At 44.3% G+C, this 144,179-nt stretch overlaps 1 protein-coding gene across 1 annotated transcript; it reads left to right on the top strand.

Moving 5' to 3' along the window:
• Positions 1-40,815: 40,815 nt before the first annotated feature.
• On the top strand, positions 40,816-113,753 carry LOC143767942 (uncharacterized). The gene is made up of 8 exons (XM_077256486.1): positions 40,816-40,868; positions 45,526-45,618; positions 60,720-60,869; positions 60,999-61,178; positions 61,262-61,382; positions 61,466-61,563; positions 61,760-61,850; positions 109,867-113,753. The coding sequence occupies exons 2-8, from the start codon at positions 45,574-45,576 to the stop codon at positions 111,618-111,620; spliced, it is 2,439 nt and encodes an 812-aa protein (XP_077112601.1). The 5' UTR covers positions 40,816-40,868; positions 45,526-45,573; the 3' UTR covers positions 111,621-113,753.
• Positions 113,754-144,179: the final 30,426 nt, after the last annotated feature.

Raw genomic sequence — 144,179 nt, 5'->3', positions numbered from 1 at the left:
CAGGGGAAATGGCAGAAAGAATCACCCCTTCTTTCAGAATGCCGACCGGTTCAAGGACCTCAGGAGAATTAGGCAAAAAACTCCTAGAAAGGGCATCAGCCTTAATATTCTTAGAACCCGGAAGATACGAGACCACAAAATCAAAACGGGAAAAAAACAAAGACCATCGAGCCTGTCTAGGATTCAGCCGCTTGGCAGACTCGAGGTAAATCAGATTCTTATGATCAGTCAGGACCACAAAACGGTGCTTAGCTCCCTCAAGCCAATGTCGCCACTCCTCAAATGCCCACTTCATAGCCAACAACTCACGATTGCCGACATCATAATTGCGTTCAGCAGGCAAAAATTTACGGGAAAAGAAGGCACATGGTTTCATCAAGGAACCACCAGAATCCCTCTGAGACAAAACGGCCCCTGCCCCAATCTCAGAAGTGTCAACCTCAACCTGAAACGGAAGAGAAACATCCGGTTGACGCAACACAGGAGCAGAAGTAAATCGATGCTTAAGCTCTTGAAAGGCAGATACCGCCGCAGAGGACCAATTCGCCCCATCAGCGCCTTTCTTCGTCAAATCGGTCAAGGGTTTAACCACGCTGGAAAAGTTAGCAATGAAACGGCGATAAAAATTTGCAAAACCCAAAAATTTCTGAAAGCTCTTTACAGACGTGGGTTGAATCCAATCATGAATGGCCTGAACCTTAACTGGATCCATCTCAATAGATGAAGGAGAAAAAATAAAACCCAAAAAAGAAACCTTCTGCACCCCAAAGAGACACTTAGATCCCTTCACAAACAAAGCATTGTCACGAAGGATCTGAAACACCATCCTGACCTGCTGCACATGAGACTCCCAATCATCAGAAAAAATCAAAATATCGTCCAGATATACAATCGAGAATTTATCAATATAATTCCGGAAGATATCATGCATGAAAGATTGAAAAACAGATGGAGCATTAGAGAGCCCGAACGGCATCACAAGGTATTCAAAATGGCCTTCGGGCGTATTGAACGCAGTTTTCCATTCATCACCCTGCTTAATACGAACAAGATTATATGCCCCCCGAAGGTCAATCTTTGTAAACCAACTAGCCCCCTTAATCCTAGCAAACAAATCGGAAAGCAAAGGTAAAGGGTATTGAAACTTGACCGTGATCTTATTCAAGAGGCGATAATCAATACAGGGTCTCAAGGAGCCATCCTTCTTAGCAACGAAAAAAAATCCCGCTCCCATTGGTGAAGAAGATGGCCGAATATGCCCTTTCTCCAAAGACTCCTTAACATAACTCCGCACAGCGGTATGTTCAGGCACAGACAGGTTGAAGAGTCGGCCCTTAGGAAACTTACAGCCTGGAATCAAATCAATCGCACAATCACAGTCCCTATGCGGTGGAAGAGAACTGGACTTGGGCTCATCGAATACATCCTGAAAATCAGACAAAAACTGGAATTTCAGAAGAGGAAGAAGAGGAGATGGACATTAAAGGAACATCATTATGAACCCCCTGACAACCCCAACTAGTCACAGACATAGACTTCCAATCCAACACAGGATTGTGTACCTGCAACCACGGAAAACCCAGTACGATAGCATCATGTAAATTATGCAACACCAAAAATCGACAATCTTCCTGATGGGCTGGTGCAATATGCATGGTCACCTGTGTCCAAAACTGGGGTTTATTTTTAGCCAAAGGTGTAGCATCAATGCCCCTTAACGGAATAAGGTTCTGCAAAGGCTGCAAGGGAAGACCACAACGCCTGGCAAACTCAAAGTCCATTAAATTCAAAGCGGCTCCTGAATCCACAAACGCCATGACAGAAAATGATGACAATGAGCAGATCAAGGACACAGATAACAGAAATTTAGGTTGTACAGTACTGATGGTAAATGAACTAGCGATCCTCTTTGTCCGCTTAGGGCAGACTGAAATAACATGAGAAGCTTCACCACAATAATAACACAACCTATTCTGACGTCTGAATCCCTGTCGTTCTGTTCTAGACAGAATCCTATCACACTGCACTGGTCCAGGACTCTGCTGTGAGGACAACGCCACAGCGCGCACAGTTCTACGCTCCCGCAAGCGCCGATCAATCTGAATGGCCAGAGACATAGAAACGCTCAGATCGACAGACGTGGGAAACCCCACCATAACATCTTTAACGGATTCAGAAAGACCCTTTCTGAAAATTGCCGCCAAAGCATCATCATTCCATTTAGTCAACACAGACCATTTTCTAAATTTCTGACAATACAATTCTACCGCCTCTTGACCCTGAGACAGGCCCAACAAGGTCTTCTCCGCTTGATCCACAGAATTAGGTTCATCATATAATAATCCTAAAGGCTGAAAAAAGGAATCTACATTAAGCAAAGCCGGATTCCCAGATTCCAGGGAAAATACCCAATCCTGTGGATCACCACGCAGCAGGGAAATAACGATTTTAACCTGCTGAATGAAATCACCAGAGGATCGAGGTCTCACAGCAAAAAACAGTTTACAGTTGTTTTTAAAACTCAAAAATTTGGACCTGTCACCAAAAAACAAATCAGGAGTAGGAATCTTCGGCTCTAAAACAGGAGTCTGAACAATATAATCAGAAATTCCCTGCACCCTAGCAGCAAGCTGGTCTACACGAGAAGCTAATTCATAAACATCCATGCTAACACAAGACTCCTCAGCCACCCAGAGAAAAAGAGGGAGGAACATGCAAAACAAACTACAGAAAAAAAAATGACTCAACACCTTTCCTCCCTTGTTCTGAGATGCATTTAACTCATTGTTGGCCAGTTGTACTGTTATGATCTGGTGACTTTGGAGCCGCATGAAACTTTCTCAGGAGAAGTGGAATCTGTACTGACCGCAAACCCTGAACTGACACCGCAACTAGAAGTAGCCGTGGGGTGTACCTAACAAACCTAGACACCTCGACACAGCCGGAGGACTAAATACCCCTATAGATGGAAATAGGAATACTAACTTGCCTCAGAGCAGAGCCCCAAAGGATAGGCAGCCCCCCACAAATATTGACTGTGAATAGGAGAGAAAAGACACACACAGGCAGAAAACAGATTCCAGCAAAAGAGGCCACTCTAGCTAAACAGGGAAAGATAGGACAGAGTACTAAGCGGTCAGTATTAAAACACTTCAAAAATACCCACAGCAGATAATACAAAAAAGTTCCACAGTCTAACTAAAGATGTGAAATGTAAATTTGCAACTCCTGAGAATCCAACAAGACCCAGAAAACACTGACACAATCTAAGCTGGACAAAAAACAATAAATAGTACTGAATCATAAAGCACACAGCATGTGTGCCACAAAAGAAACCAGACACTTATCTTTGCAGATTTGGTAGCAAGGCAGAAGGAACCAGGCAAGGACAAGACCTCCAAAAACAATGGACAACTGGCAAGGACTAATGAATCCTGCAAGCCTAAATACCCCAGTCAGAACTGCAATCAGTAGATACACCTGACCAGGGCTGCAAACCAGGGACAACTGCATTACCACCTACAACCACCAGAGGGAGCCCAAAAGCAGAATTCACAACAGGGGCGACAGGGTGCGCCTCCTCAAAAAGAGAGAGGCGTACTGGATACATGAATTGCAGACTTTGGCCCCAAGGGGCCTCAATAGAGACTATGACATCCAGGCATTTTTTTATGTAATCATGACTTTGTGTTAGGACATTTATTTGTCCAATGTATTGCCTCTTTTTTGACTGTTATAATATCATTCTAAATGCATGGGACTAATATATACATTTCTCTTACAGAATCGTCTATATTAACTAAAAAACCACAGGATCTTCACCTCTTTACTTTACTACAGTGATCGGCCGGCACTTGAATGAATCACTAATCTCTAGAGGAGCACATTTCTTTCCACCCTATGCTGAGAACGATCACTTCATCTGCACGTCATCAGCCCCAGGAAGGCTCATTGCATGTATCCACAGCGCCTGCTCCTAGTGGAACGCACAGTTCCGCCCACTTTCCAAACAAGTGGAACGTACTAAGAGCATACCCATAACCCCAGGTCACTTCCGGTCGAGCACTTCCGGTTGCGCGTCTTTCACATTCAGCGCACCTTTATAATGCAGCACACGGGACCCTCACTCCACACTCAGGACAAGAGGTGGATACCGCATCCGATAATCGCTGCACTTGGTAAGTGTTACACAATCCCCACTACCTAGCTATGTGTGACCACTCCGCTTACAGGACACAGCAATATTGTGGCCACCATATAGACTCTGCTCTTTTACCTACAGTGCTATATCTTTTGAACTGACCCTGGCCTGAAGTGGGGTATGTAAATTTCATACCAGTACTACCTGGGCTTTACTGATATTTTAGCTCCTCCAAGTGACCTATAATCTATTTTCTCCACATCTTTACAGATTAATCCCCTGTTGACCCAATCTAACTATGAAATACTCTATGAGAGGGTAGGTTTCCCTCTTCTTTACATATTTCTATAGACAGCCTATGTCTCACCCTAGCGGTCACATTCACAAGATTCACCTTGGTATCTCTTCATTATATGGGTATTAGTCCCATTATTCACATCAACTAGTGCATGATTATTAGGACGTTCGACGGTCATATCTCCTGCAATTAGTTGCTATCACTATTGTACCGTTAAGATCTGACTGTATTTGTTGTTCTGTTTTTCTGTTTTAGACCCATGTAGATTATCTGTTATATATAATCTATTGTATATACTTTATTTATTTTCCTTTTTGTTTAGTACATTGATGAAGGTCTAACCTGTGACCGAAACGTCATACTGTATGTACTCTCCTCATATTAAAATTCTCACTTGCATCTCATCACGTGCGTGCCAAGTTTATCTTTAACATTGTATGGTTTTAGCACCTACTTGAGCACCACAACCTCTAGTAGTGCCTACGGTTATTTTTACATAGATCTATCGATGGTCATCCGGAATATATAATTCTTATATCTCTAGCCCGGATTGGAGCCCCTATACATAACCTTAAAAGAACAATAGAGATCCATGCAGTTTGGAAGTGGCTATACCAGTTTTGGCTGGTATTATGCGGGAGGAGGGAATGAATAGTTTTAGGGAGATTGGTCTGTCTGCAGCATAGAACCATAAAAATCCATCAGGTAGGGGTGAAATGAGGGGTTTAGGATTCACATACACACACAGGCAGCAGGCAGAGTGAGAAGAGAAGGGGTCGGAACGGCCCACAGTGTGTCTGCTCTCTGCTCTTGGATGTAGCAGAGCTCAGTGTGCGTGATAATACACAATCACATACCTCATGTTCCTGACAATACTAATGTTCCACAAACAGGAAGTTGATATCACCAACTATTCCCATTTTTTTTAGGTCCATCCATATAAATGGCCCACCCTGTATATAAAGCTGAGTGTGTGTGTATGTATCAAGCCACGCCCACTCCACATAGCCCACATATCCCACATCATCCCATCTGCCAGAGCCACTCGACTACTGCCCCTAATATCTCACATCATACTGTTAGCCAGAGCCTTCGGACTACTGCCACTAATATCCCACATCATCAGGTCAGAGCCACCGGACTACTACCCCTAATATAAACAGTTTTTCAAAACCTTTAACTCCCTCCTCAGCCCCCCACTGCCCCCTCCAACCTCCCTCATCTCTGCTGAGGACTATGCCACACACTTTTAAAATAAGATCGACCAAATAGGGCAAGTCTTCACTGTTCAACCACCACAACCCCTTTGTATACCAGACCAATGCCCAAACCCCATAACCTCTCTATCCAACATCACTGAAGGGGGGCTTAATTGTCTCCTCTCCAAATCGCAACTCACCACCTGTGCGCTCGACCTCATCCCATCCCACCTCCTCCCCAACGTCACCACCACACTTATACCATGCCTAACCCACCTCTTCAACCTATCACTAACCTCTGGCACCTTCGCTTCTGCTTTCAAACATGCCACAATCAAGCCTATCCTTAAAAAACCAACCCTCGATCCAACAGCTATGTCCAGCTATCGCCCAATATCGCTGCTCCCATTCACTTCCAAACTCCTGGAGCAGCACGTCCACGCTGAACTTTCCTCCCACCTCTCATCTAACTTGCTCTTTGACAATCTACAATCTGGTTTCCGCCCCCATCACTCAGCTGAGACAGCCCTGACCAAAATCACTAACAACCTACTTACAGCCAAAGCTAACGGACAATACTCTGTACTCCTCCTTCTAGACCTGTCCTCTGCTTTCGACACAGTCGACCACTGCCTCCTACTACAGATCCTCTCCTCCTTTGGAATCAAAGACCTCGCCCTATCCTGGATCTCCTCATACCTTTCCAACCGCACATTCAGCGTCTCCCACTCCCACACTACCTCCTCATCCCACCCTCTCTGTGTTGGAGTCCCTCAAAGCTCTGTTCTGGGACCCCTACTCTTCTCAATCTATACACTTGGCCTGGGACAACTCATAAAGTCTCATGGATTTCAGTGCCACCTTTATGCTGATGACCCTCAGTTCTACCTTTCTGGCCCAGACGTCACCTCCCTGCTGTCCAGAATCTCAGCGTGTCTACCAGCCATATCCTCCTTCTTCTCCTCTCGCTTCCTCAAACTCAATGTGGACAAATCTGAACTCATCATCTTTCCTCCATCTCATAGATCTTCCTTACCCGACCTATCTATTGCAATTAACGACATCATGCTTTCCCCCGTACCGGAAGTCCACTGCCTTGGAGTAACCCTTGACTCTACCCTGTCCTTCAAACTGCACATCCAAGCTCTTTCCACCTTCTGTAACCTCCAGCTCCAAAATATCTCCAGAATCCGTCCTTTCCTCACCCGTCAATCTACTAAAATGCTTGTGTATGCCCTCATCATCTCCCGCCTTGACTACTGTAACATCCTTTTCTGTGGCCTCCCTGTGAACATCCTTGCACCTCTCCAGTCCATCCTTAACTCTGCTGCCCGAATAATTAATCTCTCTCCTTGCTGCTCCTCCACTCCCCCCTCTGCAAATCTCTTCACTGGCTCCCTTCTATAACCTGTCTCCTCCATATATCTCTGAACTAATCTCCCGATATCTGCCCTCACGTATTCTCCAGTCCTCCCAAGCCCTCCTTCTCTCCTCCACACTTATTCGCTCCTCACCCAAACGCCTCCAAGACTTCTCCCGAATATCCCCCATCCTCTGGAATTCTTTGCCCTAAAATGTAATACTATCAACCACATTTAGATCCTACAGATGAAACCTGAAAACCCACCTCTTCAGGAAAGCCTACAACCTGCACTGACCCTGCTGCCTGCTTACCATTACTGAAGCTACCGCCTCACCAACACCGGAGCTCCTGCAACCCTCAACCTATTTTCTCCTTCCACACCATCCTGTAGAATGTGAGCCTGCAAGGGCAGGGTCGTCGCCCCTCTGTATCAGTCTGTAATTGTTAGATTGCTTACTGTAAGCGATATCTGTAATTTGTATGTAACCTCTTCTCATGTACAGCACCATGGAATCAATGGTGCTATATAAATAAATTATATATATAATTGTCTAAGGGGTACTTCCGTCTGACTGTCTTTCTGTCTGTCTTTCTGTCGGCAACTTCCGTCACGGAAATCCCGTGTCGCTGATTGGTCTCGCCAGCTGCCTGTCATGGCTGCTGCGACCAATCAGCGTCGGGCACAGTCCAATTAGTCCCTCCCTACTCCCCTGCAGTCAGTGCCCGGTGCCCGCTCGCTCCATACTCCCCTCCGATCACCGCTCACACAGGGTGAATGCCAGCGGTGACGGACCGCGTTATGCAGGGGGTTACACACTCCGTTACCGCTGCTATTAACCTGTGTGTCCCCAACGTTTTACTATTGATGCTGCCTATGCAGCATCGATAGTAAAAAAAATATAATGTTAAAAATATTAATAAAAAAAAACCTGCTATACTTACCCTCTGTAGTGACCGCTAAGTCTTCTGGGTAATTTCGCAATGCATCCTGGGAATGGAAGATGGCGGCAGCCGCGCGCTCATCACCAGAGCGCCGTTGGATCCCAGGGGGTGAGTATGTAACTATTTTTTATTTTAATTCTTTTTTTTAACAGGGATATGGTGCCCACACTGCTAAATACTGCGTGGGCTGCGTTATATATACTACATGGCTGCTATATACTACGTGGGCAGTACTATATACTACATGGCTGCTATATACTACGTGCGCAGTACTATATAATACATGGCTGCTATATACTACGTGGGCAGTACTATATACTGCATGGCTGCTATATACTACGTGGACAGTACTATATACAGAACTACATGGCTGCTATATACTACGTGGGCAGTACTATATACTACATGGCTGCTATATACTACATGGGCAGTGTTAGATATTGCGTGGGCTGCGTTATATACTACATGGCTGCTATATACACTGTGTTCCAAATTATTATGCAAATTGGATTTAAGTGTCAAAAAGATTTAATTGTTTTGTTTTTCAAATAAACTTGTGGATGGTATTGTGTCTCAGGGCTCAATGGATCACTGAAATCAATCTTAAACACATGCGATAATTAGTTTTCCAGGTGATTCTAATTAAAGGAAAACTACATAAAAATGATGTTCCACATTATTAAGCAGGTCACGGGTTTCAAGCAATATGGGAAATAAAAAGGATCTCTCTGCTGCTGAAAAGTGTTAAATAGTGCAATGCCTTGGACAAGGTATGAAAACATTAGATATTTCACAAAAACTTAAGAGTGATCATTACACTATGTTCCAAATTATTATGCAAATGACATTTTTTTCTGATTTTCCTAAATGGTCAGTGCAAATGACAGTCAGTCTAATAAAAGTCATCACCCGTTAGAGTATACATCAAATTTTATTGAAGAAACCTCCCAATGATAACAGTATAATCTCCAAAATGAATAAAAACCCAAAATGCACTGTTCAAAATTATTAGGCACAGTAGAATTTCTAAACATTTGATATGTTTTAAAGAACTGAAAATGCTCATTTGTGGAATTTGCAGCATTCACTGAACAAAAAAGCTATTTAACTCCAAAACATCCTAACAGGCCAAGTTACATGATAACCTAGGAGCCCTTCATTGATATCACCTTCACAATTCTTGCATCCATTGAACTTGTGAGTTTATGGAGAGTTTCTGCTTGTATTTCTTTGCATGAAGTCAGAATAGCCTCCCAGAGCTGCTGTTTTGTTGTGAACTGCCTCTCACCCTCATAGATCTTTTGTTTGATGATACTCCAAAGGTACTCTATAGGGTTCAGGTCAGGGGAAGATGGTGGCCACACCATGAGTTTATCTCCTTTTATGCCCATAGCAGCCAATTACTCAGAGGTATTCATTGTCATGCATGAAGATGATTTTGTTCCTGAAGGCACGTTTCTGCTTTTTAGACCATGGAAGAAAGTTGTCAGTCAGAAACGTTATTTACTTTAATGAGGAAGGTTTCTGCCAGACAAATTCATTGAATTAACCCCTTCCCGACCCATGACGCCACGTAGGCGTCATGAAAACCCGTGCCAATCCGACCCATGACGCCTATGTGGCGTCATGGAATGATCGCGTCCCTGCAGATCGGGTGAAGGGGTTAACTCCTATTTTATCCGATCTGCAGGGAGAGGGGGAGTGGTGCTTCAGCCCAGGGGGGGTGGCTTCACCCCCCCGTGGCTACGATCGCTCTGATTGGCTGTTGAAAGTGAAACTGCCAATCAGAGCGATTTGTAATATTTCACCTGAAAAACTGGTGAAATATTACAATCCAGCCATGGCCGATGCTGCAATATCATCGGCCATGGCTGGAAACACTAATGTGACCCCCCCACCCCACCGATCGCCCCCCCAGTGCTCCGTTATGGGGTCCGGTCCCCTCGGTCCTGTGCTCCGCTGCCCCGTGCTCCTGCCCGCTCCCCCCGTGCTGCTATGCCACCCCCCTGTGCTCCGACGCCCCCCCCGTGCCCCGATCTCCCCCCCTTATACTCACTGAGGCTCCCGGTGTCCGTCCGCCTCCTCGCTGGGCGCCGCCATCTTCCAAAATGGCGGGCGCATGCTCAGTGCGCCCGCCGAATCTGCCAGTCGGCAGATTCGTTAAAAGTACATTTTGATCGCTGCGATAGGTTCTATCACAGCGATCAAAATAAAAAAAATAATAAATAAACCCCCCCCTTTATCACCCCCATAGGTAGGGACAATAATAAAATAAAGAAAATATATATATATTTTTTTTTTTCTTTTTCCACTAGGGTTAGGGTTAGAACTAGGGTTAGGGTTACGGGTAGGGTTAGGGTTAGGGGTAGGGTTAGGGCATGTGCGGATTTGGCTGCGGATCAGCAGCGGATTGGCCGCGGATCCGCAGCGGATTGGCCGCGGATCCGCAGCGGATTGGCCGCTGTGAATTCGTAGCAGTTTTCCATCAGGTTTACAGTACCATGTACACCTATGGAAAACCAAATCTGCTGTGCCCATGGTGCGGAAAATTCCGTGCAGAAACGCTGCGTTGTATTTTCCGCAGCATGTCAATTCTTTGTGCGGATTCCGCAGCGTTTTACACCTGTTCCTCAATAGGAATCCGCAGGTGAAATCCGCACAAAAAAACACGGAAATCTGCTGTAAATCCGCAGGTAAAACGCAGTGCCTTTTACCTGCAGATTTTTCAAAAATCGTGCGGAAAAATCTTACACGAATCCGCAACGTGGGCACATACCCTTAGGATTAGGGTTGGAATTAGGGCTAGGGTTGGAAATAGGGTTAAGAATAGGCTTGTGGTTAGGGTTACGGATAGGGTTAGGGGTGTGTTGGGGTTACAGTTGTGGTTAGGGTTGGGATTAGGATTAGGGTTGGAATTAGGGTTACGGGTGTGTTGGGGTTAGGGTTGTGGTTAGGGGTGTGTTGGGGTTAGGGTTGGGATTAGGGTTATGGCTACAGTTGGGATTAGTATTAGGGGTGTGTTGGGGTTAGTGTTGAAGTTAGAATTGAGGGGTATCCACTGTTTAGGCACATCAGGGGCTCTGCAAACGCAACATGGCGCCACCATTGATTCCAGCCAATCTTGCATTCAAAAAGTCAAATGGTGCTCCCTCCATTCCAAGCCCCGACATGCACCCAAACAGTGGTTTACCCCCACATTTGGGGTACCAGCGTACTCAGGACAAACTGGGCAACAACTGTTGGGGTCCAATTTCTCCTGTTACCCTTGCAAAAATAAAAAATTACTTGCTAAGACATAATTTTTGAGGAAAGAACAATTATTTTTTATTTTCATGGCTCTGCGTTATAAACTTCTGTGAAGCACTTGGGGGTTGAAAGTGCTCACCACACATCTAGATAAGTTCCTTGGGGGGTCTAGTTTCCAAAATGGGGTCACTTGTGGGGTGTTTCTACTGTTTAGGCACATCAGGGGCTCTGCAAATGCAACGTGACGCCCGCAGACCATTCCATCAAAGTATGCATTTCAAATGTCACTACTTCCCTTCCGAGCCCTGACGTGCGCCCAAACAGTGGTTTACCCCCACATATGGGGTATCACTGTACTCACAACAAACTGGGCAACAAACATTGGGGCCCAATTTCTCCTGTTACCCTTGTGAAAATAAAGAATTGCTTGCTAAAACATCTTTTTTGAGGAAAGAAAAATGATTTTTTATTTTCACGGCTCTGCGTTGTAAACTTCTGTGAAGCACTTGGGGGTTGAACGTGCTCATCACACCTCTAGATAAGTTCCTTGGGGGGTCTAGTTTCCAAAATGGGGTCACTTGTGGGGTGTTTCTACTGTTTAGGCACATCAGGGGCTCTGCAAATGCAATGTGACGCCCGCAGACCATTCCATCAAAGTCTGCATTTCAAATGTCACTACTTCCCTTCCGAGCCCTGACGTGTGCCCAAACAGTGGTTTACCCCCACATATGGGGTATCAGCGTACTCACAACAAACTGGGCAACAAATATTGGGGTCCAATTTCTCCTGTTACCCTTGAGAAAATAAAAAATTGCTTGCTAAAACATCTTTTTTGAGGAAAGAAAAATGATTTTTTATTTTCACGGCTCTGCGTTGTAAACTTCTGTGAAGCACTTGGGGGTTGAACGTGCTCACCACACATCTAGATAAGTTCCTTGGGGGTCTAGTTTCCAAAATGGGGTCACTTTTGGGGGGTTTCTACTGTTTAGGCATATCAGGGGCTCTGCAAACGTAACATGATGCCCGCAGACCATTCCATCAAAGTCTGCATTCCAAAACGTCACTACTTCCCTTCCGAGCCCCGGCATGTGCCCAAACAGTGGTTTACCCCCACATATGGGGTATCAGCGTACTCAGGAGAAACTGGACAACTACTTTTGGGGTCCAATTTCTCCTGTTACCCTTGCAAAAATAAAAAATTCTGGGCTAAAAAAATATTTTTGAGGAAAGGAAACACATTTATTATTTTCACGGCTCTGCGTTATAAACTTCTGTGAAGCACTTGGGGGTTCAAAGTGCTCACCACACATCTAGATAAGTTCCCTTGGGGGTCTAGTTTCCAAAATGGAGTCACTTGTGGGGAGTTCCTACTGTTTAGGCACATCAGGGGCTCTGCAAACGCAACCTGACGCCCGCAGAGCATTCCATCAAAGTCTGCATTTCAAAACGTCACTACTTCCCTTCCGAACCCCGACGTGTGCCAAAACAGTGGTTTACCCCCACATATGGGGTATCAGCGTACTCAGGAGAAACTGGACAACAACTTTTGGGGTCCAATTTCTCCGGTTACCTTTGGGAAAATAAAAAATTGTGGGCTAAAAAATCATTTTTGAGAAAAGAAAAATTATTTTTTATTTTCATGGCTCTGCGTTATAAACTTCTGCGAAGCACTTGGGGGTTCAAAGTGCTCACCACACATCTAGATTAGTTCCTTGGGAGGTCTAGTTTCCAAAATGGGGTCACTTGTGCGGGAGCTCCAATGTTTAGGCACACAGGGGCTCTCCAAACGCGACATGGTGTCCGCTAATGATTGGAGCTAATTTTCCATTCAAAAAGCCAAATGGCGTGCCTTCCCTTCCGAGCCCTGCCGTGCGCCCAAACAGTGGTTTACCCCCACATATGGGGTATCATCGTACTCAGGACAAACTGGACAACAACATTTGGGGTCCAATTTCTCCTATTACCCTTGGGAAAATAAAAAATTCTGGGCTAAAAATCATTTTTGAGGAAAGAAAAATTATTTTTTATTTTCACGGCTCTGCGTTATAAACTTCTGTGAAGCACCTGGGGGTTATAAGTGCTCACTATGCATCTAGATAAGTTCCTTTGGGGGTCTAGTTTCCAAAATGGGGTAACTTGTAGGGGAGCTCCAATGTTTAGGCACACAGGGGCTCTCCAAACGCGACATGGTGTCCGCTAACGATTGGAGCTAATTTTCCATTAAAAAAGTCAAATGGCACGCCTCCCCTTCCGAGCCTTGCCGTGCACCCAAACAGTGGTTTACCCCCACATATGAGGTATCAACATACTCAGGAGAAATTGCCCAACAAATTTTAGGATCCATTTTATCCTGTTGCCCATGTGAAAATGAAAAAATTAAGGCTAAAAGAAATTTTGTGTGAAAAAAAAGTACTTTTTCATTTTTACGGATCAATTTGTGAAGCACCTGAGAGTTTAAAGTGCTCACTATGCTTCTAGATAAGTTCCTTGGGGGGGTCTAGTTTCCAAAATGGGGTCACTTGTGGGAGCGCTCCAATGTTTAGGCACACAGGGGCTCTCCAAACGTGACATGGTGTCTGCTAGCGATGGAGATAATTTTTCATTCAAAAAGTCAAATGGCGCTCCTTCCCTTCCGAGCCTTACCATGTGCCCAAACAGTGGTTTACCCCCACATGTGAGGTATCGGTGTACTCAGGAGAAATTGTCCAACAAATTTTAGGATCCATTTTATCCTGTTGCCCATGTGAAAATGAAAAAATTGAGGCTAAAATATTTTTTTTGTTAAAAAAAAGTACTGTTTCATTTTTACGGATCAATTTGTGAAGCACCTGGGGGTTTAAAGTGCTCACTATGCTTCTAGATAAGTTCCTTGGGGGGTCTAGTTTCCAAAATGGGGTCACTTGTGGGGGAGCTCCAATGTTTAGGCACACGGGGGCTCTCCAAACGCGACATGGTGTCCGCTAAAGATTGGAGCCAATTTTTCATTGAAAAAGTCAAATGGCGCTCCTTCCCTTCCGAGCCCTGCCGTGCGCCCAAACAGTGGTTTACCCCCACATATGAGGTATCAGCGTACTCAGGACAAATTGGACAACAACGTTCATGGTCCAGTTTCTCCTTTTACCCTTGGGAAAATAAAAAAAATGTCGCTAAAAGATCATTTTTGTGACTAAAAAGTTAAATGTTCATTTTTTCCTTCCATGTTGCTTCTGCTGCTGTGAAACACCCGAAGGGTTAATAAACTTATTGAATGTGGTTTTGAGCACCTTGAGGGGTGCAGTTTTTAGAATGGTGTCACTTTTGGGTATTTTCAGCCATATAGAACCCTCAAACTGACTTCAAATGTGAGGTGGTCCCTAAAAAAAATGGTTTTGTAAATTTTGTTGTAAAAATGAGAAATCACTGGTCAAATTTTAACCCTTAAAACTTCCTAGCAAAAAAAATAATTGTTTCCAAAATTGAGCTGATGTAAAGTAGACATGTGGGAAATGTTATTTATTAACTATTTTGTGTCACATAACTCTCTGGTTTAACAGAATAAAAATTCAAAATGTGAAAATTGCAAAATTTTCAAAATTTTTGCCAAATTTCCGTTTTTTTCACAAGTAAAAGAAATTATCGACCTAAATTTACCACCAACATGAAGCCCAATATGTCACGAAAAAACAATCTCAGAATCGCTAGGATCCGTTGAAGCGTTCCTGAGTTATTACCTCATAAAGGGACACTGGTCAGAATTGCAAAAAACGGCAAGGTCATTAAGGCCAAAATAGGCTGGGTCATGAAGGGGTTAAGAGAGCAGCTGCCAAAATACCATTACAAAGCAGCAAACAGTTATTTGAAGCTGCTGGTGCGTCTGGAGTCCCTCGAACCTCAAGGTGTAGGATCCTTCAAAGGCTTGCTGTGGTGCATAAACCATAAACTATTCGGCCACCCATAAACAGTGATCACAAGAAGAAATGGTTGCAGTGGGCCAAGACATACATGAAGACTAATTTTCAAACAGTCTTGTTTACTGATGAGTGTCGAACAACCCTGGATGGTCCAGATGGATGGAGTAGTGGATGGTTGGTGGATGGCCACCATGTCCCAACAAGACTGTGACGTCAGCAAGGAGGTGGAGGAGTCATGTTTTGGGTCGGAATCATGGGGAACCAGCTGGTAGAACCCTTTAAGGTTCCTGAAGGTGTGAAAATGACCTCTGCCTGCAAAGTATATAGATTTTCTGACTGACAACTTTCTTCCATGGTATAAAAAGCAGAAACATGCCTTCAGTAGCAAAATCATCTTCATGCATGACAATGAATCCCTCTGAGTCATTGGCTGCTATGGGCATAAAAGGAGATAAACTCATGGTGTGCCCACCATCTTCCCCTGACCTCAACCCTATAGAGAACCTTTGGAGTATCATCAAACAAAAGATCTGTGAGGGTGGGAGGCGGTTCACATCCAAACAGCAGCTCTGGGAGGCGATTCTGACTTCATGTAAAGAAATACAAGCAGAAACTCTCCATAAACTCACAAGTTCAATAAATGCAAGAATTGTGAAGGTGATATCAAAGAAGGGTTCCTGTGTTAACATGTAACTTGGCCTGTTAGGAGAGTTTGGAGATAAATAGTTTTTTTGTTCAGTGAATGTGACCGCCTAATGCTGCAAATTCCACAAATGAGCATTTTCAGTTCTTTAAAACATATCAAATGTTTCGAAATTCTACTGTGCCTATTAATTTGGAACAGTGCATTTTGTGAGTTCTTATTCATTTTGGAGATTATACTGTTATCATAGGGAGGTTTCCTCAATAAAATTTGATGCATACTCTAAAGGGTGATGACTTTTATTAGACTGACTGTCATTTGCACTGACCATTTAGGAAAATCCGAGAAAAATGTCATTTGCATAATAATTTGGAACATGGTGTACTACGTGGCCAGTGTTACATACTATGTGGCCTGTGTTTTGTACTTCATGGGCTGTGCTATATATTGCGTGGCCTATGTTATATACTACGTGGCTGCTATATACTGCGTGGCCTGTGTTATATAGTACGTGGGCTGTGTTATATACTGTTTGGGCTGTGTTATATATTGCGTGACCTGTATTAACGCATTGGGTATTCTACAATATGTATGTATGTATATAGCAGCCACATACTATATAGCACAGGCCACGTACTATTTGCAGTGGCGTATCCAGGGGGGGCAGCCGGGGCGTGTGCCCCGGGCACAGCCGACAGGGGGGCACCAGCAGGCCGCCTGATGCGGCGGTCCAAGGAGGAGGATCCCCGTCAGCGGCATTCTGCCACCCCCACACTGAGATTCTCCCGTTCTCTGAGCCGGCTGTCAAATTGATAGCCGGCTCAGAGAAAGTGCTGCGCGTTGGTTCCGAATCCCAAGTGTACTAGCGACACTAGTACCCTTGGCTTGCCTTGATCTCTTTGTAAGCCCTGACCGCTGACCGCCGTGCCCGCCGGCATTTCCGCATCAGTGAAGCGCCAGCAGCGTAATCAGTTCACATGATCATGCTGCTGACGTCACATGCCGGCTCTTCACAGACGCACAGGGCACAGGCAGCGTTGTTGGTAAGTGCTCCAGCTCCAGACAGCGGGGTAATGGAGCTGAAGGCACCGAAGATTAATGATTGAAATTTAAGGGGGCTAGAAATGGCTGGTTGGGGTCAGCTATATGGAGCCAGCCTGCCTGCAGACACAAGGATAGGGAGGGAACAGGGGGAGTAAATTTAATTGTGTGAGTGTGAGGACTGAAGCAAAGCCAGGGAGCTGGATGGGTGAGTGCAGTTGCACTTGGTGGAGAAATCTGAGGAACATATGGGGGGATGGGGGCAGAAATTAGGACATTATGGCCTGGGGGCACAAATGAGGACATTATGAGGGAAGAAATCTGAGCACATTATAGGGGGCAGAAATATGATGACCTTATGGGGGGTTGAAATTTGCCGATATGTATGTGGGGATAATTTTTTTTTCACATTGTGAACTAGGGAAAGTACGGATGAGTATCCATTTAAAGATTTGTGTGTGTTTTTTTTTTTTTTGATTACTGGGTTAGTGATGGGGGAGTCTTCTGGACATCTCTCCATTTCTAACACCAGGGCTTGATATTGGGGGGGGGGCGCCAAACTGATCCTTTGCCCCGGGTGCAGGAAAGGCTAGATACACCTCTGACTATTTGTCTGCTATATACTACATGGCTCCTATATACTACGTGACCTGTGCTATATACTATGTGGCTGCTATATACATACATATTCTAGAATACCTGATGCGTTAGAATCGGGCCACCATCTAGTAATAATAATAATTGTGACTGATGGCAAAAGACTGATGTGTGAAAGCAGCCTAAGGCTACGTTCACATTAGCGTTGTGCGACGCAGCGTCGGGCGCCGCTGCGTCGCCGCATGCGTCATGCGCCCCTATATTTAACATGGGGGCACATGGACATGCGTTGCACTTGCGTTTTGCGACGCATGCGTCACTGCGGCGCACGCGTCAGGGTGCAGAGGACGCAGCAAGTTGCATTTTTTGTGCGTCCAAAATCAATCAAAAAAAGGACGCATGCGTCGCAAAACGCAGCGTTGTGCATGCGTTGTGCATGCGTTGTTCCTGCGTTGTGCGTTGCGTCACCGACGCTGCGGCGCACAACGCAAATCTGAACGTAGCCTAAACCCCCTCCAGCCCCCCTCTCTTTCTCTGGCAGTGTCAGGTTAAAGGGAACCTGTCACCACGTTTTTGGAAGATGGGATAAAAATAGCGTTAAATAGGGGCAGAGGTCGGCGTAACATTAGTGTGTTTGTTATGCGTTTATTACCCACCTAAGTTGCCGAAATACCTTTGCAAAGTCTCCGTTTTCGCCTGTCAATCAGGCTGGTCTGGTCAAAAGGGCGTTGTCTTCCCCCAGATTTTGCATAGTTTTCCGTTGGTGGCATAGTGGTGTGCGCATGCCCAAGGTCCCGAATCCTCTGCCAGGGGATTTAAAAGAGCGCGCTGTTCGTTATTTCATTGGTGATCGGTGGGCGCAGCCATCTTCCTTTGGCCGCGTGTGCGCAGAAGCGGCGCTCTGCTGGCCGCGGCTTCAGGAAAATGGCCGTGGGATGCCGCGCGTGCGCAGATGGATATCGCGGCGGCCATTTTCCTGAAGCCGCGGCCAGCAGAGCGCCGCTTCTGCGCACGCGCGGCCAAAGGAAGATGGCCGCGCCCACTGATCACCAATGAAATAACGAACAGCGCGCTCTTTTAAATCCCCTGGCAGAGGATTCGGGACTTTGGGCATGCGCACACCACTACGCCACCAACGGAAAACTACGCAAAATCTGGGGGAAGACAACACGCCCTTTTGACCAGATCAGCCTGATTGACAGGCGAAAACGGAGACTTTGCAAAGGTATTTCGGCAACTTAGGTGGGTAATAAACGTATAACAAACACACTAATGTAACGCCCAGCTCTGCCCCTATTTAACGCTATTTTTATCCCATCTTCCAAAAACGTGGTGACAGGTTCCCTTTAAAAGTTGAGAGTGAGGGGGAGGAGCCGTCTCACAGCACAGCAGACTCGGCCAGGAAGATGCCATATCTGCGTCTGTGTCCCCTCCTCCTCATCATGGCTGCTCCTAAACCACTGTCCTGAGACCTGCATAGGCGAAGCCGCAGGACCTGGTAAGTATACATATATATGTGTATGTGTATATAGTGTGTACATATATACAATATATAGTATGATTGCATACCTCCCAACTTTTGAAGATGGGAAAGAGGGACAAAGTTTGCGGCGCGCAAAGCGCGCCGCGGCAAATTTTAGGCCACGCCTCTGACCACACCCATTCATAATTAGTCACACCCATATCCACGTCCCAACCACACCCATTTAGCACTACCGATCACACTGTTTCATATACAATAGTTATAAACAAAAAAATATGGCCACACAGTGCTCCATACTGTATAATGGCCACACACAGCGCTCCATACTGTATAATGACCACACATGATGCTCCATACTGTATAATGACCACACATGATGCGCCATACTGTATAATGACCACACATGACGCTCCATACTGTATAATGGCCACACATGATGCTCCATACTGTATAATGACCACACATGATGCTCCATACTGTATAATGACCACACATGATGCTCCATACTGTATAATGACCACACATGATGCCCCATACTGTATAATGGCCACACATGACGCTCCATACTGTATAATGAACACACATGACGCTCCATACTGTATAATGACCGCATGCATACTGTATAATGGCTGCACATGATGCTCCATACTGTATAATGAACGCACATGATGCTCCATACTATATAATGACCGCATGCATACTGTATAATGGCCGCACATGATGCTCCATACTGTATAATGAACGCACATGATGCTCCATACTGTATAATGACCGCACATGATGCTCCATATTGTATAATGACCGCACATGATGCTCCATACTGTATAATGGCCACACATGATGCTCCATACTGTATAATGACCGCACATGATGCTCCATACTGTATACTGGCTGCACATGATGCTCCATATTGTATAATGACCACACATGATGCTCCATACTGTATAATGACCGCACATGATGCTCCATACTGTATAATGACTGCACATGATGCTCCATACTGTATAATGGCCGCACATGATGCTCCATACTGTATAATGACCGCACATGATGCTCCATACTGTATAATGACCGCACATGATGCCCCATACTGTATAATGGCCACACATGACGCTCCATACTGTATAATGAACACACATGATGCTCCATACTGTATAATGACCACATGCATACCGTATAATGGCCGCACATGATGCTCCATACTGTATAATGACTGCACATGATGCTCCATACTGTATAATGGCCACACATGATGCTCCATACTGTATAATGAACGCACATGATGCTCCATACTGTATACTGGCCGCACATGATGCTCCATACTGTATACTGGCCGCACATGATGCTCCATACTGTATAATGACCGCACATGACGCTCCATACTGTATAATGACCGCACATGATGATCCATACTGTATACTGGCTGCACATGATCCGTCATACTGTATAATGACTGCACATGATGCCCCATACTGTATAATGGCCACACATGACGCTCCATACTGTATAATGAACACACATGATGCTCCATACTGTATAATGACCACATGCATACCGTATAATGGCCGCACATGATGCTCCATACTGTATAATGACTGCACATGATGCTCCATACTGTATAATGGCCACACATGATGCTCCATACTGTATAATGAACGCACATGATGCTCCATACTGTATACTGGCCGCACATGATGCTCCATACTGTATACTGGCCGCACATGATGCTCCATACTGTATAATGACCGCACATGACGCTCCATACTGTATAATGACCGCACATGATGATCCATACTGTATACTGGCTGCACATGATGCGTCATACTGTATAATGACTGCACATGATGCCCCATACTGTATAATGGCCGCACATGATGCTCCATACTGTATAATGACCGCACATGATGCTCCATACTGTATAATGACCGCACATGATGCCCCATATTGTATAATGACCGCATGCATACTGTATTATGGCCGCACATGATGCTCCATACTGTATAATGAACGCACATGATGCTCCATACTGTATAATGACCGCACATGATGCTCCATATTGTATAATGACCGCACATGATGCTCTATACTGTATAATGACCGCACATGATGCTCCATACTGTATAATGACCGCATGCATACTGTATAATGGCCGCACATGATGCTCCATACTGTATAATGACTGCACATGATGCTCCATACTGTATAATGACCGCACATGATGCTCCATGCTGTATAATGAACGCACATGATGCTCCATACTGTATAATGAACGCACATGATGCTCCATACTGTATAATGACCGCACATGACGCTCCATACTGTATAATGACCGCACATGATGATCCATACTGTATACTGGCTGCACATGATGCGTCATACTGTATAATGACTGCACATGATGCCCCATACTGTATAATGGCCGCACATGATGCTCCATACTGTATAATGACCGCACATGATGCTCCATACTGTATAATGACCGCACATGATGCCCCATATTGTATAATGACCGCATGCATACTGTATAATGGCCGCACATGATGCTCCATACTGTATAATGAACGCACATGATGCTCCATACTGTATAATGACCGCACATGATGCTCCATATTGTATAATGACCGCACATGATGCTCTATACTGTATAATGACCGCATGATGCTCCATACTGTATAATGACCGCATGCATACTGTATAATGGCCGCACATGATGCTCCATACTGTATAATGACCGCACATGATGCTCCATACTGTATAATGACCGCACATAATGCTCCATACTGTATGCTGGCTGCACATGATGCTTCATACTGTATAATGACCACACATGATGCTGCATACTGTATAATGACCGCACATGATGCTCCATACTGTATAATGGCCACAGTTCTCCATACTGTATAATGACATACAGGCACGCAGCTCACACACACGCTCACACACATGCACACGCACACAGCTCACACACACGGCTCACACACACGCAGCACACACACAGCTCACACACGCACGCAGCTCACACACACAGTATCACACATACACACGCAGCATCACAAACGCAGCTCACAAACACATGCAGCTTTGAAACAAATGCATCACACATGCAGCCATCACACACACACAGCCATCACACACACACGCAGTCATCACACACACGCAGTCATCACACACAGCCATCACACATACACACGCAGCCATCACACACACACGCAGCCATCACACACACACACACGCAGCCATCACACACACCCAGCCATCACACACACACCCAGCCATCACACACACACACCCAGCCATCACACACACACACCCAGCCATCACACACACACACCCAGCCATCACACACACACACACACACACAGCCATCACACACACACACACCCAGCCATCACACACACACACACACACACCCAGCCATCACACGCACACCCAGCCATCACACACACACACCCAGCCATCACACACACACACACGCAGCCATCACACACACACGCAGCCATCACACACACACACCCAGCCATCACACACACACACGCAGCCATCACACACACACACACACCCAGCCATCACACACACATGCAGCCATCACACACACACACACACACCCAGCCATCACACACACACACAGCCATCACACACACACACACACACAGCCATCACACACACACACCCAGCCATCACACACACACCCAGCCATCACACACACCAGATACCTCATACACACATGACACACACACAAATGCAGCATCACACACACAATGACACACACATGCAGCATCAGACACACACACACATCTCACACACACACACACACACACACACACACACACACATCACACACACACAATCTCCTCTGTGGTGCAGGGGCGGCTGATCTGTCCATGTGCAGCTCTTCAGTTTCTCCGGCTGCTCACAGCTCTGCACTGTCCCGGCACCTCCCCCGTCTCTCCTTCTCTGCCGGGATAGCAGCTAAGTAAGAGCAGGAGAAGCCGGAGCTCCGTGCACACACAGGAGGTAGTGAGTCGCTGACCTCTCATCTTGATCGCTGCTGGCTCTCTTCCTCAGCGTGGCAGCGCCGCACACACAGGGGGCGGGGGGGGGGGGGTGACTGGTGACCGCGTGGGTAGTGGGAGGTATGTGTCACAGGGATGGATGCTCCCTACGATGCAACCCGGAGTATTTTGTCTTTAGTGTACATGAGCACTGAAGATGTTGTTTAGTGCACCTGGGTCCAGGTTGCAGGTAGCTATGAGAGGGTCTGGCTACCCATATACCTCACCTCTGAATGGGGGTGCTAACTGTACCCTTTTTCCCTGCTGGAGTTTGAGGACCTGCAGTGATGTCATGATCACGTGACCAGTGCATGTGATGTTACCTCACCTGTGGGTGTGGTTACAGGCTACCTAAAGGTGTGTTTAGCACATGGGAGTGAGTGTTTGGGAGTCTGCCAGTGTGGACAGAATTCCATGTGTCCCAGCTGGACACTATCGAGTGGCCTGTGTGTTGGACGGTTCCAAGTGGGGACCGACATCCTGAACAGCACACAGAGACCGTGTTTAGGCTAGAGAGCCTGCGTGCTGGACATAACACAACCCGTGTGCCCACAGACCTGAGAGAGCAGAGCTCTACTATGGACATTGAGGATTTTATCTGTCTGATGTAAGGCTGGTTTCACACTTGCGTTTTTATCTGCATGCGTTTTTTTAAAAAACGCATGTGTGAAAAAACGCATGTAAACGCGGTAAAACGCATGCGTTTTTTAGACGCATGCGTTTTTATAGAAAAACACAAGAAAACAAGAAAAAAACAAAAAACCCTACCCCTAACCCTAACCCTACCCCTAACCCTACCCCTAACCCTACCCCTAACCCTAATCAGTGGCCACTTATATAAGTGCCACGTCTTTCAGTGCCACGCATTTAAGTGCCACGTATTTACGTGCCACGATATTTCAGTGCCACGTATAACCACGTAGTTATAGTATTTATAGTACGTGGCACTTAAATATGTGGCACTGAAAGACGTGGCACTGAAAGACGTGGCACTGAAAGACGTGGCACTGAAAGACGTGGCACTGAAATATCATGGCACTGAAAGACGTGGCACTGAAAGACGTGGCACTGAAAGACGTGGCACTGAAAGACGTGGCACTGAAATATGTGGCACTGAAATACGTGGCACTGAAATACGTGGCACTATGACTGTCAGAAAATGTTCATTAAACGGTTAGGGGTGAGGTTAGGGGTAGGGTTAGGGTTAGGGTTTGGATCCCTTTATCACCTTGATGGTGGTGGGTGACTTTTCAGTGTGTTTTCTGTTTTTTTTCTATAAAAACGCATGCGTTTTTAACGCAAACAAACGCATGTGCTTAAAAACGCATGCGTTTACATAGACAACAATGCATTTTTTTGCCGCAAAAAAACGTATGCGTTTTTTTCGCGGCAAAAAAACGCGCAAAAAATACTACAGGTTGCATTTTTGAAAATGAATCATGCAGAAAAAAAACACATGCGTTTGAAAACGCGACCAAACGCGTACAAAAAAAGCATGCGTTTTCAATGTTAAATATAGGGGGAAAAAACGCATGCGTTTTTTGTGCAAAAAACGCTGCAGACAAAAACGCAAGTGTGAAACCAGCCTTAGACTGTTTGCCTTTTGTTCTTGCTTCTATGGTTTATGGAGAGAATAAACCACACAAACTGTTTTAACTGGAAAAACCATGCCTGAATGCTTGAATCCCGTGCCAAACGAGTGTCCCCCAAGACACGTAGTAGGCAAAATGCTACAATTGGTGCTAGACTGCGGGCAACGGTCCAAGAAGCACATGTTGCAGCGTTGACTGGTCTGAGTCAGAGGAGTGAACGGTCTGACAACCGTGAGTAATACTGACCGGGGTCAATGAGAACTATTTGTGGAATACCTCTGAGGAGAAGAGGACTCTGGAAACCTGTGTGGCTGACACCAACAGGTAACGGACAGGAGTCCCTGTTATACTGACTGGGGTCAGTGAGAAACTGTGTTTAGGCTGTAAAGACGAGTGTGTAACGGACAGGAGTCCATGTCATGTTGACCGGGGTCAGTGAGAGACTGTGTTTTTTTTCCTATAAAGCACGTGTGCAGGTGTTTTTTTTTTCTTCAAGTCATCTTGCTGTGGCTCGGCAGGGCCACGAAGACTGAACGTGTCTGGCGGTAACTCGGTGGGGTTACGAAGGTGGTCAATATCCTCAATATAGAGTCGTCTGGAGGTCCGCAAAGCCGTCTGGAGGTTTGCAGAGCAGTTGCGGCAAGAGGTTCTGCAGCAGCAGGAGCTGCAGTATCAACTGCAGGAGCCTCGCTGTGAGGAACTTTTGGGGCCTGAGAGTGCCGTGGGGGAGTCCATGGGGTGTACCCCAGAGAGAGGTGGTGTTCCTAAAGAGGGGAAACCCGAAACGGACCAGTGACTCCAAACAATTATGGTTGGCCAAAAAGGGACTGCATCCCAAAGGGGGTAGTTTCCCAAAAGGGGGTTGAGTCCCTAGAGGGGGTGGTGGCCCTAAAGGAGAAAATGGCCCACAAGGGGGGCAGCGACCCAAAAGGGGTGGAGTCCTGAAAGGGGGTGGAGTCCTAAAAGGGATAGTGGCTCAAAAAGTGGCGGAGCTTTCAAAAGGGCAGCACCAGTTACCTCAGTATTTGTGTTTTGCTTATTCCTAGTGCGGCATAGACTTCCCATTTAACAACAGGCCGCAGGTGTGTACTGTGATGTTACACCATGAAGGAGTCTCTGGATGGCTAGACTCAAACAGTCATGCGACTCTGACGGGAACTCCTCTCGTTCTCTGTCTGACCGAGAATGTTATGTAAATAAAAGCTTATAGCCTGACGTTAAATTCATCCATTGGTTGTATAAATTATTCTTTTGAAAGCTGAAGCCCTCCGAAATGTGGTTTAGGTTAAGAAAATAAATTACCATCAATGCAGAAATATTGATCAGTTAATGGACACAGAATGGTCAACATGGATAAGCGACAACTTCTGTCAGGGAGTGTATACTGTTGACAAAGTGATCATTGATGTGTCCAAAAGTGTAGAGTGCCAAGATGGCGGTATAGCACCAAGCTAATTGTACCCCTTTGAGAGGGGCCGGGACATTGTTGTCTTTGAAGACCTATGGGAAGTTGGTGAAGTGTGGGGTTGCTCAGAGGAGAGATGGAACGGTCTTGAGGCCCCACTACAGCAGCAGGCTGTGGGAATTCCTGTTAATGGGATGCATAAAGAGGAGGAGGTAGCGCCTCAATAGTCCAGAGTTCTGGGTGACCGTAATAAAGTGTGGGTCTGACACTTGTTTAAGTGGGGACTTGATGTTCCAGGATGACAGGGTGAGAGGGGGTGATTCCTATTCAGGTTGTGACTCGAACGCAAGGGAAAAATAGAGCAGTAAAGGGAAACCGAGTAAAAATGACAGATCTTCCTCTCGTCGCGGGGGCCGCGGAAAGGTGGGACAGGTTACACTCTCCGAGAAGAGAGATGATGAGGAAGAGTCAGGGTATGTGCACACGTTCAGGTTTTTTCGCATTTTTTTCGTGTTTTTTCGCGATAAAAACGCTATAAAAACTCATTAAAAACGCATACATTATGCATCCTATCATTTAGAATGCATTCTGCATGTTTTGTGCACATGGTGCGTTTTTTTCCACGAAAAAAACGCATCGCGGTAAAAAAGCAGCATGTTCATTAATTTTGCGTTTTTTTCGCGTTTTTCCTGCTATTCTATGCATTGGGGAAAAACGCACAAAAAACGCATCAAAAACGCGGTAAAAACGCTGTAAAATCGCGGTAAAAACGCATGCGGATTTCTGGCAGAAATGTCCGGTTTTTGTCAGGAAAATTTCTGCCAGAAATCCTGACGTGTGCACATAGCCTCAGAGTCAGGTACAGATCAGGTTACTGTCCTTGATAAGGAGGTCATTTGCTGGCCAAAAGAGAGCAGGACCATAACGTAGAGCTGCTTAAAGAAACAGTCGAGTGAGAAAGGGTCCTGGGACAAGCGGTTGAGCACAGAGTGGATGAGCTGGAGAAGGAAGTCTTGAGCTCAGAGGTCACCTGTCACCATGTCAATACATGAACAAGGCCATATTGCAAGATATGGAGGTGCTCAGTGAGGCCCAAGAGAAGAATCAGCAGGAGCTTCTCCAGAAAGAGGATGAGCTTTGCTGCCCTGCAGAGGAGCACGATAACGTTCTCCAAGAGCTCAAAATAAATGAGACTAATCCCCAGCTCCAGAAACCCACGGATGGATGGGAAATTGAACTGTTGCACTCTCCCGATCTGATCGCAATGAAGGAGAGTGAGCTGGAGAGGCTGACCAAAGAAGGGACTTCCACGGAGGAAGAAATCCAGCAAGGGAAGTTCCATGCAGAAGACCATACAAGGGACGTCGAGGTCTTGGGAAACTGCGCTGACACTAAGGACGAGGAGGTCCAACAGTATGTTCAAGAAGGTGAGACTCTGTTTCAAGTACATGATAGAGGTACCCAAAGATTTACGAGAAGCGTGTGCCAGTGAAGATGTGCATGAGGCCTTTAAAAAGGCGGTGGAAGCGTGTAGGGTGCACTGGGCACCTGAGACTCATCAACTGGTCACACTGTCGACTAGGAAAGTCACAGTAAAGCGGGTGGCTATCCTGAGGGACATGCACCTACAATGCCACCACACCATGCAGATGATCTTGTTGAGAAATAACAAAGCCGCTCAACGTCTGGAGTGTGTGAGGAAGGCTCAAAGTCAGTTGGGTATTGTAGAAGACATTGTTCAAGTGCCCAGAGGTCTGGTGAGGAAAGTCATTGGAAGATTTGGGAAGGTGATGCAGGAGATGGTGAATAGGTCCGGTGTGATGATAGTGAGCATTCCTGGAAGTGACATCTGAGGTATGTGAAGCTATTACTGCGCATGCGCTGCCGGCGAAATGGTGAATGCCTGGTTGCTAAGCAATACTGACGCTGTGTAAAGCGGCTGCTCTAGTGTATGGATTAGATAGGCCGGGCGCATGGCGTGTATATATGCGCAAGAAAGTATAACGTTGCAATGTAAATAACAGAAAAATGTAGTATGATATGGGCGTGTAGATAAGATAAAAATAAAAATAAAGGCAGCTAGATGTAATATGGGACAGTGTATGAGAATATACAAGGACCGTGGGGACCCTGGATCAATGAAGAGTGGACTGAGATGGATGAAACCCTGTGAATGTTCAATGGGAGGGATCTTAAATAGGAGGTAAAGCCTGGAAGATGGGCAACTCACCGGAGTAATCAGCGTGTCTGTAAGGGAAGAGTACAGAGATAATTAGTACAAGTCATTTAAAATTGCCAATCGATTGCCCTATTAAGGCCTTTTGGAGAGAGGGTGTCTGGCGTATACATCCAATACGTCTCCCTGGACTTCAATTGATTAATACGATTGCCACCCCGTCTAGGGCGGGGTGCCGCTCAATGATCTGGAATTTCAATTGTGCCACAGAGTGTCTAGCCTTAAAAAAATGATCTGGAAGGGGGAGCCAAGTTTTGTTCCATCTAATGGTTGATTTGTGGCTTGCAATCCTGTTGGGTGGTTTCCCCCACGTAGAGAAGGCCACATGGACACTTTATGACGTAAATAACGAAATTCGATTCGCATGTGTAAAATCCGCGAATAGGGAAAGATTTCCCAGTTCTAGGGTGGGTCACGTTGTCAGATTTAATCACGTTGGAACATGCAGCACAGTTTAAGCACGGAAAGGTACCATTGTGGCGTGAACTAAGGAATCTCTGGGTGGGTTCTCGGTGTGCACTGCCTATGTCAGCCCTGACTAATACTAATAAGTGCAGGTGCGCTGAAGGATGCGATCTCAGGATAAGCCCTGCCTAGGAGTGGCCAATGTCTCTTGATGACAGAATAGATTTTGGTCATGAATGGGTGGTGCGTGGGCACAAATGGCATCCTTTCCTGGGATTGGCGTAGTGCTGCAGTAGTAGATGGATTGAGGGATCTTGTGAGCTCATGCTCCAAAAGGGTAGAAGGGTAGTTTCTGTCGCGGAATTTTTGTGCCATAGATTGTAGTCTATTCTGCCGTGTCTCTGGGTCCGTGACAATGCGGGAAACTCTTTTAAATTGGGAGCGAGGTAAACTATTCCTGGTGGTAATCGGATGACAGCTGGAATAGAGTAGTAAACTGTTACAGTCCGTGGGTTTAGTGTATAGATCCGTTGTGAGGAATCCGTTGGCGTCTTTTAGTACTAACGTGTCCAGGAAGGCTATCTGTGTCCCATTTGAATGGATGGTGAATTGGAGTTCTTGGAAAATTGAATCGACAGTAGAGAAAATGATTCCAGGGTACTGGGTGTCCCGGTCCAGACAAGGAAGATGTCATCTATGTACCGAAAATAATTAAAGATATATTGTACAAAAAGCTCATTGTTGTAGACATGATGTGACTCGAAGTGCTTCATGTATGCGTTAGCGTACGCCGGGGCTACATTTGAGCCCATTGCGGTCCCGCACGCTTGGACATAGTAGGTATCCTCGTACAGAAAGAAATTTTCGTACAGGACTGTTCTCAAGAGATCAAGACAGAAGGAGATGGCGTTCTGGGACATATCTGTCTGTTCCAGAAGGTCTCTAGTGGCAAGAATGCCCTTTTGATGGGTTATTGACGTATATAAACTATTGACGTCTAATGTGACAAGAAGGCTATGTGGGGGTACTTGATGGATGTTAAATATGCTTATTCTGCACATTCATTTAAATCAGGACTTAACCAGGTGCGTTATTCTTAAAAGAAAAATGTCGTCATATTCACATAAAAAGTATAGTGGTTTATTGATTGTCCATAGAAAAATCAGGTTGCAGCAAAAACATAAAACAGATCAAAATAGTTACGAACGGATTGTCCATGTGTAGAGATCATCATTAGTTACCCCTCTTTCCCAAGTCCTGAATGGAAACCATCTATCTGTGTGTCTGAAGTTTGAAGGTCATCATGGCAGCTAACAGCTGTTGTTCCTTCCTTCTCGGACATCCATGGAGAATGATGAAGAAGATGGGAGGTGACAGTCCCACGTGACAAAAGACCCCCACACCCTCCTAAGAGACACTTATATATCTTCTCTACAGATCACGTGTTGCCCTGTATATGGAGTGGACTTATGCTCTGAGCTCCTATATACATAAATAGCTTTTGTAACGTCAGCATGAAACAATATGTTCGGTACAGGATTGAGACCAAGAATATGTCAATTAATTAATATTTAACAATTCCCCCTTTTGAGGGTGAAAGACATTGATTGGAACCCTCAAATTAAATATATTAATAAAATCTTCTTTCTTCTTTTCTTCTTCTTTAGCAAAATAATTTAGTGTTCATAATATCAATAATAATAATAATATTGTTCTACGTATTCAATAATATAATGATATGTAAATGCATGTTATGGTAAGCCGTGACCAATATTCATAAAATATATGTGATTATACTTCCCTATGTCTACTTGAAGCATCTCAGGTCTGATGTCATCTGATGTCATCTGGTCTTCATCTTGATGTCTTCTTCTTGGTTCTTTTTAAACAATCTTTATTATAATTCTTATGAAATAGATGATAGCATGTAGATGTTGTAGAGACTGTGTGTCATGTGTCAATCAAAGTCTATAAATTCAAATGTTGATAAGAAAACAAAGTTCATAGATGTGATGTAGCTTTAATATCTGTGTAGTGTCACCTTTAAAAACCTGGACTTACATTGGCTCGCCTTGGAAATCATCTGGAATCTCCATATCATCCGTAGTGGTCTTGGAACAGGTGTTTTTGGTCAGCACAGAAAGGGTTAAATTGACTCTTCCCTGCTAAATATAGCACCATAACCAGTCTTTAGTGCACCGGACACATGTCAGGGTTGTAGCGTCCTGACAATCACCTGATTGTTCACCAGCTTTCATGGAAGTCTTATAGGTGATAGGAAACCACTGGAACATAATAACACAGTTCATCTTAATGTCATAGGATCATCGTCCTCTCCGTGGTTGGCAGGTAGGATATTATACTCATACTTGTCAGTGATGGATGCTGTAGTTGTGAATGGTGACATGAATTGTATTCGACACAGTCTATTATTACTCAGAAATCATAGCATTGTTACCTTGTGGAACTCTGGATAACGTCTTTTTCTTCTTGCAACTTTTAATTGAATTTAAAAATATGAAAAGTCTTTATTAACGTAACTTTAATATCTTGATTGAAGTCTTCATTCCCTATTTTATACCAAATCTGGTAATTTCCCTAACTTATAATATCATAGCTTACCATAGCAATCAATAATATCCATATAATTATTGTCGGAATATTAATATGGAATTCATATTTGGAAAAATAAAATAATAATAATAAATTATAATATATTATTAGCCATATTCTTCATGTGATAGGACATTTTTATGTCATGGGTGTAATTTCTTTTTGAACCCATAGATGTCAGTGTGTCTTTTATGTAACAAGTGCTGTTATTACTAAAACTTTATTAATAAACTATAACCAATAATATGTAAGAATGTGTAGCCATGAACCAAAATAAGAATATATATATGAATAAATGAATAAGTGAAAGAATTGTTGTATTTAAACCAGAATTGAAACATTTCTTATATAATGAAACCATATGATCATTATATTTGATAAAGCAATATACTTGTATTAGACATTACTTTATTAAATATTGATTTTTATTTTTGAGATAAAAAATGAAAATTGAGAATAAAAATTGAATAAAAAGTGAAAAATAAAAAATAAAAGTTGAGAATAAAAATTGAAGGAAAAAATGAAAAAATGAAAAATAAAAATGATAAACAAATAAAAATAAGAAATGGTGAAAAATGAAAAATGAGAATAAAATAAAAATAAAAATAAGGCCTTTATATGTTGATGATGAATGCAAAGGTTATGTCTCAATAACACATTCCCTTTAATATTTCCATTATCTAGATGTTGTCATAACCTTGGATTACCAAAATATTGAAATTATGCAACTTTGCATATAATAACCTTCATTAGAGAAAAAAAAATGACTTTTATAATACTTATTGTATTGTACCCAATAATACCTTATTAATATTTCTTTTTTATTAAAATGTGTGAAAGAGGTATTGATGAAATGTGATGATGTAATCTGGATCAAAAACACATTTCCCCCTTAATACCAAAAAATATTATTTTATGAAAAAAATAAATTTGTAAAAACCAAAATTTAAAATAATTAATTTTATAACTGTCATATCAGCTTGTGCCATATATTTGTTTGAAAATGGGTATGCATTTATGTAACTTAAAAAAACACTGAATATAAAAAAATTATAATTTAACCATATTGATGTGTAATTGCACTTATTCACTAATTACTAAATCAAGAAATAATAATTAAAGAAATATATATAAATATATGTTGAGTAAATAATATTTCAATATATCTTACTATTGCAATTTAGCTAAATCTTATTTTTCTATTTTCTCATACACACAAGTTTTTTGTTCTCTCAACATACCATAAATCATGAGGCCTCTTTACATACTGTACATTCCACGCTCCACGCTCCTTACGTTACACTTCATTCTTGCGTTAAGTGCACTTAGCAAATGCTCATCTGTCATATGTCACTCAAACTATGACTCACATATAAGTCGACACTACATATATTACATACAAAAAAGAATACACATATATTAACCCAAAATATTGTGTCCTAATTATCAATCAATGCGCATTGTACTATTAAATTTAGTATTCTAATATTTATTTGAATATTCCCCAAATATATCTAACACTATGGTCCCTCCACTGCATCTCCCTGCCATGCTCTATTTTTATCGTAAACCACTTTAATAAAGACCGGACTTAATACACGGATGGTGAGTGCTCTTCCTTTTCTTTCATTGATTTATGTAGATTAACTTTTTTTCCGAATGAGCACCATTGGTCCGTAGTGGTAGTAAAACGTTCCCAAACCGAAGGGAGGTGAAACAGGAAGCTCAGGCTGAACAGTGCGCACGTTTTTTGTTTCACTGAGTTCATATCTAACACTATGTTCTAACCTATAGATAGGACTCTTCCATATGAAATGTGTGCATTTGTTGTACAGTTATATTTAGTACAAGTCTGCAACTGAATCCATTTGAATGTAAAGGCTGAGGAACTTCTAAAGTTTCTTCTTACAGCTTTAAGTTGAAACAAGAGAGTGACCTGTCACACCATGCAACGAAGGAGAAAAACTACATTATTTCCATGCAAAGGAAAAAAACAAGTTTTTAGTTTATTAGTTATATATTATTTTTTTATTAAGTGTTAAATATATATACAATCATGCAGTTAATATAGCTTCCTGTGTAAATAAAACATAAATTCATGAAAGAGGGTTTTTTGTTCAATTCCTGTTTTTGAAATGAAAGCTCTAAGGAAAAATAAAAGATAAAGGTTAATTTCATATTTATTCAGAAACAAAATAATTTAAATATGTTATACATATGTATATATTTAATATATATATATTGTGAGGCAGTGACTGGTTCAAAGCCCTGGAATAGTGGGGGAGGGGTGTCAGTGTGTTCTTGGAAGCAGACAGGGCAGTTGTCTGCAGAGTTCTCTCTGTGTGGAGCAGCACAAAAGCTGAAGGAACCAGAGGGACTGACACCCTGCGTCTTGGCCTGTCTTATGTTGTACCCGGCTGCACTCCAGAGGATAAAGAGTGCAGTGTGCTGAGTGAGTACAGAGACTTGTTATACCCGGCTGCAGTCACCCAGGGAAACTGGATAGAGGGAAGTTCGGTCTGTGTGTTGACTGCATCATATAGCCATGCACTATTAATGGACTGTATGAAGAAGCCGTATACTATATTGACTGTGTGAAGTAACACACTAAAAGAACGTTTTGTTTGAACTTGTTTGGATCACTGCCGTTTCACTGTGTACGGTCATACCGCTGCATCACAATATGTAATTAATGTAATTCTAAGTATTATTACTGGAATAAATTTTAATTATTTCTCTATACATATATATATATATATAAATACAGTTACTATAATCTATACCTATACAAATATGCTACAGTATTTACTGTATACTATATTAATATATATAACTGCAGAAATATATTGTATAAAATAATTACATATTAACAAATAATACATTGTATAACTCCTCTACACCTCATATAATTGATTACATTTTTAGCCAATTCCTAACCCAAAATTTACCTCTCTGTCAATAATCTGTTGGTAAACACCATTTAATAAAGTCATTAACCCTATGGACTCTTTGAAGTTGAAGAGCTGCAATAATGGAGTGTTCAGTTGAGCAGGCCCTGGGATACTCACCTGCTTCCATCTGTCAATTTCCGCCATTTTTAAAAGGAGATCTGAACCTCCAGCTTTTAACCCTTTCAGTGCAGCTTCAGTGGGAGACTTCTGCATTTCATTATAGGGTTTGTAGCAAATATGTAATTTTCTTCGTTCTTCATAGATTTGATTTTGGGTCAGTTTTGGAGATTTTGATTTTGGCTTCTGATAAGATATAATTCTGTCTGATCTAAAAACCTTAGTATGATTTGTTTTCCTTTCAAGATTCTCATGTTTTCTAAAAAATTCAATGGACTGTGCACATTCATATAAAGAATCTTTTTGTGAAGCAATATCACGAGATACAGGATCTAGGAATCGAAATTTGTTCACAAAACAATTTATCATTGATTTTTTACTGGAATTTGTACTGATCATCCTGTAAACCCTTTCAAAAATGGACATGAATGTAAAAGTACATTCTTTCCGGCCAATCCTCAATTTTAGAAGAATATCAAGATCTGGATAATTTTCTTTTAGTCCACAAAATATCAAAATTTTTAATCTTTCTACATCAGTCATTTCTTCATGGAATTCTTCATTCTGCATTTTTAGTGAGAATTTCCTGGAGAAACTTACTGGAAGCCAAATTTTAAATAATTTATTTTTCTCCTGATTAGTCAGATCAAACTTATCGGCAAAACTTTCAAATATCTCTGAATTTCTGCACACATCGATTTTGTCATCATATGCAGGAATGATTTTACATAATTTTAACAAGGACTTCCTAGATTTAGTTTGGAGTTGGGCCTCTGAGCCGTCTTCTATTTTTAGTGGCCCTTCCACATCATCTTTGTCAGTTGTCAGGTCTCCTACGTGTCCTCCATCTTGTTTTTCATCATGAGGCACAAAGTCAAGGTCACCTTGAGTGGCCGCCATTACAGACATGTGCGTCACATCTTCCTCTTCCTCACACTTCACATTACAGTCAATCTTGGGGACATCATTAATTTCCTTTTCCTTAGAAATTCTTTCTACACAATCTTTTTTGGACTTTTCTGTAACAAACTCATGAAATACATTAACCATATGTAATATATTTTTCAGTTGCTCTTTTTCTTTTTTCCTAGATGCTAGCTTAGAATCTAACTTCAAGTTCGCTATTCTACATTCCGCATATAACGAGAACCAAAATATTTCTACACTAGATCTATACAAACTTACAAATTGTATCTGACTTGATTTAGCAAATGAATTAATCAATTCCATTTGTCCTTACCTTGAAATCTCAGCTTGTAGATCCTTTTGCTGGGCTCCAAACTTCACTTGACCACGGCTATTTTTAGCACGTCCGGCACTTGTAGTACTCCTACTACTTGTCAATTCATCTGACACCCGTTAGTCTCTGTACAAAGTCATAGGTTCTTCTTGAGATCTTTGTGACTTGAAGTTTTGAAGTGAAATTTCTGAATATTTGCACAAAATCTTGCAAACTGTTCTGTCTTCCCCCCGTGTGCAAAAATGAAGGAAATTCACGAAAAAAAATAGCACAAAAATCAAAACTGGCTGGCTTCGGCAATGTTAAATATGCTTATTCTGCACATTCATTTAAATCAGGACTTAACCAGGTGCGTTATTCTTAAAAGAAAAATGTCGTCATATTCACATAAAAAGTATAGTGGTTTATTGATTGTCCATAGAAAAATCAGGTTGCAGCAAAAACATAAAACAGATCAAAATAGTTACGAACGGATTGTCCATGTGTAGAGATCATCATTAGTTACCCCTCTTTCCCAAGTCCTGAATGGAAACCATCTATCTGTGTGTCTGAAGTTTGAAGGTCATCATGGCAGCTAACAGCTGTTGTTCCTTCCTTCTCGGACATCCATGGAGAATGATGAAGAAGATGGGAGGTGACAGTCCCACGTGACAAAAGACCCCCACACCCTCCTAAGAGACACTTATATATCTTCTCTACAGATCACGTGTTGCCCTGTATATGGAGTGGACTTATGCTCTGAGCTCCTATATACATAAATAGCTTTTGTAACGTCAGCATGAAACAATATGTTCGGTACAGGATTGAGACCAAGAATATGTCAATTAATTAATATTTAACAATGGATCCGTTTGATTGTTTCCAGAAACTGGCTTGTATCCAGTATGAAAGATCTGGTGGTCTTAGTGAGAGGTGTCAAGATTTTTTCCAGAAAGATAGAGAGGGGTGAAAGAATTGAATCCGTGGAGGCCACAATCGGCCTCCCTGGCGGGCTATGGAGGGATTTATGAATTTTAGGTAAAATGTAAAAAACCGGGGTGATGGGATGGGGGTTCTGTAGATAGCTGGCTGTTTTGTTGTCAATGGTTCTATTGTCAAGGTACACTTTAATAAGGTCGTTAATTTTTTTGGAAATCACAGAGGTAGGATCCCTAGGGATGACCTTGTAGGTGTTAGTGTCAGAGAGTTGTCTTAGAACCTCGCCACGATATAGTGACTGATCCATTACAACAGTTGCACCCCCTTTGTCCGCTGGTTTAATTATAATGGTATTGTTGGAACGTAGTGAAGAAAGGGCCTGTTTCTCCTCGAGTGTTAGGTTAGTATGTGTTGGAAAACAAAACGAGTCTCTGTTGGTGTGACAGAGATTTGATGTTGCGGTCCACAAGAGAAATAAAGGTTTCAGTGGCGTGATATGAGTGAGGAGGTGAGAAGGTGCTAGTGTTCCGAAGCCCTAAAGAGGAGATAGACAATTCTGAAGCAGTATTTGTACATATAGAGGACCCCGCTGTTGCTGCCGCCACGGGCATGACGCCAAAATGGGTTTTGAGTCTGATTGTCCTGTAAAATCGATGTAAGTCCTTCTCAAGCTGGAATGGATCCCAATGGGGTGTAGGACAGAAAGATAATCCTTTCTGCAGTACTGTCAGTTCAGCTGGGAAAAGGGAGTAGCTGGAGATGTTAACCACCTCACAGATTTAACCACCAGGTAAACATGCGCCCACACTAGGACTCGTTCTGGCCGTTGCCCATATTTTATTATGACTTGTTTTCTCTGCATTTACCCATGCCCTTGCTTATTTACAGACCCCACACCAGGGCTCTCATCAGACCCATTATAGCGTCATTAAAACACCAATAAGGTACAATACATGCTTAACCTACATAGTACCGATATGTCCGAACACCCCCTTCCCCCTCCCCCCTTTTTTTTTTACTCTCTCACTTATAGCCACTATTTCTCTACAGTTCGCTCTACGTATCCACAAGGATCCTTATCCTCTACTCTATGCGTAATAAAGGTAAAAATGTCTCTTTATTCTCCTGCTAGCATAGTCATATGACCTGGCTACCTTAGCCCTCTGCCCCTTTCTAACTCAATCTATTTCTCAGCCTTTTTTCCAACACGCAGTTTATGTTTTCACAGTATATGCATTATGTTATTTACGGTTGCTGTGATTTTGTCCTTTTGTTTTTTTCCCCCCTTTTTTTTCCTTTTTATCCAGGATGGGTATTATATTGCTTCATGATTTACGTTTGTCATGTGTTCTATACGGTATATTGTATATACTAGATACTTACGTTTTATTTTTATTTCTGTTTTTTCCTAGCGATTATATGATTAAGGCTCTGGTAGAGCCGAAACGTCATTATTTCCTATGGTCGCTTTCAAACACGCATTTGTTCATATCATTAATAAATTGTCACTATTGCATTTCACATACCTAGAGTGTGCGGTGTATATATATTCTTCAAATATGATAAGTACTATTAAGCTAATGAATGAGAGTAATGATGGTGACCAGCAGCTAGAAGAACATTCTTGGTCCACAGACACAGAAATGTTTGAAATAGAGGAACACGGTATTGTAACTGAGGAGCAAACTGAAGTTGCTTCAGATGAACAGCAACATGATAGTTTAGATGATCTTGTTGAAACTGTGTCAATACGTTCTTTCATTCATCACATGTGCTGTGTTGTGCATACGCTACAGCTGGCTATAAGAGACAGTCTGCAAGAAGGACATGCTGCTGCACTGATTGGCAAGGTGAGAAAATTGACTACTGTTGCCAGAACCCCTAAAGTTGACTCAATTTTGAAGTGACGTGCTGGAAAACGGGCAATTATTGATAAAGCCACACGATGGGGCAGTACTTACTTAATGATTCAGCGCTTGGTTGAACTGAAAACCTTTCTTGTAGACATGGCTTACCCTCAACTGACGCTAAATGAAAGTCAGTAGAATCAGGTGACTGAGCTGGAAAAATTGTTAGAGCACCCAATTACAGTGACTAAAAAATTACAAGCAGAGGACTTAACTCCAGGTATTTTCTTAAAGGAGTGGAAGAACCTGATGTTTCGCCTGTCCCAAAGAGGAGGGTTAATTGCAAGTGGCATTGCTATATCAATGAAACGGAGAGAGGAGCTACTATTACAAAATAACATTCTTTTGGCAGCTGTTTATGTAGACCCAATGCATTGGATTCTTCTAGATGATCAACAGCTAACTAAAGGAAAAGAAGCTCTGTTTGAAATAGCAGTAAGGATGAAAGGGGTTGCAGAACAGTCAGGAGGAACAAGAAGAATTTGGTCGTCCTGCCACATCTTCACCCTCATCAACTGATGAAGAATTTAATTTCGAAAAATATTTGGATCACAAGGACCGTGCAAAGCGTTCCCGCATAGAAGAAGAGTCATCCCCATCAAAGACCACAGCCAGTACATTTCAGCAGAATTTTTCATGTGCACTAAAAGAAATTGAGAAATTTGACCGTTCATCAAAAATAACAGTGCAACAAGCGATTCCTCTGTATCCTCTGTATCCTGACATTGTCAGAGATGTTGCCCGTAATGTTGTATGAAGTAATCCCTTGTTATGTCCTGTAGGATCTCCACACTCCAATGGTTCTGGGTTTGCCCTGGTTGATGAAGTATAATCCAACTGTGGATTGGCAATCCAGAGAGATTGTGAAGTGAGGAGATTACTGTCATGGTAGCTGCATAAACGTTTCCCCTTCTGCTATATCTACAGGAATCTTACCAACATTTTTGTCTGGCTTTGAGGACCCTGCCACAATTTTGCAGAAGGGGGTAGGCATCTCGGCCTTGTTCATTGACCAGGAGGGTGATGTGTTCTAGGCTCAGGGGGACGCCCCTGCCTCCTGCCCTTCAGGGAGGTTATTTGTGTCATCTAAGTTGCACCACAATGTAATGAGAGAATTTTATAACTCTGTATTTGCTGGCCACGCAGGTGGTAAGGCAACCGCGGATCTCCATTCTCGTCGATTTTGGTGGTGGGGGTTGCATCAGGATGGGGTAAAACAAGTGTCTACCTCCAATGTTTGTGCACATTCTAAAGTAACACATACCTGTCCATCTGGTCCTGTTTTGCCACTTCCTGTTCCTAACATGGTCTTGGGAGAGACAGGTATAAATGTATGACTGTCTGTAAAGAGATATGTGGAACCTCTTGAGCCCTCATCCCTACCGACTCCTCAATTAATGGTTGATGGAAACCTGGAGTTTCAAATTTCGAGGATTGTAGATTCTTGCCTCCAACATTGTTCCTTAAAATACTTCATGCATTGGAGGGTTAATGGTCCAGAAAAAAGGATGTGGGTTTCTGCATCAGAGGTGACTGTCCCCAGGCTGGTTCATTCGTTCCACACCTCTTATCCTGAGAAACCCGGTCTTGAGTGTCCATAGGCCACTCGTAGAAAGGGTAATACTGTCACGGATGTGTCAGAGGCTGTAGACTGTTGCACTGAATTTTGTTGCAGAAGGTCTCAGCAGGATGCTGTGCTGACTAGTAGCCACCTCCCGCAGCGAATGGTGTCACCTGGATCTGGGGGTTTATAACTCCCAGCTTCCTGTTGGGAGTTGCGGGTGTTATTTCTTTTCCTCCCTTGTGAAGGCTTGGAGCTACAGCTGTCAGCTACCTTCCTTTCTGGTGTCTGGAGGACGTCTGCTGTTACCTCTATGAGTGTGCTTAAGATTAGAGTCCCCCTATTCGTCTATCCCAGTTGTCTGCAGTGTAGTGGGGATTGACTCATGCTCATGCCTATGCAAGGATTACTGCTAGGGTCTGACAGGGCTTAGGTATCCTGCTCGGCAATAGGTGCAGAACTTATTTAGGGTCTTTATGTAGATAGTGTGACGTTAGTTCTGCCTAGGGGTCTCCACTCCCTGCTTCCCTAGCGTTGGGCTCCCCTTCCCCTTATCACTTTGCATTGCACTCAGTCTGTCTTACACCTTGCGTGACAATGACCGTATATGAGCCTTAGCCAGACTCCAAATGGTGGTAAATAACCGAGATTTCCGCATTTTAGCTCCTGGTTTGAAGTCAATAGGACAATCATTTGCCACCATATAATAGACGTCCGGTAACTGGTAATAATTCCTTCATGTGTGGGGTCTATTTGTCTCCAAGCAGAGAAATCACACGTTACATTCCACACATAACACTGTGTAGAAAAGGCGGCGTGAGGTAATTGTGCCAGTAGTGAGGGGAATAATGGCGGGAATGTCACTGACTGAGGAGAAGTTTCCATGTAGGGTCTTCACTCCTATATCATTCACTGAGGCCCCTGATCATGTGACCCCTGACTCCTCCCCTCATGTGACCTCATCACAGGTCCTGTGCAGTGGGCACACAGAGCAGCCATATATGTGGAGTGCGGCTCTGCAGGTGGAGGTAGGTGCTGGAGATTTCCCACCAGATACATACGACCCAACTATGGGAAACTATGGTTCTCATAGCACAGGGCCCCTTTATTGGCTCCACACAGTGTAATGCCCCCATTATGCCCTGTAAGCAGGGTTCTGCCCCCACAACCAGCTGCCTCGGGCACTTTACCATGGCCTGGTACCACACATAGTGCTTGGCACTAAATCTGTTCTGCCTTTGGGGCTCTGGCCTTTATAATATCAGTAAACTACGTCATCAAGGTCTCCTGACCAGGTGCACCAAGACTCTCCCCTCCTGAAACTCTCCCTCTTCCCACTGATTTTGCAGTGTCCCATGTGGATGGCAGATGGCAGTCTTTTTGTACAAATGCTGCACGTGATGCCCCTCACACAGTATAAAGTTTCCACAGTACTGGCATCTCTCACACAAAAGATATTTCCACATTACAACCATCCCACCACACAGTGTAATGTTTTCATCCAGCTCACTGACCACCGACAACTAATTAATTAATAATATTCAGCCTCATTCTTGGTGCAAATACTAATGGACTCTGGACCTATGAGATATTTACCTTACGATAGTTGGATGGGCAGGGGCGTAGCATCCATAATGGTAGCCCACTCAGTCACTATTATGCCAATGAATTGAAAGGGCTTGTGGAGTTTGGTATTGGTCACCCTCTTCTTCCCATCATCACAATTTCAGGGATATCCACATTCCGATGACGGTGATACCATTGAATAGAATAGTGAATCTTGGAGTCGAAAGCTCCTGACCCACCATTCAGCCTTCACTTCTGAGTCTGAGACTCTATCCACAGCAGACACAATGACTTCACTACGTCACACCTGTAGTATGGAGCCTCGGTACTCACTGCATAGACTGGAGCAGCACACCTCGGGAACAGGGCTGGGTTGAGTAGTGGGTTTTTTTTTTTTTTTGTTTTTTTTTTAAACATCAGGAATTGTGGGGGCAGCATATTAACAGAAGAGCTGTTTGGGCCTCATACTGAGTATATGGTTGGTATGGGCCATTATCCTGATTATGGTGGGCTGTGGTGGACTATAAATGCCTCCATACTGAGTGGGGGTACATATTTTGTGTAGCAGGTTGTGGTGGCCATAATACTGTGTGAGGGGCTGTGGGGGCCGTCATGCTGTGTGGAGTCTGTGGAGGCCGTCATACTGTGTGGGAGTTCTCATTCTGAGCTACATGAACACACTTAGAACAATTTCCTTGTGTTGTAGCTGTTTTTGTTCTGACCCAAAGTCAGATATGTCAGATCACCAGTGAGGCTGAATTAAGAGATTAGGCCCTCAGATAACAAGTGCTAGAAGAAAAGCATGCACACTGGTTGTGAGCAAGTCACTTTTCTACTTTATTAACACAAGAAGCAGTATTTTATACCATTTACAGTAATGCATCTCATGTAGCCCTCCCTGTTACCCAGGTCACGATGACCTTTATTTACCACTAGATGAAGAGCACGGCATTGCCCGGGTGTAGTAAGGAACTGCGGTTAGTTATAACAAATTATAATGATTATATTGCACAGGAATTGTTGCTGAATGTCATCTCTTCCTGTATATAGTATGTATACTCGTGTGTCTTCTCCTACTGTATATAATGTATACCTGTCATCAACTTTTGTATATAGTATATACCTGTGTGTCATCTCCTCCTGTATATAATGTATACCTGTATGTCATCTCCCCTGTATATATAGTATATACCTGTGTGTCATCTCCTGTATATAGTACAGTATATACCTGTGTGTCATCTCCTCCTGTATATAGTATATACCTGTTTCATTTCCTCCTGTATATCGTATATACCTGTATGTCATCTCCTCCTGTATATAATGTATACCTGTATGTCATCTCCTCCGGTATATAGTATATACCTGTCATCTCCTCCTGTATATAGTATATACCTGTGTCATCTCCTGTATATAATGTATACCTGTCATCTCCTCCTGTATATAGTATATACCTGTGTGTCATCTCCTGTATATAGTATAAACCTGTATGTCATATCCTCCTGTATATAATGTATACCTGTCATCTCCTCCTGTATATAGTATATACCTGTATGTCATCTCTTCTGTATATAGTATATACCTGTATGTCATCTCCTCCTGTATATAGTATATACCTGTATGTCATCTCCTCCTGTATATAGTATATACCTGTATGTCATCTCCTCCTGTATATAGTATATACCTGTGTCATCTCCTGTATATAATGTATACCTGTCATCTCCTCCTGTATATAGTATATACCTGTATGTCATCTCCCCTGTATATAGTATATACCTATGTGTCATCTCTATATATAGTATATACCTGTGTGTCATCTCCTGTATATATTATATTCATGTATGGCATCTCTTTCTGTATATAGTATATACCTGTATGTCATCTCCTCTGTATATAGTATATACCTGTATGTCATCTCCTCCTGTATATAGTATGTACCTGAATGTAATCTCCTCCTGTATATAGTATGTACCTGTATGTCATCTCCCCTGTATATAGTGTATGCCTGTGTGTCATCTCCTCCTGTATACAGAATATACCTGTCTTGTCCTCCTGCATATAGTATATACCTGTATGTCATCTCCTTCTGAATATAGTATATACCTGTATGTCATCTCCCCTGTATATATTATATACCTATGTGGCATCTCCTCTTGTATATAGTATATACCTGTATGTCATCTCCTTCTGTATATAGTATATACCTGTATGTCATCTCCTCCTGTATATAGTATATACCTGTATGTCATCTCCCCTGTATATAGTATATACCTATGTGTCATCTATATGTAGTATATACCTGTGTGTCATCTCCTGTATATATTATATTCCTGTATGGCATCTCTTCCTGTATATAGTATATACCTATATGTCATCTCCCCTGTATATAGTATGTACCTGTGTGTCATCACCTCCTGTATATAGTATGTATGTGTCATCTCCTCCTGTATATAGTATATCATCTCCCATGTATATAGTATATACCTGTATGTCTTCTCCTGTATATAGCATATACCTGTATGTCATCTCCTGTATATAGTATATTCCTGTGTCATCTTCTCCTGTATATAGTACATTCCTGTGTCCTCTCCTCCTCTATATAGTATATATCTGTATGTCCTCTCCTCCTGTATATAGTATATACCTGTATGTCATCTCATTCTGTATATAGTATATACCTGTATGTCATCTCCTGTATATAGTGTATACCTGAGTCATCTCCCCTGTATATAGTATATACCTGTGTATCATCTCCTGTATATAGTATATACCTGTGTCATCTCCTCCTGTATATAGTATATACCTGTATGTCATCTCCTGTATATAGTATATACCTGTGTCATCTCCTCTTGTATATAGCATATACCTGTATGTCATCTCCAATATATAGAGTATATTCCTGTATGTCCTATCCTCATGTATATAGTATATATCTGTACGTCCTCTCCTCCTGTATATAGTACAGTATATACCTTTATGTCATCTCCTTCTGTATATAATGATATTACAAATCCCAAAATCATATTAATAGTCTGGGAAAAAACACATGTGTGTTATATGTAACCAGACACATCCAATCCACTCCATAGAGTATAAATAAAAATAGGAGAACCCAGAGCATAATGTAAACAACTGCTTTATTGATACAAAAGTTAAAAAGCCATATATCAGTAGTACTTAAGGTGCATATATTCCAATGACTAACATAGATAAGGGGGAAACCCACCCCTCTAAAATCCCCACACTGCGCAATGATCATGGAAGGAGGATAGAGTAAAGAACCCTTCCATGTAATACAGCCTAGTGCAGCGCCAAGCTGATCAATAATAAAGTGACAGACCTAATAACCAAGGCACAAATATCGCAAGTCCACTCAAGTCAGCTTACCAGCACAGGGGGGAGACAGAGGGGGGAAATCCTGCCGGAATAACGTCCCCGACGCGCGTTTCGCGGCTTAAACACGACGCTTCTTCAAGGGAGTGTAAAGAAAGGGGCGACCAGGACCTGCTAATAACCTGCCTAACCTCAGTCACATGTCTGTTGCCGGCCAATAGTGGTGGCACCGGCGGCGCATGCGCACGGCGACGGAAAGGTCCTCCATGGAGGCAGGGCGTCAGGCTCAGTGCGCACGCGCCGGGAAACCTCCCGGGGCGACCGCACAGAGCACACAGACGCCCGCCCACATGAGGGAGCCGCCCATCAGCCGGGCGATGCGCGCGGCCACCAAGAGGGTAAGTCATAAAGGGACAGCAAATGTTGCCAAAATTACTGGCCGGCAGCAAGACCACAATACCTCCACATGTCATAGAGGAATGGGACAAGAGAAGGAACAGCCAAATTGAACCGGACCAATAAAAGAATGCCGCTGGTATATATTATATAGTGACGTGTGGGAAATAAATAAATAAATAGCCATACAGGTCATAACAGTAAAGAAGATGGCGATATATGATTACATACATTGTGCAAAAAGAGAAGTATCTGAAGTAATATCATATTATACAGTAATACATACATGTATAAATACCATCTTGCAAATATATGCCGCAACACAGAGCACACAAATTAGACAAGTCCATTAGTAATATGCAAATAACAAATAACCAGCTCCTGTTCACATAGGCATTCATGTCTCAAGAGATGGCGGAGGTGATGGGGTGTTGAATCCAAATGACCAGGGGAAGAAGGAGGCAACAGCCAGTAGAAGGCCCGCAGGTAAGAGCAATTACTGATAATACAAGAACAAAAAAACAATAATTAAAAACTAAGAAAAACAGAAAGATTAATCCGGAAGGCGAATGATGGGTGCCAATATAAACAGAGCATCAAGATGGCAAATTGCTAGAGATACGGAGCAAAGCTCAAGGACTCATTAGGTCCTCTGGGGGTCATACAGTCCAACATGACAATCCATTTTGTTTCAATCTGCGCAAGTCGTTTTTTGTTGTCACCACCCCTCACGCCCAGATGAAGTGCGTCAATCTCTGTATGTGTCATCTCCTCCTGTATATAGTATATCATCTCCCATGTATATAGTATATACCTGTATGTCTTCTCCTGTATATAGCATATACCTGTATGTCATCTCCTGTATATAGTATATTCCTGTGTCATCTTCTCCTGTATATAGTATATTTCTGTGTCCTCTCCTCTATATAGTATATATCTGTATGTCCTCTCCTCCTGTATATAGTATATACCTGTATGTCATCTCCTGTATATAGTGTATACCTGTGAGTCATCTCCCCTGTATATAGTATATACCTGTGTATCATCTCCTGTATATAGTATATACCTGTGTGTCATCTCCTCCTGTATATAGCATATACCTGTATGTCATCTCCTGTATATAGTATATACCTGTATGTCCTCTCCTCCTGTATATAGTATATATCTGTACGTCCTCTCCTGTATATAGTATATACCTGTATGTCATCTCCTGTATATAGCATATACCTGTATGTCCTCTCCTCCTGTATATAGTATATACCTGTATGTCATCTCCTGTATATAGTATATACCTGTGTGTCATCTCCCCTGTATATAGTATATACCTGTATGTCATATCCTTCTGTATATAGTATATACCTGTATGTCATATCCTTCTGTATATAGTATATACCTGTATGTCATCTCCTGTATATAATATATACCTGTATGTCATCTCCTCCTGTATATAGTATATACCTGTGTGTCATCTCCTCCTGTATATAGTATATACCTGTATGTCATCTCCTCCTGTATATAGTACATACCTGTATGTCATCTCCTTCTGTATATAGTATATACCTGTATGTCATCTCCTGTATATAGTGTTTACCTGTGAGTCATCTCCCCTGTATATAGTATATACCTGTGTATAATCTCCTGTATATATAGTATATACCTGTGTGTCATCTCCTCCTGCATATAGTGTATACCTGTATATCATATCCTTCTGTATATAGTTTATACCGGTATGTCATCTCCTGTATATAGTATATACCTGTATGTCATCTCCCCTGTATATAGTATATACCTATGTGTCATCTGTATATATAATATATACCTGTGTGTCATCTCCTGTATATATTATATTCCTGTATGACATCTCTTCCTGTATATAGTATATACCTGTATGTCATCTCCTGTATATAGTATATACCTGTATGTCATCTCCTCCTGTATATAGTATATACCTGTATGTCATCTCCCCTGTATATGGCATATACCTGTGTGTCATCACCTGCTGTATATAGTATGCATGTGTCATCTTCTGTATATAGTATATCATCTCCCCTGTATATAGTATATACCTGTATGTCTTCTCCTCCTGTATATAGTATATACCTGTATGTCATCTCCTATATATAGTACATTCCTGTATGTCATCTCCTTCTGTATATAGTATATACCTGTATGTCATCTCCTGTATATAGTGTACACCTGTGAGTCATCTCCCCTGTATATAGTATACTAGACTGTGGCCCGATTCTAAAGCATCGGATATTCTAGAATATGCATGTCCCCGTAGTATGTGATTCGCGGCAGACTGTGCCCGTCGCTGATTGGTCGAGACAACCTTTATGACATCATCGTCGCCATGGCAACCATTATGACATCTATGTCGATACTGTGCCCGTCGCTGATTGGTCGATGCCTGGCGGCCTCGACCAATCAGAGACGCGGGATTTCCATTATGACATCATCGTCGCCATGCTGTGCCCGTCACTGATTGGTCGAGGCCTGTACATCTCTTCCTGTATATATAGTATATACCTGTATGTCATCTTTCTGTATATAATATATACCTATATGTCATCTCTTCAGGTGTATATATAGTATATACCTGTATGTTATCTCCTCCTGTATATAGTATATACCTGTATGTCATCTCCTGTATATAGTATATACCTGTATGTCATCTCCTCCTGTATATAGTATATACCTGTATGTCATCTTCTGTATATAGTATATACCTGTATGTCATCTCCTCCTGTATATAGTATATACCTGTATGTCATCTCCTCCTGTATATAGGGATAAACTCAGAACAAAATGATAATAGTGCCCATGTTAAATCGAAAATTGCAAAACTTTATTGGTTAAAATACAAATAACTTAGGTAAAAAAGGGGGGAATGTGTTATGACCTGGTGGTTAGGAGCACCCGAAGTGACCTGATGGTTAAAACAGAAAACCTGGGACAAGCTCTGAGGAAGTGGTAATACTGACCGCAATCCCTAATCCTATCACACACACTAGAAATAGCCGTGGAGCGTACCTAACTCTCCCTAGACGCCTCTTCACAGCCTAAGAGCTAACTACCCCTAAAGATAGAAATAGCAGCCTACCTTGCCTCAGAGAAATTCCCCAAAGTAAAGGTAGACCCCCACAAATATTAACTGTGAGTTAAGAGGGAAGTGACAAACACAGGAATGAAACAGATTTTAGCAAAGGAGGCCGAATCTTCTCTAGAAAGACAGAGGATAGGAAAGGGAACTATGCGGTCAGTATTAAAAACTACAAAAACCACGCAGAGTGTGCAAAAAGACCTCCACACCGACTCACGGTGTGGAGGTGCAGCTCTGCACCCCCAGAGCTTCCAGCTAGCAAGGAAATATCATAATAGCAGGCTGGACTGAAACATAGCATGTACAGAAAAATATATTCAAAAATCCAATGAACAGCAAATGACTAGCAAGGACTTAGCTTCTGCTGGAGTAGTCAGGTCATCAGAGAATTCCAAGAGAGATCTGAACCAGTACTGAAACATTGACAGCTGGCATGGACTAACGACCTGGGCAGAGTTAAATAGGGAAGCCAGCAGCAGCAATAAACGAGGGCAGCTGAGAAAGCCAACCTCAAAGATCATCAGTTCCACTCAAAGCCACCAGAGGGTGTCCAAGGACAGAACTCACCAAAGTACCATTCATGACCACAGGAGGGAGCCCGAGAACGGAATTCACAACAGGAATGTGTCACAGATCTAACATACATAATAATGCACCGCAAAAGTATGGACATGCAAAGGAATAGAAAGCATGGAAGTGAGGAATCAATTTCTCCCTCACTGAGAGCACACAATGTTCAACCATTCATATATCCCATGACAATGGGGATTTTTTACTATCTCACCTCTCCTGCGCCTTATAAGAATGCAATGGTTCATCCCTATGGAATTACCTGATCAAGTTAACCACAAAAGTAGTAAGAACAAGTGATCATTTACCCGTTATCAGGGCACAGCCCACACCACTATCCCTGCATGTTCGCCCAGACGCGCGTTTCGGACCTTCCTTCTTCAAAGTGGCCTGCATCTCTGGTGTATATCTCATCTTTTATACCTCTACCGCCATATTATGGAATAGGGGAGCGTTACCGCATGACCGGAAGTGACTGCCCCGGCCGGAAGTGATGCGCCAGTCTCCCAGACAACCGCGACGCCGGCCGGCGTCACGTGGCGGCAGGTCCTGGGTGAACATCGCCCACCACGATGAGACGCCAAAAGCCGCCCAGGGCCAAAGAAACCAGGAGAACGTGCGCATGCAGGCAAGGGGCATCATCACTTAATACTATCACAATACAACACTAAAGAGTGTATAGGCCTATCACTGCTGAGGTGTACATATAAAAAGACCTAAATACATACAAGATCATGAGAAGGTGACAAGGACAAATTCATTAGGAAGAATACATGAACCCACATAGGAAAAAAACACACAATAAACCGCTATATGTGAATCTGTCGTTATCCATTAATGTTATAGGGCTTGATTGGAGCAAGAATAGAAATCTTTTACTCGGACTCCCATGACAGCACGACGAGAGAGGGGATCCGCCCATTAGGAACAGGAAACCTACAGATACAAAAGGGCGGCACCTCTCCCCTGCATCAGTTGGTTTCCTGTTCCTAAAGGGACGGGTGCCTACAGATTAGCTAAAGGAGCCCAGGCCGGCCGGACCGAATCTGGTAGCGGGGGGGTCTCCTACCTCGGCCGGTGCGGAGAACCCTGGAGACGCCACGGTGGTCCTGGCTGGACTGCACGCGGTGGCGTTCGCAGCAGGGAGCGGAGTCCGGAGGATTTCCTGCCTCCATCAGCGTCGGCGCCGGTAAGTATTCCCATTGGTGGTGCAGCGGTGCGGTGAATGTGGGGTGCCGGCGTCGGGGCTGCCTGGGTGAACTCCCGGAGCGCTGCGGTCCGTTCCCGGCGTCCTGCACCGCTCTCAGCGTGTGCTGGAGCGTTTCCGGGTGCAGTGACGTGAGGGGGCGGAGTTAGCAGCCGCTTCCGGGTCGCCGGGTGTCTGCGCATGCGCAGTCGATCCAAGATGGCGGCGCCCATAGCATCCTGATGCCGGTTTTCTCCCACATGGTTCCTGCCTCCCTGCGGTATCCTGAGCCAATGGGGCAGCGTCTGACCTATCTGCTGACCGGATCCAAGGGGGATTTAAGCAGGTGACAACTACAGAGCCCTGCTTTTGGTCGCAAATCATCATGGAGAGTGGTGGTGAGCAGCAGCAGCAGCAGCAGCAGCTGGATGAGGTGCGTCAGAAGCCCAAAGACAAAAGCGACCAGTCCAGTCGAAGAAGCTCGTCCGCAAAAGGATCCAGAGCTTCGGCTAGGAAAGAACCCCCTCGTATTCCGGTATTTACTTTGGCGCACGGGTAAGTGATCTACGTGAAAGTTCACTCTGTGACGCAGGCCCCCTATACTTTATCATTCCAGGGGAAGAAAAGCACGGACAAGTCAAGGCATAAGGAATGTGCCCTCTGTGGGGTCCCCTTACCTGATTCTTGCCCCAAAAAATTATGTGCCCCCTGTATACAACAGACGGTGAGGTCTACAGGAGTGGTTGGGTGGAAGTGACATTAGGTCAGATAGTATTTATCACCTATATTGTCCTCCCCTAGGTGGCGGAAGAATCTGTGAGTGCGGCTAACCTGAAAGAAATGATCCGTTTGGAAGTAAGGGAATCCTTACGGTCCCTGTCCCAAGCGGGAGGTTCCAAACATAGGACCCCTCTGGACTCTAATTCTTCGGAGGAAGAAAGAGAAGAGGGTGCCTATCACTCAAGTCCTTCCTCCTCTTCATCAGATGAGGAGTCTGGACGATTCTGTCTACCCCTGGATAGAATTGACAAAGTCGTCAAGTCTGTTAGAGGCACAATGGGGATAGAAGAGCCCAAACCGCAGCCCTCAAAGCAGGATATGATGTTCAGCGGATTGGATCGTAAGAAACATAGATCTTTCCCGGTGAACGAAAAAATCCAAGACCTGATTCTCCGAGAATGGAAGAAACCCGAGAAAAAGGGTTCCTTACCGCCAGCGTTGAAACGCAGGTACCCTTTCGACGATCCGGTTGTGGAAACTTGGGATAAAGCCCCTAAGCTGGATGCGGCGGTGGCAAAAGCGTCGAAGAAGGCCTCATTGCCATTTGAGGATATGGGGACCCTCAAAGACCCCCTTGACAGAAAGGCAGATGCTTTTCTTAAAGGAACCTGGGAGACGGCGGCAGGATCTCTAAGACCAGCAGTTGCCGCGACTTGTACAGCCAGGTCTTTAATGGTCTGGCTGGATCAGTTAGAGTCCCAGCTCAAGGACGGCGCTTCCAGAGATTCCATTCTGAAGGCTTTACCAACAATGCAGAATGCTGCGGCCTTTCTGTCAGACGCATCTGTGGACTCGGTCAGGATGGCGGCTAGAGCGGCAGGACTCTCCAACGCGGCTCGTAGAGCTTTATGGTTGAAGTGCTGGTCTGGCGACATTCAATCCAGAACTAAACTCTGCGCCATTCCGTGTAAAGGAGAATATCTCTTTGGACCAACTCTGGATGAGTTGCTGGAGAAAGCGGGGGATGATAAGAAGAAATTTCCCAATCCATCTTCAGCATCCTACCGCAGACCCTTCATTAAAAGGAGATTTGGTCGCGGGAAAAAACGCGGATCCTCACCCTCTAGAGAGAGTTTTAGATGGGAGGACAGACGCGGAAGAGGTACGGGCTATATGTTTCGCCGTTCCTCGAAAGAACAGAAAAAACCGGACCAATGACTAGCGGTCCCCGTGGGGGGTAGACTGTCAGCTTTCTCATCAGCTTGGTTTGACATTACAAACAGTAAATGGGTCCGAGGCATCATAGCAAAAGGTCTAAGACTTGACTTTGATCACTGGCCTCGAGATAAATTTAATTTAACCCCTTTACGTTCCTCCCCCCTTGAGCAAGCAGCCTTGGAAGCAGAGGTCACAAACTTATGCTTCAAGAATGTTTTGGTTGAAATTCCAGTATCAGAAAGAGGGAGAGGATTTTACTCTCCTCTCTTTCTGATCAAGAAGCCAGACGGATCATTTAGAACGATCATAAATCTTAAAGGCCTTAATAATTTTCTGACCAATGAATCGTTCAAGATGGAATCAATTGGTTCAGCAATAAAAATGTTGTTTAAACACTGCTTCATGGTAGTTGTAGATCTAAAGGACGCGTACTATCATGTCCCAATACATGAAGACTACCAGAGATTCCTGAGGGTAGCTGTGTCAATGGGGGGACAAATTCGTCATTTCCAGTTTAGAGCTCTTCCCTTTGGCTTATCAGCGGCTCCGAGGGTGTTTACCAAGATAGTGGCCGAAGTCATGGCACACTTACGAGAGTCTGACATCTTAATTGTCCCCTATTTGGATGATTTCCTTATAGTTGGGAATTCAGCAAACCATTGCCTCTCTCAGCTACAGACAACCACAACCAAACTTGAGCATCTGGGGTGGATTGTGAATTATGAAAAATCCCGATTACAGCCCCAGAAAATACAGAGATTCTTAGGACTGTTGTTAAATTCAGAGACCCAACAGTGTTGTCTTCCGCCCGACAAGTTATTACACATCCAACAACAGGTGTCTAGAGCAACTGATAATCCATCCATGACACTTAGACAGGCTATGTCACTGTTAGGATCTCTAACCTCGTGCATTCCTGCTGTCCGGTGGGCCCAATTTCACACCAGACCCTTACAATCCGAGGTACTGGTTAATGACAGAATCTTGCAAGGGGCCTTGCAGAGTCAGATTACTTTGGGTCCAGAAGCACTGACATCTCTTAGATGGTGGCTAGTCACTGACAATTTATCGGCAGGAGTTCCCTGGGTGACACAGGCGACACGTATTGTAACGACAGACGCTAGCCCTTCAGGTTGGGGAGCACACATGGACGACATGATAGTTCAGGGTCTATGGGACCCCTTAACATCAGCCTCCTCCAACCAAAAAGAATTAATGGCGGTTGAACTGTCAGTTAAAAAATTACTCTCATATCTGCAGGGTCACCACGTCAAGATCCTCTCGGACAACCAGGTGGCGGTCGCGTACATAAATCACCAGGGTGGAACTCATTCCGAATCATTGATGAGGGTGACAGATCGTCTATTCCAGACTGCGGAAGACCATTTTCTATCTTTAACCGCACTGCACATACGAGGAAAAGAAAATGTAAAAGCGGACTTTCTAAGCCGCAACACCCTGAGACAAGGGGAGTGGTCTCTAAACAGTCTTGTGTTCGACCAGATTGTCCACAAATGGGGACATCCAGAGGTGGATTTATTTGCCACCAGGGACAATCGAAAGACAGTAAAATTCTGTTCCCTAAATCCCAGGGAGAATCCTCTAGCGGTAGACGCCTTTCTGATCAGTTGGAACTTTCGGCTGGCTTATGCGTTCCCCCCGCTGGCCTTGATACCTCTGGTAATCAGGAAGATAAGAGAGGATCGGGCAAGAGTTATTTTGATTGCCCCATTTTGGCCCAGAAGGGCCTGGTTCACCTGGCTCAGGATCATGTCAGTGGAGGACCCCTGGGTGCTTCCGGACATCCCAGATTTGCTCCACCAGGGTCCGATCAGCCATCCTCAAGTAAAGAATCTCCATTTAACGGCATGGAGTTTGAGAGGGCGTTACTGAGGGACAAAGGGTTCTCCCCAAATTTGATTGAAACCCTTATGAAAAGTAGGAAGCAGATTACAACAACAATCTACGCTAGAACCTGGCGGAAATTCCTGGCCTCTTCTGACTTTAATTTAGAAGAGGGAATACCTATAAAACAGATCTTAGAATTCCTGCAAAGGGGCTTAGAGCTAGATCTATCCACTAGTACCCTAAAAGTACAAGTCTCGGCCCTAGGGGCCTTGTTTTCCTGTAACATCGCCAATAATTATTGGATCTCAAGGTTCATTAAAGCTTCTAGCAGGGCTAGACCCATACATAAGGATAGATCTATGCCGTGGGATCTTAATCTAGTCCTGTCAGCATTGACTAGAGAGCCGTTTGAACCATTACAATCAGCTTCAATCAAGGCCCTATCCCTTAAAACAGCATTTCTGGTAGCGATAACATCTGCCCGTAGGGTAGGGGACATACAAGCTCTCTCCAGAATTTCCCCTTACACAGAGTTTCTGCCAGATAGGGTAGTCCTCAGACCGGACCCAGCCTATTTACCAAAAGTGTCATCACGGTTTCACAGGTCACAGGAGATAGTTTTACCATCCTTTCTTCCCAATCCCTCCAACCCTAAAGAAGAGCTACTCCATACACTAGACGTTAGGAGATGCCTGTTACAATACATCTCTGTTACTGATACATGGAAAAAAGATAATGCGTTATTTTTATCTTTCCAAAACCCTAGAAAGGGACTCAGAGTATCAAAGTACACACTAGCGAAGTGGATTAGGGAGGCTATCTCTTTGGCTTATACTGCAGGTGGGGGTCCGACTCCGCAGAATCTGAGGGCGCATTCCACCAGAGCCATGGCTACATCCTGGGCGGAAAGATCTGGAGTATCAATCGACCAGATATGTAAGGCGGCCACATGGTCATCCCCGTCCACCTTCTTTAAACACTATAGGTTGGATTTAGGGGCCTCCTCTGATCTCACCTTCGGGTTAAGGGTGCTGCAAGCTATAGTCCCTCCCTAAGGTAGTGTTACATCTCTGTAATTCTCTCGTCGTGCTGTCATGGGAGTCCGAGTAAAGCATTAAGCTACTTACGGTAGCGGCATTTCTCGGAGGCCCATGACAGCACCCTTAGTTCCCTCCCTATTCACGTGGGGGTTGCACCTCCTATAATGTATATATCTCACGTATGATACCCAGTTCCAATATATGGGTTATAATATTGTATATAAACTGTATATAATGTATATTTTTGTGTGCCACTAACCGCGGTAGTCCTCTCAAGGCTCTGAAATACAACTGATGCAGGGGAGAGGTGCCGCCCTTTTGTATCTGTAGGTTTCCTGTTCCTAATGGGCGGATCCCCTCTCTCGTCGTGCTGTCATGGGCCTCCGAGAAATGCCGCTACCGTAAGTAGCTTAATGCTTTTTACACCTCTTTTTGCTTCTCCTTATTATCTTCTCCATATCTCACATCAAGCTCAACGTTGGCACTTGTTTGACAGATCACAAAAAGATGAGGAAATATACATATAAACGAAACTATAATATAAGACAAATTTAAAAACAATGTTAAAATGTGCAGCCAGGGTAACAATTACAATGCACTATAAGGCCAACAACAGACAATCATATCGCAGATAGGACCTAAGTCATAAAAATGGAGCAAAACTGATGTTTTCGTTAAGTCCAGATGGATGGATAGTGTCCAGTGCCCAAATCCATCTGGACTCTAACTGCTCCAATCTGTTAGAAACACCTTCCACCGCGAATACCGACATCACAACTATGATACTACTTAAAATTGCGGGGGAGAGTTTTTAGCATGGATGCGTCCAATTGAGTTGCCACAGCCGCAATACCATGTACGTGTTCCCTAATGCGTATCTTAAACTGACGTGTGGTCAAACCCACATAGATTGTGTAACAAGGGCACCAGGCATAGTAGATCACATTTTTATCCGTACATGTAATCCTCTTTTTAATTTCAAACTGACGAGATCCACTGGCATTCTCAAATGTATTGCAGCGGTCAATGTTAGGACACGCCACACACCGACCACATGGGACGCAGCCATGTGCCCCCGCCATTGTATCCAAGAAAGTAGTTTTAGGCCCAATAACATAATTACTGTGGACCAAATGGTCCCGCAGATTTTTTGATCACCTTGCTGTGACAGCTGCCCTCTCTGGAAGAAATCTTGAAATTATTTGGTCGGCTTTTAGAATATTTTGAAAGAAGAAATATAAACCAGCTCACCCGTGATGCATAAACCAATCCTCGGGAGCACGGACCCGCTGTTTTTAGGCGTATAGAGTCCAAAAAGAAAAGAATGTCCAGCTTCACCGAATCCGTAAAAAAGAGTTTTCTTTATTCACATACTATTGAGCATAGAGGATACAGACTTCAGCACAAGCCATATGGGTAAGAATCTCAACGCGTTTCTGGAGACTAAGCTCCCTTAATCATGTCATGATTAAGGGAGCTTAGTCTCCAGAAACGCGTTGAGATTCTTACCCATATGGCTTGTGCTGAAGTCTGTATCCTCTATGCTCAATAGTATGTGAATAAAGAAAACTCTTTTTTACGGATTCGGTTAAGCTGGACATTCTTTTCTTTTTGGGCTTTTAGAATATGCCAGTACCTGTCCAATGCCCTTCTCATATGTAAGAAGTGGGAATGAAAGTTTGTTACAAAACGGACTATATCCTGATTTTAATGACGCTTTCTCCGTATAATAGTGCGTGTCTAGATGAAAACCTCGCCCTATTAAAGGCTTTTTTTAATTTTACAGTTGCTGTACCCCCGCTCAAACGACCCTTTAGGTCTTCAGCTTGTCTCATAAAGTCATCGTTGGTTGAGCAAAACCTACGGAGGTGCAAAAATTGTCCAGTAGGGATGGACTGAATCACATGTCCAGGTGGGAGGAAGTGGCATTCAATAGCATATACACTCACCGGCCACTTTATTAGGTACACCATGCTAGTAACGGGTTGGACCCCCTTTTGCCTTCAGAACTGCCTCAATTCTTCGTGGCATAGATTCAACAAGGTGCTGGAAGCATTCCTCAGAGATTTTGGTCCATATTGACATGATGGCATCACACAGTTGCCGCAGATTTGTCGGCTGCACATCCCAAAGATGCTCCATACAAGGCAGGATGGATCCATGCTTTCATGTTGTTTACGCCAAATTCTGACCCTACCATCCGAATGTCGCAGCAGAAATCGAGACTCATCAGACCAAGCAACGTTTTTCCAATCTTCTACTGTCCAATTTCGATGAGCTTGTACAAATTGTAGCCTCAGTTTCCTGTTCTTAGCTGAAAGGAGTGGTACCCGGTGTGGTCTTCTGCTGCTGTAGCCCATCTGCCTCAAAGTTCGACGCACTGTGCGTTCAGAGATGCTCTTAGGCCTACCTTGGTTGTAACGGGTGGCGATTTGAGTCACTGTTGCCTTTCTATCAGCTCGAACCAGTCTGCCCATTCTCCTCTGACCTCTGGCATCAACAAGGCATTTCCGCCCACAGAACTGCCGCTCACTGGATTTTTTTTCTTTTTCGGTCCATTCTCTGTAAACCCTAGAGATGGTTGTGCGTGAAAATCCCAGTAGATCAGCAGATTCTGAAATACTCAGACCAGCCCTTCTGGCACCAACAACCATGCCACGTTCAAAGGCACTCAAATCACCTTTCTTCCCCATACTGATGCTCGGTTTGAACTGCAGGAGATTGTCTTGACCATGTCTACATGCCTAAATGCACTGAGTTGCCGCCATGTGATTGGCTGATTAGAAATTAAGTGTTAACAAGAAGTTGGACAGGTGTACCTAATAAAGTGGCCAGTGAGTGTAGGTTGAAGTGGGTTTACGGAAAATATCCATTTGTGATTCATCACATTTGTCCCTCTTGAGTGTCACATCCAGGAATTCCACAGTGTCACTATCATATTTGTACGTGATGTAGATGTTCAAATCGTTATCATTTAGTGACACCATGAAATCGTTGAGTCGTTCCTTAGGCCCCTGCCAGATCAGCAAAATGTTGTCAATGTACCGCGTCCATGAGAGGACGTGGCCCATTGACAACAACTGATCCGGCAGGGAGAGGTCCCTTTCCCACAGCCCCAGGAACAGGTTAGTGTAAGCTGGGGCAAAAGATGCCACCATCGCTGTCCCCTGGAGCTGCAGGAAAAAGGACCCCTTTATTTTTTTGTTTTTATGTGTCAGAGTGAACCTAAGTAACTCGCTCACCAGATCACTGATGTCCCTTGGTAAATTAAATGTAACCAGAAAAAATGTCACCGCCCTTAGGCCATCATCATGCCTGATGCTGGTATACAGGGACTCGATGTCCGCTGTCACCAGCATCGCATCCCTGTCAAAAATAGACCATCCACCTGTCTTAATAAATCTCCTGTATCTTTAAGGAAGGATAGCAATGCTTCTACTAAGGGTTGTAATTTCGAATCTATCCATTTGTTGATATTTTCCAAGAAGTTCCCCCTACCTGACATGATAGGGCGTCCGGGGGGCGTCCGCACGTCCTTATGGATTTTTGACAATAAATAGAAGGTGGGGATTGTGAGTTCAGTCACCACAAGGGCCGTGGCCAATTCCTTGGTGATCGTCCCCACCTCCCTAGGATTGTTAATGATGGTCTGTAACTGTGTAGAATAGGCGGACAAGGGGTTAAAGGTGAGTTTTCTATAGCAAGTTGGGTTGTTTAATTGGTGGAGGGCCTCTTTTTCATAGAGGACCTTAGGCCACATTACAATATTACCCCCCTTGTCCGCCGGTTTGAATTTCCCATCAGGTAACTCCTGAAGGGCGCGCAGACGCTCCCTTTCTTTTTTGGACAAATTGTCATGATGGATATAACGTGGAATCTTAAGGAATTCCTTAGTCACAATTTGGACAAACAGATCCACATTTGGACATGAAGACAGGGGAGGGAACTTCTTGGACTTAGGACGAATAGTTAGTTGCACCTTACCTCCCTCAGGGGTATTATGTTCGATGGCCAACTCCTCCAGAGCGCGTAGCGCTATCTGTTCTTCCTCTATAGGAAATAACTCAACAATTTTACCTTCAAATAAATATTTTTTAAAAATCAAGGAGCGTGCAAACATGTGTAGATCTTTTACAGCCGTAAAGGCATCAAATGGCGCAGCTGGTGCAAAGGATGGACCCTTTTCAAGGAGTGCCAAATCCATATCCATAAATCTATATTGACTAAGGTTAATTACCTTATTGTCACGTCTTTGATATTCGGGTGAACGGTACTCATGCCGTCTATATGGGTGAAAGTTGTGATCTTTCTGCCTCCTCAGGGATATTCCTGACCTAGTAGTCATAGATGGACTAGATATTTCAGAATGGGCACTCACTGATGAGTCAGATGACAGCGATATTGGGGCGGGATTTAAACACCGCTTCACTTTTTACTATTGATGCTGCCTATGGAGTAAGGTAATCTTCTCTGATGACAAACAAAATCTTTAGGACAGCATACATATTCATAGGGGTGGCCTCAGGCCTGAGTAACCCAACCACCACACGCAATAGCCATGGAACTACTCCCAACAGTATTCTATACAAACAAGAAATTAGAGTACCAAAATCCAAAAAAAAAGAAGTAAAATCAAGATAATTTTTATTTTACTAATAAATATAAGGCACCAAAATAACATAAAACATGGTCAAATCATAAACAGAGTTTTTAGCAAGATAAAGATTCAGATGCAGCAGAACACATGCAGACAAACAGCACAACCAAGGAAGATCATTTAAGAAGACATACCATTTCTAGTAAGGTGACAGTGCTTCAAGTATATCCAGAGTTAAATAGTGATAGGGGTAGCCATGTCATAATATAGTGTGGTCAGTGTAACATATAGTAAAAATGTAAAGCCGATCATATCACATGGCATCCACTAAAGCTCACATAAGTTCAATAATTCTTACCCATAGTTGTGATGCCTGTCACACTATATTTTGACATGGCTACCCCATCATCACTGTTTAACTCTGGATATACTTGAAGCACTGTCACAGAATACACATTTTATTTTTTCCTATTAACTCTTTTGGGCCCCAGAACATACAGTAGATGTACACCGCAGGGACAGCGCAGGAGAAGCTGCAACAAGAAACCTGGCAGTTTAACCACTTGCTGCAAACATGGCATCTAAGAAGTGTATTGTGCTTTTTCCATGTTTTTTTTCTTTTTACAAGAATTGTTGGAGCCATTTTTTTTTTAGAAACATTTTAATATCTGTTTGTTTTTTTTCCTGGTGTTTTTCCTGTAATATAGGAAAGCTTAAGGCCAGAAATAAACCCCATAAATCACTGTACATAGAGACTTTGGGATCAGATCATTTCTGTCCGCGGTGTTTGTGCAAACAACAAAACCTTTTCTAAAAGCCTCAAACTTCTGTGTGTGACTCAGAGCTGAGATCTAACGTGATAGAAGATTACAGTGCGGGGAAGACGGGAAACCTCCATATAGAGGCCGGGGGGGATGGAGTCAGTGACCGACTCTGGACAGATCTGTTTCTAGAGCCGCAGTAGAAGATGAAGATGTCGTCCTCATCATGAAGTCGTTATTTCTCCTGTCCCGTGTAATGAATATCTCCTGCAGTATTGCTAATGCCGATTCCAGGGTCGGTAAATGAGACGAGAATTAGTGTTATGGAAGATGAGTCTATGAGGAACGTATTCAGCTGCCGACTCCGGGGGAGAAACTGCTTGTTGTCTGTGGCCTAAATATATAGGTTTTATTAGTAGATGGAAAGAAGAAAACTAAATACTGTAAAATAATAAATCTCCTCATATGTTTTCCTTATTATCTCCAGTAATTGTATTATTACACAGGATTTTATGATGTTACTTCGGCTCATCTCCTCATTCAGGTCTCTTCAATATCGGATCCTCTCAGTGAAGATCTTCTACAAAATAGAATTTCCCTGATTTCCCAATCAAAGATGGATATGGACAGAGACAAGATGGTAGAGAGGATATTACACCTCACCCTAGAGATCCTCTTCCGGCTTACTGGAGAGGTGAGAGATTCTGATGACGTCACATTACATCATTCTTATCTGTGGGAATAACAGATGGACAGAACTGGAGAGGTGAGGACTCTGGAAATGTCTCTAATGAGATATATTAATGTTTCTCTCCATAACCAGGATTACACAGTAGTGAAGAAGACCTCTAGTGAGCGCTGTCAGGACCCTGTGTCTGAAGGATGGGGAAGACCCCTGAATCCAATCACGGGGCCTCCACCTCACCCCCTGATACATGAGGACATCAATGACCAGAAGATCCTATATCTCATCTACAAGTTGATTGAGCTGCTGACTGGAGAGGTGACACTGCTGGGAATGCTGGGACATTATACAGTAACGCAATGAAGGGATCGGGGGGATGACGGTATCATTGTATGTGTCAGGTTCCTATAAGGTGTCAGGATGTTGCTGTCTATTTCTCCATGGAGGAGTGGGAGTATTTAGAAAGACACAAAGATCTGTACAAGGACGTCATGGAGGTTCCCCAGCCCCTCACATCACCAGGTAATAGACAGGACTAAATATACACGGCCTATAATTATCTGTATGTAAAGAATGAATTCAGTCCCTATATGTGTTTCCTCCAGATCTATCCAGTAAGATGACAACACCAGAGAGATGTCCCCGTCTTCTTCTTCCACAGGACTGTAAACAAGAAGATCCTAATGTTCCTCAGGATCATCAGGTAGATGGAGAGAAGGTGTCTTGAGATCTCCCCTATGATGTGTAGATGACTTTGAATATCTTGTGTTGTCTTGTTTTATCCACCAGTATTATATGTTTTATACTTGTGTAATGAGAATGGTGGAAATGGCAGGATTAGAGCTGATCATAGATGTGACTTCTCCATCTGTGTGTGACTTTTACAATATTTGTTTCAGGGTGAAGATCTGACCCATATTAATACCACAGAGACATATGTGAGAGATGATGAGTGGTGTAAAGAGGAGATTCCTACATATGACTACCCAGGTGAGTAGTGACCACTAAATGCAGAGAAGTCACAGATTCTTCTCGGTCACCAGCTGTGGCTGCTTTATTGGTGGTGTAGTCTGGCCGTATTGCTGTGATCAACATTTTGACTGAGGGATCAGTAACGTGTCTTAAGCCAATACAGATGAATATGTAATCAGCGCACCACATAAAGTCCCACCCACAGCCCCACCCCGAAGCACGAGAATCTCATTAACTGAAAACTACAAATACAGATTAAACAATCACAAGACAGATTCCATCAACCAAGGTATCATTGTAATCAGTATAATGGCACAGACCTGACAGTGTCTGTAGGTTACAGCGCACAGGTTCCCTTCCCTCCCATCTCAGCAATATTGTATACAGTTCTCTTTAAATGCCTAATATTTCTTCTTGAAACTCATTTGACAAAAAAATTGGATCTTATAATAGTTTAGATTGTGAAGTCACCAAGACCCATACGCTAATTACACCAGACGTCTCACCACTAGTTACTCATTTATTACTGATGAAGACTGTTGAGTTTGATAATTACATAGTAACATAGTTAGCAAGGCCAAAAAAAGACATTAGTCCATCCAGTTCATCCTATTCTCAGTCAGAATAAATCCCAGATCTACGTCCTTCTAAAGAATCTAATATGTTGTGAATTCGGTTTGTGGGCTCCCCCGGTGGTCTGTTATGGTAGTGTCTCTTATGTGCCTTCCTCCATCTCTGATTACCTGTCGCCACCCTCTAGGGGAGTTTCCTATTTAAGGCTGCTTGGCTGTTAGTCACATGCCGGCCAACAATGTGCTAGTAGCATTCTGTTGCATTCACCTGCCTCAAGTTCCAGTTCAGCTAAGTTGAATTTTGTTTCTTGTTTTGCTATTTTTGTCCAGCTATCTGCAATGTGACTCTTCAGTGCTGGAAGCTCTTGTGGACAGAAAATTACTACTCCAGTGGCATGAGTTGTCACTGGAGTTTAAAGTAATTTCTGGATGGTGTTTTTGAATAGTGATTTTTAGGTCGACCGTGAAGTAACTCTTTCCTGTCCTTCTGCTATCTAGTAAGCGGACCTCACTGTGCTAAATCTGCTGTTCATCCTACGTATGTCATTTCCTCTGAACTCACCGTCAATATCTGTGGGGGCCTACTATCATCTTTTGGGGTTCCTCACTGGAGGTAAGGCAGGCCTGTATGTTCCTCTTATAGGGGTAGTTAGATCTCCGGCTGGCGCGTGGTGTCTAGGGCATCGTAGGTACATCCCCCGGCTACTGTAAGTGTTGGGTCAGGTTCAGGTCACGGTCGACCTTAGTTTCCATCACCCGAGAGCTAGTCCGTTTTGTATTTTTTTCCCATGGTCATTGGGGTAACCATAACAGTTTGACCGGCCAGTAAAAAAATCTATGTGTTAAAATATGCACTAAAGTAGGAAGGAGAAGAAAAGGTTTTTTTTTTTCTGTGTTTGAAAGTGCACCTTAGTTTGATCATTTGTATTCCTTGCTTAAACTGCAGTCTTCAGCCTTTTTTTTTTCTCCTCTCCTCTTAACCTCTGAATGCTTGGGTTACACCCATTTGAAACATGGATCCACAGAGTTTAGTTGCGGGTTTGAATAACCTTGCGACAAAAGTACAGAACCTACAAGATTTTGTTATACGTGCTCCAATGTCTGAACCTAAGATTCCTCTGCCTGAATACTTTACCGGAGACAGATCCCGGTTTTTGAGTTTCAGAGAAAATTGCAAATTGTTTTTGTCTCTGAGATCTCACTCTGCTGGTGATCAGACTCAACAAGTTAAAATTGTTATCTCTCTACTGCGCGGCGACCCACAAAGTTGGGCATTTGCATTATCGCCAGGGGATCCTGCGTTGTTAAATGTAGATGCGTTTTTTCAGGCTTTGGGGTTGCTTTATGAAGAACCTAATTTGGAGATTTTGGCTGAGAAAGCCTTGATAGCTCTTTCCCAAGGGCAAGATGAAGCTGAGATATACTGCCAGAAATTCCGTAAATGGTCGGTGCTTACTAAATGGAATGAGTGCGCTTTAGCAGCTAATTTCAGAGAAGGTCTCTCTGATGCCGTGAAGGATGTCATGGTGGGGTTCCCTGTGCCTACAGGTCTGAATGATGCCATGAAATTGGCTATCCAGATTGATCGGCGTTTGCGGGAGCGCAAATCTGTGCACCATATGGCAGGGTCTTCTGAGGAAGAATCTGTGCACCATATGGCGGTATCTTCTGAGCAAAAACCTGTGCACCATATGGCGGTGTCTTCTGAGCAAAGACCTGTGCACCATTTGGCGGTGACCTCTGAAAAGGCATTAGAGCATATGCAATGCGATCGTGTTTTGTCTAGAGGCGAACGTCAAAATTACAGGCGCAAAAATGGATTGTGCTTCTACTGTGGAGATCCAGCTCATGTTATATCAGCATGCTCTAAACGTATAAATAAGGTTGATAAAAAGGTTGATAAATCTTTTTCTACAGGTACCTTGCAGTCAAAATTTCTTTTGTCCGTGACATTGATTTGTACCTTATCATCTGTGACTGTGAATGCTTATGTGGATTCTGGCGCCGCTCTGAGTCTCATGGATTGGTCCTTTGCCAAGCGTTGTGGGTTTGATTTGGAGCCGTTGGAAGTTTCTATTCCCCTGAAGGGTATTGATTCTACACCTTTGGCTAGCAATAAACCACAATATTGGACACAAGTGACTATGCGTCTTACCCCAGACCATCAGGAGATTATTCGTTTCCTTGTATTATATAACCTTCATGATGTCTTAGTGCTTGGATTACCATGGTTACAGATTCATAATCCCGTCTTGGACTGGAAATCTATGTCTGTGTTGAGCTGGGGATGTCGGGGTATTCATGGGGATGCACCTTTGGTTCCTATTTCTTCATCTACTCCCTCTGAGATCCCAGCATTTCTGTCAGATTTTTATGATGTCTTTCAAGAGCCTAAAGTTGATTCTCTCCCTCCCCACAGAGAGTGTGACTGCGCTATTGAATTGATCCCCGGTAGTAAGTTTCCTAAGGGTCGCTTGTTTAATTTGTCTGTACCTGAACATACTGCTATGCGGGAGTATATCAGAGAATCCTTGGAAAAGGGTCATATTCGCCCCTCGTTGTCTCCACTAGGGGCAGGATTTTTCTTTGTAGGTAAAAAGGATGGTTCATTGAGACCTTGTATCGACTATCGACTTTTGAATAAGATTACAGTTAAATACCAGTACCCGTTACCTTTACTGACTGATCTGTTTGCTCGTATAAAGGGGGCTAAGTGGTTCACTAAGATCGATCTACGTGGTGCGTATAATTTGGTGCGGATTAAGCAGGGGGATGAGTGGAAGACCGCATTTAATACGCCTGAAGGCCATTTTGAGTATTTGGTAATGCCTTTCGGTCTCGCAAATGCCCCTTCCGTTTTTCAGTCCTTTATGCACGATATTTTCCGTGAATATCTGGATAAGTTTATGATTGTGTATTTGGATGATATTCTTGTTTTTTCGGAGGACTGGGAATCTCACGTTCAACAGGTCAGGAGAGTTTTTCAGGTTTTGCGAGCTAATTCTCTTTTTGTAAAGGGCTCAAAGTGTAGTTTTGGAGTTCAGAGAATTTCCTTTTTGGGATATATTTTTTCCCCTTCATCTATGGAGATGGACCCTGTCAAGGTCCAGGCTATTTGTGATTGGATGCAACCTACTTCTTTGAAGAGTCTGCAAAAGTTCTTGGGTTTTGCTAATTTCTATCGCCGATTTATAGCGGGTTTTTCTGCCATTGCTAAACCTTTGACTGATTTGACCAAAAAGGGTGCTGATGTTGCTAATTGGTCCTCTGCGGCTGTGGAGGCCTTTCAAGAGCTTAAGCGCCGCTTTTCTTCCGCTCCTGTGTTGCGCCAACCTGATGTGTTACTTCCGTTCCAGGTTGAGGTGGATGCTTCGGAGATCGGAGCAGGTGCAGTTTTGTCGCAGAAAGATCCTGACTGCTCAGTAATGAGACCATGTGCGTTTTTCTCCCGAAAATTTTCGCCCGCTGAGCGAAATTATGATGTGGGAAATCGGGAACTTCTGGCCATGAAGTGGGCGTTTGAGGAGTGGCGTCATTGGCTTGAGGGTGCTAGACACCAGGTGGTGGTCCTCACTGACCACAAGAATCTAATTTATCTTGAGTCGGCCAGGCGTCTGAATCCTAGACAGGCGCGCTGGTCGTTGTTTTTCTCCCGATTTAACTTTGTGGTGTCATATCTGCCTGGGTCCAAGAATGTGAAGGCGGATGCCCTCTCTAGGAGTTTTGAGCCTGACTCGCCTGGTGATTCCGAACCTACCGGCATCCTGAAGGATGGGGTGATATTGTCAGCTGTCTCCCCAGACCTGCGGCGTTCTTTGCAGGAGTTTCAGGTGGATAGGCCTGATCGCTGTCCGCCTGGTAGACTGTTTGTCCCTGATGATTGGACCAGTAGAGTTATCTCGGAGGTTCATTCTTCCGCGTTGACAGGTCATCCTGGAATTTTTGGCACCAGGGATTTGGTGTCTAGGTCCTTCTGGTGGCCTTCTTTGTCTCGAGATGTGCGCATGTTTGTGCAGTCTTGTGATGTTTGTGCTCGGGCCAAGCCCTGCTGTTCTAGGGCCAGTGGGTTGTTGTTGCCCTTGCCTATTCCTAAGAGGCCTTGGACGCACATCTCTATGGACTTTATTTCTGACCTTCCGGTTTCTCGTAGGATGTCTGTCATCTGGGTGATTTGTGACCGTTTTTCCAAGATGGTTCATTTGGTACCTTTACCCAAATTGCCCTCCTCCTCTGAGTTGGTTCCTCTATTTTTTCAGAATGTGGTGCGTTTGCATGGTATTCCTGAGAATATAGTGTCTGACAGGGGTACTCAGTTTGTGTCTAGATTTTGGCGGACGTTCTGTGCCAGGATGGGTATCGATTTGTCTTTTTCGTCTGCATTCCATCCTCAGACTAATGGCCAGACTGAGCGTACTAATCAGACCTTGGAGACTTACTTGAGGTGTTTTGTGTCCGCTGATCAGGATGATTGGCTTGACTTTTTGCCATTGGCAGAGTTTGCCCTTAACAATCGGGCTAGTTCTGCCACTTTGGTTTCTCCATTTTTTTGTAATTCAGGGTTTCACCCTCGGTTTTCGTCCGGTCAATTGGAGTCTTCGGATTGTCCTGGAGTGGATGCTGTGGTTGATAGGATGCATCAGATTTGGGGACAGGTTGTGGACAATCTGAAGTTGTCCCAGGAGAAGACTCAACAGTTCACTAATCGTCATCGGCGTATTGGTCCTCGTCTTTGTGTTGGGGACCTGGTGTGGCTGTCTTCTCGATTTGTTCCTATGAAGGTCTCGTCTCCTAAGTTTAAGCCTCGGTTTATCGGCCCTTATAGGATTCTGGAGGTTCTTAATCCTGTGTCCTTTCGTTTGGACCTCCCAGCATCTTTTAATATCCATAATGTTTTCCATCGGTCATTATTGCGGAGGTATGAGGTACCGGTTGTTCCTTCTGCTGATCCACCTGCTCCTGTGTTGGTTGAGGGTGAATTGGAGTATGTGGTGGAAAAGATCTTGGACTCCCGTGTTTCCAGACGGAAACTTCAGTATCTGGTTAAGTGGAAAGGTTATGGCCAGGAGGATAATTCTTGGGTGACAGCATCCGATGTTCATGCTCCCGATTTGGTTCGTGCATTTCATAGTGCTCATCCAGGTCGCCCTGGTGGTTCTGGTGAGGGTTCGGTGCCCCCTCCTTAAGGGGGGGGTACTGTTGTGAATTCGGTTTGTGGGCTCCCCCGGTGGTCTGTTATGGTAGTGTCTCTTATGTGCCTTCCTCCATCTCTGATTACCTGTCGCCACCCTCTAGGGGAGTTTCCTATTTAAGGCTGCTTGGCTGTTAGTCACATGCCGGCCAACAATGTGCTAGTAGCATTCTGTTGCATTCACCTGCCTCAAGTTCCAGTTCAGCTAAGTTGAATTTTGTTTCTTGTTTTGCTATTTTTGTCCAGCTATCTGCAATGTGACTCTTCAGTGCTGGAAGCTCTTGTGGACAGAAAATTACTACTCCAGTGGCATGAGTTGTCACTGGAGTTTAAAGTAATTTCTGGATGGTGTTTTTGAATAGTGATTTTTAGGTCGACCGTGAAGTAACTCTTTCCTGTCCTTCTGCTATCTAGTAAGCGGACCTCACTGTGCTAAATCTGCTGTTCATCCTACGTATGTCATTTCCTCTGAACTCACCGTCAATATCTGTGGGGGCCTACTATCATCTTTTGGGGTTCCTCACTGGAGGTAAGGCAGGCCTGTATGTTCCTCTTATAGGGGTAGTTAGATCTCCGGCTGGCGCGTGGTGTCTAGGGCATCGTAGGTACATCCCCCGGCTACTGTAAGTGTTGGGTCAGGTTCAGGTCACGGTCGACCTTAGTTTCCATCACCCGAGAGCTAGTCCGTTTTGTATTTTTTTCCCATGGTCATTGGGGTAACCATAACACTAATAACTGTAAGATACAATATTGTTCTGCTCCAGGAAGACATCCAGGCCTCTCTTGAACCCCTCAACTGAATTAGCCATCACCACCTCTTCAGGCAAGCAATTCCAGATTCTCACTGCCCTAACAGTAAAGAATCCTCTTTTATGTTAGTGGCAAAACCTTCTCTTCTCCAGAAAAAAGAGAATGCCCCTTGTGACTGTCACCTTCCTTGGTATAAACAGATCCTTGGAGAGATATTTGTATTGTTCCCTTATATACTTGATGTTTAAAGTTTTGGAAATCATTTTGTATCCAAATCCGGCTTTAAACGTCTCCACAACAGTATCACGGACCTGCCTGTTGTGTTCCTTGGTCTTCATGATGCTCTCTGTGCTTCAAACAGAACCCTGAGACTATCACAGAACAGGTGCATTTATACAGAGACTTGATTACACACAGGTGGATTACATTTATCATCATTAGGCATTTAGGACAACATTGGATCATTCAGAGATCCACAATGAACTTCTGGAGTGAGTTTGCTGCACTGAAAGTAAAGGGGCCAAATAATATTGCACGCCCCACTTTTCAGTTTTTGATTATCCACAAAAATTTTAAATAACAAATAAATTTCGTTCAACTTTACAATTGTGTTCCACTTGTTGTTGATTCTTCACCAAAAATTTACATTTGGTATCTTCATGTTTGAAGCATGATATGTGGGAAAATGTTGAAAAGTTCCAGGGGGCCGAATACTTTCGCAAGGCACTGTACATGGTTTTTAGATTGCCCCTCAGTTGTCTTTTTGTAGACTAAATAATCCTAATTTTGCTAATCTCTCTGGGTATTGTAGTTCCCCCATCCCCTTTATTAGTTTTTTGCCCTCCTTTGTACTCGCTCTAGTTCCATTATATCCTTTCTGAGCACCGGTGCCCAAAACTATACACAGTACTCCATGTGCGGTCTAACCAGGGATTTGTACATTTCAGTAGTTGTGTCATAGCCTACAATCACAGTTTTCGACTGCAGTAGTGAGTGTCCAAAATACTCTGATTTAACCTCTTCCTGCAGCCAGTTTTGTGTTCTTAATCAGGCTCCATCTTCAAAAAATCTGATGTATGTCACTTGATGTGGTGATAACTTTGGAATTATTCACAAAGGATAATAGAAAACAAATGGATCTTACAAATTATTTTCCAACTTCGCACAATAACCTACATACAATTGTACACTACTGTCTGGGTGCATGGCAGTGTTCAGAAGAGAAGGAGCACCATTTAGCGTTTTGAATGCAGATCTAGCTGGAATAGTTTTCAGACACAATGTATTGGGTCACCTGGCAGCTCAAAAGATATCCACCATGAACATGCTTGGCAATATCTTCTCTGCTTTCCATATCCCAAAGATTGACTTGCTCATCTCCCTTTAACACCCTTACATGGATCTGGACTTATACTAGGACCCCTAGGCTTGGACCATGGTGTTACTTGCTCTTCTGTGGTATTAGATGGCAAGAAGAATAGTCAGGTAGCTGAGTCAGAACCAAAAGGACAGAATATGGAATCAGAAGACACAAGAGTAGTCAGTAGGGTTGGCGAAACGGGTCGGCCATTTTCAGAAGTCGCCGACTTTTGGCAAAGTCGGGTTTCATGAAACCCGACCCCTGTGTGGGGTCGGCCATGAGGTCGGCGATCTTCTGAATCTGGTATCGGAATTCCGATACCGAGTTCCGATATGTTTGCGATATCGGAAATCGGTATCGGAATCCACATTTAAGTGTAAAATAAAGAATTAAAATAAAAAATATTGATATACTCACCTCTCCGGAGGCCCCTGGACATCGCCGCTGGTAACCGGCAGCCTTCTTTGCTTAAAATGAGCGCGTTTACGGCCTTCCATGACGTCACGGCTTCTGATTGGTCGCGTGCCGCTCATGTGACCGCCACGCGACCAATCACAAGCCGTGACGTAATTCTCAGGTCCTAAATTCCTCATTCTAGGAATTCCTCATTCCTCATTCTTCACGCGCTCATTCTTAAGAAGGAAGGCTGCCGGAAAGAAGCAGGGCGCGTCCGAGGGTGAGTATATACCTAATAGGAATATACTCACCCTCGGCTTCTTTCCGGCAGCCTTCCTTCCTAAGATTGAGCGCGTTCAGGGCCTTAGATGACGTCACGGCTTGTGATTGGTCGCGGCTGCCCATGTGACCGCCACGCAACCAATCACAAGCCGTGACGTAATTCTCAGGTCCTAAATTCCTAGAATTAGGAATTTAGGACCTGAGAATTACGTCACGGCTTGTGATTGGTCGCGTGGCGGTCACATGAGCGGCACGCGACCAATCAGAAGCCGTGACATCATGGAAGGCCCTGAACGCGCTCATTTTAAGCAAAGAAGGCTGCCGGTTACCAGCGGTGATGTCCAGGGGTCTCCGGACGGGTGAGTATATCAATATTTTTATTTTAATTCTTTATTTTACACATTAATATGGATCCCAGGGCCTGAAGGAGAGTTTCCTCTCCTTCAGACCCTGGGAACCATAGTATCCCATTGCACTGCATTGGGTTTCGTGTTTCGGCCGACCCCGACTTTTTTATAGGATCGGCCGATTTCGCTCGACCCGACTTTTGAGAAAGTCGGGTTTCGTGAAACCCGACCCGATCCTATAAAAATAAAAGACGCTCAACCCTAGTAGTCAGTAATCGAGATATGGTCACAAAAATAAACAAATATTCAAGCCACAAGCTGAGCACAGAGGATTGAACCAAAGGAGAACAACTCTGTTTCTGGCAGATTCCGGCCATATGCTTTGAACTTTAGCAGGGTATGGTACTTTCCAATTGGCTGAAGTTGGGAGAAGATTACTCCATCTGGACAGCAGGAACAGATCCCAGATGAGATTGGACACACCATATGCAGAAGCCCTAATATACTGTAACTAAATGACAGAAAACCAGAATAGTCGAAATCCCCATAAAGTGATTCCATTTTAGAAATTAGTTCACTGAGGGTTATAATCTATAGACACGTGGTCAAAATTGTTGGTACCTCTTGTTTAATGACAGAAAAACCCACAATGGTCACAGAAATAACTTGAATCTGATAAAAGTAATATTAAAAAATCTATGAAATTGAACAAATGAAAGTCACACATGGCTTTTCAACTATGCTTCCACAGAATTAAAAAAAAAATAGTCATGAAATAGGCCTGGACAGAAATGATGGAACCCCTGAAAATAGTGTGACAATAGGGACATGTTAAATCAAGGTGTGTTCACTAATTAGCATCACAGGTGTCTACAATCTTGTAATCAGTGACTGGGCCTATATATAGGGCTTCAGATACTCACTGTGCTGTTTGGTGACATGGTGTGTATCACACTCAACATGGACCAAAGGAAGCAAAGGAAAGAGTTGTCTCCTGAGATTAGAAAGAAAATTATAGACAAACATGTTAATGGTAAAAGTTATAAGACCATCTCCAAGCAGCTTAATGTTCTTGTGACTAGAGTTGCATATATTATTCAAAAATGTATTATCCATAGGACTGTAGCAAACCTCCCTGAACGTGGCCACAGGAGGAAAATTAATGACAAATCAAAGAGACTGGTATTACGAATAGTAAAAAAAAAAGAGCCCAGAAAAACTTCTAAACAGATTAAAGGTGAACTTCAAGCTCAAGGAACATCAGTGTCAGATCGCACCATCCGTCGTTGTATGAGCCAAAGTGGACTTCATGGGAGACAACCAAGGAGGACACTATTGTTGAAAAAAATCATAAAAAAGCCTGACTGGAATTTGCCAATCTACATGTTGACAAGCCACAAAGCTTGGGAGAATGTCCTGTGGACAGATGAGACAAAAATTGAACTTTTTTGATTGGCAAGGCACATCAGCTCTATGTTCAAAGAGGGGAAAAATGAAGCATATCAAGAAAAGAACACTGTCCCTACTGTAAAACATGGAGGAGGCTCTGTTATGTTCTAGGGCTGCTTTGGTGCGTCTGGCACAGGGTGTCTAGAATCTGTGCAGGGTACAATTAAATCTCAAGACTATCAAGGGATTCTAGAGAGAAATGTGCTTCCCAGTGTCAGAAAGCTTGGTCAGTCACAGGTCATGGGTCTTGCAACAGGATAATGACCCACAACACACAGCTAAAAACACCCAAGAACGGCTAAGAGGAAAACACTGGACTATTCTGAAGTAACTTTCTATTGAGCACTGACCAAAATCCTATTTAGCATTTTTGGAAAGAGCTGAAATATGCCATCTGGAAAAGGCAACCTTCAAACACGAGACAACTGGAGCAGTTTGCTCTTGAGGAATGGGCCAAAATACCTGTCGAAAGGTGTGGAATTCTCATTTACAGTTAGAGAAATCGTTTGATTGCAGTGATTGCCGCAAAAGGTTGTGCAACAAAATATTAAGTTTAGGGTACCATCATTTCTGTCCAGGCCTATTTCATGAGGTTTTTTGTTAATATTTAACAATTCCCCCTTTTGAGGGTGACAGACATTAATTGAAACCCTCAAGGTAGATAATTTCATTATTAGAATAATAAGATTTTGTTTCCTTCTTTTCTTCTTCTTTGGCAAAATAATGTCCATAATAATAATAATAATAATATCAGATTATTATTATTATACTTACTCAATAACATAATGATGTGAATTCATGTTATGGTAAGCCGTGACCAATATTCATATAAAATGTATAATTATACTCCCCTAAATCTAAATCGAAGCAACACCGGTCCGATCATCATCTGATGTCATCTGGTCTTCAGTCTTCTCCTTGGTTCTTTTAAAACAGTCTTTTGATAATTCCTTCTAAAAAAAAATGTAGCATGTAGATATTGTAGAGACCGTGTGTCATGTGTCAAAGTCCATAAATTCAAATGATGATAAAAAAAAGAAAGTCCATAGATGAAATGTAGGTTTAACCCCTTCCTGACATCTGACGTACTATCCCGTCGAGGTGGGGTGGGCCCGTATGACCGCCGACGGGATAGTACGTCATACGCGATCAGCGGCGCTCACGGGGGGAGCGCCGCCGATCGCGGCCGGGTGTCAGCTGATTATCACAGCTGACATCCGGCACTATGTGCCAGGAGCGGTCACGGACCGCCCCCGGCACATTAACCCCCGGCACACCGCGATCAAACATGATCGCGATGTGCCGGCGGTGCAGGGAAGCATCGCGCAGGGAGGGGGCTCCCTGCGGGCTTCCCTGAGCCCCCCGCAGCAACGCGATGTGATCGCGTTGCTGCGAGGGTCTTACCTCCCTCCCTGCAGCTCCCAGACCCGGATCCAAGATGGCCACGGATCCGGGTCCTGCAGGGAGGGAGGTGGCTTCACAGACGCCTGCTCAGAGCAGGCACTGTGAAGCAGCCTGCACTTTCCTCAGATCGGTGATCTGTCAGAGTGCTGTGCACACTGCCAGATCACCGATCTGTATTGTCCCCCCCTGGGGCAAAGTAAAAAAGTTAAAAAAAATTTTTTCCAAATGTGTAAAAAAAAAAAAAAAAAAATATTCCAAAATAATGAAAAAAAAAAAAAAATATTATTCCCATAAATACATTTCTTTATCTAAATAAAATAAAAAAAACAATAAAAGTACACATATTTAGTATCGCCACGTCCGTAACGACCCAACCTATAAAACTGCCCCACTAGTTAACCCCTTCAGTAAACACCGTAAGAAAAAAAAAAAAAAAACGAGGCAAAAAACAACGCTTTATTACCATACCGCCGAACAAAAAGTGGAATAACACGCGATCAAAAAGACGGATATAAATAACCATGGTACCGCTGAAAACGTCATCTTGTCCCGCAAAAAACGAGCCGCCATACAGCATCATCAGCAAAAAAATAAAAAAGTTATAGTCCTGAGAATAAAGCGATACCAAAATAATTATTTTTTCTATAAAATAGTTTTTATCGTATAAAAGCGCCAAAACATAAAAAAATTATATAAATGAGATATCGCTGTAATCGTACTGACCCGACGAATAAAACTGCTTTATCAATTTTACCAAACGCGGAACGGTATAAACGCCTCTCCCAAAAGAAATTCATGAATAGCTGGTTTTTGGTCATTCTGCCTCACAAAAATCGGAATAAAAAGTGATCAAAAATGGTCACGTGTCCGAAAATGTTACCAATAAAAACGTCAACTCGTCCCACAAAAAACAAGACCTCACATGACTCTGTGGACCAAAATGTGGAAAAATTATAGGTCTCAAAATGTGGAGACGCAAAAACTTTTTTGCTATAAAAAGCGTCTTTTAGGCTGGTTTCACACTTGCGTTTTTATCTGCATGCGTTTTTTAAAAAAACGCATGTGTGAAAAAACGCATGTAAACGTGGTAAAACGCATGCGTTTTTAGACGCATGCGTTTTTATAGAAAAACACAAGAAAACAAACAAAAAAAAAAAACCCTACCCCTAACCCTACCCCTAACCTGAAATACGTGGCACTAAAATATACGTTTATATACGTATATAAGTGCCACGATATTTCAGTGGCCACGTATATAAGTGCCACGTATATAAGTGCCACGTACTTAAGTGCCACGTACTTAAGTGCCACGTACTTAAGTGCCACGTACTTAAGTGCCACGTACTTAAGTGCCACGTACTTACGTGCCACGTATTTACGTGCCACGTATTTACGTGCCACGTATTTACGTGCCACGTATTTAAGTGCCACGTATAACCACATAGTTATAGTATTTATAGTACGTGGCACTGAAATACGTGGCACTGAAATATCGTGGCACTGAAACACGTGGCACTGAAACACGTGGCACTGAAACACGTGGCACTTAAATACGTGGCACTTAAATATGTGGCACTTAAATACGTGGCACTTAAATACGTGGCACTTATGACTGTCAGAAAATGTTCATTAAACGGTTAGAGGTGAGGTTAGGGGTAGGGTTAGGGTTACCGTTGGGATTAGGGTTAGGGGTGTGTTTGGGTTAGGGTTTCAGGTAGAATTGGGGAGTTTCCACTGTTTAGGCACATCAGGGGCTCTCCAAACGCGACATGGCGTCCGATCTCAATTCCAGCCAATTCTGCGTTGAAAAAGTAAAACAGTGCTCCTTCCCTTCCGAGCTCTCCCGTGCGTCCAAAAAGGGGTTTATCCCAACATATGGGTTATCAGCGTACTCGGGACAAATTGAACAACAACTTCTGGGGTCCAAGTTCTCTTGTTATCCTTGGGAAAATAAAAATTTGGGGGGCTAAAAATCATTTTTGTGGGAAAAAAATATGTTTTATTTTCACGGCTCTGCGTTGTAAACTGTAGTGAAACACTTGGGGGTTCAAAGTTCTCACAACACATCTAGATAAGTTCCTTGGGAGGTCTAGTTTCCAATATGGGGTCACTTGTGGGGGGTTTGTACTGTTTGGGTACATCAGGGGCTCTGCAAATGCAACGTGACGCCTGCAGACCAATCCATTTAAGTCTGCATTCCAAATGGCGCTCCTTCCCTTCCGAGCTCTGTCATGTGCCCAAACAGTGGTTACCCCCCACATAGGGGGTATCAGCGTACTCAGGACAAATTGGAAAACAACTTTTAGGGTCCAATTTATTCTGTTACCCTTGTAAAAATACAAAGCTGGGGGCTAAAAAATCATTTTTGTGAAAAAAAAAAGAATTTTTATTTTCACGGCTTTGCGTTACAAACTGTAGTGAAACACTTGGGGGTTCAAAGTTCTCACAACACATCTAGATAAGTTCCTTGGGAGGTCTAGTTTCCAATATGGGGTCACTTGTGGGGGGTTTGTACTGTTTGGGTACATCAGGGGCTCTGCAAATGCAACGTGACGCCTGCAGACCAATCCATTTAAGTCTGCATTCCAAATGGCGCTCCTTCCCTTCCGAGCTCTGTCATGTGCCCAAACAGTGGTTACCCCCCACATAGGGGGTATCAGCGTACTCAGGACAAATTGGAAAACAACTTTTAGGGTCCAATTTATTCTGTTACCCTTGTAAAAATACAAAGCTGGGGGCTAAAAAATCATTTTTGTGAAAAAAAAAAGAATTTTTATTTTCACGGCTTTGCGTTACAAACTGTAGTGAAACACTTGGGGGTTCAAAGTTCTCACAACACATCTAGATAAGTTCCTTGGGAGGTCTAGTTTCCAATATGGGGTCACTTGTGGGGGGTTTGTACTGTTTGGGTACATCAGGGGCTCTGCAAATGCAACGTGACGCCTGCAGACCAATCCATTTAAGTCTGCATTCCAAATGGCGCTCCTTCCCTTCCGAGCTCTGTCATGTGCCCAAACAGTGGTTACCCCCCACATAGGGGGTATCAGCGTACTCAGGACAAATTGGAAAACAACTTTTAGGGTCCAATTTATTCTGTTACCCTTGTAAAAATACAAAGCTGGGGGCTAAAAAATCATTTTTGTGAAAAAAAAAAGAATTTTTATTTTCACGGCTTTGCGTTACAAACTGTAGTGAAACACTTGGGGGTTCAAAGTTCTCACAACACATCTAGATAAGTTCCTTGGGAGGTCTAGTTTCCAATATGGGGTCACTTGTGGGGGGTTTGTACTGTTTGGGTACATCAGGGGCTCTGCAAATGCAACGTGACGCCTGCAGACCAATCCATTTAAGTCTGCATTCCAAATGGCGCTCCTTCCCTTCCGAGCTCTGTCATGCGCCCAAACAGTGGTTACCCTCCATATATGGGGTATCAGCGTACTCAGGACAAATTGGACAACAACTTTTGGGGTCCAGTTTATTCTGTTACTCTTGTAAAAATACAAAAGCTGGGGGCTAAAAAATCATTTTTGTGAAAAAAAAAAAAGAATTTTTATTTTCACGGCTCTGCGTTATAATCTGTAGTGAAACACTTGGGGGTGCAAAGCTCTCAAAACACATCTAGATAAGTTCCTTAGGGGGTCTAATTTCCAAAATGGTGTCATTTGTGGGGGGTTTCAATGTTTAGGCACATCAGGGGCTCTCCAAACGCAACATGGCGTCCCATCTCAATTCCAGTCAATTTTGCATTGAAAAGTCAAATGGCGCTCCTTCCCTTCCAAGCTCTGCCATGCGCCCAAACAGTGGTTTACCCCAACATATGGGGTATCTGCGTACTCAGGACAAATTGCACAACGTTTTTTGGGGACCAATTTCTTCTCTTACCCTTGGGAAAATAAAAAATTGGGGGCGAAAAGATCATTTTTGTGAAAAAATATGATTTTTTATTTTTACGGCTCTGCATTATAAACTTCTGTGAAGCACTTGGTGGGTCAAAGTGCTCACCACACATCTAGATAAGTTCCTTAGGGGGTCTACTTTCCAAAATGGTGTCACTTGTAGGAGGTTTCAATGTTTAGGCACATCAGGGGCTCTCCAAACGCAACATGGCGTCCCATCTCAATTCCAGTCAATTTTGCATTGAAAAGTCAAATGGCGCTCCTTCACTTCCGAGCTCTGCCATGCGCCCAAACAGTGGTTTACCCCAACATATGGGGTATCTGCGTACTCAGGACAAATTGCACAACATTTTTTGGGGACCAATTTCTTCTCTTACCCTTGGGAAAATAAAAAATTGGGGGCGAAAAGATCATTTTTGTGAAAAAATATGATTTTTTATTTTTACGGCTCTGCATTATAAACTTCTGTGAAGCACTTGGTGGGTCAAAGTGCTCACCACACATCTAGATAAGTTCCTTAGGGGGTCTACTTTCCAAAATGGTGTCACTTGTAGGGGGTTTCAATGTTTAGGCACATCAGGGGCTCTCCAAACGCAACATGGCGTCCCATCTCAATTCCAGTCAATTTTGCATTGAAAAGTCAAATGGCGCTCCTTCCCTTCCAAGCTCTGCCATGCGCCCAAACAGTGGTTTACCCCAACATATGGGGTATCTGCGTACTCAGGACAAATTGCACAACATTTTTTGGGGACCAATTTCTTCTCTTACCATTGGGAAAATAAAAAATTGGGGGCGAAAAGATCATTTTTGTGAAAAAATATGATTTTTTATTTTTACGGCTCTGCATTATAAACTTCTGTGAAGCACTTGGTGGGTCAAAGTGCTCACCACACATCTAGATAAGTTCCTTAGGGGGTCTACTTTCCAAAATGGTGTCACTTGTAGGGGGTTTCAATGTTTAGGCACATCAGGGGCTCTCCAAACGCAACATGGCGTCCCATCTCAATTCCAGTCAATTTTGCATTGAAAAGTCAAATGGCGCTCCTTCCCTTCCAAGCTCTGCCATGCGCCCAAACAATGGTTTACACCCACATATGGGGTATCAGCGTACTCAGGACAAATTGTACAACAACTTTTGGGGTCCATTTTCTCCTGTTACCCTTGGTAAAATAAAACAAATTGGAGCTGAAATAAATTTTGTGTGAAAAAAAATTAAATGTTCATTTTTATTTAAACATTCCAAAAATTCCTGTGAAACACCTGAAGGGTTAATAAACTTCTTGAGTGTGGTTTTGAGCACCTTGAGGGGTGCAGTTTTTAGAATGGTGTCACACTTGGGTATTTTCTATCATACAGACCCCTCAAAATGACTTCAAATGAGATGTGGTCCCTAAAAAAAAATGGTGTTGTAAAAATGAGAAATTTCTGGTCAACTTTTAACCCTTATAACTCCCTAACAAAAAAAAATTTTGGTTCCAAAATTGTGCTGATGTAAAGTAGACATGTGGGAAATGTTACTTATTAAGTATTTTGCGTGACATATGTCTGTGATTTAAGGGCATAAAAATTCAAAGTTGGAAAATTGCAAAATTTTCAAAATTTTCGCCAAATTTCCGTTTTTTTCACAAATAAACGCAAGTTATATCGAAGAAATTTTACCACTATCATGAAGTACAATATGTCACAAGAAAACAATGTCAGAATCGCCAAGATCCGTTGAAGCGTTCCAGAGTTATAACCTCCTAAAGGGACAGTGGTCAGAATTGTAAAAATTGGCCCGGTCATTAACGTGCAAACCACCCTTGGGGGTGAAGGGGTTAATATCTGTGAAGTGTCACATGTTAAACATGTTATGTTTATAACCTTTAAAGACCTGGACTTACATTGGCTCACCTTGGATATTTCTGGAATCCTCCATGTCATCTGCACTGGTCTTGGAACAGGTGTGACATCTTTGATCAACAAAGGAAGGGTTAAAATTAATCTTCCTTGCTAAGTTTAGCACCAGGGTTGTAGCTTGCTGACAATTACCTTTATTGTTCACCAGCTTTCATCGAAGCTTTATAGGTGATAGGAAACCACTGGATCTCGATAAAAACGTGATAATAGTTCATCTTAGCATCATAGGATCATCGTCCTCTGCAGTCGTGGTTGTCAGTTTAGATACTGCAGTTGTAGTTGTCAGTGATGGATATTGCAATCATGGTTGTCAGTGGTGACATGAATTGTAATTGATACAGTCTATTATTACTCAGAAATCATAGCTTTGTTAACTTCTGAGACTTCTGGATAGCGGCTTTTCCCCCTTGCAACTTTTGAGAATCACTTGAATTTAGAAATATGAAAAGATTTATTAATGTAATTCCAGCATCTTGCTTGAAGTTCCCTATTCTATATCAAATCTGGTAATTTTCCTGACCTATAATATCACAGCGTACCATAGCAATCAGCAATATCCATATTATTATTATTATAGGATTAATGTTTGGAATAATAAAGCAATAATAAATGATACTGCATTATTAATAGAGATGAGCGAGTATACTCCTTGCTCGGGTTTTCCCGAGCACGCTCAGGTGATGTCCGAGTATTTAAAAGTGCTCGGAGACTTAGTTTTTGTTGACGCAGCTGCATGATTTACAGCTGCTAGACAGGCTGAATACATGTGAGGAATGCCTTGGTGCTAGGGAATCCCCACATGTATTTAAGCTGTGTAGCAGCTGTAAGGCCTCTTTCACACTTCCGTCTTTTTCCTCTGGTCGAAATCCGTGAAGTTTTGAAAAAACAGGATCCTGCAAATTTTTCTGCAGGATCGTGTTTTTTTCCCATAGACTTGTATTAGCGACGGATTGTGACGGATTGCCATCCGTTTCATCCATTGTGCACTGGATCTGTCGGAAAATAGCGGTCAGTCATGCGGAGAAAACGTTCAGAGGAATGTTTTTTTCTGCATGTCGGAAAATTGCTGAGCGACGGGTTCTGCGCTGTCCGTCGTTGGCTATAATGGAAGCCTATGGACGCATGATCCGTCGCTGATCGTCAAACACAGGAATCCAGTGACGTATCCCGTTTTTTCATTCTGAGCATGCCTGGAAGGATTTTTTTATACCTGAAAATGCAGCCAGGAACTCCTTCGATGCATCGTCATAACACTGGATGTGTTGCACACGTTTTACACTATTTTCACAACATCCTTCAATACGTCGCTTCACTGCATTGTGACGCACCCCCGAATGACGGAAGTGTGAAAGAAGCCTAAATCATTCAACTGAGATGCTGAAAACGAAATCTCCGAGCACTTACAAATACTCGGAGATCACCCGAGCAACGAGTATACTCGCTCAGCACTAATTATTAACCATATTCTTCATATGATAGAACATTTTTATGTCATAGGTGTAATTACCTTTTCAACCCATAGGTGTCAGTGTTTTTTTTTATGTAACAAGTGTTTTCATCTTTATTATTCAACTTTATTAATAAATATATTTATTAGACCAATAATAATACATAATAATGTATAGCCATGAACCAAAATAAGAATGAGTGAGTAAAATAATGAATTGTTGTATATAACTCCGAATAGAAACATTATCCCCTTATAATGGAACCATATCATCGCTATATTTAATGAAGCGATATTCTCGTACTAGACATTACTTTATTAAATATTGATGTATTTTTCTTGATTGAGAGAAAAAATAAAAATTAAGAATTAAAAATAAAGAATCAAAATTGAAAATTAAAAATAAAAAGAATAACAATTAAGCCTTTATATTTTGATGACAAATGCAGAATAGTTTTTTCCATGTCTTCAGACATAAGGTCACCTTGAGTGGCCATTACAAACTCGTTTCTGATATCTTGTAACTGTTTCTCCACATTACAGTCAATCTCTGGAACATCATTACTTTCCTCTGACACTGTTTCTACACAATCATTATTGGATTTCTCTGGCACAAACTTGTGAAATACGTCAACCAACTGTAAAATATTTTTCAATTTCTCTCTTTCTCTTTTAAAGGACACCAGCTTAGAATCTATTTTCCATTTCAGATTCTGCATACAAGCTGAGCCATAAAACTTCTAAGATAGACTTGTCTACAGTCTTAATCTTAGTCTACTTTGCTTAGAAAAAGATGTAACTACATCTATTTTTCTTACCTTGAAATATCTCAGCTTGTAGTTCCTTTGTTGGATAACGCTGGGCTCTGGTCATCAGCATGTCTATCTTCAGTATGTCTGGCACTTGTAGTGCTTCTGATACTTGTCAATCCATCTGGCTTAGTCCTCACTCGTAGGTTTTGTCTGATCCTTGCGATTTGAAGTATCGTAGTAGAATTCCTGACAACTTGCACAACAGATGTTTTTAGCAGAGCTCTCCTCCCCCCCCCCTGTGCAAGGGAAAGGAATCCACACAAAAATAACACAAAAAAAATCAGATTTAGCTGAGCTCGCCAAAATGTTAAAAATACTTATTTTGTATATTTATTCAAGACTCTCTACCAGATGTGATACTTTAAAGAAAATGTCACCATGTTTGTTATAAAAAAAAATGTAGTAGTTTATTGGATTGTCCACCAAAAAGAATAATTGCAACAGAACATTAAATAGGTGAAATAGTTACAAAGAGACTGTCCATTTGTCCATATCAAAGTTTGTTCCACATCTTTTCTGAATGGTAAATGGCATCTGTCTCTGTCAAAAGTATGGGTACACCATCTGTCCATGTCTGTGTGAAATGTCAGCGAAGTCTGTTCCAAGACAGCAGAGAGAGAGAGTCCCCCCTCCTTCCTGTGAGTCATTTGGTTATATACATCCCACAGAGCACGTGTTCTCTTATATATGGTGTTGACATTTACTATGAGCTAAATGTACAGAAATAACACATGTAGTCAGCGAAAGGCAATGTGCTCGGTACAGAATTGAGAATAAGAATATAAATTACCGTACATACTTGAGTATAAGCCGAGATTTTCAGCCCCCAAAAATGGGCTGAAAGTGCCCCTCTCGGCTTATACTCGAGTCATGGAAGGCTGTGGGATCAGCGGGTGAGGGGGGGGGGCGACGTCTGTCAAATACTCACCTGCTCCCAGCGCTCCTGGCGCGGTCCTTGCATGTCCCATGGTTTTTAGGCGCTGCAGCTTCTTCCCCTGTTCAGCGGTCACTGGTACCACTCATTAAAGTTATGAATATGGACTCCACTCCCATAGGGGTGGAGCCGCATATTCATTACTGTAATGAGCGGTGCCACGTGACCGTTCTCTACAGGAAGAAGCTGCCGGCTCCAGAGACCATGGTACATGCAGGGACCGTGTCAGGAGCGCCGGGAGCAGGTGAGTACGGTATGTCATATTCACCTTTTCGCGTTCCACCGCTGCCTCATCTTCCGGGTCCTCTTCAGTGACTGTTCAGGTCAGAGGGCGCGATGACATACTAGTGTGCGTGCCGCTCTCTGCCTGAACAGTCAGTGCGGAGAGACGGGACGCTGAGGAGCAGCTGGCAGCGACGAAAGGTGAGTATGTCATTTTTTTTTTTTTAGTGCAGCAGCAGCATTACATGTGGCACAATGCTATATGGAGCGTCTATGGGGCCATAAAGAACTGCATGGAGCATTATATGGAGCATCTATGGGGCCATAACTGCATGGATCATTATATGGGGCATCTATGGGGCCATAAAGAACTGCATGGAGCATTTATGGGGCCATAAAGAACTCGCATGGAGCATTATATAGGGCATCTATGGGGCCATAATGAACTGCATAGAGCATTATATGGGGCATATTTGTATATGGAGCATCTTATGGGGCCATAATGAACTGTATGGTGCATTATATAGGGCCTATTTTGTATGGAGCATCTTATGTGGCCATAATGAACTGTATGAAGCATTATATGGGGCCTATTTTGTGTGGAGCATCTTATGGTGCCATAATGAATTGTATAGAGCATTATATGGGGCTCCTGATTCAATATGGATATTCAAAAACACTTAACCTACTGATGTCTCAATTAATTTTACTTTTATTGGTATCTATTTTTATTTTTGACAATTACCGGTAGCTGCTGCATTTTCCACCCTATGCTTATACTCTAGTCAATAAGTTTTCCCAGTTTTTTGTTGCAAAATTAGGGGGGTCAGCTTATACTCGGGTCGGCTTATACTTGAGTATATACGGTAATAACCAATAATTAGTATTTTTTCCAGAGGGTCCCAATCCAGTTTTTCTTCAGACATATCCATGGATTTGCGATGGTCCAGTGAGCAGATCTTTATTCTTCCAGCCTGGGCCATGGTCCACTAAGCTGGCATCATGTAGAATGACAAATCTGTATCCCTCATGATGGAGCCATGATGTCTTGGCTGCTGTCCTGTCTCTGGTCCTTTTGGATGTTTTGATGTCTTGGCTAAATCTCTGCGTCTCATACAGAGACATAAAACCTCGTTTTATGGTTAACAAGTGTCCTTCAATGCAACATTCACAGAAAAGGGGAAGAATGGTGACAACCAACTCGCATTGTTTGTTTAAAGGGAACCTGTCACCCCCAAAATCGAAGATGAGCTAAGCCCACCGGCATCAGGGGCTTATCTACAGCATTCTGTAATGCTGTAGATAAGCCCCCAATGTATCCTGAAAGATGAGAAAAAGGTTAGATTATATTCACCCAGGGGCGGTCCCGCTGCTGTCCGATCCAATGGACAGTCGCAGTCCGGTCCGGGGCCTCCCATCTTCTTACGATGACATCCTCTTCTTGTATTCACGCTCCAGCGCAGGCGTACTTTGTCTGCCCTGTTGAGGGCAGAGCAAAGTACTGCAGTGCGCAGGCGCCGGGAAAGGTCAGAGAGGCCCAGCGCCTGCGCACTGCAGTGCTTTGCTCTGCCCTCAACAGGGCAGACAAAGTATGCCTGCGCCGGAGCTGCAGCATGAAGACAAGAAGAGGATGTTGTCCTGTGAAGACAGGAGGCCCCGGACCGGATCACGACGCCCATCGGACCGGACCGCCCCCCCAGGTGAGTATAATATAACCTCTTTTTCTCATCTTTCAGGTTACATCGGGGGCTTATCTACAGCATTACAGAATGCTGTAGATAAGCCCCTGATGCCGGTGGGCTTAGCTCATCTTCATTTTGGGGGTGACATGTTCCCTTTAATTATGTAATCTATTTGCATAGTTTTTCTTCCTCTGTTTTGGAAGCCAACATGCTAGCTGGCTTGGACAATGTGTAATTTGCTGGCTTGGACAATGTGTAATTTGCATATCAGCAAACATGGCTAGTCATCCAGGATAACAGCACAGTATGTTACATCAAATGTCAACTTGCAAAACAATATTACAGTCTTAGGGTACCGTCACACAGTGCCATTTTCATCGCTACGACGGCACGATTCGTGACGTTGCAGCGTCGTATAAGTATCGCTCCAGCGTTGTATACTGCGGTCACACGTTGCAATACACGGCGCTGGAGCGATAATTTCATGACGTATTTGCGATGTAGAAGCCGTTGGTTACTGTGCGCACATCGTATACAACCTGTGTCACACAATGCAATCATGCCGCCACAGCGGGACACTAGACGACGGAAGAAAGTTTCAAACGATCTGCTACGACGTACGATTCTCAGCGGGGATCCGGATCGCAGTAGCGTGTCAGACACAGCGATATCGTAAATGCATCGCTGGAACGTCACGAATCGTGCCGTCGTAGCGATCAAAATTGCACTGTGTGACGGTACCCTTACAAGTCTGTTATCTTAACCAACCAGAAACACATAAATTCAAAAGCCATCATACAGATAAGTCTATTCTTCCAGACTTGCTGAAATAAGACATCTGGTTAATTAGGATACAATACTGTTTCCTCACACGCTCCCCTTTTTTGAATGTCCTGCAATTGTTTGATATCTTGACGTTCATGGAAAATTAAATTGCATTTGTTGCTGACCTGTGTAATCTTGTCCATGACACTTTTCTGAAATGTTTCAAAAAAGTCTGAGTATTCATGGAGGGGGCAAAGTTAGATTTATTTTTCAACTAAGTGTGTTTATAACTGTGAGGTTTATTTTTAATTTTAAATAATGAAGGGACGCACATTTAAAAACACACTTTGTAGTGAGAAAGTGACAGGTATATTCCCCCTTAGTTCAATTAAAGTGCTAGTGCTTCATTAGTTTCCAAACCAGATTCACTTTTCCTTTTCTCCTGTATACTTTTCTATGTTTCTATTTTCTCATGCGCACATATGACAAATGCTATTCGGCTAAACTACCTACTATTACTCTCCTGTGATTTGATAAATTAGGTACGTCCTCATCTATTCAACCTTATTATAGTGAAATCTGCTGCAACTGGCCTATATAGGTGCACCACTTTTGAGCACTACACCAGTCATATGCAATCTAAAATAGAACAGCCATTAGCCTCCCCAACATGTTTCGCCTTGCGCGTCTACAGGGGAATGAGGCTATAATGAGCTGATGGGACTGAACCAGACCTTTTATCACCTCTGTGGCATCACTTCCACAGGTCAGCCAATACTCTGCTCTGTCTTTTACTACCAATTCCCATAATTCTTTCTTCTGACCAATAGGTACTTATGGTCTGCTGTATCAGATTGTCATCTGTCCTGTGATTGGTTTTCACTCATATACAAGCCATCCCCACCCCCTCCTCATTGGTGGGAACCATGAGATCTAATCTTATTGCTTACTTATTACCCATCTTGTAGTTTTTACTACTTACCTGGGGGAGATTCATTCTGGGGGACTGCGGCATCATTCTTCGGTGCCTCCTCTCTCTCTCCATTTTCCTATAGAGTGTTCAATCCATTTGCACTTCAGAAAACTGCGAACATGCGCTCACTGTTACGGCCTTCGGGCTCATCGGCTTTCAGTAAGCCCACCCACGTTCTATATCAGCACATGCGCTGTGTCTCCACCAGGGGGGTCCAATTTAATCTATACCACGCACCTTCCTTGCATCAAATGCAACCTGAGTGTGGGGCAAATAAGAAGATGTTTGGGGCTCAATATAATTATGCTCCTTGTTACCATTAGATCCATAGGATCATGTATATATTATGGTCATTATTATAAGGTACTAATCAGGTCCCAACACAAATTATATATGTCTCCTGCATTAGATTTGTTAAAAGCTATTCTGTACGTCCACTGGAGGTTTATTTAACTGTCATTATTGATTCACAAACTTAGTTATATTGAACAAGAAAAGAGTAAAATAATAATTTTAGATATTTACATAGAGTCCTACTGTGCCTCATGTGGGCACAGTCCAAACACTTAGAGTGCCGTTGTTCTGCATTATATGTGGTTTAGAGAAGGTTACCGGTTGGACCTTATGGAATGCATTTTACTCCTCAGTATTATTTAAACTGGGAGGATCTTATATAATGTAAGTCTGGCCATCCTACAAGAGGTGGCCATTAGCTTCATATGGTTAGATCTTTTACTGGGACTCAGGCCAAATATCAATTTCCTTTACTATTTAAATATTAATGATTTTCATGACAGTGGTTTCCCCTTTGCAGGGTACACTTAATCTACAAGGGGCATATATGCTCATAGAAGGTCTGTATATTTTAAAAGGAAACAGTATATGTAAAGCCTTCGTTTATACCCGTAGGGCGTCTTATATTAAAGCGAAAAATGCAATTTGTCTCCAGTGGTAGCAACATTTTATCCAAGTCGCCCTTTCTAGGGCCCAACATGACATGTCTTATTCCCCATACCTTTATACTAAGGGGATTCTGATGATGACAGGGTCTCATGTGGGTGGAGAGGGGTTTATCCAATTCTGAATTGATAGAACTATGTTCCTGGGGCAGTGGCAACTGAGATGTTGTATTCTCAATGTCTTATGTTAAGTGGATAGAGAACATTTCCTCTGATATCGCAGTAGCAGATGGACTGCCTTCAATTTCATCCAAGGTTTCAAAAACTATATCTGTCCTCCAGCATTCTAGTATTACATCCCGTCCAATTTCTGATGTCTGTTTTGGACAATTTCTTCTTCCTTGCTTTGTATTCTATTTCTAATATTTCTGGATAGATTCATAATTTCGGGATGATTTTTATATGGTCTTAATTTGCCATATAGTTTAGATATCTTATTCTTACTATCCATCAATAGTTTTTTCCATTTCTCAATGATAAAGGAAAGGTTTTAAACATAGCATCCCATTCAGTCAGGGTGATTTTATCACCTATATCTCCAGATAGGGATTTGTATGCTGACAGCCCCTTTGGTATGCTATCTATCATAAGCCAAATAGCGTTTAAGGGTACTGTCTCACAGTGGCACTTTGGTCGCTACGACGGTACGATCTGTGACGTTCCAGCGATATCCATACGATATCGCTGTGTCTGACAAGCAGGCAGGGACCCTGCTGAGAATCGTACGTCGTAGCAGATCGTTTGGAACTTTCTTTCGTCGCTGGATCTCCCGCTGTCATCGTTGGATCGGTGTGTGTGACACCGATCCAACGATGTGTTCGCTTGTAACCAGGGCTGCGCTTAGTAACCCGATGTTTACCCTGGTTACCATCGTAAAAGTAAAAAAAAAAAAACAGTACATACTCACATTCCGGTGTCCGTCAGGTCCCTCGAAGTCTGCTTCCCGCACTGACTGCGCAACTAGGGGTCCTACAGGCGGACATGTCTAAACTGCAGCATTCAATGCATGTAACTAAGGAAAGAATGGGAGAGGCTGAAAAGCGCATCAGCAATGCTGAGGACTATGTAGCAAAAGCGGATAAGGCCTCTAAACGCATGAGTGCTGCGATTTCTGCTATACAAGCAAAAACGGACGACCTTGAGAACAGGTCTAGGCGCAATAATGTGCGGCTGATTGGCGTGCCAGAAAAGACGGAAGGAGCTGCGCCAACAGAGTTTTTTGAAAAATGGCTACTAAACATTATTGGCTCTGACAAGTTGTCCATCATGTATGCGATTGAAAGAGCCCATTGTGTTCTTCTTACACATCCCCTCCCCCTTGGACGCCCTCCCAGACAAGTGCTGTTTAAGGTCCTGCACTACCGTGACAGAGACGCAATTCTTAGACATGCCAGAGAGCATCCGGATCTCAAGATAAATGGCTCCAGGATTTCCATATTTCCTGACTTTTCCATAGAAGTGCAGAAACAAAGGGCCAAATTTGTGAATATCAAGAGGAGGCTAAGGGAGCAGGGTGTCACCTACTCGATGTTGTACCCGGCCAAATTGAGAGTGGTCACTGAGGGGGCAGTACGATTTTTTATGGAGTTTAAGGAGGCACTCAGATGGCTGGACAGCAATGGGCAACACCTGCGCCAGGCAAAAATCAAAGGACTTAGCGAGTTGACGGGGTCGCTTTCCTTTCCTACTGCTGTATTTTTCATAGGGATCCGATGGCTCTTTTTTCCTCCTTGGTATTGATACCGTATATACTCGAGTATAAGCCGACCCGAGTATAAGCCGACCCCCCTAATTTTGCCACAAAAATCTGGGAAAACTTATTGACTCGAGTATAAGCCTAGGGTGGGAAATGCAGCAGGTACCGGTGAATTTCAAAATTAAAAATAGATACTCCATACCGTTCATTATGGCCCCATAGATGCTCCACATAAAGCTGTGCCACATATAATGCTCTGCACCGTTCATTATGGCCCCATAGATGCTCCACATAAAGCTGTGCCATATATACAATGCTCTGCACCGTTGCCCATAGATACTCCACATAAAGCTGTGCCATATATACAATGCTCTGCACCGTTGCCCCATAGCTGTGCCATATATATAGTGCTCTGCACCGTTTCCCCATAGCTGTGCCATATATATAGTGCTCTGCACCGTTGCCCCATAGCTGTGCCATATATATAGTGCTCTGCACCGTTGCCCCATAGCTGTGCCATATAGTGCTCTGCACCGTTGCCCCATTGCTGTGCCATATAGTGCTCTGCACCGTTGCCCCATAGCTGTGCCATATAGTGCTCTGCACCGTTGCCCCATAGCTGTGCCATATAGTGCTCTGCACCGTTATTGCCCCATAGCTGTGCCATATAGTGCTCTGCACCGTTATTGCCCCATAGCTGTGCCATATAGTGCTCTGCACCGTTGCCCCATAGCTGTGCCATATAGTGCTCTGCACCGTTGCCCCATAGCTGTGCCATATAGTGCTCTGCACCGTTGCCCCATAGCTGTGCCATATAGTGCTCTGCACCGTTGCCCCATAGCTGTGCCATATAGTGCTCTGCACCGTTATTGCCCCATAGCTGTGCCATATAGTGCTCTGCACCATTGCCCCATAGCTGTGCCATACAGTGCTCTGCACCATTATTGCCCCATAGCTGTGCCATATAGTGCTCTGCACCGTCCATTATTGCCCCATAGCTGTGCTGCTGCTGCTGCAATAAAATAATAAAACACATACTCACCTCTCTTGCTTGCAGCTCCTCGGCGCCATCTTCCCGGCGTCTCTCTGCACTGACTGATCAGGCAGAGGGCGGCGTGCACACTATATGCGTCATCGCGCCCTCTGACCTGCACAGTCAGTGCAGAGAGACGCCGGGAAGATGGCGCGACGCCCGGCGTGTGGAACGAGGACAGGTGAATATGCGATACTTACCTGCTCCCGGCGTCCCGCTCCTTCCCCCGGACAGCTGGTCTTCGGTGCCGCAGCCTCTTCCTCTATCAGCGGTCACCGGCACCGCTGATTAGAGAAATGAATTATGCGGCTCCGCCCCTATGGGAGGTGGAGCAGCCTATTCATTTCTCTAATGAGCGGTCCCACGTGACCGCTCAGCACCCTGAGACCGTGGGACGGGCAGGGGGAGCGACAGGATCGCCGGGACTAGGTAAGTATGCCTCAGCGCCCTCTCCCCCTCACCCGCCGACCCCACCACCGATCATGACTCGAGTATAAGCCGAGAGGGGCACTTTCAGCCCAAAAATTTGGGCTGAAAATCTCGGCTTATACTCGAGTATATACGGTACTTTTATTTTCAGGTTTTTAGGATCGTGTTTATGAATCTCTGTTGGTTGCGGGTCATTTTTGGCAGAATTGGAAACTGTGGTGACTTACTTGGCTGCAATCTTCAAGTCACATGGAAGTCCCAATAGATTGGGATAAGTGGCGGGACTGTTGAACGGGGTTAGCAGACTGTTTTCGATAAAGTGAACTCTCTCCTCCATGTTAGGAGGAGATGGAAAGATGGGATTTGTTGGGGGAAGTTTTTTGTTGTTTATTTATATAATATACGTCACTCTGATCACTATTGTTATGGCTTCAGCTGTACTTGGATGAAAGAATGTGGGGCAATATGTATTGAGGAGGGAAAATGTTAGGAAGAATGAGAGTGGTGAGTTGGAATGTCAGGGTCTTGGCATCTGGTATGAAACGGCAAGCTGTGTTTAAATTTTTGTGTGATACCAAGCCGTCAGTGATTTGCTTGCAGGAAACTCACATGGTTAAGGAGAAAACCCATTTTCTGGCTAAGAGACGGGTACAGGCAGGATATCATGCCACACATTCAACATATTCTAGGGGGGCCAGTATTCTCATTTGTGCTGGGGTACCTTTTGAGTACCATTGAGTGATTACAGACCAAACGGGTAGATTTGTATGCCTACTATGTAAATTGTATGGATCCTTGATATGGCTGGTCTCAATATATATCCCACTGCCATACTGTGGGAGACTGCTTTACAGAGTTCTAGAGATAATGGAAGAAACCCCTGGGGTACCATTTCTGATTATGGGTGATTTTAACAACATACCAGACACACATTGGGACAGGGCAGATGGGAGCCGTTGAGACCGGGAGGTAATTGTACACCATTTGGAGGAAACTGCTCTGCATGATTTATGGAGGATTTCACATCCTGGTGTGTATAAGTATTTGTAAGATTGTAGCAGCATCGTACGCAGTGAAGAGGCAGTGACCCACAAAGTTCAAACCCAAAAGTCTCTTTTAATGTGTTTCTTCACAGCATTAAAGTCCAATTCACATAAATGCGTATATTATCAGTATTCAGTTTACACTAGTTCATAGCAATGCAAATCATATGACTTTAGATTGAGGTCCCCAAATATTCCAGACTTCACTTGTCCAGTTTCCCTGGGCAATCGCACGCCATATTACAGTCTCCATACACACAGCTTTACATGTTGCAGATACTACACACGCCAGCCCTCCTCTGACTAGTTCTCGTGGGTGTCCTGCATCGCTGTATCACAGTCTCTTACATACTTTTTACTCACACAGTCATACACAGTCCAGGATATCCTCCGGTTAGCAGCCGGGCACCATATCCACCTGTTTGCTATCGTTACACATGCTAGTCCTCTTTCGGGCACAGGACATCCACCTTTGGGCACAGGACTGTCCACATCTGACACCTTCGGCCACAGGACACCCACCTCCGGGCACGGGACTTGTCCACATCCGAGACCAGTACCATGGACGACTTGCATCACTGTATACGCTGCAGGTGCCAGGCTATTCAGCTACCCTGGGTGCTGGCTCTGCTGGCCTGTGCCTCCATGCACTTAGCCAGTGCTCTGCAGGCCTCTGCTCTACACAGCAGCACACACCAGACTGACACTGACGTGTACCTCTCACACCTGTCACCTGACCCACAAACCTGTGGCCTTCAGCCACATGGAAAACCTGGATCGGAAATCCATGACTCCCATGCACACCTATAGACTTCATCCATCTGCATGCACATTCTGGGGAGCACAAACAGCGCCCCCTAGTTGTAACAGAGGCCACAGCCTCACATATTCCTGGTTCTCATCCTCCTTTGCATCTTTGTTGAGGAGTGACCTGGCATTGGGCAATACACAGATGTTGGGCCTTATTGGGGTAGTAACATACATGGCTAGAATGATATCGGATCATTCCCCCATGAGTGTGACACTTGAGGGAGTGGGATCTGTACCTGCTAGAGGGTGCATGTGGAGGCTGAATCCATTCTGGTTACAACTTATTGACCTGGATGGACATATAAGGGTGATATTAGAGAGTACTTTAGAATTAATGCTGGGACGGCGTCGGTTTCGATGGTTTGGGAAGCTATGAAGGCTTATTTTAGAGGGCTCTGCATTAAGGAGATATCCGGGGTAAAAGCAGAAACTGGCAGAATGGATCAGATGTTGATTAGAGAATTGGAGGAAGCAGAGGAGGCATTAATCAATGATCAGTCCCCAGAGGCACAGGGAAGGTTGAAAGAAGCGCAGACTAGTGTGTGTCAGATGGCAATGAAAGTGGCAGAACACAAGAGAATGTTTCGGAACATTAAATATTTTGAGGAGGGGGACAGGGCGGGCCATCTCCTTTCTAGGATAGTGGCAGCACAGAGGGATTCCACACATATAGCTGCTGTGAGGGGAAGGGAAGGGCGTGAACATACTGGTAGCAGGGCAGTTTTGGAGGTGATTACGGAGTATTATTCAGATCTTTAGAAATCACAGGTGTGGCCAATGGAGGAGGAGATGGATGGTTATTTGGTGGAAATACAGCTCCCCAGACTCTCGGCAGATGACCAGGGGCTTCTTGAGGGGCCATTTAATTTGGAGGAACTTGATGCCGCACTGGCATCTATGCCTAATGTTAAAGCCCCAGGGGTAGATGGGATCCTGGGAGAGGCATAGAAAAAATATAGAGATACGCTTCTTCCTGCTTTGCTGGAGATGTCCAGTGCCAGTTTGGTGGAGGGGGAGCTGCCACGGTCCATGCGAAAGGCAATAATTGTTGTACTGCCAAAGCAGGGTAGGAATCCGGTAGATTCAGCCTCTTATCGTCCAATCTCGCTCTTAACTACAGATGTTAAAATCCTGGCTAAGATGTTGGCTAACCGCCTAAATAAAGTAATAACGACAATAATACATAGGGATCAATCCGGGTTTATGCCCAATAGTTCTACAGCATATAACCTCAGGTGATTGTTTCTTAACCCCTTCCCGACCTGTGACACAGCGTATGCGTCATGAAAGTCTGTGCCAATCCGACCTGTGACGCATATGCTGTGTCACAGAATGATCGCGTCCCTGCAGATCGGGTGAAAGGGTTAACTCCCATTTTACCCGATCTGCAGGGACAGGGGGAGTGGTACTTCAGCCCAGGGGGGGGGGTGGCTTCACCCCCCCGTGGCTACGATCGCTCTGATTGGCTGTTGAAAGTGAAACTGCCAATCAGAGCGATTTGTAATATTTCATCTATGAAAATGGTGAAATATTACAATCCAGCCATGGCCGATGCTGCAATAGCATCTGCCATGGCTGGAGACCCCGATCTGACCCCACCCCACCCCACCGATCGCCTCCCCAGTCGTCCTTTTTGCCCCGATCTCCGTTCCGCTCCTCTCCTCCCTCTTGTCGGCTCCCCCAGTCCTCCTGTCCGCTCCCCTGGTCCTCCGATCCCCCCCCCCCGTGTTCCGGTCCCACCCCCCCATACTTACCTAGCTCCGATGTCCCTCCCGGTGTCCGGCCGTCTTCTTCATGGGCGCCGCCATCTTGGAAAATGGCGGGCGCATGCGCAGTGCGCCCGCCGAATCTGCCAGCCGGCAGATTCGTTCCTGCACATTTTGGTCACTGTGATAAGTTCTATCACAGCGATCAAAATAAAAAAAATAGTAAATAAATCCCCCCCTTTATCACCCCCATAGGTAGGGACAATAATAAAATACAGAAAATATAATCATTTTTGTTTTTCCATTAGGGTTAGGGTTAGGGGTACGGTTAGGGGTACGGTTAGGGGTACGGTTAGGGGTAGGGTTAGGGGTAGGGTTGCACTTAGGGTTGCACTTAGGGCTAGGGTTGCACTTAGGGTTGCACTTAGGGTTGCACTTAGGGCTAGGGTTGCACTTAGGGTTGCACTTAGGGTTGCACTTAGGGCTAGGGTTGCACTTAGGGTTGCACTTAGGGTTGCACTTAGGGTTGCACTTAGGGCTAGGGTTGCACTTAGGGTTGCACTTAGGGCTAGGGTTGCACTTAGGGCTAGGGTTGCACTTAGGGTTGCACTTAGGGCTAGGGTTGCACTTAGGGCTAGGGTTTCACTTAGGGCTAGGGTTGCACTTAGGGCTAGGGTTGCACTTAGGGCTAGGGTTAGAATTAGGTTAGGGTTGGAATTAGGGTTAGAATTAGGCTATGTGCACACGGTGCGGATTTGGCTGCGGATCCGCAGCGGATTGGTCGCTGCGGATTCGTATCAGTTTTCCATCACGTTTACAGTACCACGTAAACCTATGTAAAACCAAATCCGCTGTGCCCATGGTGCGGAAAATACAGCGCGGAAACGCTGCGTTGTATTTTCCGCAGCATGTCAATTCTTTGTGCAATTCCGCAGCGTTTTACACCTGCTCCATAATAGGAATCCGCAAGTGAAATCCACACAAAAAACACTGGAAATCCGCGGTAAATCCGCAGGTAAAGCGCAGTGCGTTTTACCTGCAGATTTTTCAAAAACTGCGGAAAAATCCACACAAATCCGCAACGTGAGCACATAGCCTTAGGGTTAGGGTTGGAATTAGGGGTAAGACTAGGGTTAGGGGTGTGTTGGGGTTAGGGTTGTGGTTAGGGTTGGGATTAGAGTTAGGGGTGTGTTGGGGTTAGTGTTGGAGTTAGAATTGAGGGGTTTCCACTTTTTAGGCACATCAGGGGGTCTCCAAACGCGACACGGCGCCACCATTGATTCCAGCCAATCTTGCGTTGAAAAAGGAAAATGGTGCTCTCTCCCTTCCGAGCCCCGACGTGTGCCCAAACAGTGGTTTACCCTCACATATGGGGTACCAGCGTACTCAGGAGAAACTGATCAACAACTTTTGGGGTCCAATTTCTCCTGTAACCCTTGGGAAAATAAAAAATTGCGGGCTAAAAAATTATTTTTGAGGAAAGAAAAATGATTTTTTTATTTTCACGGCTCTGCGTTATAAACTTCTGTGAAGCACTTGGGGGTTCAAAGTGCTCACCACACATCTAGATAAGTTCCTTTGGGGGTCTAGTTTCCAAAATGGGGTCACTTGTGGGGGGTTTCTACTGTTTAGGCACATCAGGGTCTCTGCAAACGCAACGTGACGCCCGCAGAGCATTCCATCAAAGTCTGCATTTCAAAACGTCACTACTTCCCTTCCGAACCCCGACGTGTGCCCAAACAGTGGTTTACCCCCACATATGGGGTATCAGCGTACTCAGGAGAAACTGGACAACAACTATTGGGGTCAAATTTCCCCTGTTACCCTTGGGAAAATAAAAAAATTCAGGGCTAAAAAAAATTTTGGGAGAAAAGAAAAATTATTTTTTATTTTCATGGCTCTGCGTTATAAACTTCTGTGAAGCACTTGGGGGTTCAAAGTGCTCACCACACATCTAGATTAGTTCCTTGGGAGGTCTAGTTTCCAAAATGGGGTCACTTATGGGGAAGCTCCAATGTTTAGGCACACAGGGGCTCTCCAAACGCGACATGGTGTCCGCTAATGATTGGAGCTAATTTTCCATTCAAAAAGCCAAATGGCGTGCCTTCCCTTACAAGCCCTGCCGTGCACCCAAACAGTGGTTTACCCCCACATATGGGGTATCATCGTTCTCAGGACAAACTGGACAACAACTTTTGGGGTCCAATTTCTCCTGTTACCCTTGGGAAAATAAAAAATTCTGGGCTAAAAATCATTTTTGAGGAAAGAAAAATTATTTTTTATTTTCACGGCTCTGCGTTATAAACTTCTGTGAAGAACTTGTTGGTTTAAAGTGCTCACTATGCATCTAGATAAGTTCCTTGGGGGGTCTAGTTTCCAAAATGGGGTCACTTGTGGGGGAGCTCCAATGTTTAGGCACACAGGGGCTCTCCAAATGCGACATGGTGTCCGCTAACGATTGGAGCTAATTTTCCATTCAAAAAGTCAAATGGCGCGCCTTCCCTTCCGAGCCTTGCCATGCACCCAAACAGTGGTTTACCCCCACATATGAGGTATCGGCGTACTCAGGAGAAATTGCCCAACAAATTTTAGGATCCATTTTATCCTGTCGCCCATGTGAAAATTAAAAAATTGAGGCTAAAAGAATTTTTTTGTGAAAAAAAAGTACTTTTTCATTTTTACGGATCAATTTGTGAAGCACCTGAGGGTTTAAAGTGCTCACTATGCATCTAGATAAGTTCCTTGGGGGGTCTCCTTTCCAAAATGGGGTCACTTGTGGGGAAGCTCCAATGTTTAGGCACACAGGGGCTCTCCAAACGCGACATGGTGTCCGCTAACGATGGAGATAATTTTTCATTCAAAAAGTCAAATGGCGCTCCTTCCCTTCCGAGACTTACCATGTGCCCAAACAGAGGTTTACCCCCACATGTGAGGTATCAGTGTACTCAGGAGAAATTGCCCAACAAATTTTAGGATCCATTTTATCCTGTTGCCCATGTGAAAATTAAACAATTGAGGCTAAAATAATTTTTTTGTGAAAAAAAAGTACTTTTTCATTTTTACGGATCAATTTGTGAAGCACCTGGGGGTTTAAAGTGCTCACTATGCATCTAGATAAGTTCCTTGGGGCATCTAGTTTCCAAAATGGGGTCACTTGTGGGGGAGCTCCAATGTTTAGGCACACGGGGGCTCTCCAAACGCGACATGGTGTCCGCTAAAGATTGGAGCCAATTTTTCATTCAAAAAGTCAAATGGCGCTCCTTCCCTTCCGAGTTCTGCCATGCGCCCAAACAGTGGTTTACCCCCACATATGAGGTATCAGCGTACTCAGGACAAATTGGACAACAACTTTCGTGGTCCAGTTTCTCCTTTTACCCTTGGGAAAATAAAAAAATTGTTGCTAATAGATCATTTTTGTGACTAAAAAGTTAAATGTTCATTTTTTCCTTCCATGTTGCTTCTGCTGCTGTGAAACACCTGAAGGGTTAATAAACTTCTTGAATGTGGTTTTGAGCACCTTGAGGGGTGCAGTTTTTAGAATGGTGTCACTTTTGGGTATTTTCAGCCATATAGAACCCTCAAATTGACTTCAAATGTGAGGTGGTCCCTAAAAAAAATGGTTTTGTAAATTTTGTTGTAAAAATGAGAAATGACTGGTCAAATTTTAACCCTTATAACTTCCTAGCAAAAAAAAATGTTGTTTCCAAAATTGTGCTGATGTAAAGTAGACATGTGGGAAATGTTATTTATTAACTATTTTGTGTCACATAACTCTCTGGTTTAACAGAATAAAAATTCAAAATGTGAAAATTGCAAAAATTTCAAAATTTTCGCCAAATTTCCATTTTTTTCACAAATAAACGCAGAAATTATCGACCTAAATTTACCACTAACATGAAGCCCAATATGTCACGAAAAAACAGTCTCAGAATTGCTACGATCCGTTGAAGCGTTCCCGAGTTATTACCTCATAAAGGGACACTGGTCAGAATTGCAAAAAACAGCAAGGTCATTAAGGCCAAAATAGGCTGGGTCATGAAGGGGTTAATATACAGGCAAAGGTGGACAATGTGGGCTGGAGGGTTGTGGTGTCTCTGGATGCTGCTAAGGCATTTGATAGTGTGGAGTGGAGGTATTTGTGGATGGTCCTGAGGGCTATGGGTTTTGGCGAGAAATTCATAAGTTGAGTGTGTTGTTATACTCGCCTCCGAGAGCTAGGGTATGGGTGAATGGCCTTCTGTCTGGGGATTTTCCCTTGTATAGGGGAACGTGGCAGGGGTGCCCTTTGTCTCCTCTGCTGTTTGTGATTGCTATAGAGCCTCTGGCGGTGGTGATACGGAGGGATATGGGTATAAAGAGATATAGATATGGAATCCATGAAGAGAAGATAGCCCTGTACGCGGACAATGTATTATTATTTCTGGAAGATGCGCAGGAATCTTTGAGGGTGGCTATGCATAGCATTACTAAATTTGGGACTCTTTCGGGACTATCTATTAACTGGGACAAGCCTGTGTTGCTCCCTTTGGACGTGGCGGCTCCTCTGACTGTGGATCCTGTGATTCCCTTATGGGTAGTTTCTGAGTTTAAATACTTAGGTATTATAATTTAGGCTAAGATAGAGGACTATATGTGGCTCAACCTGACTCCTTTGCTTGGGAAATTTCAGCAGAAGATTGGGGCCTGGAAGAAACTATTTCTGTCGGTGGCAGGTAGACTCAATCTGATCAAAATGATACTTATGCCTCAGATTCTCTATATACTGCATAATGCTAAAGCATGGTTGGCGCAGATGAAATTTTATAGAATTAATACTCTAATTAGGGATTTGATTTGGAAGGGTGGAGGGGCATGCATCAAATTAGAGCATCTGTAGAGATCAAAGGACGAGGGTGGTTTGGCTGTCCCTAACCCCTGGATATATTATATAGCATCTCAATGTCAGCATATGGTGGGCTAGCCAAAATATATCAGCTGGGATAATCACTGACTATATAGTGGGGAAGGGTCCATTGATAGCTAGTTTGTAAGCGGGTAGATTTAGATTGAACCAAGAAAAATTCACAACCATAGTTATGATGGGGAAAGTTTGGCAGAAATTTAAACAGTAGAGGGGGTGACAGAATTTATGCGATATGCGTCAATTTTGTTTGACCCTAGAATGACGGAGCTCATGAGATTGCGGGGGTTTGGTTAGTGGAGGCATATTGGCATTTGGTTCGTGTCTCAGTTGTTCGATGGTGGTGTTATTAAAACGTTTGGAATGCTCAGGAATGAGTTTCCTCTGAGCCATAAGATGTTTTTCCAGTATCTGCAGCTGAGACATGCCCTAAATAAACAAAACAAGTGGTTTTGCAGTCAGATATTTTGTTGAATCTTATAGGACCTCGGAGGAATTACTGGGTAAAGGGGCTAGTGCAGCGCCCCAGAGTCCTGGTCGTTGCAGTACTGTGGCTCTGCCACTAAGGGGAGCCATGGTACGTTCGATGGCACTGAAGGAGTTCCTCCAATCAGGTATCACAGACACCAATATGTTTCACAGCAGGGCCTCCGGGGGGAGCTAAGGGTGCTATTCATTAGGCCACTCCCCACCATAGTGGGTAAACTGGGGGTCAGGCAGGAAGTTAGAGAGAACGCTGACGGGATTGAACAGAGCAACACCCTGTGGCAGAGGGTGTTGTGAAGGGAGAGACTGTAGGGTCTCTGCCAGGGGTGGGATCCTGGCAGAGGCTTGGCATTGAAAGAACGTAACGGGACCGTGCCTGCTCAGCTTAGCGGCGGTGCCCAAGAAAGGACTAGAAGCGAGGCAGATTGTGCTGAGTGAGAAACGAGATCAAGCAGAAGGAGAATACCAGCAGGGGTTTTGTTGAAAGAGGCAGCACCCTGCTGAGGCGCAATACCGGTGGCCGGAACGCCGAGGGAGTGGATTAGAATACAGCTTCAAGCCATACTCCAAACAGCGGCAGGACAGTCGGTTTCAGGCGGGCTGTCTACCACATATCACCTATGAAGTCTTGGGGGGCAATTGCGGGAGAGGGGCGACTCTAGGGTCCCGGAAGAACTCCAGGCCTACCTGACAAACGGGTGCCATTCCAACCTGAATACAGGGAGGGGTGGATTACAGAGGAACATCAAATCGAGTTGTGAGGGAACTTAAGAAACAGACACAACCGTTGTGGGGTCACTTTCCGTGAGCACAGCAGGGAAGGACTACAACACATAGCGCTAGAAGGAAGGCACAGATTTCCACCTGAGAGGAGGACTCTGGAGGTGCCATTGGACCGGCTGGACTTGCGTAGCCTGGTGAACCGTGTTCTGGACTGAGGACTCAGAGATCTCCAGTAAAGAGGTAAAGAGACTGCAACCTGGTGTCCTTGTTATTTGCCGCGACCTGCACCCCACAACTGCACCGTTACAACACCCCTATTTGCACCGGACGTCCCCCACTGACGGACGGGGCCACGGACCGGGTCTAGCCACCGTGACAACCCAAGGACTGAGATCCCAGAGGCCCGGCTCCGGGTACCCCTCGGCCCTGCGGCGGTGTGGGGGCGCTCCAAACTTGGCATCACGAACAGGATCTACTTAAGCCTGAAGAATCAGGTCATGTGTGCCTAGAGACTGTGATTTACTGTGCTTGAACTGTGCTTTATTGAAAAGACTGTGTGTTGTGCCATTTGCCGCCAAAATCCGCCGCCATTGCAGCGCTGAGAGGAGCGCAGGAAGAGAAGAGGGGCGTGGAGTGGGCGTAGACGAACTGCAGAGCGCGAACAGCAATGGCCGCCCAGTCTAAGTATTTCTGTGTCCTGAGGACGTGCCCGTCAACAGCCGAGGTACGCCTCCTGATCTTGGTCGGAGGGTGGAGACCATGGAGACGGGGCCGCCCACGGAAGAGACCGCGGGAGGAAGACGCGGGAAAAGAACAAGAAATGGCGGCACCAGGAACACAGCGCGGAGCTGACCCGGCCCAGTCCGAGGCCGCACAAGCTGGGACAGGCTCTGAAACGCCAACGCTGCGGGGTCTGACCCTCACCGAGCCACTGTTGGGCCGACCCCCTGTGCCACTGTCCGAAGAATGTGTGGCTGCAGCCGAGGCCCGACAGCTGGCCGCCGCCTAAAGGCTGATGCTCGTGCCCTCACCCGGGTGGGCCAGCCCACCGAGATCAAGTTGTCTCCTATTGCTGCTTACCCGGCCGCGGCGGAAGGTACGCTACCCGCACCGGGCCTGAAAATCATGCCGGATGCTGAGCACTTACGGCGTCTGATAGCAGCATGGCGGAGCCGGCCCCATCCTACAGAACCGGTTGACCTAGTTAGTGCTCCGGAGATCCCGCCATCACACTGGGGTGTGGTGGTGGCCTTTAATCCCCAGTGCGGAAGGGGAGTAATCCAAGAGATCGGGGAGCCGATACAGGTCCGCGTAGACCGGGAGGAGGTGGAGCCTTGCAGCGGGAGGATCGCTCGCGATCTGGAGCCAGGTGATGCCGTCACCTACACTCGTTGGAGGAGGGCTGCGGGAGAGGCTGGCTGGATGGCGCGGGGCGTACAGCGATGCATTGCCCTCCAGGCTGCTGCCGGAACACCAGAAGGAGCCGATTCAGTGGGGAAAGCAGCAGAGCCCGGCCCCGCGGAACCCCGAAAAGCCCAGCCTTGCCGTGCCCCGGAGGGACGTGTGCGTCTGCCAGTAAGGAGGACCTCCCGGCGAGGGATTTTATCACTGCTGGGACCGGAACGGCGTCCTGGCTCACCAGCGCGATCTGTTGGCCTGGTGAGGCCGGATAAGAGGTCGCCTTCCGCAGAACTCCAGTAAGATTTTATTGCTTTATAAAAATGTAAATAGTTTTCCTTTAACTATTCCTGATTGTTTGTTGCTAAACCCGTTCAGGGTAAACTTTAAAAGGTGACCCCTTTGTTGACCCGGGGTCACTATTGTTGTTTTCCAGAAGTTTTACACAAACTGCAGTAATCATGGACTGTGCATGATTCGAACTTTCTTTGTAAATAGTTTGCACCTTCCTAAGGGTGCCTCCTACTGGTTTTAGTCAAAGACACTTTGCGAAGATACCTTCCCTACTGGTCTTAGTTAGAGACACTTTGCGAAGATATCAATGCTGGAACCTTTGCATGGACTGGTAGGCTGAGAAGACGAGCTACCTCAGAAAGACTTGGTCCCTTCTTAAAGGGGATGTGAAGAATTGAACTTGAGAAAGATACTGTTGCAGAACAGTAATGCCATGATGATGCTTTGAAAAGAAATGTAACTGTTTTACATGGAAAGTTATATGTGTTTAAATTGTTTGAATTGTGAAATCTGAAAATAATGTTTAGTGAAAGGAAAAGATGCAGAGAGCCCGCAGGGGTAGAAGTAGAGATCTGCATAGTTGAAAGTAAAGAAGTAATGATGAAGGTGAGGATAGAAGGTAAACCCTGCGTCCCCATAGAAAGTTACTTTGTTACTAAGGACAGAAAGCGAACCCGTAGGGGTTAGAGAGTGAGTCCTTAAAGGAGCCGAGTAGAGCTGGCTCAGAGTTCTTTAAACGAAAGGAATGTTATGTCTATACTATGTATAGTAGCGAAAGGCAGTAGGCCCTGGCTGAACGGGGCGGTCCTGTAAAAGAAAGGAGAGGCAGTAGGTCTGGTGCCATAGGGACAGGCGGTCCTGCAGGTTCAAAGTAGGAGAATGTGAAGTTACCCTACCCTGTAATGTGATTATAGGAAGGCCTTTGGTAAACTAAGAGTGTATGTTTCTTAAAGGCAATGTTAATTTATTGTTCCAGAATTTGCACTAAGTAGAATACCCGGTTGGGTAACAGGAGTTATGTATAGCCTGTAATTTATAATGTTGACTATGTTTGTAACGTTAAAAGTGTCCTCACCTCCCATAAAGGGAAGCCTGTTCAAGTATACTTATTGTTTTGCACTCAACAAAATTGTATGTCTGTTTACTAATCTGTATTGTTGTTTTTCTTCCCAGTCCCGGAGTACTGTGTTTAACCAGGGGGGAGTGCAGCGCCCCAGAGTCCTGGTCGTTGCAGTACTGTGGCTCTGCCACTAAGGGGAGCCATGGTACGTTCGATGGCACTGAAGGAGTTCCTCCAATCAGGTATCACAGACACCAATATGTTTCACAGCAGGGCCTCCGGGGGGAGCTAAGGGTGCTATTCATTAGGCCACTCCCCACCATAGTGGGTAAACTGGGGGTCAGGCAGGAAGTTAGAGAGAACGCTGACGGGATTGAACAGAGCAACACCCTGTGGCAGAGGGTGTTGTGAAGGGAGAGACTGTAGGGTCTCTGCCAGGGGTGGGATCCTGGCAGAGGCTTGGCATTGAAAGAACGTAACGGGACCGTGCCTGCTCAGCTTAGCGGCAGTGCCCAAGAAAGGACTAGAAGCGAGGCAGATTGTGCTGAGTGAGAAACGAGATCAAGCAGAAGGAGAATACCAGCAGGGGTTTTGTTGAAAGAGGCAGCACCCTGCTGAGGCGCAATACCGGTGGCCGGAACGCCGAGGGAGTGGATTAGAATACAGCTTCAAGCCATACTCCAAACAGCGGCAGGACAGTCGGTTTCAGGCGGGCTGTCTACCACATATCACCTATGAAGTCTTGGGGGGCAATTGCGGGAGAGGGGCGACTCTAGGGTCCCGGAAGAACTCCAGGCCTACCTGACAAACGGGTGCCATTCCAACCTGAATACAGGGAGGGGTGGATTACAGAGGAACATCAAATCGAGTTGTGAGGGAACTTAAGAAACAGACACAACCGTTGTGGGGTCACTTTCCGTGAGCACAGCAGGGAAGGACTACAACACATAGCGCTAGAAGGAAGGCACAGATTTCCACCTGAGAGGAGGACTCTGGAGGTGCCATTGGACCGGCTGGACTTGCGTAGCCTGGTGAACCGTGTTCTGGACTGAGGACTCAGAGATCTCCAGTAAAGAGGTAAAGAGACTGCAACCTGGTGTCCTTGTTATTTGCCGCGACCTGCACCCCACAACTGCACCGTTACAACACCCCTATTTGCACCGGACGTCCCCCACTGACGGACGGGGCCACGGACCGGGTCTAGCCACCGTGACAACCCAAGGACTGAGATCCCAGAGGCCCGGCTCCGGGTACCCCTCGGCCCTGCGGCGGTGTGGGGGCGCTCCACTAGTTCATGTTAAATGAAAGTGTATCAATCTGCTTGGTAATTTTGGTATCTCTCTGAAGTTTGTGTCAGACTATATTACATTTTTGATATATGCCTCAATAAAAAGTACTTGATTTAAAAAAAAAAAAAAAAAAAAAGCTGCCAAAAAGGAAACAAAGAAGCACATTGCTAAGGAGAGTAAAACTAATCCCAAACTGTTCTTCAACTATATCAATAGTAAAAGAATCAAAAATGAAAGTGTAGGCCCCTTAAAAAATTGTGAGGAAAGAATGGTTGTAGATGACGAGGGAAAGGCTAGTAAATTAAACACCTATTTCTCCACGGTATTCACGGTGGAAAATGAAATGCTAGGTGAAATACTGAGAGACAAAGAAAGCCCTATATTAAGGATCGCCAATCTAACCCAAGAAGTGGTGCGAAACTGGCTAAATAAGATTAAAATAGATAAATGTCCGTGTCCGGATGGCATACACCCACGAGTACTAAGAGAACTAAGTAATGTAATAGACAAGCCATTATTTCTTATATTTAGGGACTCTATAGCGACGGGGTCTGTTCCACAGGACTGCCGCATAGCAAATGTGGTACCAATATTCTAAAAGGCTCTAAAAGTGAACCTGGAAATTATAGGCCAGTAAGTCTAACCTCTATTGTTGGTAAAATATTTGAAGGGTTTCTGAGGGATGTTATTCTGGATTATCTCAGTGAGAATAATTGTTTAACTCCATATCAGCATGGGTTTATGAGGAATCACTCCTGTCAAACCAATCTACTGTATATACTCGTGTATAAGCCGACATTTTTTTGTGCTGAAAACGCCCCCCTCAGCTTATACACGAGTCATTGTCCAGAAAGCCAGAGGGGAGCAGTGGCAGAAACCAGCTAACAGAAGACATTATACTCTCCCTCCTTGTGGCGGCGCTGCATCTCCATCCCTGCATCTCCATCCCGGTGCCGGCAGCTCTTCCTGTACTCAGCGGTCACGTGGTACCACTCATTAAGGTAATGAATATGCACGCGTCTCCACTCCAATAGGCGTGGAGTGCATATTCATTACCTTAATGAGTGGTACCATGTGGCTGCTCAGCACAGGAGAGCTTAGGCGCCGGGACAACGGAGATACAGTGACGGCGTGAGGAGTGTGAGTAGGACGGGGGCTGTGAGCCATGCATAAAATGATGGGACGGGGTGAGCCATGCATACAACAGGGGAAGCCACACATACCAGGACAGGATGGACAAGCCACATATACCAGGACAAAACAGGGGAGCCACATACTAGGACAGGAAGGGGGGAGCCAAATCCTCTCATCTCTTGGCATCACAGACTTGGCCCTTTCCTGGATCTCATCATATCTGACAGATCGGACATTCGGTGTCTCTCTCTGCCACACCACCTCCTCACCTCGCCCCTTGTCAGTAGGTGTTCCTCAAGGCTCTGTTCTAGGACCCCTACTCTTCTCCATCTACACCTTCGGTCTGGGACAGCTCATAGAATCCCACGGTATGCAGTACCATCTCTATGCTGATGGCATGCAGATCTACCTATCCGGACCTGACCTCACCTCCTTACTTACCAAAATCCCACACTGTCTGTCTGCTATTTCAGCCTTCTTTTCTGTTCGCTTTCTACAACTGAACATGGACAAAACAGAATTCATCATCTTTCCCCCATCTCACTCTACCCCTCCACCAGACCTATCCATCAATGTCAATGGCTGCTCACTTTCCCCAGTCCCACACGCCCGGTGCCTCAGGGTGATCCTCGACTCTGCCCTCTCTTTCAAGCCACATATCCAAGCCCTTGCCTCCTCCTGCCGCCTCAAACTCAAAAACATTTCCCAGATCCGCGCATCCCTTGATCGCGACACCGCAAAAACACTAGTGCATGCCCTTATCATCTCCCGCCTCGACTACTGCAACCTCCTACTCTCTGGACTCCCCTCTAGCACTCTGGCACCACTCCAATCCATCCTACACTCTGCTGCTCAACTAATCTACCTGTCTCCCCGCTATTCCCCAGCCTCTCCCCTATGCCAAGCCCTTCACTGGCTTCCTATCGCCCAGAGACTCCAGTTCAAAACCCTCACAATGACCTACAAAGCCATCCACAACCTATCTCCTCCATACATCTGTGACATGATCTCCCGGTACCTACCAACACGCAACCTCCGATCCTCTCAAGACCTCCTTCTCTACTCCCCTCTCATCTCTTCTTCCCACAACCGCATCCAAGACTTCTCCCGTGCTTCCCCCACACTCTGGAACTCTCTACCCCAGCACATTAGACTCTTGCCTACCATAGAAACTTTGAAAAAAGAACCTGAAGACTCACCTCTTCCGACAAGCCTACAGCCTGCAGTGATCCTGAACCTACTGAACCGCCTTACAACCAGCTCTACCCTCTCCTAGTGTATCATCACCCATCCCCTGCAGACTGTGAGCCCTCGCGGGCAGGGTCCTCCCTCCTTATGTACCCGTGTGCCTTGTTTTTGCTCATGTTTAATATATTTGTCTATATTTGCCCCGTATTTCACATGTAAAGCGCCATGGAATAAATGGCGCTATAAAAATGAATAATAATAATAATTCCTACCAGGACAGGACGGGGAGTCACATACCAGGACAGAAATGAAGGGAGCCACGCATAGTAGGACAAGTATGAGGGGACAATGCATACACAACTTATCAATAAGCCTACCGAGTTTTCTGTGGCAAAATTAGGTGCCTCAGCTTATACTCGGGTTGACTTATACTCGAGTATATACGGTAATCAGTTTTTATGAAGAGGTAAGCTATAGACTGGACCAAGGTGATTCATTGGATGTGGTATATCTTGATTTTTCCAAAGCGTTTGATACCGTGCCACACAAGAGGTTGGTACACAAAATGAGAATGCAGGGTCTAGTGGAAAATGTGTGTAAATGGGTAAGTAACTGGCTTAGTGATAGAAAGCAGAGGGTGGTTATAAATGGTATAATCTGTAACTGGTCGCTGTATCTAGTCGGCTACCACAGGGGTCGGTGTTCAGACCTATTCTTTTCAACAAATTTATTAACAATCTGGTAGAAGGTTTACACAGTAAAATATCGATATTTGCAGATGATCCAAAACTATGTAAATACAAGAGAAGATAGTATTCTGCTACAGATGGATCTGGATAAGTTGGAAACTTGGGCAGAATGGTGGCAGATGTGGTTTAACAATGATAAATGTAATGGGAAGAAGGAATCAATATCACCATTACACACTGAACGGGAAACCACTGGGTAAATCTGACATGAAAATGGACTTGGAGATCTTAGTTAATGATAAATTTACCTGGAGCAGCCAGTGTCAGGCAGCCGCTGCCAAGGTAAACAGGATCATGGGGTGCATTAAATGAGGTCTGGATACGCATGATGAGAGCATTATTCTGCCTCTGTACAAATCCCTAGTTAGACCGCACATGGAGTACTGTGTACAGTTTTGGGCATCGGTGCTCAGGAAGGATATTATTATTATTATTTATTATTATACATTTTTATAGCACCATTTATTCCATGGCGCTTTGCATGTCAAAAAGGGGCAAATATAGACAAATACAAAAAACGAGCAAAAAACAAGGCACTAACAGGTACAGAAGGAGGGAGGACCCTGCCCTCGAGGGCTCACAGTCTGTAGGAGATGGGTGAGGATACAATAGGAGAGGGTAGTGCTGGTTGTGCGGCGATTCAGTAGGTTGAGGATCACTGCAGGCTGTAAGCTTGTAAGATATAATAGAACTAGAGCGAGTACAAAGGAGGGCAACAAAATTAATAAATGGGATGGGGGAACTGCAATACCCAGAGAGATTAGCAAAATTAGGATTACTTAGTCTAGAAAAAAGACGACTGAGGGGCGATCTAATAACCATGTTTAAGTATATATGGGGACAATACAAATTTCTCTCCAAGGATCTGTTTATACCAAGGAAGGTGACGGTCACAAGGGGGCATTCTCTGCATCTGGAGGAGAGAAGGTTTTTCCACCAACATAGAAGAGGATTCTTTACTGTTAGGGCAGTGAGAATCTGGAATTGCTTGCCTGAGGAGGTGGTGATTGCGAACTCAATCGAGGGGTTCAAGCGAGGCCTGGATGTCTTCCTGGAGCAGAACAATATTGTATCTTACAGTTATTAGATTTTTTTGAAGGATGTAGATCTGGGGATTTATTCTGATGGAATATAGGCTGAACTGGATGGACAAATGTCTTTTTTTCGGCCTTGCTAATTATGTTACTATGTGAACTGTCATTGTCCTGGTGAATATTTAACCCCTTCACGCTGCAGCCCTTTTTCGTTTTTGTGTTTTCATTTTTCGCTCCCCTTCCCAGAGCCATAGCTTTTTTTAATTTTTCTGTCAATATGGCCATGTGAGGGATTGTTTTTTGTGGGATAAGTTGTACTTTTGAACGACACCATTGGTTTTACCATGTCCTGTACTAGAAAACGGGAAAAAAAATTCCAAGTGTGGTGAAATTGCAAAAAAAGTGCAATCCCACACTTGTTTTTTGTTTGGCTTTTTTGCTAGGCTCAATAAATGCTAAAGCTGAACTGCCTTTTGATTCTCCAGGTCATTACGAGTTCATAGACACCAAACATGTCTAGGTTATTTTTTATCTAAGTGGTGAGAAAAAATTCCAAACTTTGGTAAAAAAAAAAAAAAAAGCGCAATTTTCTGAGACCAGTAGCGTCTCCATTTTTTGGGATCTCAGGTCGGGTGATGGCTTATTTTTTGCGTACCGAGTTGACGTTTTTAATGATACGATTTTGATGCAGATATGTCCATTTGATCACCCATTATTGCATTTTAATGCAATGTCGTGGCGACCAAAAAAACGTAATTCTGGCATTTTTTATTTTTTTCTCGCTACACCATTTAGCAATCAGGTTAATTATTTTTATTGATAGATTGGGTGATTCTGAATGCAGCGATACCAAATATGTGTAGGTTTGATTTTTTTTTTATTGTATTATTTTGAATGGGGCGAAAGGGATGTGATTTAAACATCCATACTTTTTTTTTTTTTTTTCATTTTTTTTTTTTTTTTAACTTTTGCCATGCTTCACTAGCTTCCATGGGCGGCTAAAAGCTGGCATAGCCTGATCGGCTCTGCTACATAGGAATGATGCTCAGATCTCTCCTATGTAGTAGAATTACAGCATTGCTATGAGCGCCGACCACAGGGTGGCGCTCACAGCAATCTGGCATCAACAATCATAGAGGTCTTCAGTAGACCTCTGGTTGTTATGCCAATGCACCGGTGACCCCCGATCACGTGACAGGGACAGTGTGCGCATTTCCAGCTCAATGGCCGGAAGTGCTTGTTAAATTCCGCTGTCAGAGTTTGACAGCTGCATTTAACTAGTCAATCCTCATATCCTCATAGATTGTAAGCTTGCGAGCAGGGCCCTCACTCCTCTTGGTATCTATTTTGAACTGTGATTTCTGTTATGCTGTAATGTCTATTGTCTGTACAAGTCCGCTCTATAATTTGTAAAGCGCTGCGGAATATGTTGGCGCTATATAAATAAAATTATTATTATTATTATTAGTTAATTATGGTGGGTGTATCGCGAATCCACCCACCGCTATTGCGGGCACATGTCAGCTGTTCAAAACAGATGACATGTCCGGCTTTGATGTGGGCTCCGGCGGGGAGACACAACATGCGCCGTACTAGTACAGCACATGTCGTGAAGGGATTAAATATTTTTACATAACTTGCCATTTGTACAGACATTTTAAGTAGAAAAATTTTAAATTCAAGGATATTTTGTTCAAAAATAATAATTGGTTTTATTCTTGGCAGATAACTGTACCAGGAGATCAGAGGGACATCTGACATCTTCAATTTTTAAATCAGATGATCTTAATATCCCACGGAATTCAATTGAAGTGAATGCCATTACTCGAGATATACCATCATCCCTTCACAGCAAAGATCTGTCATCTGATCCTATAAAACGGGTCCTATCTTCTGATTCATTACCGACTACTACGGAAAATCAAAGTCACAAAATAAGCATTAAAAAACAAATAGTTCCTAAAGTAAAAAAGCCATTTTCGCGTTCAGAATACGGAAATAGTTTTCCCTTTGAAATGTTTTTTCTTAAACATAAAAAAATTCACACAGCAGAGAAAAGATTTTCTTGCTCTGTGTGTAGGAAATGTTTTAACCAGAAATCACAACTTGTTAGACACCAGAGAAGTCACATAGTGGAGAAGTCGTTTTCATGTTCAGAATGTGGGAAATGTTTCACAGATAAATCATCTCTTGTTAGACATCAGAGAGCTCACACAGGGGAGAAGCCATTTTCATGTTCAGAATGTGGGAAATATTTTACAGATAAATCGACACTTGTTAAACATCAGAGAACTCACACAGGGGAGAAGCCATTTTCATGTTCAGAATGTGGGACATGTTTTACAAATAAAAGGGGTCTTATCAAACATCAGAGAACTCACACAGGGGAGAAGCCATTTTTATGTTCAGAATGTGGGAAATGTTTTACAGAGAAAGCAATACTTGTTATACATCAGAGAACTCACACAGGGGTGAAGCCATTTTCATGTTCAGAATGTGGGAAATGTTTTACAGAGAAAGCAATTCTTGTTACACATCAGAGAATTCACACAGGGGAGAAGCCATTTTCATGTTCAGACTGTGGGAAATGTTTTACAACAAAATCAAATGTTATTATACACCAAAGAACTCACACAGGGAAGAAGCCATTTTCATGTTCAGAATGTGGAAAACGTTTTACACAGAAATCAACTCTTGTTACACATCAGAGAACTCACACAGGGGAGAAGACACTTTCATGTTCAGAATGTGGGAAATGTTTTACACAGAAATCAACTTTTGTTAGACATCAGAGAACTCACACAGGGGAGAAACCATTTTCATGTTCAGAATGTGGGAAATGTTTTACAGATAAATCAACTCTTGTTAGACATCAGAGAACTCACACAGGGGGAAAGAAACTTTCATGTTCAGAATGTAGGAAATGTTTTTCAGATAAATCAACTCTTGTTAGACATCAGAGAACTCACACAGGAGAGAAGCCATTTTCTTGTTCAAAATGTGGGAAATGTTTTAATCAGAAATCAAATTTTGTTAAACACCAGAGAACTCACACAGGGGAGAAGACCGTTTCATGCTCAGAATGTGGGAAATGTTTTACAGAGAAATCATCTCTTGTTAGACATCAGAGAACTCACACAGGAGAGAAGCCATTTTCTTGTTCAGAATGTGGGAAATGTTTTAATCAGAAATCAAATTTTGTTAAACACCAGAGAACTCACACAGGGGAGAAGACAGTTTCATGTTCAGAATGTGGGAAATGTTTTACAGAGAAATCATCTCTTGTTAGACATCAGAGAACTCACACAGGGGAGAAGCCATTTTCATGTTCAGAATGTGGGAAATTTTTTACAGATAAATCAAATCTTTTTAGACATCAAAGAACTCACGCAGGGGAGAAGCCATTTTCATTTTCAGAATGTGGGAAATGTTTTACAAATAAAAGGGATCTTATCAAACAACAGAGAACTCACCCATAGGAGAAGCCATTTTCATGTTCAGAATGTGGGCAATACCCTCTGATGGACAATATAGGAAAAAGAAAAAAAAGTTATTCAGCTCACCATTAGATGAATTTCTCTGGATTTGGGTGTAGACTCCAAGATGGTGCTCTGAAAAAGCGGCTGTGGTAATCAAAGAAAAAAGTTCCAGCAACAAACATCCAAAATCAGGTTATTGAGTGGACGTTAAAAACTTCATTTTATTGCAATTCCTTTAAAAACATGCTGTTAAAATAGTTATGATTAAAAGCACTTTTATTCGAAACGCGTAATCCCTCACTCACTATTTTAACATCATGCTTTTAAAGGAATTGCAATAAAATGAAGTTTTTAATGTCCACTTAATAAACTGATTTTGGATGTATGTTGCTTGAACTTTTTTGTTTGATGACCTCGGATGAAGAAGACAGCAGTATCTCAGTAATGCGTAAGGGTTTATATGACCCTTTGGGACTCCGTACACGAGCAACAAGTGAAGTCACATGCTGACTACTCCTACACGCGGCACAAGCCACATCTGATGAGTCACCTGCCGGGACTCCCTGCTTTGAGGTTGCTGCAGCGAACTTTTGAGACTTATTTCCACCAACTTGTGCGAGTATCTTCCCTATATTAGTGGAAATATGGATGTAAGGTATTTACCACAAGGATATCTATTTGTGTTACAAGTTTAACACCGTGCTTCATTATTTGCAAGCATCTATGTAAAGCCACTGACACATGATTTTTATAGTCCATGCTATAGAGAACTGATAGATTAAATGCTACTTTATTTTGTTGTCTTGTAGCTAAAACAACACAAAGATAAAAACTGCATGACTATTGAACTGTGTCTGTCAGCTGTGACTAATAACTATTAAAGAATTGTCCCTACGAAGGGTTTAACTAAAATCAACAAAAATTATTATATGGACAACTCCATTAACCATTTGTCTTAGTAAATAACGAACTGTGCCTGCCAACCATGGTATTCACTTTATCAACTACGGCTATTGGATAATGAATTTTTATTGTCTAATTTATGAGGTTTAACTATATGTGTTTGTTGTTTTGAATATATCCTGTTTTATTGCAATTTGCTATGTGTAACTAACCATTCAATTTTTCAAACAGGCATTTGCACAATTGATGGGGATTAGTGTGTATGGTATCTTATAGGACTAAATACCGCACATGTTCACACTATATAGCGCAGAGATGTTTTTTCATTTTAATTTTAATCTCATTAGTAGTGATGAGAGAACGTGCTCGCCACTGCTCGTTACTCGCCCGAGTATCACTATGCTCGGTATACTCAGCGAGCATCGAGCATTTCCGGGATTATTCGGCGGTAACTGGTGTCTCCACCCAGCATTTTTGGCAGACTTTAGAGACCCAATCATGCTGCAGAGATTGTCTGCCAGGCCATGAAATACCTTCTTTACTGTATACCTAGTTGCAATTCACCCCCACCCCAAAAAAAAAAAATATACAGTCTGTTTTGTCAGACTGAGGCCTGTTTAAATATAATAGTTTGTCAGGGATACGTAGCATAGTTGTGTGTGCTAGCCTTGTGCCACTTTTTTATTTGGTGTTTTAAATTCACCAAAAAAAGACCTCATATATCTGGGTGCTCCAAGTTTTTGCATTTTTGGCCGTTTTGCCACTGTGTTTGCTGTCTGTTACTCTAATTATATACAGCACTATTTGGCAAATATGCAGCCTGTTTTTTGTTTTTTAGTTTCAGTGTGGTATTTCCGTGACAGCTCTTATATATCTGCATGCTCCAAGTTTGGGCATTGTAGGCCGGAGGACCACTTTTTTTGCTGTCTGTTACTGTAATTATATACAGAACTATTTAGCATAAAAAAATATAAAAAGGCCACATATTTGCCAGTGTGGTATTTCCGTGACAGCCCTCATATATGTGCGTGCTCCAAGTTTGGGCATTGTAGGTCGGTGTACCCCTTTTTTTGCTGTTTGTTACTCTAATAATATACAGCACTATATAGCATAAATTATCTCCACAAAAAAAAACCCAAAAATTGAATTCAGTCTGTTATATCAGGCTGAGGCCTGCCTGGTGTTTGGGTTTGAAAAATCGTAGATTTGCTGGCATACTGATCAGATATTATTTTGCTACTAATAAATATATTTGTGTTGAGCATTTGAAATAGTGCAGTAGTCCATTTAAAATGGGCAAGGCAAAGGATGTGGAAGTAGACGTGATGATGATGGTGCATGCAGAGGACGAGGCCGTGGCCAAGGTGAAAGTGAACAACAAAGAACCACATCTCGCTCGACCTTCCGGTCCCAGTTTCTAGGGGACCGCAGCAAACCACTATTGAAGCCAGAGCAGTGTGAAACGGTTGTTGGTTGGATAGCCGATAATGCTTCCAGTCACTTAGCCAACACCAACGCCATGTCTTCCACACAGCCAAGTCTGAGTAGCCGCGAGTGTGGCCTGGATATTCTTCACCATGATCCTCCTTCCTCCCACCATGCCGAGTGCCCTGAGACAACTGATCCCACATTTGGATACTCTGAAGAGCTGTTCAGTTTTCCATTTCAAGATTCAGAACTCTCGTCCGGTCAACTTGAAGTGAGGACAGGTGAGATCGCATATAGAGATGCCCAAAGTTTTGACCAGCCCTGGTCACGCAAAGGCGATGGTGGGAAAGTGTCAGAAGAGGTGGACGATGATGAGACACAATTGCCAGAAAGTCAGGAGGAGGAGAAGGGTGCGGATGTGGAAGACGAGGTGGTGGATGACTGTGACTGACCCAACCTGTCAGGAGGACATGCAGAGCAAGGGCAGCAGCACACATGGGGAAGGAGGCATATCACCCCAACAGGCAGGAAGAAGCAGTGTGGTGGCCACAGACAGAAGGCGTGCATCCGTTCCCTGTAACACCAACATGAGGGAAGTTGCCATTCCAACTGTTAGATCTTGCCGAGTCTGGTTATTTTTTAAAGACTCTGCCAATAACCCCAAACAGGCCATTTGCAGCACCTGCCATGCCCGCTAAGCCGGGGTAGCAAAACAACCAGCCTGTCCACCACCAGCATGATCAGGCACATGGCAGCAAAGCACCCGACTTTGTGGGCCAAACCCCAGGCTCCAGGACCACTGCCTGCAGGTCACACCACTGCTTCTTCCACCGATTTGCATAGAAGCCAATCCACAGTACACCGTGCATGTAAAGCCCTGCACCTGTTGTTCCACCACAGCCTTCAGTTGTCTATAACCCAGTCTTTGGAACGCAAGCGGAAATACCCAGCCAACGCCCCACAGGCCACAGTCCTAAATTCTAATATTTCTTTTCTGCTTGCACTAAAAATGCTGCCTTTTAGGCTCGTTGAGACGGAAGCTTTCTGCAACCTGATGGCGTCGGCCGTCTCAAGCTACTCGGTCTCCAGTCACCACTATCTCCCAGTGTGCCGTACATTACACCAGCATGTGTCCCACAACATTACCCATTCCCTCAACAATGCTGTTACAGGGAAAGTCCACCTAACCACGGATACATGGACAAGAGCTTGTGGGCAAGGACAGTACATCTCACTGATGGCACACTGAGTTAACATAGTGAAAGCCGGGACCCATTCGGACCTTGGGATGGAACACATTCTCCCCATGCCGAGGATTGCTGGCCCTACGTCAATCAGGGTTGCCCCCACAGTCTACAGCCCCTGCACCTCCTCTCCATCCTCCATTCCTGAAATCAACACATCAGTCAGAAGCTGGAAGCACTGCAGCACTGCCTCAGCCAAGCGGCAACAGGCTGTGCTGAAGCTAATTTGCATAGGTGACAAACCGCACAATGCAGAAGAGTTGTGGACAGCGCTGAAAGAGCAGCGAGCTGCATGGATGACACCGCTGAACGTACAGCCAGGCATGGCCGTGTGTGACAATGGCCGTAACCTGGTGGCAGCTCTGAGGCAAGGTGAGCTCACACACGTACCTTGCTTGTCCCATGTGCTTAACTTCAAGGTTCAACTTTTCTGAAAAGCTACCCGGAGCTGGCGGATCTGCTAGTTAAAGTATGCCATCTGTCTGCCCATATTAAAAAGTCAGCTACAGCTTCAGCCACCCTTGCCGTGCTTCAGCAGTGTTTGCAGCTTCCAGCTCACCGGCTGGTGTGTGATGTCCCCAGGCGCTGGAACTTTATGCTGCATATGTTGGAAAGGATTTGTGAGCAGAAGAGGGCAATTGTTGACTACCAACATCAACAAGGCCGTTGATATTCAGTTCAGAACATAAGACCTCAGGAGTGGACATGGATGTCCGACATATGTGCGTGAACATGTGGTCCACAGTCACCTAAATCCCCAAAAGGTGGGAGGTACATGGTTGGAGCGTAGAAATGTGGGTACATTTAAGTGTAGAGGATGTAAAACCTGTAAACTAATTAATCAGACACATTTCGCAGTATAGCTACAGGACGTACCTTTAAGAATAGGGACTTTGCCAGTTGCAGGACAATGGGAGTAGTTTACCTCTGCACATGCAGCTGTCCGTTAAATTATGTTGGGAAAACAAAAAGACAACTGAGGACAAGGATAGGTGAACACCTAGGGGATATCAAGCATAAACGCGAGACCCCGCTAGCACGACATATGGTGGAAAAACATGGGGATCTCGATTCGTTCTCATTCCAGGCTATAGAGACCGTCCCTATATCTGCCAGGATGGGAGATTGGGATAGAAAAATACTCCAGCAAGAGACAAGGTGGATCTATCTTTTGGGATCCATGTCTCCTTCAGGTCTGAATGAGCAACTCAACTTTACAAGCTTTATTTAAAGAAATTTTGGTTGTATTCATAAGGTACTTAGTGACAGCGAACTGATGATGTATAGGTCTTTCGTAGGACCACAAAAGTAGTTCCTACTTAATTAGTGGAACAATATCAAATTGGTCTTTCAAAGTTAACCCCACTGATACAGTGGTGGTGAGAGAAAAATGTTTGTTTTATTAAGAGACCTTCATAGAAGGGTTACCAAGCTTTTTCGCTGAGTCCTGTTTCAAAACGTTATATATAAGCGGTTTCATTTTCTGCCCATATCAACATGGTTAATGGCGCCCTTAAATGTTTTAAGACAAGGTGCTATAATTATGATATCTTACTTAAAATATCTTAATAGGAGGAACTTGGATGATTAAAAATATGTTGTAGGGTAGTAGCGCTTCTACCAATTTAATAGACACTCCTTCCTCTTTACTGCGACTGCACAGAGTGGAGCGCAAATGCGTTCCACCGCCGAGTGTCATCTCTTTACTGCGACTGCGCAGAGTGGAGCATAAATGCGTTCCACCGCCGAGTGTCACTGGAAATGCTTTCCTCTCGGTATTTATGTTAGGTGCCTCTTACCGCAAGTTTGTACTTGCGATACGTCACATCCGGTATGTGTGCATGCTTATTATGGCGGTGAACGCTATTTAAACAAGACAGCGATGATGTGGTAACCCTTCATAGTGAGCGGTCAGGACGAGGTGCAGCGCATTATAGCAGCCCCCGGTCCGGGAAACAAGCCCCTTTTTTGGTCCCCTGATGAACCCCGGTCCATATTCCTGGGGGAACCGCGTCGGGATGGGCGACAAATTGATAAGTACTACCTGTACTATTTTTTCTATGACCACGATCTGACTGGATCATTTATATCCCTGCATTTTTTCATAATGTGGTTGCATAACTAGGAATTTACTAGTGATTAAGCATTTGTGAGCATTATTGTGCCTTTATATTTGTGAGTACATTGTGACTGATAATATCTGATGTCTTGATTATTGAACTCATCAGAAATATTGTTATTACCTCCTATTGATTATCTTTGCCTTGTGGTACACTGCTAATTGTGGTATATAACTGGTATCTATTATCTAATAAGTACTTATGAGCGTGATTGTACCCTCATATCAGTGGACATACTGCAATTAATGTTATTTGGCAATCTGACTATTGAACCAACTTGAAATAGTGTGTCTACTCTTGAGATAAGATATATGAGCTTGCACCCTCTTTATTAGGTGATAACAAACTGGTCAAGATACGGCACAATTAGTATACTTGTTATTATAAGATTATTTCATATCTTTGCTGACAGTTGCACCCTAGTTATAAGGCATTAGGATTGACATTATCAAGAATCCTATAATTGGTATATGAGAATACTGGTATATACCTATGCAGGTGTTATTTATGCACTTTTAAAGCACATTAGCACTTTAATATATTGGTGTTGGTGTTTCCTTTGTTTGTCCCCCTTAGGGTCTTGTTGTGAATTCCGTTCTCGGACTCCCTCCTGTGGGCATGAATGGTACTTTGGTTAGTTCTGCTCTTGGGCTCCCTCTGGTGGCTTTGAGCGGAACTGCTGCTCACTGAGGTGGGCTTTATCAGCTGCTCTCGTTATGTTGCTATGCTGGCTTCCCTATTTAACTCCACTCAGATCGTTACCTCATGCCAGCTGTCAATGTATCAGAATTGGTTCAGATCTCTGTTGTGAACTAAATTTTTTGGCTCCCTCTTGTGGTCACTAGCGGTATGGCACTTGGATTGTCTTTCCCCAGGTTGGTACCCACCTGGTTCGTTAGGCCTTGGGTGTTCCTATTTAGACTTCCTGGAAACTCAGTCTTGTGCCTGGAATCGATGTAATCAGTCTATGCCTGTTTTCTCCTGACTCCTGGTCTCCTGATTTTTGCAAGATAAGCTAAGTTCTGCTTTCTTATTTTTGTTCATTTGCATTTGCTCTTATCTTGTTCCAGCTTGTTCAATATGTGATCTCTGTTTTGCTGGAAGCTCTAGGGGGCTGATATTCTCCCCCCACACCGTTAGTCGGTGCCGGGGTTCTTGGATATTCAGCGTGGATATTTTTGTAGGGTTTTTGCTGACCGCATAAGTCCGCTTCCTATTTTCTGCTATTAATTAGTGGGCCTCTCTTTGCTAAATCTAGTTCATTCTTACGTTTGTCTTTTCTTCTTACCTCACCGTTATTATTTGTTGGGGGCTTGTATTTTAACTTTGGGGTCTTTTCTCTGGAGGCAAGTGAGGTCTTATTTTCTCTGAAAGGGTTAGTTAGTTCTCCGGCTGGCGCGAGACGTCTAGAATCAACGTAGGTACGTTCCCCGGCTGCTTCTAGTTGTTGTGCCAGGATCAGGTATGCGGTCAGCCAAGTTACCACCTCCCTATGAGCTGGTTTTTGTGTTTGCAGACTTAGCTGGAACTCCTGAGATCCTCTACCACTAGGATCATAACAGATCTCTCTTGGACTTCTCTGAGGACCTGTCTACTCCAGCAGAAGCTAAGTCCCTGCTAGTTCATTTGTTGTTACTGCTGCCTGAATATATTTCTTAGTACTGCTAAATTCTAGTCCAGCTTGCTATCATGATATTTCCTTGCTAGCTGGAAGCTCTGGGGTGCAGTGTTGCACCTCCACACCGTGAGTCGGTGCGGGGGTCTTTTTGCATACTCTGCGTGGTTTTGTAGTTTTTTTATGCTGACCGCATAGTATTCTTTTCTATCCTCTGACTATTTAGTGAAGTCTGGCCTCCTTTGCTTAAACCTGTTTCATTCCTGTGTTTGTGACTTTCCTCTTAACTCACAGTCAATATATGTGGGGGGCTGCCTTTACCTTTGGGGAATTTCTCTGAGGCAAGGTTAGGCTTCTATTTCTATCTTTAGGGGTAGTTAGCTCTTAGGCTGTGAAGAGGCGTCTAGGGAGAGTTGGGTACGCTCCACGGCTATTTCTAGTGTGTGCGATAGGAGTAGAGTTTGCGGTCAGCAGAGTTCCCACTTCCCCAGAGCTAGTTCCGTTTTTGAGTTTACTCATCAGGTCATTCCAGGTGCTCCTAACCACCAGGTCCATAACAGTACAGCTGGCCAATAAAGTGTTAATGCATCTCAAAAGAGGGATAAGAGAAGTTCTGAACCCATTTTTTTTTCTTTGCAGTGTGTTTTGTCTCTCTTTTCCCCTTAACCTCTGGGTGGTTCAGGACTCAGGTGTAGATATGGATATTCAAGGTCTGTCCTCTTGTGTGGATCATCTCACTGCAAGGGTACAAACATTCAAGATTATGTAGTTCAGAATCCGATGTTAGAGCCTAGAATTCCAATTCCTGATTTGTTTTCTGGGGATAGATCTAAGTTTCTGAATTTCAAAAATAATTGTAAACTGTTTCTTGCTTTGAAACCCCGCTCCTCTGGTGACCCCATTCAGCAAGTAAAAATTATTATTTCTTTGTTGCATGGCAACCCTCAAGACTGGGCATTCTCCCTTGCGTCAGGAGATCCTGCATTGCTTAATGTACATGCGTTTTTTCTGGCGCTTGGATTGCTTTATGACAAACCGAATTCAGTGGATCAGGCAGAGAAAATTTTGCTAGCTTTGTGTCAGGGTCAGGATGAAGCGGAGATATATTGTCAGAAGTTTAGAAAATGGTCTGTGCTTACTCAATGGAGTGAGTGTGCCCTGGCAGCAATTTTTAGAAAGGGTCTTTCTGAAGCCCTTAAGGATGTTATGGTGGGATTCCCCACGCCTGCTGGTCTGAATGAGTCAATGTCCTTGGCCATCCAAATTGATCGGCGTTTGCGCGAGCGCAAAATTGTGCACAGATTGGCGGTGTCCTCTGAGCAGAGGCCTGAGCTTATGCAATGTGATAGAACTTTGACCAGAACTGAACGGCAAGAACACAGACGTCAGAATAGGCTGTGTTTTTACTGTGGTGACCCCACTCATGCTATCTCTGATTGTCCTAAGCGCACTAAGCGGTTCGCTAGGTCTGTCACCATTGGTACTGTACAGCCTAAATTTCTTTTGTCTGTTACTCTGATTTGCTCTTTGTCATCCTACTCGGTTATGGCATTTGTGGATTCAGGCGCTGCCCTGAATTTGATGGACTTGGAGTTTGCCAGGCGCTGTGGTTTTTTCTTGGAGCCTTTGCAGTATCCTATTCCATTAAGGGGAATTGATGCCACGCCGTTGGCCAAGAATAAACCTCAGTACTGGACTCAGTTGACCATGTGCATGGCTCCTGCACATCGGGAAGATGTTCGCTTTTTGGTGTTGCATAATTTGCATGATGTGGTCGTGTTGGGTTTGCCATGGCTACAGGTTCATAATCCAGTATTGGATTGGAAATCAATGTCTGTGTCTAGTTGGGGTTGTCAAGGGGTACATGGCGATGTTCCGTTGGTGTCAATTTCTGCTTCCACTCCCTCTGAAGTTCCTGAGTTTCTGTCGGATTACCAGGATGTCTTTGATGAGCCCAAATCCAGTGTCCTACCCCCTCATAGGGATTGTGATTGTACTATAAATTTGATTCCTGGTAGTAAGTTTCCTAAGGGCCGACTTTTCAATTTATCCGTGCCAGAGCACGCCGCTATGCGGACTTATAAAAAGGAGTCCTTGGAGAAAGGGCATATTCGCCCGTCTTCATCACCGTTGGGAGCAGGGTTCTTTTTTGTGGCCAAGAGGGATGGTTCTCTGAGACCCTGTATAGATTACCGCCTTCTCAATAAAATCACGGTCAAATTTCAGTACCCTTTGCCTCTGCTGTCTGATTTGTTTGCTCGGATTAAGGGGGCTAGTTGGTTCACCAAGATAGATCTTCGAGGGGCGTATAACCTTGTGCGTATTAAACAGGGCGATGAATGGAAAACAGCATTTAATATGCCCGAGGGCCATTTTGAGTACCTGGTAATGCCATTTGGGCTTTCAAATGCTCCATCTGTGTTTCAGTCCTTTATGCATGACATCTTCCGAAAGTATCTGGATAGATTCATGATTGTATATTTGGATGATATTTTGGTCTTTTCTGATGATTGGGAGTCTCATGTGAAACAGGTCAGAATGGTATTCCAGGTCCTTCGTGCTAATTCCTTGTTTGTGAAGGAGTCTAAATGTCTCTTCGGAGTTCAGAAGGTTTCCTTTTTGGGCTTCATTTTTTCCCCTTCTACTATCGAGATGGATCCTGTTAAAGTTCAGGCCATTTATGATTGGACTCAACCTACATCTGTGAAGAGCCTCCAGAAATTCCTGGGCTTTGCTAATTTTTACCGTCGCTTCATCGCTAATTTTTCTAGTGTGGTTAAACCTTTGACTGATTTGACAAAGAAAGGTGCTGATGTGGTGAATTGGTCCTCTGCGGCCATTGAGGCTTTTCAGGAGCTGAAACGTCGTTTTTCTTCGGCCCCTGTGTTGCGTCAGCCAGATGTTTCGCTCCCTTTTCAGGTCGAGGTTGATGCTTCTGAGATTGGAGCAGGGGCTGTTTTGTCTCAAAGAAGTTCTGATGGCTCTGTGATGAAGCCATGTGCCTTCTTTTCTAGAAAGTTTTCGCCTGCTGACTGCTGAGCGTAATTATGATGTGGGCAATCGGGAGCTGCTAGCTATGAAGTGGGCAATCGAGGAGTGGCGACATTGGCTTGAGGGAGCCAAGCACCGCGTGGTGGTCTTGACGGATCACAAAAATCTGACTTATCTCGAGTCTGCCAAGCGGTTGAATCCTAGTCAAGCTCGATGGTCGCTGTTTTACTCCCATTTCAATTTTGTGGTCTCGTACCTTCCAGGTTCTAAGAATGTGAAGGCGGATGCCCTTTCTAGGAGTTTTGTGCCTGATTCTCCGGGAGTCCCTGAGCCGGCTGGTATTCTCAAAGAGGGGGTAATTCTGTCTGCCATCTCCCCTGATTTGCGGCGGGCGCTGCAGGAGTTTCAGGCTGATAGACCTGACCGTTGTCCAGCGGAGAAACTGTTTGTCCCTGATAGATGGACTAGCAGAGTTATTTCTGAGGTTCATTGCTCAGTGTTGGCTGGTCATCCTGGGATTTTTGGTACCAGAGATTTGGTGGCTAGGTCCTTTTGGTGGCCTTCCTTGTCACGGGATGTGCGTTCTTTTGAGCAGTCCTGTGGGACTTGTGCTCGGGCTAAGCCCTGCTGTTCTCGTGCCAGTGGGTTGCTTTTGTCCTTGCCAGTCCCGAAAAGGCCTTGGACGCATGTTTCAATGGATTTTATTTCAGATCCTCCTATCTCTCAAAGGATGTCTGTCATCTGGGTGGTTTGTGATCGCTTTTCTAAGATGGTCCATTTGGTACCCTTGCCTAAATTACCTTCTTCCTCTGATTTGGTGCCATTATTTTTTCAACATGTGGTTCGTTTGCATGGCATTCCGGAGAACTTTGTGTCGGACAGAGGTTCCCAGTTTGTCTCTAGGTTTTGGCGGTCCTTTTGTGCTAAGATGGGCATTGATTTGTCTTTTTCTTCGGCTTTCCATCCTCAAACAAATGGCCAAACCGAACGAACCAACCAGACTTTGGAAACCTATCTGAGATGCTTTGTTTCTGCTGATCAGGATGACTGGGTGACCTTCTTGCCATTGGCTGAGTTCGCCCTTAATAATCGGGCTAGTTCGGCTACTTTGGTTTCGCCTTTATTTTGCAATTCTGGTTTTCATCCTCGTTTTTCTTCGGGGCAGGTTGAGCCTTCTGACTGTCCTGGTGTGGATTCTGTGGTGGACAGGTTGCAGCAAATTTGGACTCACGTAGTGGACAATCTGACGTTGTCCCAGGAGAAGGCTCAACGTTTCGCTAACCGCCGTCGTTGTGTTGGTCCCCGACTTCGTGTTGGGGATTTGGTTTGGTTGTCTTCTCGTTATGTTCCTATGAAGGTTTCTTCTCCTAAGTTTAAGCCTCGTTTCATTGGTCCTTATAAGATTTCTGAAATTCTCAACCCTGTGTCATTTCGTTTGGTCCTTCCAGCTTCTTTTGCCATCCATAATGTGTTCCATAGGTCGTTGTTGCAGAGGTACGTGGCGCCTATGGTTCCCTCCGTTGATCCTCCTGCTCCGGTGTTGGTTGAGGGGGAGTTGGAGTGTTATGACCCCAATGGCGAGGGTCTCAGAGGAACGTGGTAGTCTGCAGAGTACAAAAATCCAGCTCATAGGGCAGTGGTAACTGGGTTGACCATATATCTACTCCTAACGCCAACACTAGAAGTAGCCGGGGATCATTCCTACGTTGATACTAGATGACACGCGCCAGCCGGAGAATCTAGCTACCCCTAGTAGAGGAAAACAAAGACCTTTCTTGCCTCCAGAGAAGGGGACCCCAAAGCTGGATAGAAGCCCCCCACAAATAATGACGGTTAGGTAAGAGGAAATGACAAACACAGAAATGAACCAGGTTTAGCACAGAGAGGCCCGCTTACTGATAGCAGAATAAAGAAAGGTAACTTATATGGTCAACAAAAACCCTATCAAAATCCACACTGGAAATTCAAGAACCCCCGAACCGTCTAACGGTCCGGGGGGAGAACACCAGCCCCCCTAGAGCTTCCAGCAAAGGTCAGGATATAGATTTGGAACAAGCTGGACAAAAATACAAAACCAAAACAAATAGCAAAAAGCAAAAGGCAGACTTAGCTGATATAACTGGAACCAGGATCAGTAGACAAGAGCACAGCAGACTAGCTCTGATAACTACGTTGCCAGGCATTGAACTGAAGGTCCAGGGAGCTTATATAGCAACACCCCTAACTAACGACCCAGGTGCGGATAAAAGGAATGACAGAAAAACCAGAGTCAAAAAACTAGCAACCACTAGAGGGAGCAAAAAGCAAATTCACAACAGTACCCCCCCCTTAGTGAGGGGTCACCGAACCCTCACCACGACCACCAGGGCGATCAGGATGAGCGGCATGAAAGGCACGAACTAAATCGGCCGCATGAACATCAGAGGCGACCACCCAGGAATTATCCTCCTGACCATAGCCCTTCCACTTGACCAGGTACTGAAGCCTCCGCCTGGAGAGGCGAGAATCCAAGATCTTCTCCACCACGTACTCCAACTCGCCCTCAACCAACACCGGAGCAGGAGGCTCAACAGAAGGAACTACAGGCACAATGTACCGCCGCAACAAGGACCTATGAAATACATTGTGAATAGCAAACGACACAGGAAGATCCAGACGAAAAGATACAGGATTAAGGATTTCCAATATCTTGTAAGGCCCAATAAAACGAGGTTTAAATTTGGGAGAGGAGACCTTCATAGGAACAAAGCGGGAAGAAAGCCATACTAAATCCCCAACGCGTAGTCGGGGACCCACACCGCGGCGGCGGTTGGCAAAGCGCTGAGCCTTCTCCTGTGACAACTTCAAGTTGTCCACCACATGATTCCAGATCTGCTGCAACCTATCCACCACAGAATCCACCCCAGGACAGTCAGAAGGCTCCACATGACCCGAAGAAAAGCGAGGATGGAAACCAGAGTTGCAGAAAAAAGGCGAAACCAAGGTGGCGGAGCTAGCCCGATTATTAAGGGCAAACTCAGCCAACGGCAAGAATGTCACCCAATCGTCCTGATCAGCAGAGACAAAACACCTCAAATAAGCCTCCAAAGTCTGATTGGTTCGCTCCGTCTGTCCATTAGTCTGAGGATGGAAAGCAGACGAAAACGACAAATCAATGCCCATCCTACTACAAAAGGATCGCCAGAACCTGGAAACGAACTGGGATCCTCTGTCTGACACAATATTCTCAGGGATGCCGTGCAAACGAACCACGTTCTGGAAAAACACAGGAACCAGATCGGAAGAGGAAGGCAGCTTAGGCAAAGGAACCAAATGGACCATCTTGGAGAAGCGATCACATATCACCCAGATAACGGACATGCCCTGAGATAGCGGAAGATCAGAAATGAAATCCATGGAGATATGTGTCCAAGGTCTCTTCGGGACAGGCAAGGGCAAGAGCAAACCGCTGGCACGAGAACAGCAAGGCTTAGCTCGAGCACAAGTCCCACAGGACTGCACAAATGACCGCACATCCCTTGACAAGGAAGGCCACCAAAAGGACCTGGCCACCAGATCTCTGGTGCCAAAAATTCCCGGGTGACCTGCCAACACCGAGGAATGAACCTCGGAAATGACTCTGCTGGTCCACTTATCCGGGACAAACAGTCTGTCAGGTGGACAAGACTCAGGCCTATCAGCCTGAAATCTCTGCAACACACGTCGCAGATCCGGAGAAATAGCTGAAAAGATAACTCCATCTTTAAGAATACCAACAGGATCAGCGACTCCAGGAGCATCAGGCACAAAGCTCCTAGAAAGAGCATCGGCCTTCACATTCTTTGAACCTGGTAAATACGAGACAACAAAATCAAAGCGGGAGAAAAACAATGACCAGCGGGCCTGTCTCGGATTAAGGCGTTTAGCAGACTCGAGATACATCAGATTTTTGTGATCAGTCAAGACCACCACACGATGCTTAGCACCCTCGAGCCAATGACGCCACTCCTCAAATGCCCATTTCATGGCCAACAACTCCCGATTGCCCACATCATAATTTCGCTCGGCAGGCGAAAACTTCCTAGAGAAAAAGGCACAAGGTTTCATAACAGAGCAACCAGGGCCTCTCTGCGACAAAACGGCCCCTGCCCCAATCTCCGAAGCATCCACCTCAACCTGAAAGGGAAGTGAGACGTCAGGCTGGCACAAAACAGGCGCCGAAGTAAACCGGCGTTTCAACTCCTGGAAAGCCTCCACGGCAGCAGGAGCCCAGTTAGCTACATCGGAGCCCTTCTTGGTCATATCCGTCAAAGGTTTCACAATGCTAGAAAAATTAGCGATAAAACGACGGTAGAAGTTAGCGAAGCCCAAGAACTTCTGAAGACTCTTAACTGACGAGGGCTGAGTCCAATCAAGAATAGCTCGGACCTTGACTGGGTCCATCTCCACAGCAGAAGGGGAAAAAATAAACCCCAAAAAGGGAACCTTCTGTACACCAAAGAGACACTTTGAGCCCTTGACAAACAAAGAATTTTCACGCAAAATTTTAAAGACCAACCTGACCTGCTCCACATGCGAATCCCAATTATCAGAAAAAAACAAAATATCATCCAGATAAACAATCAAAAATTTATCCAGATACTTCCGGAAAATGTCATGCATAAAGGACTGAAAAACTGAAGGCGCATTGGAGAGCCCAAAAGGCATCACCAAGTACTCAAAATGACCTTCGGGCGTATTGAATGCGGTTTTCCATTCATCACCTTGCTTAATGCGCACAAGGTTGTACGCACCACGAAGGTCTATCTTGGTGAACCACTTGGCACCCTTAATCCGGGCAAACAAGTCAGACAACAGCGGTAAAGGATACTGAAATTTGACAGTGATCTTATTTAAAAGCCGATAATCAATACAAGGTCTCAAAGATCCGTCCTTTTTTGCCACAAAAAAGAATCCCGCACCAAGAGGGGAAGAAGACGGACGAATATGTCCTTTCTCCAGAGACTCCTTGATATATGAACGCATAGCGGTATGTTCAGGTACCGACAGATTAAACAGTCTTCCCTTAGGAAATTTACTGCCTGGGATCAAATCTATAGCACAGTCACAGTCCCTATGAGGAGGCAGTGCACTGGACTCAGACTCACTGAAGACATCCTGATAATCAGACAAATACTCCGGAACTTCCGAAGGCGTAGAAGAAGCAATAGACACAGGCAGGGAATCCCCATGAATACCACGACAGCCCCAACTTGAGACTGACATAGCCTTCCAGTCCAGGACTGGATTATGGGTCTGTAACCATGGCAGCCCTAAAACAACCAAATCATGCATTTTATGTAAAACCAGGAAACGTATCACCTCGCGGTGTTCAGGAGTCATGCACATGGTAACCTGTGTCCAATACTGCGGTTTATTTGCTGCCAATGGTGTAGCATCAATACCCCTAAGAGGAATAGGATTTTCTAATGGTTCAAGAGTAAAACCACAGCGCTTAGCAAATGAGAGATCCATGAGACTCAGGGCAGCACCTGAATCTACAAACGCCATGACAGGATAAGATGACAGTGAGCAAATCAAAGTTACAGACAGAATAAATTTAGGTTGCAAATTACCAACGGTGACAGGACTAACAACCTTAGCTATACGTTTAGAGCATGCTGAGATAACATGTGTAGAATCACCACAGTAGTAGCACAAGCCATTCCGGCGTCTATGAATTTTCCGCTCATTTCTAGTCAGGATTCTATCACATTGCATTAAATCAGGTGTCTGTTCAGACAACACCATGAGGGAATTTGCGGTTTTGCGCTCCCGCAACCGCCGGTCAATTTGAATAGCCAGTGCCATAGTATCATTCAGACCTGTGGGAATGGGAAAACCCACCATAACATTCTTAATGGCTTCAGAAAGGCCATTTCTAAAATTAGCGGCCAGTGCACACTCGTTCCAATGTGTCAGCACGGACCATTTCCGAAATTTTTGGCAATACACTTCAGCCTCGTCCTGCCCCTGAGACATAGCCAGCAAGGCTTTTTCTGCCTGAATCTCAAGATTGGGTTCCTCATAAAGTAAACCGAGCGCCAGAAAAAACGCATCAAGATCAGCCAATGCCGGATCTCCTGGCGCCAGCGAAAAAGCCCAATCCTGAGGGTCGCCCCGTAAGAACGAAATAACAATTTTTACTTGCTGAGCAGAATCTCCAGATGAACAGGGTCTCAGGGACAAAAACAATTTACAATTATTCACGAAATTCCTAAACTTAAACCTGTCTCCGGAAAACAGTTCAGGAATCGGTATTTTAGGTTCTGACCTAGGATTTCTGATAACATAGTCTTGTATGCCCTGCACACGAGTAGCCAGCTGGTCCACACTTGTAATCAAGGTCTGGACATTCATGTCTGCAGCAAGCATAGCCACTCTGAGGTAAAGGGGAAGAAGAAAAAAAAAAAACTCAGAATCTTCTTTCTTATAATCCCTCTTCTGCAATGCATTAAACATTTAATACTGGCCTGGCAAACTGTTATGACCCCAATGGCGAGGGTCTCAGAGGAACGTGGTAGTCTGCAGAGTACAAAAATCCAGCTCATAGGGCAGTGGTAACTGGGTTGACCATATATCTACTCCTAACGCCAACACTAGAAGTAGCCGGGGATCATTCCTACGTTGATACTAGATGACACGCGCCAGCCGGAGAATCTAGCTACCCCTAGTAGAGGAAAACAAAGACCTTTCTTGCCTCCAGAGAAGGGGACCCCAAAGCTGGATAGAAGCCCCCCACAAATAATGACGGTTAGGTAAGAGGAAATGACAAACACAGAAATGAACCAGGTTTAGCACAGAGAGGCCCGCTTACTGATAGCAGAATAAAGAAAGGTAACTTATATGGTCAACAAAAACCCTATCAAAATCCACACTGGAAATTCAAGAACCCCCGAACCGTCTAACGGTCCGGGGGGAGAACACCAGCCCCCCTAGAGCTTCCAGCAAAGGTCAGGATATAGATTTGGAACAAGCTGGACAAAAATACAAAACCAAAACAAATAGCAAAAAGCAAAAGGCAGACTTAGCTGATATAACTGGAACCAGGATCAGTAGACAAGAGCACAGCAGACTAGCTCTGATAACTACGTTGCCAGGCATTGAACTGAAGGTCCAGGGAGCTTATATAGCAACACCCCTAACTAACGACCCAGGTGCGGATAAAAGGAATGACAGAAAAACCAGAGTCAAAAAACTAGCAACCACTAGAGGGAGCAAAAAGCAAATTCACAACATTGGAGTATGTGGTGGAAAAGATTTTGGATTCTCGTATTTCGAGACGGAAGCTTCAGTACCTGGTTAAGTGGAAGGGCTATGGTCAGGAGGATAATTCCTGGGTTGTTGCCTCCGATGTCCATGCTGCCGATTTAGTTTGTGCCTTTCATTTGGCTCGTCCAGATCGGCCTGGGGGCCCTGGTGAGGGTTCGGTGACCCCTCCTCAATGGGGGGTACTGTTGTGAATTCCGTTCTCGGACTCCCTCCTGTGGTCATGAATGGTACTTTGGTTAGTTCTGCTCTTGGGCTCCCTCTAGTGGCTTCGAGCGGAACTGCTGCTCACTAAGGTGGGCTTTATCAGCTGCTCTCGTTATGTTGCTATGCTGGCTTTCCTATTTAACTCCACTCAGATCGTTACCTCATGCCAGCTGTCAATGTATCAGAATTGTTTCAGATCTCTCTTGGACTTCTCTGAGGACCTGTCTACTCCAGCAGAAGCTAAGTCCCTGCTAGTTCATTTGTTGTTACTGCTGCCTGAATATATTTCTTAGTACTGCTAAATTCTAGTCCAGCTTGCTATCATGATTTTTCCTTGCTAGCTGGAAGCTCTGGGGTGCAGTGTTGCACCTCCACACCGTGAGTCGGTGCGGGGGTCTTTTTGCATACTCTGCGTGGTTTTGTAGTTTTTTTATGCTGACCGCATAGTATTCTTTTCTATCCTCTGACTATTTAGTGAAGTCTGGCCTCCTTTGCTTAAATCTGTTTCATTCCTGTGTTTGTGACTTTCCTCTTAACTCACAGTCAATATATGTGGGGGGCTGCCTTCACCTTTGGGGAATTTCTCTGAGGCAAGGTTAGGCTTCTATTTCTATCTTTAGGGGTAGTTAGCTCATAGGCTGTGAAGAGGCGTCTACGGAGAGTTAGGTACGCTCCACGGCGATTTCTAGTGTGTGCGATAGGAGTAAAGTTTGCGGTCAGCAGAGTTCCCACTTCCCCAGAGCTAGTTCCGTTTTTGAGTTTACTCATCAGGTCATTCCAGGTGCTCCTAACCACCAGGTCCATAACAGGGTCTTAAGGGAGAGCCGTCGTCTAGTGGGGGCACCATGTCGAACTTAGGGTGCCAACCTCCGCGGTAAGGTAGGGTGAGGTAGGGAGAGAGCACCCCCTCACTTGTTATACCTCTATCCTTTTTTAGTGTTACGTTTATATTGTTAAATTTACTATTGTCTCCTGACCCTTAATAGGTCATTTTAAACTAATACAATAAAAGTTATATTTTAGGGGCATTTTTTGGTTCTTTATGGTTGATAATTAGTTATATGCTCCGTTCCTATTGGTTTTGGTTTATGTCCGACATATGTACCATTCTCCAAAACTTTGAGGACTGCACCAAGATGGTGAGTGGCGATGATGCCATAATTAGCATCACCATCCCACTTCTCAGCATTCTGAAAACCTCTCTGCTCACAATTAAAGAGGATGCGTTGCAGGCAGAGCACAAGGACATGGAGCAAGGAACCATACAGGGGGATTACACTCAGCCCAGCTTCATGTCTTCTCGTGGATTGGTAGTCAATGAGGAGGAAGAACAGGAACTACTGTCATGTGCTATAGACCAGAGGTGTCAAACTGCATTCCTCGAGGGCTGCAAACAGGTCATGTTTTCAGGATTTCCTTGTATTGCACAGGTGATAATTTAATCACCTGCACAGAATGATTAAAGCACCTTGTGCAATGCTAAGGAAATCCTGAAAACATGACCTGTTTGCAGCCCTCGATGAATGCAGTTTGACACCTCTGCTATAGACGGTACTACAAACACAGCTGTCATACCAGCTGTTCAGCGGGGATGGCCTGAGGACAGGGAGGAGGAGGACAGCATGGTCAGTCGTCCTGTTGGTGAGGATACTGAAGTCTTTCCTGTTAGCAGTCTGGCACGCATGGCTGATTTTATGTTGCGCTGCATTTCATGTGACCCTGGCATTATAAAAATTTTGGGTGACACACATTCCTGGTTGGTGACACTTCTAGACCCACGCATAAAGGAGAACTTTCAATCTCTTCTACCAGAGGCAGAGAGGTGTACTAAAATGTTGCAGTACCAGAAGGCCCTTGTAGCAGAATGACTTAGAAAATTCCCATGTGAGAACGCTGGCAGCAGACATCAGTTTGTTGTACAACCAAGGAATTCAAGCGAGAGAGACAGAAGTACAATCCAGCTCAGGCAGGGGAACAATGGCAAAGTTCTGGGACAGTTTTCTCAGACCCTCCCATTGTGACAGCACAGAGGCAAGGGGTGCTGTCACAAGACGTGCAATGTTTGGGAAGATGGTGAGGGAGTACCTTGCAGATAGTACAAACATTCTCCGTGATTCCTCTGTGCCTTTTAATTATTGGGTATCCAAGCTGGACACGTGGCATGAACTGGCTGACTCTTATGCTGACAGGCTGACTTATAAAAATGAACAAGGGCTGGATTGGGAAAGACTTCTGTACACCACCAAGTGAAAACAGCGAAACATAACCTCAAATACATTCTCTGTTTTGGGGAGGTGTATTCTCATGCACCTCTTCACAACCACACATGGGTATACGCTTCCAGATTTTGTTTGCTGTTATCCTCATCATCCAGAACCACTAGATGACCAGGGTGAACGTGCTCTGTACTGTTATAGTCCGGTTAATTTTGGGCAAAGGGGCTGTGATGGCACTATTTTATTTATTGAAAAAATGACCCGACATTGGGGAATTGGGCACTACATTACGTTGCACCTACTTCTTAATTCTGTCTCCTGCAATGTTTCCTTTAACTGCCACTATATCACCAGGGAGAACGTGCTCAGTACGGTGCATTTTGGGTAAGGGGGCTGTGATGGCACTATTTTATTTAGTAAAGAAAGGACCCCACATTGGGGAATTGGGCATGACATTACATTGGGCCTACTTCTTAACTCTGTTTCCTGCAATGTCTCTTCCTTATCTCCGACGACATGACCGGGATGAACGTGTTCTGTACTTTTATATGCCCCAGAATTTTGAGCAAAGGGGGCTGTGATGGCTATAATATATTTTTTAAAAAAGGTACCCTCCCATTGGTGAAACCACATCCTTGTTGGCAAAGACTTCATAGCATTTGTGTACCTTAAAGTGTTCACTTGAAAAGCTCTTTTTTGTGTTGCCTGGTTGCTCACATTGGACACAATACACTTCATATAAATTTGATAAAGCAATGCTGTTAGTTTGGCTCAGTAGTTCATTACAAATATTTCTTTGTTGACCATATTAGTTTCTCTCTTGAGAGTGTTAAATATTATTAATTGAATTCTTATTCTCAATTCTGTACTGAGCACATTGCCTCTTGCTGACATTGCAAAAGCTATTTATGTATATATAGCTCAGAGTATAAGTTAACACCATATAGAGAGAACACGTGGTCTGTGGGACATATAAATAACGTCTCTTAGGAGGGTGGGGGTGATCACGTGGGGGCTGTCACCTCCTGCCTTCACCACCATTCTCCATGGACGTCAGACAAGTCACACAAGGAAGAAACAGCTGGTAGCCATGATTCTACTCCATGAAAGAAAGATGATTTCTATTCCATCTCAGAAACGATGAGTAACAAGCGCTGATATTTATAAATGGACAATCTGTTCGTAATTATTTCATCTATTTTTAGGTTTTGCTGCAATGTGGTTTTTCTGTGGACAATTCAATAAACCACTCCCATTTTTTTATGAAAATATGACATTTTTTCTTTAAGAGTAACGCACCTGGTAAAGTCCTGATTAAATAAATGTGCAAAATAAGCATATTTAACAGAGAGCCATAACTTTGGCTGCCTCAAATGGCGAATATACAAATGACGATTTGAAATCCAGATTAAAATACTGCATACCGAATGCATTCAGATAATCACATAGCTGCATTTCTTGTAAAACATTTACAGATGTGACAGACAATGCTTATAGTGACACAAACTTGAGAAATGTGTTTATTCACTTCACAAACAGTTCTAAGTCTCTCTATGTTTGCTGTTTGTCATTGTAAAACATTAAGGTTTACTGAAACTCTGCCTGTGGTGGTTTGATCTACATCCTTGTGGCTTTTATATTCTTGGGGTTTATGGCCCCTCGTCTGATGACTCCATTATATCTCAGTTTCATACAACATTGAAAGCTGGCCACTTGAAGGTCTGGGTGAAACTAGAGTTACTATATAATGTAAATCACTATATAAGACCAGAGAAACATGACTAAGACAGATGCCAAAACGGGTACCTGTACATGTAGTGTGCTGATACCTGCATAATTGGGGACACCCATGCACTGTAGGTAATCTCCCAGGGGTCATCTGCCTTGGTGTTGCTTCTCTGATATTCCAGACTGACGATGTTTAACCCCTTTATCCCATATGACGTACTATCCCGTCAAGTTGACCTGGATCTTAATTCACAGTGACAAGATAATACGTCATGCTATTTAATGCGACATCGTGACTTAAGTCGCGGTGATAGCATTACATTTCCATAGCCATCTTACCTCACGGAAGATGGGCTCGGCATCCTGGGATATGGCGCCGCCCCCCAATAGCTGTGATTGGCTGTTCAATTCTGAACAGCCAATCACAGCGTTTTTCATTGTTTCAGCCAATCAGATTGGCTGAAACAATGAGGTCCCAGGATAGGATCGAGTACCGATGTACTAGATCCTAGGCTGGTGCCTGGCACCGGCGAAAACTCCCCGGATTGGCATGATCGTTCTGATCGCACCAATCGCAGGGCGCAGCAGCGGAATTACCGCACTGTGCCCTGCCTGTACCGGCCTGGATCGGTGCTGTAATAGCTCTGATCCTAGGAGAGGCCCAGCAAGGCCTGCAGGAGCTGATTGGCGCAATCGATGTTATCGATGATCGCGCCAATCACAGGGCATAGCGGCGGTCACGTGACCGCTGTGTGCCCTGCTGGTGACCTGGCTGTGACCCGCCTACGTAGTTGCCATGGTCACCAGGGCCTGCAGGGATTGGTGGGATCGATGTGATCATTTGATCCCACCAATGACAGCTCACAGCAGCGGTGTGACCGCTCCATGACCTGTCTGTCACCTGCCTCTGACCTGTCTGACCATGCTGCAGGGGTCCTCACTCTAGCTGAGGATTCCTGCAGAGCGGTCACACAGCCACATCTCTTGCTGGGCCTTGTGGTGCTACAGAAGCCTGTAACACCACAATCCCTGATTTAGAAAAGACAGAACAAAGAAAAGTGACTACAACCGTGTTATCCCTGATCCCTACCCGATCTCTCTTCATCCACCCCACCCCCCATCCCCCTCTTTTTACCCCTTCCATCCCTCTTTGTGCTGCCTCCGTACGCACGTTTAGCAGCCGCCGAGCATTGATTGGTGACACAGTTCACCAATCAACACTATTGCTAGTTTTTTTTCTCAGCCCCCTTTGCGCCAACTCCGTAAACACATTCCGCAGCTGCCAAACTTTGATAAGTGACGCAGTTCACTTATCAGAGCTTGTGCCTGCCATTTTCCTTTTTTTTCACCCCCCTTGCACCACACCTGTGCACACACCCAGCAGCCGCCGAACTTTGATAAGTGACGCGGTTCACTTATCAAAGCTCTTGTGCCTGCCATTTTCTTTTTTTTTCCACATCCCGTTCGCACACCCAGCAGCCGCCGAAGTTTGATAAGTGACGCGGTTCATTTATCAGAGCTAGGGCCTGCTGTTTTAGGCTTTTCCTTTCTTAGGCTTTTCCTTTCACACGTATTTTTTTCCCTATTTGCTTTTTTTCCTTTAGTTTTTTCTTTTCAGAATAGTTTGCACCAAAAACTATCCCCCCACACGTACACAGTTACCAATAAAGTACACTCAAGCACCATACTCACAAAAAAAAGTCCCGCTCGTCCCAACAGCGCTATTCATTGGAGGAGGCATATTCTTTTCTTGCCTCCGACACTGATAGCGAGGGAGAGGATCCCACTTTCCATTATTTTTCTGATGCTTCCTCATCCTCTTCCTCCTCCAGTCCTGCGGAACCACCACGCAGACGCCGCAGGACTGAAGATGAGGCAGTGCCTATCATTGATGAAGATGAAAAAGCGCCCACCATTGCCGAAGACGAACCAGCGCACGCCCCACTGCGGGCCCCATATGGACCTCGCCACCAGAAAATTACGAGCCACTGATTCCTGATTTTGTGGCAGAATCAGGAATCAAGGTTGACACCACCGGCCTCACAGAACTAGACTTTTTCAATCAATTTTTGGAACAAAACTCAGGTTCATCATATTCTAACTGGTCTCCTATAGAAGCAGTTGAAATGATGCAGTTTTGGGGCCTGGTCCTCCACTTGGGGAACCTGAAGAAGCCAGAACTTTGGCAATATTGGAGTGTTGATATTTTATATAACACTCCAGTGTTCCGAATGGTTATGACCCGGACACGTTTTGAGGCCATCCATAAGTTCCTGCATTATAATGATAATGCATAGTGTCCCGCACGAGATGATCCCAGCTTTGACCGTCTGTTCAAAGTTCGGCCAGTCATCAAAAACTTCAACAAAAAGTTTGCTGGTGTACGTACCTCAAAGGGACATCTGCTTGGATGAGTTCTTAATTCACTTTAAGGGGCGGCTCGGATTCCGTCAGTAACTGCTCAGCAAAAGGGCCAGGTACGGAATCAAACTCTACAAGCTGTGTGAGAGTACCTCAGGGTACATCTACAGCTTTAGAGTCTACGAAAGGAAGGACACCAGGATTGAACCGCCTGAATGTCCTCCTGTCCTGGGAGTGAGTGGAAAAATTGTGTGGGATTTTGCACCCACTGCTGGATAAAGGTTATCACCTCTATACCGATAATTTTACACCAGCATCCCACTCTTCAAATCCCTCTGTGCGTGAGGTACCACAGCCTGCGGTACTGTCCGCAAAAATCAGAGAGGCCTCCCGAAGACGCTACTTGGGCAGATGCTCAGAAAAGGTGACAGCAAAGCCCAATGTAGTGACCACCTGCTCATGGTCAAGTACAAGGACAAGAGGGATGTCCTTCTATTGACCACCATACACGGTGATGGCAGCTCCCTCAGCACTGTACGGGGTACCTCTACAGAGGTCAGCAAACCGACCTATGTACTGGGGTACAGCAAAAACATTGGGGGCGTTGATCTCTCCGATCAACACCAACCGTACAGTGCTTTGAGAAAGGCCAGGGTGTGGTGCAAATAGCTGTCCATGCACATTGTACAAATGTCAATGCTCAACGCTTTCCTGCTGTCACGATGTGCATGCCACACCGATACGTCATACCTTCATTTCCAGGAGGTAGTGGTTAAGGCTCTGATGTTTAGCACTCCGGAAGAAGCGTGCCCCAGTACCTCTGGAACTAAAAGTGCTCGTATCGTATCAGGTCAGCATTTTCCGGGGGTGGTCCCGCCAACTGGAAGAAGGGGTAAGCCGCAAAAAAGGTGCTGAGTGTGCTACAAAAGAGGAATACGCAAGGACACCATCTATCAATGCGACACCTGCCCCGACCAACCTGGCCTGTGTATGAAGGATTGCTTTAAATTGTACCACACCTCCATGCACTACTAATTTACTTTACAGGAAACATTAGTTCCAAAGGGGGCACATCTAGGTAAGTTCTTTGGGGGTCTACTTTCGAAAATAATGGCACTTGTGGGTTTTTTCCTGTTTAGGCACATCATGGGCTCTGCAAACGGAACATGACGCCCGCAGACCATTCCATCAAAGTCTGCATTCCAAAACGTCAGTAATTCCCTTTCGAGCCCCAACATGTGCCCACTATGGGGTACCAGCGTACTCAGAACAAATTGGACAACAACATTTGAGGTCCAATTTCTCCCGTCACCCTTGGGAAAATAAAAAATTGAGGACTAAAAGATCATTTTTGTAGGCAAAAAATAGGATTTTTATTTTCACGCCTGGGCATAATAAACTTTAGTGAAATACTAAAAAGTTCTCACCACACATCTAGACAAGTTCCTTAGAGGGTCTAGTTTCCAAATTGGGGTCACTTGTGGGGGTTTCCACTGTTTAGGCACATCAGGGGCTCGTGAAACGGAACATGACAGCCGCAGAACATTCCATCAAAGCCTGCATTCCAAAACATCACTACTTCCCTTCCGAGCCCTGCTGTGCGCCCAAACAGTAGTTTTCTCCCACATATGGGGTACCAGCGTACTGAGGACAAATTGAACAACAACATTTGAGGTCCAATTTTTCCTGTTACCCTTGTGGAAATAAAAAATTGGGAACTGAAATATCATTTTTGTAGGAAAAAAATAGGATTTTTTATTTTCACGCCCAGTGTTGTGAATTTACCTTTTGGCTCCCTCTAGTGGCTACTAGTGATTTGACTGGGTATGTCATTCATCCCTTGTATGCTCACCTGGGTCATTAGGTCTGGGGTGTTGCTATATAAGCTCCCTGGACCTTCAGTTCAATGCCTGGCAACGTTGATATCAGAGCTAATCTGTAGTGCTCTTGTCTACTGATCCTGGTTCCTGTTTGATTTAGCTAAGTCCGCTTTCTTGCTTTTTGCTATTTGTTTTGGTTTGCATTTTTGTCCAGCTTGTATATAATCTGTTTCCTGACCTTGCTGGAAGCTCTAGGGTGGCTGGTGTTCTCCCCCCGGGCCGTTAGACGGTTCGGGGGTTCTTGAATCTCCAGCGTGGATTTTGATAGGGTTTTTGTTGACCATATAAGTTATCTTACTACATTCTGCTATTAGTAAGTGGGCCTCTCTTTGCTAAAATCTAGTTCATCTCTGTGTTTGTCATTTCCTCTTACCTCACCGTTATTATTTGTGGGGGGCTTCTATCCTACTTTTGGGGTCTATTCTCTGGAGGCAAGAGAGGTCTTTGTTTTCCTCTTCTAGGGGTAGTTAGTCCTCCAGCTGGCGCGAGACATCTAGCGACCAACGTAGGCATGTTCCCCGGCTACTGCTAGTGTTGGCGTTAGGAGTAGATATATGGTCAACCCAGTTACCACTGCCCTATGAGCTGGATTTTTGTACATCGCAGACTTACTTGTTTCTCTGAGACCCTCGCCATTGGGGTCATAACAGTTTGCCAGGCCAGTATTAAATGTTAAATGCATTGCAGAAGCGGGATTATAAGAAAGAAAGTTCTGAGTTTTTTTTTTTCTCTCTCTCATTTTTTTTTCTTTTCCCCTTTACCTCTGAGTGGCTTGTGTTTGCTGCAGACATGAATGTCCAGACCTTGATTACAAGTGTGGACCAGCTTGCTGCTCGTGTGCAGGGCATACAAGATTATGTTATCAGAAGTCCTATGTCAGAACCTAAGATACCGATTCCTGAACCGTTTTCCGGAGACCGATTTAAATTTAGAAATTTCAGGAATAATTGTAAATTGTTTTTGTCCCTGAAACCCTGTTCATCTGGAGACTCCGCTCAGCAAGTAAAAATTGTTATTTCTTTTTTACGGGGCGACCCTCAGGATTGGGCCTTCTCGCTGGCGCCAGGAGATCCGGCATTGGCTGACATTGATGCGTTTTTTCTGGCGCTCGGTTTGCTTTATGAGGAACCTAATCTTGAGATTCAGGCAGAAAAGGCCTTGCTGGCTATGTCTCAGGGCCAGGACGAGGCTGAAGTGTATTGCCAAAAATTTCGGAAATGGTCCGTGCTGACCCAGTGGAACGAGTGTGCATTGGCTGCTAATTTTAGAAATGGCCTTTCTGAAGCCATTAAGAATGTGATGGTGGGTTTTCCCATTCCCACAGGTCTGAATGATTCTATGGCCCTGGCTATTCAAATCGACCGGCGGTTGCGGGAGCGCAAAACCGCTAATTCCCTCATGGTGTTGTCTGAACAGACACCTGATTTAATGCAATGTGATAGAATCCTGACTAGAAATGAGCGGAAAATTCATAGACGCCAGAATGGCTTGTGTTACTACTGTGGTGATTCTACACATGTTATCTCAGCATGCTCTAAACGTCTTACTAAGGTTGTTAGTCCGGTCGCCATTGGTAATTTGCAACCTAAATTTATTCTATCTGTAACTTTGATTTGCTCACTGTCATCGTATCCTGTCATGGCGTTTGTGGACTCGGGTGCTGCCCTGAGCCTTATGGATCTGTCATTTGCCAAGCGCTGCGGATTTGTTCTTGAGCCATTGGAAAATCCTATCCCTCTTAGGGGTATTGATTCTACGCCATTGGCAAAAAATAAACCGCAGTTTTGGACACAGGTTACCATGTGCATGACTCCCGAACATCGGGAGGTAATACGTTTTCTTGTTCTGCATAAAATGCATGATTTGGTTGTTTTGGGTTTGCCATGGTTACAGACCCATAATCCAGTCTTGGACTGGAAGGCTATGTCAGTGTCAAGTTGGGGCTGTCATGGAATTCATGGAGATTCCCTGCCCTTGTCTATTGCTTCTTCTACGCCTTCGGAAGTTCCGGCGTATTTGTCTGATTATCAGGATGTCTTCAGCGAGTCTAAGTCCAGTGCACTGCCTCCTCATAGGGAATGTGACTGTGCAATAGATTTGATTCCTGGCAGTAAGTTTCCTAAGGGGAGACTGTTTAATCTGTCGGTACCTGAACATACCGCGATGCGTTCATATATCAAGGAGTCTCTTGAGAAGGGGCATATCCGTCCTTCTTCTTCCCCTCTTGGTGCGGGATTCTTTTTTGTGGCCAAAAAGGACGGATCTTTGAGGCCTTGTATTGACTATCGGCTTTTAAATAAGATCACTGTCAAATTTCAGTATCCTTTGCCGCTGTTGTCAGATTTGTTTGCCCGGATTAAAGGTGCCAAGTGGTTCACCAAGATAGACCTTCGTGGTGCGTACAACCTTGTGCGCATTAGGCAGGGCGATGAATGGAAAACCGCATTCAATACGCCCGAAGGTCATTTTGAGTACTTGGTGATGCCATTCGGTCTCTCTAATGCACCTTCAGTTTTTCAGTCCTTCATGCATGACATTTTCCGGAAGTATCTGGATAAATTTTTGATTGTTTATCTGGATGATATTCTGTTTTTTTCTGATGATTGGGACTCGCATGTGGAGCAGGTCAGGATGGTTTTTGAGATTCTGCGTGAAAATTCTTTGTTTGTAAAAGGCTCAAAGTGTCTCTTTGGTGTACAGAAGGTTCCCTTTTTGGGGTTCATTTTTTCCCCTTCTGCTGTGGAGATGGATCCAGACAAGGTCCGAGCTATTCATGATTGGACTCAACCCTCGTCAGTTAAGAGTCTTCAGAAGTTCTTGGGTTTTGCTAACTTCTACCGTCGTTTTATCGCAAATTTCTCTAGCGTTGTTAAACCGCTGACGGATATGACCAAGAAAGGCTCTGATGTAGCTAACTGGGCTCCTGCTGCCGTGGAGGCTTTCCAGGAGTTAAAACGCCGGTTTACTTCGGCGCCTGTTTTGTGCCAGCCTGACATCTCACTTCCTTTTCAGGTTGAGGTGGATGCTTCGGAGATTGGGGCAGGAGCCGTTTTGTCACAGAGAAGCCCTGGTTGCTCTACTATGAGACCTTGTGCCTTTTTCTCTAGGAAGTTTTCGCCGGCAGAGCGAAATTATGATGTGGGCAATCGGGAGTTGTTGGCCATGAAGTGGGCATTTGAGGAGTGGCGTCATTGGCTCGAGGGTGCTAAGCATCGTGTAGTGGTCTTGACTGATCACAAAAATCTGATGTACCTCGAGTCTGCTAAACGCCTGAATCCTAGACAGGCCCGCTGGTCATTGTTTTTCTCCCGTTTTGACTTTGTGGTCTCGTATTTGCCAGGGTCTAAGAATGTGAAGGCCGACGCTCTGTCTAGGAGCTTTGTGCCTGATGCTCCTGGAGTCGCTGAACCTGTGGGTATTCTTAAGGAAGGAGTTATCGTGTCTGCTATTTCTCCAGATCTGCGACGTGTGTTGCAGAGATTTCAGGCTGGTAGGTCTGACTCTTGTCCACCTGACAGATTGTTTGTGCCTGCTAGATGGACCAGCAGAGTCATTTCCGAGGTTCATTCCTCGGTGTTGGCAGGGCACCCGGGAATTTTTGGCACCAGAGATCTGGTGGCCAGGTCCTTTTGGTGGCCTTCCTTGTCAAGGGATGTGCGGTCATTTGTACAGTCCTGTGGTACTTGTGCTCGAGCTAAGCCTTGCTGCTCTCGTGCCAGCGGGTTGCTCTTGCCCTTGCCTGTCCCGAAGAGACCTTGGACACACATCTCTATGGATTTCATTTCTGATCTTCCGGTGTCTCAGGGCATGTCTGTCATCTGGGTGATATGTGATCGTTTCTCCAAGATGGTCCATTTGGTTCCTTTGCCTAAGCTGCCCTCTTCTTCTGATCTGGTTCCTGTGTTCTTCCAGAACGTGGTTCGTTTGCACGGCATTCCTGAGAATATTGTGTCGGACAGAGGATCCCAGTTTGTTTCCAGGTTCTGGCGATCCTTTTGTGGTAGGATGGGCATTGAGTTGTCGTTTTCATCCGCTTTCCATCCCCAGACTAACGGACAAACGGAGCGAACTAATCAGACTCTGGAGGCTTATTTGAGGTGTTTTGTCTCTTCTGATCAGGATGATTGGGTGACCTTCTTGCCTTTGGCTGAATTTTCCCTTAATAATCGGGCTAGTTCCGCCACCTTGGTTTCGCCATTTTTCTGCAACTCTGGTTTCCATCCTCGTTTTTCCTCGGGACATGTGGAGCCTTCTGACTGTCCTGGGGTGGATTCCGTGGTGGATAGGTTGCAGCGGATCTGGGGGCATGTGGTGGACAACTTGAAGTTGTCACAGGAGAAGGCTCAGCGTTTTGCCAACCGCCGCCGCGGTGTGGGTCCCCGACTTCGCGTTGGGGATTTGGTATGGCTGTCTTCTCGATTTGTTCCTATGAAGGTCTCCTCTCCCAAATTTAAGCCTCGCTTCATTGGTCCTTACAAGATATTGGAAATCATTAATCCTGTATCCTTTCGCCTGGATCTTCCGGTGTCGTTTGCCATCCACAACGTATTTCATAGGTCCTTGTTGCGGCGGTACGTTGTGCCTGTGGTTCCTTCTGCTGAGCCTCCTGCTCCGGTGTTGGTTGAGGGCGAGTTGGAGTACGTGGTGGAGAAGATCTTAGATTCTCGTCTCTCCAGGCTTCAGTACCTGGTCAAGTGGAAGGGCTATGGTCAGGAGGATAATTCCTGGGTGGTCGCCTCTGATGTGCATGCGGCCGATTTAGTTCGTGCCTTTCACGCCGCTCATCCTGATCGCCCTGGTGGTCTTGGTGAGGGTTCGGTGACCCCTCACTAAGGGGGGGGTACTGTTGTGAATTTACCTTTTGGCTCCCTCTAGTGGCTACTAGTGATTTGACTGGGTATGTCATTCATCCCTTGTATGCTCACCTGGGTCATTAGGTCTGGGGTGTTGCTATATAAGCTCCCTGGACCTTCAGTTCAATGCCTGGCAACGTTGATATCAGAGCTAATCTGTAGTGCTCTTGTCTACTGATCCTGGTTCCTGTTTGATTTAGCTAAGTCCGCTTTCTTGCTTTTTGCTATTTGTTTTGGTTTGCATTTTTGTCCAGCTTGTATATAATCTGTTTCCTGACCTTGCTGGAAGCTCTAGGGTGGCTGGTGTTCTCCCCCCGGGCCGTTAGACGGTTCGGGGGTTCTTGAATCTCCAGCGTGGATTTTGATAGGGTTTTTGTTGACCATATAAGTTATCTTACTACATTCTGCTATTAGTAAGTGGGCCTCTCTTTGCTAAAATCTAGTTCATCTCTGTGTTTGTCATTTCCTCTTACCTCACCGTTATTATTTGTGGGGGGCTTCTATCCTACTTTTGGGGTCTATTCTCTGGAGGCAAGAGAGGTCTTTGTTTTCCTCTTCTAGGGGTAGTTAGTCCTCCGGCTGGCGCGAGACATCTAGCGACCAACGTAGGCATGTTCCCCGGCTACTGCTAGTGTTGGCGTTAGGAGTAGATATATGGTCAACCCAGTTACCACTGCCCTATGAGCTGGATTTTTGTACATCGCAGACTTACTTGTTTCTCTGAGACCCTCGCCATTGGGGTCATAACAGCCCAGGCATTATAAACTTTGGTGAAACACTTGGGGGTTCAAAGTACTCACCACACATCTAGACAAGTTCCTTAGAAAGTCTAGTTTCCAAATTGGGGTCACTTGTGGGGGTTTCCACTGTTTAGGCACATCAGGGGCTCGTGAAACGGAACATGACAGCCGCAGAACATTCCATCAAAGCCTGCATTCCAAAACATCACTACTTCCCTTCCGAGCCCTGCTGTGCGCCCAAACAGTAGTTTTCTCCCACATATGGGGTACCAGCGTACTGAGGACAAATTGAACAACAACATTTGAGGTCCAATTTTTCCTGTTACCCTTGTGGAAATAAAAAATTGGGAACTGAAATATCATTTTGTAGGAAAAAAATAGGATTTTTTATTTTCACGCCCAGGCATTATAAACTTTGGTGAAACACTTGGGGGTTCAAAGTACTCACCACACATCTAGACAAGTTCCTTAGAAAGTCTAGTTTCCAAATTGGGGTCACTTGTGGGGGTTTCCACTGTTTAGGCACATCAGGGGCTCGTGAATCGGAACATGACAGCCGCAGAACATTCCATCAAAGCCTGCATTCCAAAACGTCACTACTTCCCTTCTGAGCCCTGCTGTGCACCCAAACAGTAGTTTTCTCCAACATATGGGGTACCAGCGTACTGAGGACAAATTGGACAACATTTAAAAAGTTAAATTTTCATTTTTTCCTTCCACATTGCTTCTGCTCCTGTGAAGTACCTAAAGGGTTAATAAACTTCTTGAATGTAGATTTGATCAGCTTAAGGGGTGCAGATTTTAGAATGGTGTCACTTTGGGGTATTTTTTTGCCGTATAGACCCCTAAATGTGACTTCAAATGTGAGGTGGTCCCTAAAAAAAAAATGGTTTTGTAAATTTTGTTTTAAAAATGAGAAATTGCTGGTCAACTTTTAACCCTGATAACTCCCTAACAAAAAAAAATTTTGGTACAAAAATTGTGCT

This window comes from Ranitomeya variabilis, chromosome 4 (assembly GCF_051348905.1).
Source record: "Ranitomeya variabilis isolate aRanVar5 chromosome 4, aRanVar5.hap1, whole genome shotgun sequence".
Taxonomy (NCBI): Eukaryota; Metazoa; Chordata; class Amphibia; order Anura; family Dendrobatidae; genus Ranitomeya; species Ranitomeya variabilis.
The sequence above is the reverse complement of the archived record's forward strand: the minus strand, read 5'-3'. Positions and strand labels throughout refer to the sequence as shown.

What these genes read in the sequence shown, in the direction of transcription:
- LOC143767942 (XM_077256486.1), top strand. Translation starts at nt 45,574, where the DNA reads ATGACCAGGGGAAGAAGGAGGCAACAGCCAGTAGAAGGCCCGCAG. An exon ending in CCAGCCCCTCACATCACCAG is followed by an intron (nt 61,383 to 61,465) that starts GTAATAGACAGG and finishes TGTTTCCTCCAG; the next exon opens with ATCTATCCAGTAAGATGACA. An exon ending in ATGTTCCTCAGGATCATCAG is followed by an intron (nt 61,564 to 61,759) that starts GTAGATGGAGAG and finishes TATTTGTTTCAG; the next exon opens with GGTGAAGATCTGACCCATAT.